Source organism: Oryctolagus cuniculus, chromosome 6, assembly GCF_051225735.1.
Source record: "Oryctolagus cuniculus isolate XC-2025 breed Fujian yellow rabbit chromosome 6, ASM5122573v1, whole genome shotgun sequence".
In the NCBI taxonomy this organism is placed as follows: Eukaryota; Metazoa; Chordata; class Mammalia; order Lagomorpha; family Leporidae; genus Oryctolagus; species Oryctolagus cuniculus.
The window spans coordinates 142,121,533-142,265,711 of NC_142872.1; the positions used below are offsets into that span (position 1 = coordinate 142,121,533).

At 39.1% G+C, this 144,179-nt stretch overlaps 1 long non-coding RNA gene and 1 other non-coding gene across 2 annotated transcripts; one reads left to right on the forward strand and one right to left on the reverse strand.

Annotated features, from left to right (window-relative positions):
* Window positions 1-58,088: 58,088 nt before the first annotated feature.
* On the reverse strand, window positions 58,089-100,380 carry LOC149126315 (uncharacterized). The gene is made up of 2 exons (XR_016234952.1): window positions 100,248-100,380; window positions 58,089-58,194 (listed from the first exon to the last, which is right to left on the reverse strand). It is a non-coding gene; the product is annotated as an uncharacterized LOC149126315 (long non-coding RNA).
* Window positions 100,381-103,110: 2,730 nt separating this feature from the next.
* Window positions 103,111-103,324, forward strand: LOC149126316 (Nuclear RNase P). The gene has a single exon (XR_016236669.1).
* The last annotated feature ends 40,855 nt before the right edge of the window (window positions 103,325-144,179 follow it).

Consider the following 144,179-nt stretch of genomic DNA (forward strand, 5'->3'; position numbering starts at 1 on the left):
CATTTCCTCCCTGCAAGCATATGTGTCACACCTTTCCAAAAAGTTCATTTCTTGCTCAGGCTGTCTAGAAACTATTTAGGAACTAGTGTCAGTATTGAAGGTGGGCTACTAAATTAATCCTCACGGGGCTGGCGCCATGGCTCACTGGGTTAATTCTCCACTTGCGGCACCAGCATCTCATATGGGCGCCAGTTCTAGTACCAGTTGCTGTCTTCCAGTCCAGCTCTCTGCTGTGGCCTGGGAGGACAGTGGAGGATGGCCCAAGTGCTTGGGCCCCTGCACCCACATGGGAGACCAGGAGGAAGCACCTGGCTCCTGGCTTTGGATCGGCGTAGCTCCGGCCATAATGGCCATCTAGGGGGTGAACCAGCGGAAAAGGAAGACCTTTCTCTCTGTCTCTCTCTCTCATTGTCTATAACTCTAAAAAAAAATTAATCTTCGAAAAACCCCTATTTGGTAAGGAGTATCAGCCCAATGTAAAATATGAAGGAATTTTAGGTTCTCAGAAGTTTGTTATTTTATAAAGGCTACCAATTTTTAAATAGCAGGTCTCTAAAAGTGTGCACTCTTTCCAAAATGATCATTGATTTAAAAGTCACAAATATATACCATACCAGATTGCAAAGAATAAATTCATGTCAAGTGCAGAGTTTTGGTTTGTTGCATTTAACAAATTTCTTCCTTCTTGTCTTCTCATACTTCCTCAAAACGATTTTTATAAAAGGTTAATATCCCTCAGGATACCTCTTAATCTGTCAATAGATTGGCTTTTCTTTCACTAGCAGTTATAATATAAGCAAGAATTCATGAATGAGAGAGGGAAAACTCTGTTCTGATGATTGATTCACACATTGTTTAATATAAATTTTTGTTATATTGGGGTGGCAAGGGAATTATGAGTCAATTTCCACATTCACGTTCAATGTCTATGAGCACATGTCTTTCCATATACTTTTGTCATCTTCGTTACCTCATAATCAATAATCTTCAATCTTCCTTTTTCTTTTAAACTCTCTTTCGGGTCTCTCTGTTACACAGCTCCACATTCCATGTTAAACGTGCTTGCTACTCCTTTAACAGACATGGCCTCTACTCTTTCTCCCATCACCAGCCTTCTCCTATTTACTGTATTCAGTCTTCCATCCATACTGTTTAACTTTTGTTCACATTGTTCCTTTTTCGGAAAGTCTCTTTTAATACTTTCTATGGTACATTAAAGCTTTTAGCAAATAGATCATTCTTTACAGAACCATCCCTTTCTAGAACTTGAACTGCATCTTGCTCAGCACAATTTATCCATCAATATTTCTTTAATTGTTGCTAGTTCATTAATCTTGTCTCAGCAAGGATTGTGCTATAATGCACTAGCTTCATGGTGAACTGATTAAGAAAAAGGCAGATAATAGGTCTTTAAATCAATAATCATTTTTTATATAGGACTAGGCAAGGAGTTATAAAGAAGATATTAAAAGGATGAATTTCACCCCCTTTCACTTGAAAAAAATTGAGGAAATCTAAAAATGCTATAATTCACAATATGATCTTAATTTTTTTTTTTAGATTTCATAGGATAGCACACTAAATAAGAAAATGTTTCACCATGGGTTAAAGATTCCTGAATTCTCTGATGTTTATGGCATTTTCGTGATAACCCTCTAAGTGGTGATTATTAACTGTTTTGCTATCTAGGTAATTCAAGGAGGTTAAGTAACTTGCCCAAGATCTAACAGCTGATGTAGTGTTGGAATCTACCCCTAATATTTGTGTCAACCGATACCACCACACTCAAGTTTCTATCTATAGAAGGCAAAATACTAGTCCTGCAAAGATATCCATGTCCTAATTCCCAGATCTAAAAACAATGTTACATTGCATGGCAAATGAAAACTAAAACAGCAGATGGAATTAAGTTTGACAATTAGATTACCTTCAGATAACTACCTTAAAATCCAGATAATCCTAGATTATCCAGCAGGCCTTACATAAATACAAGGATCTGTAAATGTGGACGAAGAAGACATAAGAGCTGGTGTCAGAGTGATGCCATGAGAGAAAGGCTTGATTGACTGTGGTTGGCCATGAAAATGCAATGGGAAACTGGAGAAGAAATTGGCTTCTCCCAAGAGTCTCCAGAAATGAACCACTCTTGCTATTAGCACAGTGAGACTCATTTTGGACTTCTGATATCTAGAAGTGTGAAATGACAAATATATGTTTTTTAACCCATCAAGTTTATGATAATATGTCAAAGCAGTAATAGGAAATTGATACATCACCCAACTGAGGCACAAAGTATTCATATTGTTTAAGAGTTTTTAAATAATTATGGAGATACATAATCCTGATCTCAAAAATGTTGGCAGGTACAACTTAACCAAAGGAAGATTACATTTAGTATTTTATTTTCTCTCTTGGAAAGCAATTCATTTATGTCTGAGAATATTTACATCTTCAAGAACATTGTAATTTTGAGACAAAGCAAAATATTACCCATAGGCGATGAGGACATTCAAATTATTTACTATAGACTCATATCAATGAACACATTTTTATTCAATGATACAAGTCTCTAAATTTAGCAACCCCTACTGATTAGACTGAATTGCCTTTTAATGCAAAACGTGTTTCACAGAAAATTTCTGAAGTCACCAATTTTTATCTGATATGATATGGGAAATATAGAAATGTGCATATCAACAAATTCTGAGTTGTACAATAATTACATACACCAGCCTACGGGCCTCATGCAAGTAAAAACATCACATACAGTATTCTAAGTCCTTTATGTTACTGACACTTCCAAATTCTAATCTATTAGTTATATTGAATAGTTCTTAGAATGCTTTGTAGAGTCTGAAAAATTGAACCTTAGATATCATCACTTTCAAGCACACATAACCTGTCAAGACACTAAAAATAACCTTCAATGTTCTTCTCTGTAAAATGGGTATAACAACCTTCATTCAATAGTCACTGGAAGTTGTAAATGTAATTCCTATATTATGTTTATAGCATCTGACCCTGTTTCATATACATTAAGTATTCAATAATGATTAGTATTGTTATTATACCTGTTTTGTTGATATTTGCCTACTATTGTAGGCCCTAGAAACAAATGTCCTTTCTAAAATAAAGAGTTAGTTTTGGCCTAGTATTACTTTGCTAATTTGCCAATTATCTGCACCTATAATTATAAAATTCCAATTGATTTTGAGTGAGTCTTACCAAATTGTCTTTCCTCCAAATCTTAGCAGACTGATTATATCTGCCTCTGAAAAAATATCTACCTATAAATGGCAATCAGAGTCAATTGCTTTAGAAATGTCCACCAGTAGAGCTGATTCCTTTTATTTCAAAGACCTATAAGAACAACGCCTAATCTAGTGTCTTAATCTAGATTAAGATGAGGCATTCATAAAGTCAGGCAGAGATCACCAGTTTCACAGCAAACTTAGTGGTATGGAACAAAATTTGGGTAGCCAGACTGCTTAACATAGTCAAATAGGAAAGAAAAAAATATAAAGAAAAGAAATATAAAGAAAAGAAAGAAAAAGAAATAGCTGTAGCTTTTCTAGGGTGAAATTCTGGAACCATGTTTCTAAACAACCAAAAAGAGGAAATTTAAATTTCTGACATAAAAAAGTTATTAACTATTAAAATTTTAAATATTATTAAGTATTGAACAACCAAATCAATACTTCTACTTATTATATATCATCTATCTGTCATCTGTTATCTATCTATATTTCTCAATCAATTACCAACTCTTATTTCCCAAAGAGAGTATTTTTATGATATTGAAATAAGGCAATTTTTCCCATGTGCATATTTTTATGAACAAGTAATTATAAGATATGCTTCATTTTCACTGGCAGGTTTAAGTAGAATTTTTAAAAAAACATTTTAAAAATTAGTCACAGGAATACAAGCATATTTATCATACTTTGAAAGTTCCTTTGGGAGTCAATAAATAGCCTCTACTGTTTATTTGATCAATAAACAATTAAATTGGGATCTGAAGGTCAACAAATATCCAGCCAGAATACACAAGTGTGACGCTCTGCCTTGGGACCATTTATTTAGCCTTGATGCATACATACACTGGCTAGCTGAAAGCAGACACTTTGCATGTGAGACACAGACTGGGTTGATCTGAGAAACTCTGAATTGGAGGCCTAGTTGACAAACTACACCTGCAGTGGCTCAGCTTGTCCACACATCTCCTTCTGACAGGAACCAGACAGGAAAATGGGTGGGGTGGGCTGCAGTGGGAGGTGAGCCTCTGGTCCCATGAGCATACCTCCACCTTAACAGCATGCAAATGATTTAACACACACCCATGCAGCATTACAGAGTAAATTATTTCCATCTCCCACATAACCACTAGCAAGCTAAACATAGATTCAACCATTTAGGACATATACGGAAGACACTCATATTTTCAAAGTAAGGGGCTTGGGTAAAACATGTAAGATTGACAGAAGAGTGCTTTCATTCAGTTATTCATTTCCTTTTCCCCACTTCTATAAATAAGAGACTTTATACTCGAACTGTCAAATAACACTTTTTGCAATAATGCAAACGTTCTGGCTGAGCTCTTCATTACAAATGTGGCTAACAAACATGAGCTTATGTGACTTAAGGACTAAATTTTAAAATTTAAACTTAAATACCCATAGATGGCTAATGGCAACTATGCTAGATGGTTCATCTTCAGATACATAAAAAACATTCCACATGTTTCTGAAACTCAAGAGTAGTAGGAATTAATCAAATAAATACCTCGGTAAAATAAGATTAAAAATTGATATAAGAAAACAAAAGGATAAAATCCTTACTTTAGCTCTAATGTTCAGTGCAGATTTTAAATCTTAAGTAAAAACCATCTCTTGGGTAACTGTGACTATTTTGTCTGGCTGATGAATTGTATGTATCATCTGTAAATTATTATATACCATGGATTTCTAACTTTGAAATAATACTATCCCAATAAAATATAGTTCTCATGAAAATACTCTTAGAACTAAAACTAGCAAGAATGAAAGTAATATGGGGGCCGGTGCTGCGGCTCACTAGGCTAATCCTCCGCCTAGCGGCGCCGGCACACCGGGTTCTAGTCCCGGTTGGGGCGCCGGATTCTGTCCCGGTTGCCCCTCTTCCAGGCCAGCCCTCTGCTGTGGCCAGGGAGTGCAGTGGAGGATGGCCCAGGTGCTTGGGCCCTGCACCCCATGGGAGACCAGGAAAAGCACCTGGCTCCTGGCTCCTGCCATCGGATCAGCGCGGTGCGCCGGCCGCAGCGCGCCGGCCGCGGCGGCCATTGGAGGGTGAACCAACGGCAAAGGAAGACCTTTCTCTCTGTCTCTCTCTCTCACTGTCCACTCTGCCTGTCCAAAAAAAAAAAAAAAATATGAAAGTAATATGGGTTTGTTCATTTGATTCAAAGTGATTGAAATAAGTACCCTCTTGTTATTCTATTCCAAATAATACTCCATCAAAACAATGTGAATAAAATTTCTTCTCTGTATTCTCAAATTAACACTCCAAGATAACAAGAGAAAAAGAAAAGACACTCAGACCCACCGTCAATGAAAATGAGGTCATTAGTAACCATTATCCTTGGAAGTTAAAGATGGAGAGAGATGGACAATGGTGAACAGAAAGTGAGCAAATGAGCATGACATTTCTGCAGAGAGTACAAAGAGGGACAGAAGACTTGGCCCAAAAGAAGTGTGTTTATTTACCCTTAAAGCATCTTAGCAAATCTTAGGAACTAGAGGCCAGGGATATTATTGAAAGCTGGAGAAAAGTTTGTAATGGTGAAACAGGGAGATTGTCTAAGGCTACTGTGACACACAGTCAGGGATTTTCACAGATCCCCACACAAAACAGCAGTTCATGCTGTACAGTGGTGTTTCTCTCCCTCTGGTCACCAGGCCCCGGATCTGGAAACCTGTGAGGGATACACACTCCTTAGCCCCACCCCAGATCTACTGAATAAAAAATTCTGTGTGTGAGACCAAATCATCTCTCTGGGCAAATTTTCCCGACTATTTTGATATATGCTGTAACCTTACTATCCTAGAGAGCAGAGTTGTCATTTAAATTTACTACCGGGGGCTGGCGCTGTGGCATAGCAGGTAAAGCCCCAGCCTATAGTGCCGGCATCCCATATGGGTGCCAGTTCAAGTCCCGGCTGCTCCTCTTCCGATCCGGCTCTCTGCTATGGCCTTGGAAAGCAGTAGAAGATGGCCCAAGTCCTTGGGCCCCTAAACCCGCGTGAGAGACCTGGAAGAGGCTCCTGGCTCCTGGTTTCAGATGGGCACAGCTCCGACTGTGAAAAGTGGACAGCAGATATGGGTCCAGTCCATCCAGCTAATTGCATGTTGCCAATCCCTTGATTAGAGCTCAGTCTTGCTCTTTGGGAGGTGTTCTTTAAACCTCTTAGCTACACTTGTGGGATCTGGGTTCTTCACACTGAGTCAGTTTGTCTCTTCTATTTATACGTATATGGACTGGGTTTGCAACTGAGAAACTTCAGAACTAATACTATTTCAATACTATTTCAACTGAAATACTCTAATCCAGTTGTTTTTGGATTAAGTAGGTTTTATTCTTTAAAAACTGTTGTGGGTTTCTTCTATATCAATTTAAAAGTCATATATAAAAATATACAAATATTTTTGTTTCTTCTGTGCTTGGAGCTCTCACTCTTGTGGAGAAATATCTTCGGCTCTCCTAGTTGACCTGGAGGGTGTGTGAAGTATTTCTTTAAACAGACTATTTCCTATCTGAAAGGGTTTATGTGGCACAGTCTCAGATCTTTCTAAGGTTTACCAATGATTTTGCATTTCCACCCTAAATTCGATCTTGGACCTGAAGCCTCTTATGAATTTAGAACTTGCTCTCTGGAGAGGCCAAGAATAAGGAATGGTTTAATTGTCAAACTTGCCAAGTCCTTGGATCCTATATATGTGTATAAATATAAATATTTATTTATATATAATATATATTTTAAGGATTTTACTTATTGGAGAGAGGGAGAGACAGAGAGAAAAGTCTACTTGTTCACTGCCCAAATAGTCACAATGGCTGGACCCATCCAAAGCCAGGAGCCAGGAGCTACAAGCCACAGCACCAGCCCTGGGCCCTACATATTTAACAGTTTGTTCTTTAACTCATTTCTCTCTCCCTTGCATTTTATGGCAGACAGTGAGATGAAGCCAGGTAGCATTGTCTGATTCTGCCTGGAAATCATTAGCTACATCATTGAATTTGTTTCCTGTTTTCCAACAGGCTGCAGGCTATTGGGTTGCCAAACTTTGTGCCCCTACATAACAAAGTTTCCTTTTCTCCGACTCCCAAGAACATTTTCTTTATTTTAAGCCCTCACTGTCAGTTTCCTGCAGGCCATTTAGGTTCTTGCTAGCTCCCTACTGAGGGCCTTCAGGTTTCACTAGCAATTTTTTTTTTTTTTTTGACAGGCAGAGTTAGACAGTGAGAGAGAGAGACAGAGAGAAAGGTCTTCCTTCCGTTGGTTCACCCCTCAAATGGCCGCTACAGCCAGTGCGCTGCACTGATCCAAAGCCAGGAGCCAGGTGCTTCCTCCTGGTCTCCCCTGTGGGTGCAGGGCCCAAGCACTTGGGCCATCCTCCACTGCCCTCCCGGGCCACAGCAGAGAGCTGGACTGGAAGAGGAGCAACCAGGGCAGAACCGGCACCCCAACCGGAACTAGAACCCGGGATACCTGATCTTGAAGCTAATGCCGTATGTTTTAGGTTTTCGTGACAGCGACACCCCATCAGGTACCAAGATCTTTACTTGCCCCCCATTGCTATCATAACAAGCAATAATAAACCACTGCAAAGTTTTGTGTTTTAGAACAATAATAATCACGTACTGCACTCATGAGTCTGTCATTTGGACGGGGGCAGTGAGGCTGGTGCATCTCTGCTCCACCTGGTTTCAACAGGGAAGAGTCAACAAGAGGTGGGAGGATCCCATTGCCAGCTAGTGCTGGCTGTCAGCTGGGAACTCAGAGCAGTAGGCCAGGAACCCAATTTCATTTCCATGTGGGCATTTCCCCGGGTTCAGTGGGCTTCCTTCAGCACCCAGGATGGCAAGGTAGCCATTCATGACATTTCACGGACTGCTACAAACTGTTGTCTAGGTTACACCCTGTTAGGTCCTACACAGTCTAGGAAAGAGCAAACAGGAGCTCTGCCTCTTGTTGAGGGGAGGGACAGGGTTCTAAAAGAGTTTCTGGGCTAGGAGGTATTGTTGCCGCAATGTTTAGCGAACTATATTTTGATCTGACTCAGAAATGAAATTTGGTAAAGGAATAGGAGGAAAATCACATGGACCACACAAAGACTTTTCACCAGCAAGTTTTCTTTTTAGAGCAGCCCTAAGTCAGGAGGATGTAGTGTTTAGCTGACACATATATCGATTGATATACACTCAGAACCTTTGACTACTTTTGAGCCACCTGCTATAAAAAAGGATATTAAAATGATGGTCTTGGCATTGTGTGCCTAGCAAAGAGCTGGTGCAAAGTAAACGTTGATGTTAGTTACTCTTTATACACAACCCCACATGCATGCATATGTGCACACATACATATACACACTTGTTGCTGGGCCAGCCTACCATTTTGTAATTATCCAATAAGTATTTTTTGAGTAAACTGGATAATTACAAAATGGTAGGCTGGCCCAGCAACAAGTGTGTATGTGTATGTGTGCAGACATGCATGCATGTGGGGTTGTGCACACCAACGTTATGTGGTACAAAAAGGAGAGAGGTATAGTTTCTCTTCATTTGATTTTAAAGACTTAAGGGGGCCAGCGCCATGGCTCAGTAGGCTAATCCTCTGCCTTGCGGCGCCAGCACACCGGGTTCTAGTCCCAGCCGGGGTGCCGGATTCTGTCCCGGTTGCCCCTCTTCCAGGACAGCTCTCTGCTGCGGCCCGGGAGTGCAGTGGAGGATGGCCCAAGTCCTTGGGCCCTGCACCCACATGGGAGACCAGGAGAAGCACCTGGCTCCTGCCTTCGGATCAGCGTGGTGCTCTGGCCGCAGCGCGCCGGCCGCGGCAGCCACTGGAAGGTGAACCAACGGAAAAGGAAGACCTTCCTCTCTGTCTCTCTCTCACTGTCCACTCTGCCTGTCAAAAAAAAAAAAGACTTAAGGGGAACACAAGAAATGTGAAAATAATTGTCATGTGTTTTAGAAGGAGTTTTAATTACAGTGGTCATATTATCAAAAATCACAAATTGGAAAATATAGCTTTGTGGGGAGCAACCCGGACTAGACTAAGTTACTGGAATTAAGACTTATTCTATGCATCTGCTCTCCCACAATATGGCGCTGAGAAGGGAGAAGGAGCTTCTACACAGCTGCCTCCAGTTCAACCAATAAACAGCAGGACCTGCTCCTGATTGGAGGAGGGCAGCGTACTCGGCGTGTGGGTAGCAGAGTTGGGATTGGTGGAAGAGGACTATAAAGGAGGAGAGAGACAACATGCACCAGGAACATCTAAGGGGAACATCTATCTGAAGGAACACCTGTGCAGCCCCCGAGAGAGCTGGCCGGCGGTGTGCCGCTCCCCTGCAGAAGTGGGGAAAGTGGCCAGGGGGAACCGCCCTTCCACGGAGGTGGAAGGGACAGTAGCCAACCCGGGAAGAACCAGCAGCAAACCCGGGGAGGGCCGAGCAGACAAAAGAACAGCGCAGGGTCCTGTGTCGTTCCTCCGCGAAGACGGGGAGCGACATAGCTTAAAATAAGAATTTCCTTTAATTTGCTCATCTTTTTGCACAGAAACTTACAAAACAGTTAAATGTATATATTTCTTGAGCTGAATTTAGTGAAATGAGAAAAAATTACATGAAATTATAACTCTCAGTAAATACAGTGGCCACATTTAGCAAGTAAAAATACAGAACTGCTCAGTTAAATTTAAATTTCAAATAGTTTGAGTATCTCCCATGAAATTTTTGGGACACGCTCTTGCTAAAATTTATTCATTACTTATCTGAAATTTAAATTCAGCAGAGTGGGCTGCATTTTATTCTGCAAGCCTACCAGTAAACTCAGGATGTGGGGGTCACAGAATACAAAAATAGCAAGAATGTACTGTGGGAGTAACAATGAAAAGAATACCAAAAGTAGAGAGTTTTGCTCATGTTTGTTCACAATAAAAGAGGATGCACACAGATTTAAGCTAATGCAGTTAAGGGACAGCTGCTTAAGTCAGCAAAAGTATTTTTAAACTGAATTAGCTAGAAAGCAACAAACATACAGAAGAATCCATCTTACAGCGTTTCTCAATCCATGATTATCTTCCAAGGTCTGTTTTCACTCTTCTATAGTTTCAAACAGACCACTTGGATCATCAGACTCAGTTTCTCCATGTGAGAAAAAAAAAGTGATAACTTTAACCCTATTTTCCTGAATCATAAAGTTGGGTCAATACATTAAGTGACAAAATGGGGAAAAAAAGGGTTAGAAATGTGGCAGGGTGTACTTGAAATCAAACACATCCAGATTCCCTCTCTTGTAATCAGAAATATTCCAGACTCAGGAAATTGTCTATGTCTCTGCATAAATTGAAGCTGTGAAACATTTCAGCAAATAGTAATTTTCTGGATTTATTACATGACAGAAACATCAGGTGGTTTGCTAACCAATGCAAGACCCAGAGAGTGAATAAAAACCTCCCTGTAGGACCTGCTCATCACAGAAATAGGAGGGTCTGATGCCCAACACAATTTCTTAAGTCTTCCCAGCTGGGGAAGCAGAAAACCTTATCAAGGTCATTGACACTCTGCCAACCATCTGTGATGCAGGAAATCATTGCCATACATGGGAAAGGAAGCAGAAACTTCCTGTGAGGCACCGATGCAGACGTTAAACACTGGGAATTTTTAGGTTTTTTTTTTTTGTTTTTTAATTTTTCTTTCTTTCTTTTTTTATTTGAAAGGCGGAAAGACACAGAGAAAGAGAAACAGAGAAAGGGAGACAAAAGATCTATCTACTGGTATACTTCCCGAATTCTTGCAACAGCCAGGGCTGGAGCAGACAGAAACCAGAGTTCAGAACTCCCTCCAGGTTACTCATGTGGGTGGCAGGGATCCAGATACTTGCAACATCACCTGATGCCTCCCAGGTGGGCATTAGCAGGAACTAGAATTGGAAGCAGAGGAGCCAGGACCCAGACCAGGCACTCTGATATGAGACGTTAAGTGTCCCGAATACTATCCGAACCATTGCACCAAACACCCAACCACTTTTGTTCTTTTTGAATTAATGATACCATTTCATTTCTGTAGTTCAAGAATGTGGTGGTTGTAAGTGATTTCTTCCATGGCAAGGCCTCAGACAGGAGCAAACTCAAGTTTTTTAAAATGGTGGTTACTGCATTGCCGAGTCTTTTCAACACTGGCTGCTGTGAAGCAGGACAGCAGCTGTGCTCGGAGACCAAAGCAGATCCCTCCAAGGACCCTCTCAGCTGGAAAGGACTGGTGCACTGTGCATACTTCAACTGGGGTTACCACGGAACTTCACGGGATACAGGATTAGAAGAGGCGTTTATTTTGGTCTAGAGACCTTTGAAACTCATGGGTAATTTTCCATAATATATATTTACCATAAACTTCTTTAAGAGCCCTCATGGATAAATAAGAAAGAGGGAGAGAATGGAGATTATAAATTTTTTAATCTCTTCACCTTCTTATTTCAGTACTTTTCTCTCAGGTTTTAGACTATGAATGGAGAAAACAAAACCAGAAAGAGAAAAAAAAAAGTTTTTCTACCTTAGAAAAGCTGTGGAGCTCCCAGCTATGAAAACACTAGATTGGGCTGGCACCACGCTTCAATAGGCTAAATCCTCCGCCTGCGGCGCTGGCACACTGGGTTCTAGTCCCGGTCAGGGCGCTGGATTCTGTCCCGGTTGCTCTTCTTCCAGTCCAGCTCTCTGCTGTGGCCCGGGAGGGCAGTGGAGGACAGTCCAAGTGCTTGGGCCCTGCACCCGCATGGGAGACCAGGAGAAGCACCCGGCTTCTGGCTTCGGATCAGCGCGTAGCGCTGGCCACAGCGGCCATTGGGGGTGAACCAACGGAAAAGAAAGACCTTTCTCTCTGTCTCTCTCCTTCACTGTTCACTCTGTCAAAAAGAAAGAAAGAAAGAAAGAAAGAAAGAAAGGAAGGAAGGAAGGAAGGAAGGAAGGAAGGAAGGAAGAAAAAAGAAAACACTAGATTGAAATTTTGGAAGGAGGGAGAAAGGAAAGACAATCAGAGTTACAGAGAGACTTGGAGAACATGGTTAGGGTAAGATCAGAGACCAGGAATAATTGCTGGGGTACTTGGGAGGGATTTTTCATGGACATACGAATAATATATTTTGCTCAGTGTCATGCCATGTATTGCTCATTTACCATTTGTCAAGAAAACTTTTTAACATTGGGCAAAATGAATAGATTCTACATGCTATTTCTAAAGAGGAAAGTAGTACAGATAATTAAGTCAAATAAGAGGGTGTCACAATGTTAAACCTGTGGGAAATCAACCCTCCTAATAAAATCATTTTGAACTGTAAAAACCACAAGATCAAATCCTGTAAAATGTAGATACAAAAGAGCCAGTAAGAAATTTGGGGGGACTTCAAAAGGTTCATGGAAAAGGTATGTTATGAGAGAACAATGTGTGGTTTTCAAAAAAATATTTGCACCGAAATAAACTTCTTTTAATTCCATTTTTACATAAACTTTTTGAAGTATCCTCACATACACACATTTCAACTTGTTGATAAATCTACTTTCCTTTGAACAAGTTACTGTATTTGTTGAAATTCTCTCTTGGAGATTTCTTGAGACACAGTATTATCATTCAGCTTTCCTGTTTCATCTCCTTTGGTTTGCTTCCCATGGGTTATAGAATAAAGTCCTCTTGGAATACTATTCCAAGTCTCCCATACTCTGGTATTTTCCAGGTTATTTTCCTGTTGTATTCACTCAAGACCACATTGGTTGACTTTTCTGATTCTTTATCAACGGACATCATATTCTCCATTCTTGCAGTATCAGTCCTTCAGGGAATGAATTTAAATCTGGGCTCCACTATTTACCAGATGGGAGAACTTAGATATTACTCAATGTCTCAAGATCTCCTTTTGTAAAATAGAACTAATAATCTCTACACCACAGAGATTCTAAAAATTTTAGATAAAATTGTACAGGTAAAGAGCTTAGTGTATGGGGCCGGTGCTGTGGCATAGCAGATAAAGCTGCCGCCTGCAATGCCAACATCCCATTTGGGCGCTGGTTTGAGACCCAGCTGCTCCACTTCCGATCCACCTCTCTGCTATGCCCTGAGAAGCCAGTGGAAGACGGCCCAGGTTCTTGGGCCCCTACACCCATGTGGGAAACTCTGGAGCTCCTGGCTCCTGGCTTCAGATTGGCCCAGGCTCAGCTGTTGTGGCCATCTGGGGAGTGAACCAGTGGATAGAAGACTTCTCTCTCTCTGCCTCTGGCTCTCTGTAACTCTGCCTTTCAAATAAATAAATAATTTAAAAAAAACTAGCAGAGGTCTTTACATGCATAGAGTAGTCATTCATTAACTGCTACAATGACATGGTTATCTTCTCTTTACTAAAATCACATACACTGCAACCAGTGTATCCCATATTGGAGCTCCACCTCAGCTCCCGTCTGCTTCACTTCTGATCTAGCTCCTTGATGCTGTGCCTGGGAGAGCAGTAGAGGATGGCTCAAGTGTTTGGGACCTTGCCACCCACATGGAAGACTGGAATGGAGCTACACACTCCTGACTTTGGCCTGCACCAACCCTGGCTATTGCAGTCATTTGGGGAGTTTATAAGCAGATATAAAACTTCTCTCTCTGCTCGCTCGCTCTCTCTCTCTCCCTCTCCCCTTCAAGTAAATAAATAAAAATTTTTAAGAAGATAAGATACATGCATTTTTCATTCAGATTCAGGGACTCATGTCATTTTCCCCAGCCATTCCCTAACTTCAGTAGAAACCACACTTTTGGTTCTCCATTTTGCATATTACTTGTAATGAACTTCATATTTATATTTATATTACTTTCAATGCACTTTCTGCACTCAAACATGATGTATAATAAATCTTGTTATATTTGTCTTCCCCACTAAATTCATCACAGTATCCACAATAGAACATCAGTCACTAAATATATATTGGACTGGGCTCTGTGCTAGCCACTAGGGGTAAAAAGCATCAATTAAATGTCTCTCTGCCCTCAAGAAACTTCTCCTCGAAGGAAGAAAGTCAGCCTTGTAGATCACCCTCAGTATATGTTTGCTAAATTAAGTTGGATCTACTTTTGCAGTGTTTAAATTTATCTAAGTGCCATGATGTCATAGCATGTCTCTGCCTCAGTTTGTTTTTCTAAGAACCTGTGATGGAGATTTGTGTGCAAATGATTTAAAGTCAAAGTGTTCTCAGGAGAAACCTGTAAGGAAGTGAGCAAAGGCTGGATAGGCAGGTGATGAGCCAGGCCGAGCTGATTACAGAAGTTTAGCCTCCGCCTGACAACACAGGAGAGCGCTGAGTCAGGAATTGCACTACATGTAATCTCACCCAGAGGCAAGGGAGCCTGGACATCATACCTCCCACAACCATTCTCTACATCTAACAAAACTGACTATGGCAAACTTGAGGAAAATGTTTTCAACCTTCCTTCTCAGCATTGCCATGCTAGACAGCCAAGTGCAATATGTAGAGAAGTATTCTGGAATGAGGTATGAGAAGGTAAGTAGCTGACTTCTGCAGAAGCTGGGAGATGAAGTTCAGAGAAGTGAATCTGGATGGGGGCACTGTCACATGAATCCTCTAAGATCATGTGTTGAATTCTTAATTCTCAGTATCTCAGAATGTGACTGCATTTAGGGATAGGGTCTTCTAAGTAGTAGTTAAGATTAAATAAGGTCATTAGGGTGGGTCTTATGTCATGACTGGAGTGTTTATAAGAAAAGGGAATTAAGACACACAGATATACAGGGGACAACCAAATGAAGAGAAAGGAAAAATGTAGCCATCTACCAGACAAGGAGAGAGGCCTCAGAAGAAATCAACCCTGCTGGCACTTAGATCATAGACTTCCAGCTTCCAGAATTGCTAGCAAATAAATTTCTGCTGGCAATGCTAACAAACTAATACAGGTAACCAACAGCATTTGCTCTTGTCCCCAAAGCAAAGCAAGAAGTAAAAAATAGAAGGGAAAATGGAAGGAAGGAATAAAGGGCTGTGGACATGGAGAAGCACCTAAATGCTGGGGAAAGGGCTGCTTTTATCAATCATCTGGCTATTTGGAATAGAGATGTGTTTGCTTCCCAATATCTTCCTCCCCCTCCATGGAGACAGAATTATTTCTGGGGTACAAGAAGTCAAAGTAATGAGCAGTTCAAAATCCTGGGTTCCAGAGTGTTTGGAGGTGAAAGGTACTTGATGTGTTAATGCAGGAAAGGGAATGCTATTGAACATGCGCAATTGGCCCAGGGAACAGAGAACCCAGAAAACTCTTTTTACTTTACATGTGTTCCCAACTACTGGTTCCCCTACTACCTATGACAGGAAGTTCCAGAGACTGAAAAACAGTGTCCAGGACAGAGACTTCGACTACCGAAGATTTAGGTCTTTTCACTCTTTATCTTTCAATTTTAGTGTTACTAAAGGTAAATGGCAGCTTACAGCAGCAAATGGCTTTGGGGGATTTCCTTTCAGTTTGCTTACATTTATATTTTTAATATCCTCAGGGTTTGGGGTTTATTGAGTGGAACTCCTATTGTAATTCCTCAGAGTCTTTCCAGATTTTTAGCCTCCAGAGCAGCCAAGAATCTTGTGGTTTTTTCCTCCATTGTCCCACCATGGACTTCTGGGGTCGAACACGATAAAAGTCACAAAAGCATGAAGAAAAAGCCTTGCACATAGTTAAAAAATTAATGACATAAGGACAGGATGAGAGATCCATTACTTGACTGTACTTCCTTGGGAAAAAAAATCAATGGCCAGGGGCTGGAAACCACAAGTTCAGTAGAATCCATGAGTCTAACACTACAAACTTAGGCTTCAATGACAGAAATAACATTTCAAACACAGGAGAAGTTATGAGTTCAGGGTTTTTTTTGCCCTTCTTAGGCCACATATGGCTTATTGTATTTTCAGGATGAAGGAGAATGTCTGAAAGAGAAAAGCCAGGATGGTGGCACATCTGGAAACCAAGTCAAAGGACTGTTGCCGTAAAGACCTAAAGATGTTCACCTGGGACAGGGGGAGGAGCTTGGGAAGACACGGAGTAGCTCTCTTCAAATAATAAAAGGGGTAACAATAGGAAGACAAAGAAGGTTGGTTTTATTTGATCAGATACTTTACAGAAGCTGTATGCTTAGAATGAGAAAGAAAGGGGTTATAGAAAGGATGATTGAGGCTTACAACCAGAAAAAAAAAACTCTTTAATAATTGCAAATGCCTAAAATTAGCTGGGTTAACTCAGAAGTAGAGTTTTCTATTCCTGGAGGTATTCAAACACAGCTTCAATGACAGCATGACAGGATCACAACAAGTCAAGGATGTTTTAATGGCCATTTTCTCCAATGGGCAAGATATTGTTCTCAGAATCTTATACAGTCTTCCAGCAATAACTTCCTATGATTTTAATTGAGAGTGAGATAGAGATTTAATAGCTGAGTGTGCTGTGGATGAATAGAGGGAGGGAATCATTTATTTCCTTGCAATTTGCATTTAGTATAAATTACATACAGTCTAGCAGCAATACAGAGAATATTACTCTTTGATCTCCAAATTATTGTTTAATTTTTGTTGATTTCTTCTTCATGAAAGATTTCTTGAAAGCTTTTCTCAAAATAATGTTTTTATTCTCATGGAATTATAATGAAACTGATATTGCCATAAAACTATGAATTTTATAATTATTCTTTGTGCTCCAAATTTTTTTTTTTGTTGGATGAATGCTTAAATTAAATCAGAAATCACAACAGAATGACCTTTTAAAAATACATAGAAAAAACATAATATGAAAAAACTATGTATGTGACTTAAAAAATTTTTGTAGTTGATATGCTTATCTTTTGGTTTCATTTTCCATGAAATTTTTGATGTGCTGTCTCATATCAAGGCCATGGCATTGTTTGTATAAGCAGCAGATTTCATCACCATGGCAGGTACTGGATCAGTACTGTCCAGTCAATCAGTTTGGGCCATTAATCTAACTAAATTTCTTAATCAAATCATCAAATATGTATCTCATACTATGTGCAAGAAAGTGAATAAAGACAAAGCTAGGGGCTGGTGCAGTGATGTAGTTGGTAAAGCTGCTGCCTGCAGTGCTGGCATCCCATAGGGGCACTGGTTTGAGTCCTGGCTGCTCCGTTACTGATCCAGCTCTCTGCTATGGCCTGGAAAAGCAGTAGAGGATGGGTCACTGTACCCACATGGGAGCACCCGAGAGGAAGCTCCTAGCTCCTGGCTTCAGACCAGCGCAGCTCTGGCCATTGCAGGCATTTGGAGAGTGAACCAGCGGATGGAAGACCTCTCTTTCTCTCTCTGCCTCTTCTCCATGTAACTCTGACTTTCAAATAAATAAATAAATGTTTTTTAAAAAGGACAAAGCTATTTGATATGGCTACTGCAACAAAAGAGCATACAAAAATAAATTTAAACAAAATGTTATTAATATAACCCAGGGCAAGAGTAAATCTGGAACAGGACAAAGAAAGTTAATTAACAAACTGAACAGTATACCTAGGCATAACTACCTTTGTGTTATGGAGATTAGATAAGATTTTTTAAGAGGAAGTGCAGTTTTTGATTGGCTTTGAAAAACAGATAATAATTCACTGAGCAGAAGAAATGGCATTCCAGGATCAACGGTGTTTAAAAAAAAAAAAAAAAAAAAAAAAAAAAAAAAAAAAAAAACAGGAAAAGCCAGGGCCGTGGCTCAATAGGCTAATCCTCCGCCTGTGGCGCCGGCACCCGGGTTCTAGTCCCAGTCGGGGCGCCGAATTCTGTCCCAGTTGCCCCTCTTCCAGGCCAGCTCTCTGCTGTGGCCCAGGAGTGCAGTGGAGGATGGCCCAGGTCCTTGGGTCCTGCACCCATGTGGGAGACCAGGAGAAGCACCTGGCTCCTGGCTTCGGATCAGCGCAGTGCGCTGGCCGCAGCACACTGGCCACAGCGGCCATTGGAGGGTGAACCAATGGTAAAGGAAGACCTTTCTCTCTCTCTCTCTCTCACTGTCCTTTCAAAAAAAAAAAAAAAATCAGGAAAAAAACTTTAAGGCATGCTTAAGAAAATGTAATTGTATTTCTTTTTTTTTTTACAGTTTCTTTTTTATTTTATTTTATTTTTTTCTTTATTTTATTTAGTAATTATAAATTTCCAAAGTACAGTTTATGGATTACATTGGCTCCCCCCCCCATAATTTCCCTCCCACTCACACCCCTCCCCTCTCCCGCTCCCTCTCCCATTCCATTCACATCAAGATTCATTTTCAATTATCTTTATAAACAGAAGATTGATTCAGTATATATTAAGTAAAGATTTCATCAGTTTGCACCCACACAGAAACACAAAGTGTAAAAATACTGTTTCAGTACTAGTTATAGCATTACTTCACATTGGACAACACATTAAGGACAGATCCCACAGTATTTCTTGAAGAAAAGTTTGTGAGAGGTATTATAACATATTGGTTAAGAACATAGCTTTAAGTTAAACTGAATACATAAATTCAAACTTTATGCCTATTAATCTTTTCTGACTTATTCAGATGTACCTGAGATTCAGTTTCTTTGTGTGAAAAATGGGCATATTAAAAACAGGGTTTATATTGTATGTATATAATGTCTACTTTTGAAATAAACATGGAAAATATTTTTTTAAAAAGGTAAAATTGGGGCCACAATTGTGGCTCAGTGGGTTAAGCCACAACCTGCAGTGTTGGCATCCCAAAAGAGTGCTGCCAGTTTAAGTCCCAGCTGCTCCACTTCCGACTCAGCTTCCTGCTGCGCTTGGGAAAGCCATGGAAGATGGCCCAAGTGCCTGAGAACCTGACACCCACTTGAAAGACAGATGGAGTTCTCACAATGGCCTTGCCCATTGTGTCCAGTTGGGGAGTAAACCAGGGTATAGGGGATTGATCTCTATCTTTCTCTGTCTCTTTTTTTTTCTCCCTCTCTGTAATTTTGATTTTCAAATAAATAAATAAATAAATATTTTTGAAAATTGTAAAATAAAAAAGAAATTTTAAAAACTGGATATAATAATATCTACCACATGGTCATTTCAAGGATTAAATAAAAATACACAGATAAAGGACTTAGCTCAAACCCTAGCAGAAAGAAAACACTCAGAAGTGTTTTTCTGCAAATATCAGTGTTAATACTAATATTATGGGGCCAGAGCTGTGGTGTAGTAGGTTGAACTGCTGACTGCAATCTCATATGCCATTGTTCTATTCCCAGCTGCTCCACTTCCAATCCAGCTCCCTGCTAATGTGCCTGAGAAAGTAGCAGAAGATAGCTCAAGTCCTTGGGCCCCTTGTACCCACATGAGAGACCCACAAGAAACTCCTGGCTCCTGGCTTCGGTCTGGCCCAGCCTTGGTCATTGAGGCCATTTCAGGAGGGAGCCAGAGGCTGGAGTGTCTCTCTTACTCTTTCTGACTCTGCCTTTCAAAAAAAAAACTTTAAAAAATATAATAAAATTTTTAAGAAACTAATATTATGTAAGAATGAGTACACAATAAAATCTAAAGAGGGACCAGACCAAATGGTTTGGAGTTGAAACTACTACTTAAGGGCTTTGAACAAGAGAGAAGCAGCAGGGAGTGGTAATTTAGGGAGGTGCATCAGGCAGTTTCACACACATTTAATTGGTGGAGTGGACTGTGGTAGCATGAAAATGAATTCAAGTCAAAGAGAGTGGATAGGATGTTATTGACAAGGTGTGTATTTGATATGATTGGCATTTGGCTAGCAGTGTGTGTGTGTACTTAGTAGGTAAAGTAAGAAAACATTTAGGAGGTATACAGAGAAGCAGGCATTTAGCCTAGTAGTTAAGTTGCCTGTATCGCTCACTGTTCTACCTGGATTCAACCCCTGGTACCGGTTCCTGACCCCAGGTTCTTGCTAATACTGTCACTGGGAGGCAGCTGTGATGGGTCAAGTAAATGACCCTCTGTCACCCATTGGGAGATCTGAACTGTGTTTTCAGATTCTGGCTTCAATCCCAGCTCAGCCCAAGTCATGTTGAGACTTTAGGAAGGAACCAGCAAACGAGAGCTCTGTCTGCTGCCTGCCTCTTTCTCTCTCTCAGATCAATAAATGATTTCTAAAAACAAAGGTACATAGAGACTCTGTAGACACAGAGAAAGAATGAGACTTCTAAATCAAAGCTGATCACTCAGTTGATAGCTTGGAAATTGAAAATGGTGGTCCTATCAGTAAAATAGTAAAGTTAGAATGAGAGCAAGATTGGGAAGGAAAGGAGAGCTTTCAGTTTATGTCTGCAAGGTTAAAATGACAACAAAATACACATATAGAAATGAACTTCAGAAACCTGTAGGTTTTTTTTTGTCCAAACTTGTATTAGAGTTCAATGAAACTGGAGAACTAATGTGCTATAGATTAAAAATAAAACTACCTTAGTGTCAGCTGCATATTGTACGTGTCTGTGTGTGTATGTGTGTGAGAGAGAAAGAGAGAGAGAGAGATCAACACATATTACTTAAAAAATGGGGTTCCTTAGTTTAAAGGGAAAAAGATGATGGATTTTTTTTTCTGTTCTGAAAGAATATAAGGAGAGGGAGAGGGAGAAGGAGAAAAAGGGGGGGGAGGGAGAGAGAGAGATCAACACATATTACTTCAAAAATGGGGTCCTTTAGTTTAAAGGGAAAAAGATGATGGAACTTTTTTCTGTTCTGGAAGAATATAAAGAGAGGGAGAGGGAGAAGGAGAAAAAGGGGGAGGGGGAGGGAGAGGGAAAGAAGGCCTTTTCAAAGAAAGGCTCCAGTGTATATGCTTCTAATTATAATATTATGAACAAATGTTTTATAAATAAAAACAGAGGTTTTTTAAAATTTCCCAAATCCTGAGGATGTATGCAGGGCATGGTAAATGTGGAATTTTTTAAAAATAGAGAATAATGTAACAGAAACATCAATATCTAAGATCAAGTTATTTAGCTCAAATAATTATTTTGAGAATTTACTTACAGCACAAAATATTCAAAGTGTTTATTCATGGATATTACTAAACTGTGCCTTATTGTTGAAGTCAAGAAATATATTTTTTCTTTTATGAATTTAAGTTTAACATTTACAACTCAAAAACAAACCTATCTATGTGTCTTACCTTCCTTGAAAATACAAGGGATCTTCAAAATGTGTATGGAAAATAAAAAAAATACATGGATTTCAAATCTTTTGCACAAAAATAGCTTTATCTATTAATTCTATTTTTCTACTAATTTTTGAAGTACCCTTGTATGCTATATGGTATGGCTTGTATCCTGATATTTTTAAATTTTATGCTTGATTTAATTGATGACATATGAAGATGTTACAAAATGAAACTCATTCTGAAATAGTACTTCACAGCCTCTCTTTAAGCAAGCAGATGAACTGTGAAGGTTTGTTTAAAGCTTTCATTGGTGATTATTAAAATGTATGAAAGTTTATTAGCTACAGAAGCAAAATTTAAAAGTTACAGCTACTTCAACAATTGCTATGCTTTAAAGCTTGAAGTTTTGTCTTTGTTGGTAGATGGGAAATGATGAGAACTTACACAGTGAAACTGCTGGAGGGGCAATAATTTATACTACTTGAACAATGAAACACTACTCTTGGGTGTCAGTTAGCTGGTAATAAGCAGTCTGAATCTCTCTTATCCCTTGCTTTTGCCTCTTGTCAGCACTGCTGCAAATACAAGGGTCCTGGTGACACCCTCAAGGAGTCTCATATCACCCTGGAGGTTTCATGACGTTTCCAAAGATGGCAGGAAATAAAATAGGGAGATTTAAACAAATAAGGCAAAACACGTTTTTCAAAATGAAACAATCCCTTCGTTGCTTCTGTAACTTTCAGAAGGGAAGGAAAAGGATGACTTTTCAAGCACATTTCTCAGCATCATAACATACTTTGAAAGAACTTTTTATTAATTTAAAACAATCAAAGCAAACAAATAAATTAAATTGAAGACTAGGAGCACAGAATGTAACAGAACCATGAGTGGGACATGAATATCTTCAAAGATATATAATACACGGTGACTTTCGCAGTTTTTAAGATAGAAACTGAGATCTGCAGGGTAAAATGAGCTATTCAAATCTGATAATTCAAATTTGAAATTCTCAATAAGTCCCAGAGTATATTCACTGCATGAATTTCCTTGTTTGCTCTCCACCCCTTCTTCCATATTGAAACAAATCAGTAAAAGCCAAGTTAGTTCAGGATTTTATGTTTCAGGAATAAAAGAGACTTCTCTAAGAGACCGCTGTGTTCATATTCACAAGCTCTCAAACACCTGGAAGTTACATGGAAGACAGGATTTTGAAAAGAGGAGTTTAAGGCACCCAACCCATTCTTCTTTATCAGCCAATAGTTTATTGTCACAGTAGTGTGTCATACTGCCTGTGGAAAATCATTAGGTTTTCCTGGGCAAAGGAAGAAATAAAGGAGGTTAGAAAACCTCTAAGAAATTTGGTTTGTTTTTTGGAACAGTATATAGGGCTTCTTGCCCTATGTCTAGCAACACTGCATAGAGAGAAGGATTTCTTAAGGTTCTGATGCTACATCAATTGCATATGTTAACATCTGCAAATGTCATGACATCCACCAGCTTTAGTGCAATTCAGTGCCAGCCATCCAGAAGAGTCATCATTAGCAATATCACTATTAGTGTAGAATGAGGAGCTGCTGTTTCTGTAAGATTTGAAAGCTTGCTTACCACCGCAACAATTGTGTGATCAAATGAAAAAAAAAATGGTAAAATCACTTACTTTTAAACAACTAAACAGAACATCTAGGTATCCCATGTATAAAGTCAGGTAAAAGTGTCACCAGGAAGGGAATTAGGTCCTTTGGCAATTAATCTCTACAGCATGCATCATTTCTACTTAGGCTTTTTGTACATACTATTTTTCCTTAGGAGTCAGGGTGCTTTAATAGAAACCCAGGATTGCATGTGGAAAAAGCTGTATGTTTATTACTGCTTTGCCACCTCGTTAAGTTTTTTCACCTTTTAATGTGCTCATTTGTTTAAAATTAGTGGAGATACCCACCTTGAAGAGCCGTAGTGAAAAGTAAAGATAAGAGAGATCAACACATAGAATCATGCCTCAGTAACAAGATTAATGCTTTTTAACTTGTAAGGAGCCTGTAGGTAATTCTCAACTCACTTTTCCAATGGCATATATAACCACCAACCTCATCAAAAACATAACTTATCAGAAGCAGGTTCATATCAATTCAAATATTGGTTGCATATGTCCAGAATTGAGACTGAGGCAAGAATAGGCCAACAACAGAAATAAGGACGAAGAGCTATGAATGATTACAGCAGACTATGCTCTTCTCAGTCTTTGGAAGGTAATTCCATTAACCAAGGCCCTCTTTCTTCCCTGTGGTCTAGATTAGTGCATTCCAATAAAGCGTTTTGTGATGATGGAAAGATTCTACAACTGTGCTATACAAAATGGTAGCCATTAGCCTCATGCGTGTATTGAATCTTTTAACTATGACAAGTGGGACTTAAATGCACATTGTAATATTATTTTACTATTTTTTTAAAAAAAGATTTATTTTATTTGTTTGAAAGGCAGAGTTACAGCCAGCAAGAGAGCGATAGATAGAGATATCTTCCATTCGCTGGTTTACTCCCCAAATGGCCACGAGAGCTAGGGCTGGCCCTGGCTGAAGCCAGGCTCTAGGAGCTTCATTTGGGTCTTCCACATGGGTACAGGGGCCCAGGGATTTGCGCCCTCTTCTACTGATTTCCCAGGTGAATTAGTGGGGAGCCAGATTGGAAGTGGAGTAGCCAAGACTGAGTGCCCATATGGGATGCTGACATCAGATGCATTGGCTGAACCTATTATGCCACAATGACAATCCTTTATTTTACTTTAAGAAGTTTAAATTTAAGAAGGCACATGTAACTAGAGGCTATCACATTTGACGATGTTAAGTCTAGCTGTGAGGTGTAAAGACAAATTCATTAGACCCAGGATAAGTACTATGGTGACTTTAGCAAATGTGTATATTTTAGACAATCTCCACAGTTGACTTTATTGATTTTAAGTTGCAGCTTTCAGGGGGCAGATATTTAGTGCAGCAGTAATGATACTACTTGAGACATTCACATCCTATATTGAGTCCCTGGGTTCAAGTCTAAGTTCTGCTTCCAATTCTAGCTTCTTGATAATGTACACCCTGAAAGCAGTAGGCGATGGCCTTAATATTTTCATATTGAGTTCCAGGCTCTTGGCTTCAGCCTTATGACAGCCCTGGCCAATGTAGCCAACTGGGGAGTGAGCCAATGGATGGACTATCTCTCTACATCTGTTTCTGTCTCCATCTCTCCCTTACCGTCTCTTTCTCTCTTACTTTCAAATAAAATAAAAATAATCAAACAATTGATTTTAAGTTGCAGCTGTCAGTCATGGCCAGTGCTCTACCTCTATGGCCATTATTTTTTCTGCCTCTGCTCTTACATTTAATTCTAGCTTCTGCTTCTTATTTAAGCCAAGAATTGACTTGCCATTTTGATCACTGGTTGCTGTGTAGATCTCCCTTTATGACTTTTCAGGACAGTGTCCTATTCTCAGGCAGAGTTCTTTCCCCAGTATTTTTACATTTTATTAGTAGGCTCTGAAAAGATATTTGTTTTTTTTTCCCTAAGCTTCTATATAATTTTTACATATGCGTGTATACATGTACACATACTATATATTAATATATGCTATACATAAATGTATGCTATACTATGTATTTATAGTACTACAGTACTATACTATAATACTATAGTACCATGCTATAATTCATGACTGAGTTTGCTTAGTTTCTTACAACTCATTCTCTCACAGAAGTTGAATTTAATTTCCCAGACTGAGTAGATCCTACCCAAAAGGCAAAACACATTACACCCAGAAGTCCTTTTCCCTCCCTGACCAAGGCAATACGAAACCTCTGTACTCACACCAGAGATGTCAGGTGTTTCTTACTGACTAAGGTACTCTTTCCCACAGGCTCTTCAGAGTCTCTAAAGTCTCCTTAACACAACTCCAGGAAGAAGCACGAAATGGGTTGTCTTCAATATGTGGCATAAAGTATATGTATTTTCAGTGATAGGTTTTATTTTATTTTACCCCAGAATGGGTTTCTTGCCATATAAGGTTATAAGTGCCAAGGCGTAAGGAAGCCTTTGTCCTTATTGTTCAAGAGTCTGGTTTCTAGGAAATAATGGGAAATCTAACAGTGTTTCTTCCAGGAGGCATTTGAGTTTGCCTGAATACACAGCTTCTGGCCCCCTGCCCTGACATGGCAGAGCTCCGCACGCAGATTACTTATGACATCCCTTCAAATTTAACCTGTCGAGGTGAGAAACCCTAAATATTAACATCCCTGCCAAACACAGGTTGAAAAAGTCACTTGTTGACCCCTGACTAAAGACAAGATGTTTCTGCTTGGTTCATAATAAGTCAGAATTTTTCTACCAGGATCCTGCTTCATATCCTGGCCATTTTAGAAATGAATTTCAGGTGCTGTTTGTAAATGCAGACTCAAGATTCAAAATTAGAGTTAACCTTTCTCACCACTCAGTTAAGAAGCTAAAGTTGATCAATGAATTTCTGGGTGTGTATGTGAATATTCTATAGTTTGATCAGGAATAGTGGTATTGCAAAGCACCACGTGGCTCTCATAAACGAACTCCACAGGAGAGCAATAGTAAAGGAAGATAGAGGTAGAAGTAGTGAGTGGGCAATGGGGAGCAGTGAGGAGAGAGAGACAGAGAGAGAGAGAGAGAGAGAGAGAGCCCTAAGAAGGGAGAACATGGAAAAATGGAAAGGTAGTAATGAGAATGATGTTACAGAATGCTTCCTTCCAAATCTATAGTTTCTGAGGATTGCTCCACGAATCATTAGCCCACAGACTGAGTCATTCATTTTTACTGTGATTTTTATCATTTCTCCCCTGTTAGTTGTGAATATTGCACAATTAGCACATTTCTGAAAGCCCCAATGGCCATGTCCTCAAACTTCCTCCCCAGTTCCTGGAATTTACACTGTAGGACCTCAGCCCTATTTCTGTCTGTGGTTTTGATTCCAGCTCAGATTCTGACTACAGAGGCGTCCCCTCTCTTTGGCGAATACCTTTTTCTCCTTGTGGTGATATTTCCAGTCCATCTTGAGGAGTCATAAAGTGCTATTAAAACAGTCATCCCTCTTAGTCCGTCCTTGGTAGGCATCACACAGTATTGCTATTGTCCAGGGGTTGGAGTCTGAGGCTGTGGCTGAATCGGAAAGTTGGTTTTAGTATCCCGGCAGGGCCAGGGAAAATAAATCCCCGAGCGAGAATGTGGCTCGGCGTCAGGCAGCTGGAGAACCAGCCCATGAACAGGATCCAGAGGCAGATTATTTGGGTGAGTGTGCATGGCTACCAGACATCAGTTTCATTTGACTAATATGTTCTTTTCCATCCAATTGAATGGATTACCACAGTGTCAAATAAATAATATGTTGCCACATTTGGCACAACAAGAAAAATACTGGGTATCAATAAGCAAGTGTAAGACCACATGAAAACCTGACTGTGTTTGAGAAAAACAGGGAATAAGCCCTCAGGTATCTTGAAGCTCAGACATTTTTCTTGTTAAAATTCCCTAGGAGCCAGATTGGTGGGGTCTCTGCTACTGAGACAACACTCCAGTCTCTGAAGCTCATCCAGCATGGCCACTGTCCCAAATTCAACCTTAGGGATTAGTGAAGGCAGCTACAAAGATGGGACAATGGCTCCTTACCCAATTCTAAATGCAGTCAACTTTTATTGACTGCCTGCTGGTTCCCAGTAACAGAGGCAGCTCCTGAAGTTAGGGAAAGAGTTTGAGAAGAAGCATAGATCGGACATGTGATAAACCCCTGAATCACAGGTTAGTGGGGAACAGAATGTATACAGGTAATTCTTTAGTCATACAATAAAGTGCTATAATAGAAAAATGGGCAAACCACTAAGGAACAGGAGATAGGAGCAAGTTAGTCTGCAGGCAGACAGACATCATAGGGATGCCTTACAAGATGATGATATCTGGACTTTGCCTTATAATATGCTGTTCCAATGTAATATTTTCAGAATGTATAAATGTACACTATGAACTATGTTAAATCCTCCCAAGACCCTTCTTTCCCTGTAGCACAATTTAGCATTGATGGCATTTTATAAATGAGATAGAGGAATAAAAAAAATCAGACAGGAATAATAAACACTGCCATAAACATTTTACATCTGTTGATTAATTCAAATCTCTTGATATTTCTGTGGTGTAGGTACTAACCTTACCTTACAAAAGCAGAAATAAAGCAGAGAGAAGTTAAATAGATTACCTACTGGTCACACTGCTAAGGCAAATGCTGTGTGAAATGCCTTAGACTCATTCTTTCATTTTGTTCTCACAACTTTTGTTCTGAGCTGCATCAAACTGTTTCAGGCTGCAAGATTTAGCGGGTTAAGGATCTAAATATCAGAAATGCATAGTCTCCTCTTGGAAAGATCTTTTAGATAGAAAACAAAATATGGCCACTGACCCAGAAGCATGGAAATATATGAATGATATATTTAGAGAAGGCAACCAGGAATCTTGTACATATCAAGGGGATTGAAATTAAATCTCTGGAAATTGGGAGCTAGTTATAAGAATAACATTATTTGAGTTATATTTTTAGAGAAGTGTTCTGGTGGCACTTTCAATGGAATGCAAGGAAAAGGATGGTAAAAGAATACCACCTAAATGCTCTCAAGCTGTGGCCATGAGAAAGGGAAGAAGATGCATTTGAACAATCCTGGATGCAGAATCAAGAGAATTTGAAGACTGAGCATTTACTGGTTTCTAAAAGAAAGAAAAGCCAATTCCTAGATCTCACTTTGATCACAATGCTGGAATATACAGGGGCCACCAACCAAAAGAGGAACTGTAGAAGAACTGACAGACTCGATGGAAAAAAGTAACTTTTAGGGTACGTTGAATATGAGGTGAGTTACTAGAAGGAAATTTCCATTAGACAACTGTACAGGTCTGTTTTTCTTTTTTATTTGAGAAGAAGACAGAGACAGGAAGAGCTCATTTCTGTCTGCTGGTTCACTCCACAGATGCCCTAAAAAGTCTGGAAGCTGAAGCCAGGATCTTGGAACTCAATCCAGGTTGCTCATATGGGTGGAAGGGACCCCAATCAACTGAGCTATTATCATTGCTTCTCAGGGTACAGAAGAGGAAGCTGGAGTCAGGAACCACAGAATGACATTGAACCTGGACTCTGATATGGGGTGAAGGCATCTTAACCAGCATTTTAACAACTTGACCACGTCCTACTCTGAATACACAAGTCTACAGTGAGCCATTACCATATTTTTTCCATGTAAGAATGACCTAGAAATTGGGGATAATAAATTATAGCTGTTATCTCTTTCTAGGGCTGACTTAATAACAGACACAATTCTAGCACTCGTGCATTGATCTTCATAACAATCTGATGATGGAGGCCATGTATTATCTTCATTTCACTGATGAGGAAACTGCAGGACAGAGAACAAGTTATTTTTCCAATGTAGCACAGCCAGAGGTGTGCCACAGATTTTCTACTCCTCAAGCAGCATTTTCTATATCCATCATTTCAGGCTCCTGTGGCTGAAACTTCCTCTCTGAATGTTTTTCTGCCCAACCTGGGAAATGAGGAAAGGAGAGAGATGCTGAGGATTCAGGTGTAGGTAAGAGCCTGTTTCATTGTGTAATTCCTGTGCCCTTGGTTTTCATTCTGCACTTGAAGAGTTTTTTGGAAAATTGATCCCAGGGCCTCTGCTGTGGTGCAGCCAGTTAAGCCATCACTGGCTGCTCCACTTCTGATCCAACTCCCTGCTAATAGCCTGGGAAAGGCAATGAGAAATGGCCCAAGTCTTTGGGCCCCTGACATCCTCATGGGAGTCCTGCATGAAGCTCCTGGCTACTAGCTTTGGCCCAGCCCAGCTATGGCCATTTTGGCCATTAAGGGAGTGAACCAGCAAATGGAAAATTTCAGTCTCCTTTTTTTTCTCTCTCTCTCTCTCTGTAACTATGCCTTTTAAATAAATAAATAAATATTTTAAAAATAATAATAGAAAAAGATTTTCCTATCTGTAGCATGGAATGATAATGGTGCTTGCTTCCTAAGGTCATTGAGAAGCTTTAGTAAATCCAAACATATAAAATGCATATTCCCGGTACAAGAATATATTCTAGATATACTGACTGATATAGTTACAATCAAAACAATGAGAACAGTGATGATGATAAGTACCTACTTTTTGCTATATTATTTTCTTTAATACTTTAGGGAAGATATGCCAGGTCAAGCCTTGCCTGTCTAGGCCTTAATCAGAGATAGAGGGAGATAAAAATATTATTAATTGTCAAGATGTAGAATATACAGGCCTCTGGTCTATGTATTTGGGGAAAGAAAGAGCAGTGGTACTGTAGTTGGAAACTAAGAAGGAAGTGGACTTCTTTTCTGGGTCTAGAGAAGTCAAAAAAGTTCATCATTCCTCAGTCGGCCTCCAATAGGACTAATAAAGACAAAGTGAGTGAATCTTATGGGACAGTTAAAGGACACAAACATCTAATGGTCAGATGGTCAGATGGGTCTGGTGGGGACCAGCAACAGACTGAACTCTATCCTTTAAAGGGAGAGATTCTGAAAGATCAGCCCAAATACAGGACAGTCTTTCTTTGGACTTTTCAAAGTAAGGAGGGGAATGCTTGAAACATAAAAGACCAACTTGGACCATCTGGTTCTGTAACAGTCCCCCATCAACACGTCCGCACTTGATGAGACCAATATAATAAATGAGGATAGATGTGTTTCGTTCCTGTCAACAGCCATGCAAGGGGAAGATAAGAGAAGCTTTTGAAATTGTAGAGATCTTTTGGCTTTAACTATTCCAGAGGCAATTAGTTCCATATGGGCAGCAAATCCATGCGGATAGATTTAACTATCAATTCTGTAGCTGCTTATCAAGAGGCAGTATATTTTGCAACACACACACAAAAGCCAGATCCTGTTATAGTGATGCCTTCTTTCACCCAGGCTGGGCAGCAAAGAATTAGCCTTAGGCCTTTGATATTCTGTGTCAACTCATTTTAAAGAAATTAATGAATTATACCTGAAACAACGTTAATCATGACAAATTACTTTTTAAAAGAAGTGGAACTGAGGTGATGCTACTTTCAAGAGATTCAGAAATGTTTAAAAGCTATCCAAAGTATAAGCATTTTCCTTCATGCTGTGGCAAAAGCTATGATCTTCAGAGGAAGCCTTCTGAAAGTTTCATTCTCTGTTGGAACAAACAGTAGGCAATGCTAAAGAAAAGGGAACGGTCAGACAATGGGTGATTCACCCCCGCACTCTCCTGTAAGTTTTCCCTTATAAACGTACTGTTTGTAATCCATTTTTATGCTTAAGAAAGTAAGGAAAAAGATTTGAGTAGGAAAAAAGAGAGCAAAATAAGGAATAAATTAAGTATGAAAATAATAAAGGGAAAGATAAGAAAAATACATGAAAACAGAAAACAAGGAGGGCAAGAGAGAGAGAAAAAAATCTACCATCTGCACTCTCTTTCTTCCATCCTCTCTAAATTGGCTCCTCTTTAATAACTGCACACTTATATGCATGGCAAGCAGAGGGGCACAGGAGCAAAGGCGGCAGGAGCTGGCCTTGATGGGCAACACAACTTCTCAAAGCCAATGGACCTCAAGATGCACAGCATTCTCAAAAATGTCCACCAGACCAATCTCTGGCCTTCAAGATTTAGCAGAAGAAGTCAATCCATTATTCAAACATTTTGTGCTAAGCCAAGTGCAGTGTATTTTGTCAGGCAGTTCCCCCTTAATTTCCAAACCCATGTGTATTTCCAAGGGAATGTGATCCATATGTTTCTAATTCATTTACATTTAAATCATCATAATGCTGTTTTGCTGAACTATTTGATGTCCAAGAAGCCTATGAGGCCTTTTACAAGCCCTTTTAAAGGCTTTCTCCTTTGAACCTGCAAGTCATGGTTTTCCTGTACAGAATGTGAATTAAAATAAAGAAAGGTTATAGTTTCTCTTCAAACTAAATTCCTCTGTATTTAAATGGATAATAATAATGACAACCATTAAAATAATGTGATCTTAGAGGCAACCTTTCATATAAATTTAGAAAAATCTATCAGTTAGAAAAAATTGTTCCAGTTTTTCCAATGCAACAACCATGAATAGTAATAACTAGATCCTACTTCATTTGCAGATTAACTTTAACATACTATTTGTTTTTTTTAACTCCCTGATTTTTCTAAAGCTCAATGTAATTTCTTTCAGATTTTGAGTGCATTTTTGGATACTAATTATAGCTATCCTACAATATTTTTAAAAGAAAATTTTGAATGCCCTCATTACATAATTACCTTAAGTCCTCAATAAATTTGTAAATGAATATTTTATTGATAAAATATTGATTTATAAATATTGACAACATTTTAAAGGGTACAGTTATAATATTTGGTATAATTTACCAACCATAATGACATGGTTTGGGTGCTGTGTAGATTGCTTTACATATATTTTTTAACTTAATATATGCAGAAATGCTGAAAGTTTGTCATGACTATACCCATTCCACAGATGGAATGGGATGGATCTAGAGATAGGTGAAATGGAGAGGCCAGCTGGAAGGCTGTGTTAACAACCCAGCGGTGGACAAAGCAATGGACTGAGGAGAAGAATTAATTATAAGAACTTCCAGTTTCCCATTTCACATTCATTTTGCAATACTTTGTTTTTTAAACAAAAAGCAAAATGGGGCACAAAATGTGTGTAAGTTATTTTGTTTAAGGAAGCTTGTTCAAATTCGCTCAGCTGGCAAACAGAAAAACAGGTATCTGGAACACTGAGTGGGTTAGGGATCAACAATGACTACTTGTGTGGCTTTCAGGAGGGCCATTTCAAAGATAGGAGGAGGAGGTGGCAGCTGTGAAAGTATAAATCTTCTGTTTATTGAATTCCTACTATGTTCCATGCAATATGCCATGCAGCGTAGGGAACAAAAATTAGTAAAGTATCATTCTCTCACCCAAAGCATTCTGAGTGCAGTCGTCTGGAAACACATAACTGTCACTGAATTGTGATTATATCTTTTCCTTAGGAATTGGATATTAGGGTGTGTACAACAGTGTTATGAGATGGGGATCAGGGTTCATTTTGAAGGATCCATAATACATAGAAACCATTAAGACCATGTCTGGCCATTATTCAGTGTTTAACATACACAACTGTTCTTCTTCAACATATTTGGAATTTATCCTGAAGGCAAGGTCCAAGTATTTTGTTTTCTTGAAAGAAACATCTTGACAGGAATACAAAGGATGGATCTAGAGATAGGTGAAATGGAGAGGCCAGCTGGAAGGCTGTGTTAACAACCCAGCAGTGGACAAAGCAATGGACTGAGGAGAAGAATTAATTATTAAGAACCTTCAGTTTCCCATTTCACATTCATTTTGCAATACTTTGTTTTTTAAACAAAAAGCAAAGCTTATTTTGCAATATTCATGAAAACTCAAATTTCTTTCTCATTTCCCAGTGTAATATCTATGCACTCACAGACATACACATCTGGTTACATACAATGAACACTAACTTAGTAATTATGTAAGCATAAATCCCTCTTTCTAGATAACCATCTCAACATTAGAATTAGATTTTAGAAATATAATTAGATTTTTCACTGGGCTTTGTCTCTATTGATATTAAGAAGCTGATCTAATGTAAAGAGTAATTTTTTAAAAAAAATATTTATTTATTTATTTATTTGAAAGGCAGAGTAGCAAAGAGAAAGGGAGAGACAGAGAGAAGGAGAAAGCTGGCTCACTCCCCCCAAAATGACTACAACAGCCACAGCTGGGCCAGGCTGAGGTCAAGAGGAAGGAGCTTCATCCTAGTCTCCCATGTGGGTGCAGGGACCCAAGCACTTGGGCCATCTTCCACCACTTCCCTAGGTATATTAGCAGGGAGCTAGCTAGGAAGTGGAGCAGCCAGTACTCAAACTGGGGCCCATACGGAACACTGGTGCTGCAGGCGGTGGCTTACAGTGCCAGCCCTGTAAAGAGTTCTTAACAGAAAAGGAGGAGACAGATCTCCCAAATACAGAATGATCAAAGTTACACAACGTAAAGTTACTTTTCCCCATTGCCTTTGTTGAACTACTATCAAAATCAGTGTTGCAAATATTGATAAGAGTCCTCTATTTGACATTTGAGAAGCACCTGCATATCTAGTCTCCACTCACTCGCTAGTTTCAATTATTCTTAAAAGCCTTAATTTAATTTATTTTCAACTGACTTTTAGGCCTTTTGTGACTTGGGGTTTTAGGTTCAAGGGGAAAAGAAGAGTATTTGAAGTTTTCATTAATTCTTTAATCTCTATTGGTACTGTGACAAATTAGATAATTTCATAAGCTACATAACATCTTAGATACCTCCTATTCTCTTCATAGTCTCCAAATTTCTCACTTCTTTTTTCTTTTTATTTGACAGGAAGAGTTATGGACAGTGAGAGAGAGACAGAGAGAAAGGTCTTCCTTCTGTTGGTTCACCCCCCAAGTGGCCACTATGGCCGGCACTGTGCCAATCCTAAGCCAGGAGCCAGGTGCTTCCTCCAGATCTCCCCTGCGGGTGCAGGGACCCAAGCACTTGGGCCACCCTCCATTGCCTTCCTGGGCCACAGCAGAGAGCTGGACTGGAAAAGGAGCAACTGGGACTAGTACCTAGCAGTCCAACCGGGACTAGAACCTGGGGTGCCGGCGCCGCAGGCAGAGGATCAGGCACGTGAGCCACAGTGCCATCCCAAATTTCTCACTTAAAGCCACTGTCTTTACTATTTTTTTTTCTTTTTGACAGAAAGAGTGGACAGTGAGAGAGAGAGAGAGAGAGGAAAGTCTTCCTTTGCCATTGGTTCACCCTCCAATGGCTGCCCCGGCCGGCACGCTGCGGCCGGCGCATCGTGCTGATCCGAAACCAGGAGCCAGGTGCTTCTCCTGGTCTCCCATGGGGTGCAGGGCCCAAGAACTTGGGCCATCCTCCACTGCACTCCCGGGCTGGCCTGGAAGAGGGGCAACCGGGACAGAATCCGGCGCCCCGACCAGGAGTAGAACCTGGTGTGCTGGCGCCGCAAGGTGGAGGATTAGCCTAGTGAGCCACGGCGCCGGCTTGTCTTTACTATCATGTTTACATTTAATCACTCCCCATCCTCATCCCTACTATAACTCTCTCACAGGGACCCTGCAGCAAATTCCAATGAGGCTCTCAGTTTCCACTCTTGTTCTTCACACAGCAGCCACAGTAATTTGTTAAAAAATATGAATTAAATAATGCTACCCTGCTTACATAAAATCTTTCAATGATACATGATGAGTTCTCCTGGTACTCAGAATAAAAGGGACTTTTCAGGATTTGGTTCCAGCCCAGTCCTCAATCTCAACTCAAAGGCTTCTCTCTCTCTGTGAATAAGTTCCAGTCTCCCTGGCTGCCCTACCCTGGCTGGCTGTTAAGCTTAGGCCTCAATGTCACCTCTTCAGAAAGACCTTCCCTCACTGCTTAAGTTAAAGCATTGGGTTTGCTGACTCATGTGTAGGAAATCAATTAATAGTCATGACCAGAATGTGTCCAACACACACCCACATGAGAAGAGAAAATAGAGTTTAATGCACTTTTTCTTAACTAGCAATTTGCTACTGGGATGGAATATAAATGCAGGTTTTGTGAGTCACAATCAACAAGTGGCACAATTTTCAGTAACCTAGAAGTCTGACCACAAACCCCATCAGGTTGACTTCATTTGTTTCTTTCATTGCCCTTCTCACAATATGAAATCTGACTTATTTATGTATTAACTTGTTCATTGAGAATGTAAACACCTTAAAAGCCAGACTTTCTTTATCCTCTTACATCTCCTTATCGCCAGCACCTAGAACAATGCCCGACACAGCTCAGGTTCCAAAGGGATTCTGCTTCGGACAACCCAAAAGTCCTTGTGACAGGTAATTTTAGCTGTCAACTTGGCTAGGCTGCAAATATTTGATAACGCCAACCTACATGTCACTGTGAAAATATTTATGGATGAGGATAACATATAAATCCGTAGGATCTGAGTAAAGCAATTACCTTTCTTAATGTGGGTTTGCCCTTTTCCAATCATATGAAGACCTTAAAGAGAAAAACACTGAAATCCCAAGAATAAAGGAATTCTGTCTCCAGTCTGCCTTCAACCGTGTACTGAAATTTCTACTCTTCCCTGGGTCTCCAACCTGTTGGCCTGCTCTACAGATCTCAGCCTTGAATCAATGGGGCCAATCCTTGACATAAAGTTCTCTCTCTCTCTCTCTCTCTCTCTGCACAGACACACACACACACACACACACACACATATGCATATACACACATGCCCGCATCTATGCATATATGCACATCCTGTTGGTTCTGCTTCTCTGGAGAATCCTAACTAATACAGATGTGTTATATACCATGGCACAGCAAAGCTTACTGATCCTCCTCTTAAACATTTTTTCCTTTGCCCAGAGTTCCCATTCAGGATAGGAGCTAACTCTTAACTATCTCTCTCCCATCACCCCCAAATCTTCCTTTCCCACCCCCTTGCTTGTTCATTTTCTTTTCTTCCCTTAAACTACAAATGGTATTTCTTTGAAGCACCAAGCTGTACTTGGGATAGTGCGGCGGGGGTGGGGGGAGACAAGAATTGCAAAATGCTTCTGAAAGTTTACATGGAAATTCCATTTGACTCTAGAATTATACAAATATATAATAGAATTATGCAAATATATAAAACATCTTCTTGTAACACCACAGAGTTACATAATGTACTAGTATGGTTTCCCAAAACCGTATCAAGAACAAAGGTTAAAGTGTTAAAATTTAAACTGTGTTTGGCTGGTGCAGAAAGTTTTTCTACCTTAGAAGAGCTGTGGAGCTACCAGCTATGAAAACACTAAATTGGGTGGGCGCCGCGGCTCAATAGGCTAATCCTCCTCCTGGCACTCCGGGTTCTAGTCCCGGTCGGGGTGCTGAATTCTGTGCCGGTCGCTCCTCTTCCTGTCCAGCTCTCTGCTGTGGCCCGGGAGTGCAGTGGAGGATGGCCCAAGTGCTTGGGCCCTGCACCCCATGGAAGACCAGGAGAAGCATCTGGCTCCTGGCTTCGGATTAGCACAATGCGCCAGCTTCAGTAGCCATTGGGGGTGAACCAACAGAAAAGGAAGACCTTTCTCTCTGTCTCTCTCTTTCACTGTCCACTCTGCCTGTCAAAAAAAAAATTTTTTTTTAAACTGTGTTCTAAATGATTGTTATTAGATGTTTGAGTATTTTTTAAAAAATTTAAAAATGAATTTGATGGTTTATAGCTATTACATATATAAAGTGCCTATGATTTACACTTTCTTTAAATACTTGACTAAGCATCCATCTTCAACCTGATCCTATGGAGGGTCAGAGTAAACAAAGTGTTTTAGGAGTTAAATGCTCAAACACATGAGGTTATTGGTTATTCTGGAATCAGGGGCATCGCTTATTTAGCAATAGCATCTGGTATCCTTGGATCATTTAGATGCGTCACTAGATATGAATGGATGCACGTGATTAAAAACAACCTACAACTAGATTCCAGGCTCTAAAAAAAATCAAAATTTCTTTTGCATGCTAGTTTTCTAAAGAGGAGTTTATTTCTTCCTGGATTCATAAAATAAGAACATGATGTTCGAATTTCAAATGGATTTGTTTTTCAGCTTCATGGGAGAAATAAGAAAACATATATTTTAGATGGCTATCAAGGAAAGTCTATTAATCCTGAAATGGTGTCAGTTGCTGGAATCATTGCTTCGCTCAGAATTTGACTTTGTATCTACGTTACTTAACATTTACTTTTGAATATCACTGTCTAGAGTAAAAACATCATTATCAAGAATAATGACATTAATAAAAAATATTCAACTTTTACACAGAGTTGTCTGCCCTGGACAATCTGCTTGTATTTCATGTACATTTTCTTGATTAATTCTCACAACAATAGCATGTACTATGAGGGTACTTCAAAAAGTTCATGGAAAAATGAATTATAATAAATGCATTTTGGTGCCAAAAAGTTTGAAATTCATGCATATGATGGGGTCTTCATAAAGATTGTGGAAAATGTCTATGATGAAAAACTACATAGATTTATAAAATGTTTTTCACCAAAATAAATTTATCTTGTAATTCCATTTTCTATGAGCTTTGAGAAGCTACATAATCTATTTTCCCATGTTACATAGCAAACAAGAGAGGCACGGAAATAAGTGTCTGAGAGCCTGAAAGGCTGGGGCAGATTGGGGTCCAGAAAAAAATGGATGTCTTGTAGTCAGTAGGATGCTCCTTTAATTAAACAGAGAAGGAGTTAGGAGCAGGTTAGAGATTAACAGCAGTAGTAAAGATTAGCTGTGGCAAATGTAGATGCTGTTTTCTCTACAATTTAAGAAAACCAATATGGTTAATTAAATAGGTCATCTAATCAACAGAATTCACTCATTGCAAATTTGAAAATGAAACATCAAATTATTTTTAATAGCTAGAATTTCTTTGCATGGACTTAGCCTGGATATTTTCCTGATGGGAAAATTAAACAAAAAACTGCATATGCCAAGACTCTCGGAGACCGAGAACAACCTCAAGAGGAGACTCAACAGTGGCACAATCTCACTCCAGGGCTTTCACTAAGTCTTGGTGCTTTTAGTCTTCTGAAGTTTCCCACACCTTGTGGACATATGAAAGGGCTTAGTATTTAAGAGACTTTATTGCAAAATCATAAATATTTTATTTACCCAAACTAGTTAAGAAGGAAGAAATGAGGGGGAATTTGGGCAGCTTTCTGAGGAAATCCTTGCCAAGGGCCCGTTTGCATTGACTTTGCACAGTACTCAAAAACACTTTTGTTTCATTTCAAATATTTCATTCTGTTGGAATTCTGCCAACAGGTATGTGGCTCAGATAAAGCCATCTGCCAATATCCGGGTTTAAATCTTCAAAACAAATATGTCAAATAACTTGATCTAGGTAACATCTTTCATGCTAGCATCTGCTCTGCTGTTTCCAAAGTTACCTGAGCAAGGGAGTCAATATTGATGCTGCACTTTGTAAAGATAAATGTCCTGACCCTTCTCCATATCAGTATCTGTGTTGAGACTTTTTCCTGCAGAAGAGAAAGCTAGTTCTTTCTCACGCCCTTGACCAAACACCACTGTGCCTTTGGGAAAAGCTTGCCAGGATGCAGTGTGTAGCCATTACAGGAAAAGAGCAACAAAACTGGTTTATGTAGGGATAGAATCCTCACTCTGTCTGCATGATGGTTCTCTCTGATGCTGTAGAATCACTCCCTACCACTCTCACGACTAAGGTTCCTGTTGTTACAGTCTGTGCTTTTCAGTCTGTCTTCCACACATCCTACATGCTTGTCTGGGTAATACAAATCCATCATACTATCCATCTCTTAGTAAACCTTCAGTGACTTCTCACAAACACACAAAGGCAGATTGTAGATTCACCTACTGATATTTATCAGTGCTATTACAAAATTAGTATCTAATTCTGAAAAACCAGGAGATTTAACTTCAACAGATATGAATTTCTGTCTTTCCTTATTAAATTATGATAATCTGGAAACACAGGTCCTGCTTTACTACCCAGTTGGGAGCTGAGTAGCACCTATCTTCTTTTAAAGCAGGCATTCACACTGCTCTTCATCACAGTCCACATTGTCTTCCCAAATTTGGAGTTGGCAGTTGCCACACAAAGAGCTGTTTGTTCAATTTCAGAATTGTACATCAATAATTCCTCTGCACATTCACCAGGTGGGAAAGCCATGTTCTGGAAAACAGGCTCTCAGGAAAGCAACAAATAATAAACAAGAAAAATCCCTGTTGGATTGTGTTTGCTGATTCCCATGTTGTTAATTTTTCCATCACCCCTGATTTGAAGCTCCCAACATGAAACCACTAAACTCAAGATTAAGAGACCCTAACAAATGACTCTCATTCCTGCTCTAATACAGGGTGATAGCAAAAAACAATAGAGCTATATGCTTCAAAATTAGAAAATAAAATATAAGACTGTTTACATAATCCTCCACCTTCACATTATGGTATTTGCTTATCCCATGTGTGCAATTCCTAAAAATGATTAAGTAAAATTAAAAATATCTAAAATGGAATACATATCCCTTCACATATTAATCCCAATCTAAACTGTCTTACTTCCTGCCACTAACCACATAACGTCATCATGTAGCTTCTTACTGAACATTGTAATTTAACACATCTATGTCTTTATGTTTGATGGTCCCTATACCTGAAATTCCATTTTTATCTTCCACACCTAAAACAGCTTAATCAAATGATATTAGATAAAGTTAAACATTCTCTCATCTCTGCTTCTAGATCAAATGTATTTGGGGCTGCAAATTGTGAACTCACTAAAAAGGACATTTCTTACCTATCAGTGTATTCAAAATAGCTCACATACATAGTTGGCCCCTGATAAACAAACACTTGTCAAAGACAAGACATTAACTGAGCTCTTAAATAAAAGATTCATCTCATTGATGAAATACACAAAGTACTCTAGTGCTACCAATATTAAAATTATAACTCTAATTTTAGGACTTCATTTTTATCCCCTTATGAAATCTCCAGTATTTAAATTTTATAATCATGTTGCAAAACCATATATTACTCAGTGATAATTTACATATTTTCTTGAATCCTTTGTGATTACAAGAGTAGGCTAACAGAGTAAGAGTGTTTATCTCATAATATCCAACTAGCCAATGCATAGTATCATAAAGGCAAAGTTGCACACGTTTTTGGTCACAATATTTGAGTGATACAAATTAAGCATACTCCCTCACAAGGTAATTGTGTTTACTCAGAGCCGCTGATTCTAAAGCTGTGAGTGCAGGTAGAATTTAGCTCTATAAACAAAGCAGTAATATCCAAATGATGAGGAATGAACTGAATGGATGCGGGAGTATTGTATTTCTTCTTGTCTCAGCTATCATATTGAAAACAGAAAAAGCAGCCTCAGTAATATTGATATCTTACCCATGTTGTATTATTTTTTAACTAACATGCTGTCTAGCAGAGATTTTTCACAAATTATATATTTCAGAACTTCTTTTCAGATTTAAAGTTGGAGGTAGCTGATGTCAGGGTTAAGCCAATGCTTGCCATGCTGTATTGAAGTGCCAGAATCCATGCTACTCCCCTTATGATATAGCTCCATTTTAATGCACCTGAGAAGGTTGTGGAAGATGTCTTGAGCCCTTATCACTCACATGGGAGATCTGGATGAAGTTCCTGGCTCCTTGTCGCTCCCCCTCTTCATGGAGGAACGACACTAAACCCTGCCTAGGCTTCATATCCGAGTCACGGCACCATTATGTCGCTCCCCGTCTTCATGGGGGAACGACACTAAACCCTGCCTAGGCTTCATATCCGAGTCACGGCACCATTACGTCGCTCCCCCTCTTCGCGGAGGAACGACACAGGACCCTGCGCTGTTCTTTCGTCTGCTCGGCCCTCCCCGGGTTTGCTGCTGGTTCTTCCCGGGTTGGCTACTATCCCTTCCACCTCCGTGGAAGGGCAGTTTCCCCTGGCCACATTCCCCACTTCCGCAGGGGAGCGGCACACCGCCGGCCGGCTCTTCTTCTCGGGGGCTGCACAGGTGTTCCCCTTAGATGTTCCCCTTAGATGTTCCCCTTAGATGTTCCTGGTGCATGCCGTCTCTCTCCTCCTTTATAGTCCTCCTCCGCCAATCCCAACTCGGCTGCCCACACGCCGAGTACGCTGCTCTCCTCCAATCAGGAACAGGTCCTGCAGCTTGTCAAGTTGGTGAGAGGCAGCTGGGTAGAAGCTGTTGCCTCCTCTCCCAGCGCCATATTGTGGGAGAGCAGATGCATAGAATAAGTCTTAATTCCAGTAACTCAGTCCAGTCCGGGCTGCTCCCCACACTCCTGGCTTCAACCTAGCCCAGTCCCAACTATTGGGGTCATTTTGGGAATGAAACAACTGAAGGAATAAATTTCTCTGTTCTTACCTCTCTCTGTCCTCTGCATTTCATACATATAAACCTATAAAAACATAAGAAAATTATTGAGAACCTCAAAGAGGTTATCTTAATGTGGGCATATCTGTCAGTGTTTGTTTATGTATTCAAAAGTAAAACTAAGAAAAAATTTGAACATAAGATTCTTAAGCACACATAGCATTAGCCATCAGAAAAATGTTGCCATTAAGTCTCAAATAGCCTCTGGAAAACTTCATTGCATACTTGTGAGAGAATGAGAGTGAAAAAGGAACATCATTCTTGGCATTATTGTAAAAAAAAAATTGACCTCACAGATTCCCTGAGAGAATATTGAGTACTCTCAGAGACTCCTAGACCATATTGTGAGTAGTGTTGGCCTGGTATATTAGATGCAAATTAGCATATTTGTTGAATAAATTAATTAGTGGTAGAGTAAGCTAATGGCCAGTATTTATTACCAATGTTACACTTGCACAATTATCTTCCATGAGCAATGACCAGAGCCTGCTTGCTTTTTTACTTTTATTGCCATATCAAAAAATCAGTTTCATTTACTAGGCAATAGAATTATAAAATAGAAAGCCAGGAGACAAAAAGAAAAAAAAAATCCATGAAAAGACAGTTATCTACCTGGTTTGAAATCTTTGTTTATTTATAATGATACAAAAGGAGACAGACTGAAGTGAAAGAGAGGGGGGAGTGTTCAATGGATTCAGAGAAGTCTGAAATCAAATGCTAACTACTAAATCAATGACTTAATCACTTCTTTTCAGATGTATACAATTATAATATGTCACCTAGATGTGGAAAACAAGTCTACATTGGTCTAGTTGCAGTATTTATTGTTAAATTTATTGTTAAATTTAAAAGTGATACATTTGACACAGTCTCTTACAAATCTTTTAGGTATGTGCAGAAATGCACTAATTTTCCCATGATCCTTATCCATTTCCTTTTCAAGGTCATTTCAACTTAATAAATGCTTAAATAAAAGCACAAATAAATGACAATGATGCCTTATATTTTAGGCACTTTTCTTATACGTTATTTAATCTTAAATTCAGAATAGAACAAAATTTGTCTTGGTAAATTGTATATTCTTCATCAAGAATTTGAATCCATATACTTCTTAGATGTGAGAGTCACTGCTTTCCTGCTTCTGCTTTGAGTGTTCTTTACAATTTTCAGCTTGTTGCCCATTTCAAGTAGATTAGAGAGTCAAATAAATCATTCCACTAGAGGACAATCTTAAAATGAAATGTCTGTTGGGGAAATAGCTTTTCCATTTATTAATATTAATTTTTAACTTTACCATATGTTCCATTCATTTTTCCACCTCTGTAAGTCAGAGCTCATGGTGTACATGTGTTTTTCTGGAGTTGAAAGAATGATGTTACCCACCCAGTGGTCAGTTTATAGCCTTCCCATTCCCAGTTCTTCATCCTGATTTTAGCTCAATCCCAGGTATGGCCACATTCTGGTAAATCCCTTAAGCAAGAAACACTGCAGCCAATTTAAACAAAAGAAAGGGAGGGAGTGCTGCTGTGAACGGCAGCCATGCCAATGGGAAAAATGAAATCAACTGTTTGCCAATACTCTGTGGCCTGAGGGTTAACGTGGTGTCCAAATAGAACTTATAAAACGAACCTTAAAATTGAAGCATCACAGAGTAGGGAAGAGAAACAATCAACTTAAGGTGATGAAATGTTTTTCTGTTTCAGCGCTGGACTGTATCTTCAGAGAGTCAGATAAACACAAGAGATTAGAAATATGCCTTACATTGTAAATAGTTAACAAAAACAGGTTATTATTGGGTATAGGTTGAGATATAATATATTTACAAATGGAGTTATATTTCCATTAAATAAACTCCATTATATTACATTGTGCATTAAGACCTGCTTGTATTACATAGATTAGCATATAGTGAATGTTAAAGTTAGAGAAAAAACTTGTAAAATTGTCAAATACGTGAAAGAGTAGCTATCAACTGAATTTTCATAAACAGTTTTGTTATGTAATCTATTGACCTAGACAAAAAGAGGGACTAAAAAAATGAAGCTATTACAATTAAAAACTATTCTGTCATTGGCCCTTCTTATCCCCATTATATCCTCTTCTCCCTGTTATGAATAATTTCTGTACAAATCTCAAAAGTAGAAAAATAAACAAGAAGAAGAAAGAAGAAAAATTTACCAAAAAAGGAAAAACTTAAAGTTTCTACCAACTAAATAATAAATATTGGAGATGACAGAGTTTGTTAACTAGACACTAGAATACCTAGTTTAAAGGCAGAGGTGAGTGTTGTGGCACAGCCAGTTAAGCCTTTGATTGGGACACCCACATCTCCTAAGAGTGCCAGCCTGAGTCCCAGCTACTGCAACTTCCCATCCAGCTTTCTGCTGCTGAGCCTGGGAAAGCAACAGATGATGATGCCCACCTGCTTGGGGCCCTGCCAACCAAGTGGAAAACCTGGTTATGGCCTCCTGACTTTGGCCTGCACTATCTCCAGCCATTTAAGGCATTTGGAGGTGAACCTACCAATGATTGGTTGATTGTCACTCTCATTTTCTCTGTATTTCAAATAAATAAACAAAATGAAATCATGTATTTTTTAAAAGCATATATACACAAATACTGCCACCATATATTTACTGCCATCATGTATATTAATATTGCTACATCATCCTCTTTTTATAGGCTTTTAAAGAAACTAATTAAATAATATGTCCAACAGCCAATCTTAGTATTCAATCTTAGCACTAACTCTACAAAATAGATGGTTGGGATTCTAACTCAAATTTTGCTTCCTACAAATCTTGCCATTCCACCAAGTTATAATACCAGCCAAACCCCTGACATCAGGATGAGGATCCATGTGCCCTTATTATCTTTCATGTTGTAGTTATAAGCCTCACTCATTCATGAAGTGATTTGGATGGGCAGACCAGGAAGAAGAGACTAAACTACAGCTACTTGTGTAAGATGGATTCTGATCATGACCAAGTAACTTTCTATTTTTGAGGTGATAAAACCAACACAGAACAAACAAAGCCTGACTTTGTCTTAAGCCCGGAAACAAACTTGTTAACTTTTCTTGTAAAGACTAGATTGGGCCAAGACCAGGGCCAGACAGTGTTGACATCTGATAGTTCTAGAAGTTATGGTTTTCACTGCTAATGAGCAATAGCTGAAAGAGGTTGTTTCTCCATTTTCTGACAATAACAGAAGAAGAAAAAGAAAAAGAAATACATACCATAAGAGAATGTGAGATATACCAATATCCTATCAACAATGGGAATTGAATCTTGTCTAAAAAGATCTACTATGTGACCAACATGAAGCCATTATTACTATTGGTATTTACTTAGTGATTATTTGCCACTTGGTTATCAATCTTTCAAGTTAGATTGGAGATGACCCCAACCCACTGAGAAAGTTAATATAAAAGTATATTCATCTGTATTGCTTTGACACTGTATTTGTTTTGGGATATTAAATATTGTTTGGCCTTCAAAATGTGGTCTCTGTAAAGATTCTCATGCAAGCATTCAATGAAATGAGAACTCTCAAAAGGATAACAGAAAAACTTACTAATTTTCAAACATTTTTCGCTATGAAATTATATAATAATTAAATTTTCATACTCAAGTCTGATAAGTAAAATAGATATAAGTGGAAATACTTTGTTGAAATCTGTCTGAGAGTTTGAGAAGATCCTGGAGACACTCCCCAACCCCAGACCCTACCTCTACCATTCCCATGAGAATAAGACCAGATGGATTCCTCAGGACTCCGTAGAGCTTAGTTCCGTAAAATGATAAATTACATGATTAATTGATTCAAACTGGAAATCAATGGTTATATGAGCTGTAACTATAGAGACTATTTTTTAAATAACAAGAATACTGTAATTCACAAAATCCCACGAGTAATGAACTGTTAGTGAAATTCAGTTTGGAAACTAGAATTAATTCAACTAATGATGACACTGTTCAAAATACTTTAAGAATCTCTGTTTTGTTATTGCCCCTTACATGTTCTGGATTCTGTCAATATTGGCAAATCTTGATCTTCTAAAGCTGAGTTTGAAATTTTGAAATAATCAAAATCATTCATAACAAGGACTCTTGATGAGAGTAAATAATCTGTCAAAGTAACATGGCTTGTTTACTTATTCATTAATTTTAATAAAACTACCATGTGACTATAAAGCACTAAGATTTCCTTATGCAGATTATAAACTTCTTTTAAGAGAAGGAAAATTCAGAGCAACTCTACAGCTAATATAATTTAGAATGATGGAATTTTATGAAGTGACTATATTTTGAAGGTGATAATTCTCCATTAAGATATAAAGTATAGCTGAATTGTTCCAATTTTAAATAAGTATCTGTCATATGTTAAAAACCCACCAAAAATGACAGGTCAGTGTTTCACTTTACAAACTAAGGGAAACTCTAACAGCTGCTTATTTATTATGAAAAGTTGTGATAAAAATTAATCGGGGGCTGGTGCTGCGGCTCACTAGGCTAATCCTCTGCCTTGTGGCGCCGGCATACCGGTTCTAGTCCCGGTCGGGGCGCCGGATTCTGTCCCGGTTGCCCCTCTTCCAGGCCAGCTCTCTGCTGTGGCCCGGGAGTGCAGTGGAGGATGGCCCAAGGACTTGAGCCCTGCACCCCAAGGGAGACCAGGATAAGTACCTGGCTCCTGCCATAGGATCAGTGCGGTGCGCCAGCCATTGGAGGGTGAACCAACAGCAAAGGAAGACCTTTCTCTCTGTCTCTCTATCTCACTGTCCACTCTGCCTGTCAAAAAAAAAAAAAAAATTAATCGGAAAGTTTTTGAATGGAATGTTTATCACCTTGAACATATGCTATTTTTTAAAAATGACATTAAAATTGGGGTAAACAGAATTTTGAAGAGATAATTCATTTCAGCAAAATTACTTCAGGATTGACTTTTAAAACATTTTTATTTATTATAAATTAGTATAATTTAACAAACATTATTTCAAGATGATGTTAGGAGGAAATAACACAAATTTTCATAAGATGGCAGATCATAGAGTAGAATAGTCAGTTTGGAAAAAACTGACTGTACAGTGGGAAATCATTTAAGATTGAGATTCAGTTAAATGCTCAAGGGTATCCACTATGCTCCAAATCCTGGCACAAATCTTAACTTACTCAAAGGTCAAAACAACCTTAGGAAGTACATATTATCTCCGTATTAGAACTGAAAGAAACAAGACTCAGAGAGGTAAATAATGTCTGTAGTCAGATTCTGGTAATATCCTCTGGCTCTAAAACCAATGTAACTTGTGCTGGCTCATTGCAAATCCATGGCTGAAAAGGTCAATGTGCTAAATAAATAAATAATAATAAAAAAAGCATCATCAATATGGAAAAGTCAAGGTGCAGTGGAATTTCAATGGAGCAGAACACAAGATAAGGTGGTGTCCAGGATCATTTTCCCTGGACATGCAATGCTGATGGCAATGTGACTTCCTTCCTGGGTTTGAATGAAAGGTACAATTAATCAATTTTTTTCAAAATGAGGCAGATCCAATAGTGGAGAAAGGACTCACTTTAGGAGAACAGGAGGTCTGGTGGAAGAAAATAGATGAAAGCACATGTAACTCTTATGACATAGCTCTTCATAAGAAAATTGTTCCCAGTCCCAAATAATCTTTCTAAAGGCTCCTGCTCTGTCCTGGGGAAAGAGACAAAGGTGAAGTAAGTCACAACTGCTTTCTTATGCCCTGATAAGTTCCGAGAGTGAATCCATGGCCTTCATCAAAGGCTTCACCTCCACCTCAACCAGCCCCTTCCATCTGTCTTCATATCCATCTTTACATACCACTCCATTCCCTGAGATGGAGTAGTGATTCATCTCTCATATTACCTCTTAGGAACAAGCAGTTCACCTAATTGCTCCAGTCGGAGGAAGGGAAAGCTATCAAGCAATTCCCAAGACATGAGATTGGTCATCAAATATCAACTTTGGGGAATTTCTTCAAGTATTGCTTTTTTGGGGTGCTATTTTCATGTACTATAATACTCAAATTCACTGAGAACATTTTACTATAAAGCAAAAGTTCTGTAGCTTATCATTTATTAAAAAAAAAAAAACCGTCTATCAAAGCATGCTGCAGGAGAAAAAATTCCACACCTTAAAGTTAATCTAACTACACAAGTCACAGAGACTTTGATAGTAATCACCTTAATCATTCCAGCTAGCATTGTTACAAAGCAGGCACAGAGAGCTGCAAACAAATGCATGGCACTCAATCAATCAGAGCTGGGAGGAACTGTTGTACACCTGGGGTATGCTTGGAAACTGTTTGGAAATTGTGAGCAGCAAGCCATGAAGATCGTACCTCTGGGTTTCCACCTCTGCTTAACAGTGTCAACATGCCCAACTTCAGGACAAGCTGCTAATTTTGATGAGGGCTCCTACTCCCAGTCAAGAAAGGGCACGAAGACTGTGAGAGGTCAGAAAAGAAGGGGAAATCTTTGCTCTATTTCCACTAGGGTAGTGGGACGGTTGTGATGTTAGAGTCAAGTGGGAGATCCCTTCATGGTCTCCTTGGTAGAGGGAAATCCCAGAAAAAGCCAACTCTGAATATGCATATGTGAAGGCAGCATGGTTAATCATCACACTACACATTGGGAAGGACCAAACCAACACAATGTGCTTAATACTGAAAACAGATGATGTGTTCCTTTTCCCTGTTCAGGATGCAAATTGCTTCTGCAAAGAGCTGACTTCATTATAAAGAATTGATACTGCCAGAGTTTGAAAGGAGTATCACCAAGGGGGCAATGACCTTCTGTCTAATCTGAGTATCAGCTTATCTTGGTGCTGAATAATGCATAGTTGTATTTATGTCCTCATTTAAATATCATTTAATTTTTAACTTGCTGTTGCCCATTCACTGAGTTAAAATAAGTCACTTCTAAGTAGCACAGCCATTATGGGTACCATAAATGTACTCATGTTGAGGTATTCAGTTTCTCAGGAAGATTTTATCAACCCCAGTCACTGGAAAATAGTTGTCCTGGAATGTGGGGCATGTTACCTCATGGACCCTTGACCAACTTTAAAAGATCTGTGCAGTATACGTTCTGGAGAGCCTTCAGGGCATTTCATTTTCATCAAAAACAGTCTTAGTAATTAGGAAATGAACTAAGTTTTAAGAAGATTATTTAAAACTTCAATCATGTTAATGGGATTTTTAAAAATTCAATAAAGACGTCATCCTAACTTAATTGCATTGGCTATTGGTTTATTAAACACTTCATTATTTGTCCCTTTATACACCATAGGCTGATTCCAAATGACAGCAGGCATCCAAAATGAAGAACAAATTAAAAACTCAATGTATCTGAACACCCAACCTTGGTATTGATGACAAAAATTCTGGGTGATTTTAATACTCTTCCTTTGTGTTTTCCCTACCAGATGCTGCACTGCAATTTCAATATAATCTTACACATCCCATACATACTGACATTTGTACTGGACTCAGAAGGTAAAGACATCAGCGAATCTTCTATCTCGTCTTTGTGTGGGTGTTTGACTACCTCTAGATGCCAGTTTACTCAATTGTAAAACAAAAGTTTTGGATAACTGCTTCCTCTGTGCTCCAACATTCCTTGATTCTGAGTGTAACACATACCACTTGTTTTGAACAGAAATTGAACAACTTTCTGTCTCTCATATCTCAAAGTCTAAAGGCCCACCTCAAGGTTCCATAGATTTTGAGGAATCCCTTAGGATTGGAAGACTTTGTGACTGCTAATATCTAATCATGCTTCCTCTCTAACAGTATCCAAGGAAATCTTGGATTCAGACTGATTAGCAGAACACTCACCAATAACTCAGTGCCATTCTAAACCACCTGAATTCTATTTCTATCATCTCTGAAAATTTAAGGAAGAAATAAGAAAAGATTTTTAAATTATAACTGACAACACTGTTAAACATTAAACTTTTGAAATTGTAAGTCCTATTTGGAAAAAATTACTGACATAAGTAAATTCATAATTCATCTTAGGAAAAATATCACACTAAAATATTATTTAATCATAAAGACAGTACCATACAAATTATGCATCTTCTGCCCCTATAACAGGCCTATTTATTTACAAAATTAATTATGAAAATGAGATTAACAGGTTTCATATGCAGAGCGCTGCACCACACTTTGGTAGTGCACAACAACAATTATATTTGGAAGCTTTTAAATTAAAAATGTAAAAGCCTCCTATTTGTCTTTCTAGTTTAATTGGTTGCTAAGCAAGTACCATACTGAAGGTTGCATTCCTGATACAAGCTTGCAGTTGCAAATCAGTGTTCTCTAAAGGATTTGCAGCAATTCTATAAATGAGATGTCATAAATGCCCCATAACAGTGCATTTAATGTCAATTTAATATAATCACTTTTATATGTTAAATAGTAAAAAATGAATTCAGTGCCTGCAGAGGGTTCTAAATTGTCATTGTGACTCCCAATCCTCCCACTAGCCTCTCTGAGAGAGAAAAAAAAATCAGTATTTTGAGAAATCATAAAACTAACAAACCAACATGTACCTCTGGTAATATAGCAGAAATGGACTCGTGGCGTGCCTGGGGGGGGGGGGGACTATTTTTTCCTTTCCTATGCCATTTTGAGGGTAAGTGGCAGAATCTGAGTCAAATCTCAAGTCTCAGAGTGTTACTGCTCACTTCACAATAGCTCAACAGGCATATAACTAATTCTATTAAGGCCTCTGTTCAAGCCCTCAATATAGTCAAACGGATTCCACTTTTTAAAAATAATCACTCCTAATGTGGCAGTACCTCTGCTAGGTGCTGTCCACGATCTTAACAAACCCCAAATTTATTATTAGTTCTATTTGAAAGATGAAGAAAATGAGATTCAGGCTAAGCTAGTACACTATGGGATCTGCATTTCAATTTACGCTAGCTTGACTCCATAGCCCGTGCCCCTTCTACAACCTATACTTTGTCCAAATGATGAAGAAGAGCTTCCGGGGCCATTGCTGTGGTATAGTAGGTTACACCTCCACCTGTGGTGCTGGCACCCCCTATAGGTGTTGGTTCTCTTTTATAGGTTCATCCCACATAGGGCCAGCTGCTCCACTTCAGATCCAGTTCTCTGTTAATGTTCAGTGGTCCAAGAACATAGGCCCCTGCACCCATGTGGGAGACCCAGCTCCAGCCATTGCAGCTATTTGGGGAGTGAACCAGCGGATGGAAGATCTCTCTCTCTCTCTCTCTCTAAATCTGTCTCTCAAATAAATAAATAAATCTTTAAAAAAATAAAACGAGGAAAAGCTTTTGCATTCTGCCTCATCATGTCATTTTGTCTCTGAATGCTGAGCTGTATGTTTACTTTGACTAGTATGCTGCACATCTGTGTAGACAACACTTAGAGCCGTTTGTGCATAGATCAACAATGTGTTTTCTTTCACAAAGGAAAAGGAAAACCTTGAAGAAGCTAACTTTTACTGTGTCATCCTTCCTTCAATGTGCCTCATGCAGTGTCCACTCTCCAGGCCTCAACCTGCTTGAAAGAAATATCTCACTGCTTCTACTTCCTCATTTCTCAGTCCATGCTGTCTAGATTCCACTTGGCTTTGCTAAATTCATTTTCTAATTGTCAAAACCAACGAATGAATCTTATTTGGCTTCTCTGTAGTATCCAATTCTGATGACCATTCCTTCCTCATGAAACATTCCTCTGGCTTCTGGTTTTCCTCCTTCTACTCTGGCTTCCTCTTCTCAGTTTCTTCAATAGGCTGCTATTTATCTATCTACCCCTAAAATCCCACTGGCTCCCAAATTTTAGTTCCCAAAATTTGTATACTCTGCATATTCAATCTGAGTGATTTAATATAAATGCTGAGGATTCCTGTTGAGAGAATATCCTCAAGGGCCTCTTATATTCTTTCATATTTCATTCATTCTTCCCTTATTTCTGAAACTATCATTTAAATAGAGAACATCTTGGAACATAGGCACAGTTTCTCTTTTCTGGATAAAAGATCACATTTACTTTTGGTGTTGGAAACAGTGACATCCCCCTATTAACAGCCATGCTTTTTAAAATTTTGTTTTAATTTTTAAATTTTTAAAATTTTATTTCAGTCATGCAAGTTTCATGTATTACATATATACAGGTTTAGGAACATGGTGACACTTCCCCCCTACCCTCCTTCCCACTCACACTCCAACCCTTCCTCCTCTTCCCTCTCACAATCCTACTCTTAATTTTTACAAAGCCCTATTTTCAGTTTACTTAATGATTGGATAGTTAACCTACACTAAGTAAAAGAGTTCAACAAATAGTATGAAGAGAGAAAAAAACAAAAAGGCAGTCATTTTATTTTTCATTACAAAAGATCTTAGTTTCCTAAGCTCAGTTTTCCAGTCCAATAAACAACCCATGGAGTGTACAGGTGCATTTGTCACCCTTTTCGTTCCTTAGGATGATACTCTGGCTACTGATACTCCTGTGATTAATAAACTGTCCCTCATTTTTTTACCCAGAAATTTGTGTTTTCTATCATAATCCATGATGCATGAAACTGTGGCAAGCCAAATTGTTAATGTGGGGAAGTGGGATAAAATATCAGTCCTTTCATAGAGTTTAACACCCTGTACTCTAGATTGTAATTCAAAGAGTAGATAAAAAGGAATAAATGAACAAAAGAATGTGAGGGAGGAAGGAAGGAAGGAAAGAAGCAAGGAAGGAGAGAAGGAAGGCAGGAAGGCAGGCAGGAGGGAAGGAAGGAAGGAAGGAAGGAAGGAACAGGACAGGGAGGGAAGCAGGGAAAGGAGGGAGAAGGGAAGGAAAGGAGAGAAGAGAGTAGAGGGTGGGAAAGATACTGAGCTAGGGGCACCTTGCAGCTTGCTGTCTTAACCTGTAACGTCCAGCCTGTGCTTCTATTACAGTACTTACATCACTGTATTGTCATCAGTGACTTGTTTTCCTCTCTTTTTCTCCTAATAGGCTGTGAATTTTTTGATGGAAGAGTCCATCTTAAGCAACCATTGTCCATTATGGAGTTAACCTATAATGGAGACTCATTGTCATTGATTGCTAAATGAACAAATTAAGGTTTTACAGTGCATGCAGAATTGATATTTAGTTCCTCAGTATAATCATACTGGCTTTCTGCTTTATACCAATTGCTAAATATTTTGAATTTCACATAGTACATGGGTATTATCCCCATGAATGTTATTTGACATGTAGGATTGTTAATGCTCTACATTATCAACTTGTATTGATATCTAGTTCTACACCTATACATATCTAGTATTGATATCTAGTTCTATACATATACATCTAATGTATTTGATGTCAAATACATTATGGCTATGTATGATGTTAATTAAGTTGTATGATTTTAATCAAGTTAGGATTGTGCTCTATTGCTCCAATTATAACAATCAGCTAGAATTTGACAACTGGAGCAATTAACACTTTGCTAACATGAAGAGGCAAAGCAGTTGATCAATCAGATGAGCAGATATACTCAAGGAATGCAAAATGCCCTAGTGACCATCACTCATTTCCTTTAAAAAGTTATATTAATTTCAGAATATATGTCAACTAAGCCTGTTGTTATTCATAAACTAATAATAATAAAATAAAAGCAATATGAGGATACCACAAAAAGTTTGTGGAAAATGGAATTAAAAGATAAGTTTATTTCAGTGAGTAAAAATTGAGTTCTGTGTGCTTTTTCAGAATAGTCACGTTTATGAACTTTTTGGAGACCTTTATAGCTAATGTTTTTATAAACTTACTACACACCAGGAATTATACTAAACCTATGCATTTAGTTTTTATATTATTTCATTTACTTTTCTTCAATGAGATTTGTATTTTCACTATCTAGTTCAGCTCTGTATTGGTGACCTTTGTTGTATAACAAATTTTCAGGTTCAGTGGCTTAAAACATCTATTTTGTGAGTAAAAATTCTCACAATACTCCTATCAAGGCATCAACCTGAACTGATCTGAGGTTCAGGTCCTCCTCGGAGTTCATGTCCTTGGAGCTGTAGATCTCACAGAAGCTATCTTAAAGGCCAGCAGGAAAAACCCTTTAAACTTTGAATCTCTCTATTTTCTCCATCTCTGACCTCTAGTCGCTCATTTAAAGAGTGCAAGTGATTAGGTCATGTCTGTCTGCATAATTTCCATTTTGAATTAACTCAAGGTTAACTGACTGATAACCTTCATTACATTTACAAAATCCCCTGAGTCAGGTAATGTAACATAATCATGGGATTGATACCCTGTCCTGTTCATAGGTTCTGGTCACACTTAACAGGGAGGAATTATAGAAGGCTGAGGGTCATTGGGGGTCATTTTATAATTCTTCCTACCACAAATAGCAAGGGACCTTCTGGTTAGAGAAATTATGTTACTTGGCTAAGGCTGAACATATAAAAAGTAAAAGCTAGGGGTTGAAATTATACCCACACTACTCAAAGACTTTGATACTAACACCTATGATTTTTTTTTTACCTCAAAAGTATCATGAATTTCATGATCAAGTTGAGAGATTTAAATCTTTACTCCTTCACACTAAATTTATTATTTTTAGAGAATAAGTAGTTCTCCATCTTTTTTAGAAGCCTGAGAAAGCAGTGGAAGATGGTCCAAGTCCTTGGACCCCTGCACCCATGTGGGCAACCTGGAAGAAGCTTCTGGTTCCTGGCTTCAGTCTTTTGACCATAGTGACCATTTGGAGAGTGAACCAGCAGATAGAAGGTCTCTCTCTCTCTCTCTCTCTCTGTAACTCTGCCTTTCAAATAAATAAAGGAAATTTTTATTTTCTAAAAAAAAAAAAAAAGAAGCTTTGAAAGACCAACATGAAGTACATTGGATTCTTTGTGCATTTGGTAGACTATTTTTTTGTCAAGAGTATCTTTTATTGGGTCACTCCTCAGCTCCAAATCTTTCAGTATCTTTATGCCTCTTGTCACATGACATCCAAATAGCTTGATCCCATTCTACTTTTCCAGCTTTATTTTGACCCCCTCCTACTACTCTACTACTACTATTACTTCCTGCTACTACTACTCCCCTTAGTATATGTATTATGGCCCAATGGCATTACACACCATTTATTTGGCCTGTGATTCATTTATCTTTTCATACCCCTTAAAACTTTAGCTCAAATCTCTTTTAAGAAACACTTCTCAGCCAGCGCCACGGCTCACTAGGCTAATCCTTCACCTTGCGGCGCCGGCATACCGGGTTCTAGTCCCGGTTGGGGCACCGGATTCTGTCCCGGTTGCCCCTCTTCCAGGCCAGCTCTCTGCTGTCGCCAGGGAGTGCAGTGGAGGATGGCCCGAGTACCTGGGCCCTGCACCCCATGGGAGACCAGGATAAGTACCTGGCTCCTGCCATTGGATCAGCGCGGTGCGCTGGCGCAGCCCGCCGGCTGCGGCGGCCATTGGGGGTGAACCAACGGCAAAAGGAAGACCTTTCTCTCTGTCTCTCTCTCTCACTTTCTACTCTGCCTGTCAAAAAAAAAAAAAAAAGTAACACACTTCTCAGTTCTCTAGCACACATTGATCCTACTATCCTAAGAATTCCTGTTTCACTTTAAGTCAAAAATCATATACTTCATTTCATTATTTTCTAATTTCTGAGGGATGCTCTATTTTCAGAACAAAGTTGTAAGTAGTTTCGGGTGGGGCCATGGTATTCTTCCTCTACAACCTCTGCATCCATATGAACAACAAAAATATCACATTGTAGGCACTCAACACATACAGGTTGATCAATTTATTGATGGAGTTCTTCCAAGTTGAATTCTTCTTTCTCAACCAAGGGAATTTACCCAATGTTTAGAAAGCAGCTTTAGCTCATCCAAAGATGCAAACTGTTGTCATTATGCATTCAGTTTGGTTTTGGATGTCAGTACCAGGAATCTGTATGGCTGCATGCCTCCTCATTTTGGAATAGGCTACATCTACCCTTGGGCTAGCAGCATCCGTCCAAGCTTACAGAACAAACTTTTCAAACATTCCATTAGCTTGCATGCTGTTCCCACCAATTACTCCCAGAGCTTTATTTTGATTAGGAATAAGAAGACATGATATTTGAGGATTTAGGTTTGTGTGCAAAGTTAAAGCAGAACATCTAAATTTGTTTGCTTTTTCAACAAAAACACTAGGCAATCCAGTGATATAAGATGCTCAAGAGATGCTAGAATTATGAAGAACAGAACAATGAGAACTTGTATATAGACCAGATTTTGAATTGATTTTAGCACCTTCAGGTAAGCCTGTCATTTACAAGGGAGTTAAGGAAATGACTTCTCCTAATTTCTATTAAGCATATTTTCCCAAGAAATGTATAGTTTTACCAAGTTAAATTATTTGTGATAATATTAGAAAAAAATACTCTTCGTGTCATTGGATAGATCACATCAATAAGAAGCAACTGAAATAAAATGAAAGATTTCTGTCCGCTGCACCAACCAGGGAGAGAGAGTGTTGTTGTACTGCTATGATTTTCCAAGCCTTCATGGTAAACTCCTCCCAACCCTCTTTCCTCAGGATGGCCAGTGAGAGCATCAATAGGCTAATGACACAGAAGAAATAAGTTCATTACTCACCAATCTGCAGGGAGCCAATAAGACTAAGAGCTAGAATAATGAGGAAAAAGCTAATATTTTGTTGCTTTTTTTTTTCTACAGGGTCTAAAACAGGAAATTTACACATTTCAGAATTCACATTTAACCCAAAGGTGAAACACGTCCAGACCTTGCCTCAAATGTTAGACCAAAACCTTTGAGTCCATTCTCTCCAGGCATTTCTATTTGTTTTTGTTTTACAAAAGAGCATCATGTGGCTCTTTTATTTCTAAGCTCTTGAGTGCTGTTCTTCTTAAGGATAACAGATCTAAATTGTATCTGTTTTAATTATGTGTTTCCAGACAGGCACAGTCAGGCTAAATTTGTGGGAGTGAGACAGGAAGATTCACATCCAGGACTTCTCATCGTGGAAACTGGCCTTGGCCTTGCTTTTGGCAGGGGACAGGGTGAAAGCCAACAGTAATTGTAATGTTTACAGGACAAGTATCATGCAGCAGACAAAAAACAGGTTGGCTGTCTTCTTCCTCCTTCTTGGGCACTCATTTTACTAAATGAAACCATATGATCCACAAGGATGAAAAGAGTGGGAAATAGAGCACACATTTATTAAGTAGCTTCTGTGTACCGGGAGCCATGGTAGAAGTTTCAGCTGGTATTTTGATCTGCTACAAATGTTTGAGGTAGGCATTAATATGAACATTTTAGAGATGTCAAAATTGAGCTTCATGGAGGATTAATAATCTAAACAATAAAAGATGGTGAGAAAATTCAAAATCCAGCCTTTGCAATTGTTAAGATACTTGTCTGTCCACCATTGCATGCTACTCAATCTTAACCTGCCTACCACTATTATAATGCTGAGCTGAGATGCAAGGAATATCCACCAAAGCAAAAGCTAACATGATGCTTTTATTCATTTTTAGAATTAAATAGTCTCAGCATGCTAATGAGCTTTCTTACTCTAGTGTCAGCAAAATAACAGTGTTAGAAAAATTATTCACTAACTCATCTGTCTGACACAAGGTCCTTTTTAATTTCCCCCTCACTGAGTTCTGAAAATAAAAAAAGAGGGCTCAGATACAAGTGTCATTCCTAGTCTTCCCAAGTTTTAATTTTATTTTTTAGTTCTTTTCTATGTCTATTTCTATTTATTTCTATGACGCCTATCACCATGGTGTCTAAGTATCCAGACAAACACATTAAGCTAAATCAAAACATATGAGAAAATTGAAAAGAAAAGCTTCCCAGATAGATCCCCTCTGGAGCTAAGTTTTGTTGATTTAGAGATAACAGACTGTGTAGTGAAACCCTGTGGTTGTGCAGGCAGTGTCAGGAAAGGGCCTGATGGAAATTTGCCATTATTTAGCCAAGGGGGTGATGATTTACCTGCAAACCATTTTGCGAATAGAAGAAAAGAAAGGAAATCCAAGCAAATAAAGCATAGAAAATAACTCATTTTGTTCTTATAAATTCTTCATCTCTAAGAATAGTACTGGAGACTTCCACAAACACGGAAGTGAAAAACAAGGAGCCTTGAAGACATGTAAGAACTGTGCTTTTCAGTTTGTTTATCCATGTCATCCCACTGCTGATAGCTTTACAAATAGATGCAAAAAGAGGGTATTACTGAAATAAAGAAACTAATTAAAGTGACCCAGCCAAATAAATGTAGTCTCCATAACTCTGATGCAAATAGTCACTTTGCTAATATGTTCAGAGGAAGGAGAAAGAGGGGCGGAGTGTGTTGGGAGGGCAGGTACTGCAGGAAGGATCATTATATTCCTAAAGTCACATTTATGAAAAGCATGAAGTTTGCATCCTTAAATAAAAGGTTTCTTGAGGGAAAAAGAAAAATGATGGCACTGGAGTTTCTGTTTAGGTAAAATGAAATATCTGCAGAAGAAATTTCTAATATTTTACAAACACTTAATGACTCCTCGTTTCAAAGTTTGGTGTCTTGTGCTACCACCACCACCACCCTCTTTTTACTGCATGCACACACACACATACACACTCACCTAGGTGCATTTGTTTTCTAGAATTGAAGTCCATTGACTGCCTTCTAAAGACACATCTACAAGGCTTAAACACAGGTATATTCTGACTGAAGAAAATCTGGTATTTCTGAAACAAAAACAAACAATGGAACAATGATCCTCTTGAAACACAAATTTTTCATCACGCACTTCATTGGCTTCCATTTTCTTTCCTTTCCTTCTCTACCTCCTTCCCTACCTTTCTTTCCCTCGTTCTCTCTCTCCCTCTGTTAAAATCAAAATCTCCAGTGTGGCTTGCCAGCCTGACATGTCTGTGTGCTAGCCAATGGTCTTCTGGAGCCAGCTTCCCCAACTCTCTTCACTCCAGTTTTCAGTAGGACCTTGCAGACCAAGCTCCTCCCAACTCACGCCCCCTGCCTAGAACTCTCTCATTTTCTCTCTAAACTTATCTTTCAAAAATATTTTAAATAATGTTTACTGATGTTTCTCATTTTGTGCGTAATGAATGCTCTTAAATAAAATTTGGAGAATATTGACGTTTAGAGAAAAAAAGAAAAAACAATAGCCTTGCTATTCAGACAACTACCTCCTACTATTTCATATGCTTTTTTCTCCTTGTATTTGTTCTATAATTTTCTAATGAGATAGGAAATACATAGATCTTTTAAAATTTTTATTCATAATTACCTTTGGATTTTTTAGAAACAGGGTCTCTGAGTTACTCTTTCTCCTGTGTGTCCAACTGTCTATTCTGCAACCCAATCTGCTTCTCAACCTTATCATGTAACATAGCATATGAGACCCTGACTTTTACTAAATTAATATTTATATGATGATGCATCTTTTCAATAATAAATGTTTTATTTTCATTCACTTATGGAACTAAGTAGAAAAATTATTCATATATCTATATTTTAACTATTTTAAGCTTATTCATTTATTTCTTAAAATTTATTTTATTTATTCAAAAGGTGGAATTATAGAAAGAGAGGGTGAAACAGAGAAAGAGAGCTCTTCCACTTGCTGGTTCACTCCCCAAACTGCCGAATCTGCTGGGGCTGGGCCAGACCAAAGCCAAGAGGTTCTTCAGGGTCTCCCACATGGGTAGAGTGCCCAAGCACGTGGGCCATCTTCTGGGGTTCGTCCCAGGCCATTAGAAGGGAGCTGGATTGGAAATGGAGCAGCTGACACTTGAACTGATGTCCATATGGGATGCTTATTTCATCACTTGCTATCTCTTCACTTCTTAATCTTGGTTCTTTTTTTTTTTTTAAGTTTTATTTAGTTATTTGAAAGTCAGAGTTACACAGAGATAAGGAGAGGCAGAAAGAGAGAGAGAGAGAGAGATCTTCCATCCACTGGTTCACTCCCCAGATGGCCGCAACGGCTGGAGCTGCGCCAATCTGAAGCCAGGAGCCAGGAGCTTCCTCCAGGTCTTCCCATGTGGGCACAGGGGCCCAAGGACTTGGGCCATCTTCCACTGCTTTCCCAGGCCACAGTAGAGAGCTGGATTGGAAGTGGAACAGCTGGGACACAAACCGGCACCCATATGGGATGGCAACAATGCAGGTGGCAGCTTTACCCACTATGCCACAGCGCCAGCCCCAATCTTGGTTCTTTCTCATTCATATGAATCACAAAACCAACTAACATTTTAGACTAGAGTATTTAGATAACATATTCTCAGTCTTACATAGCAGTAAAACTCCTTGTGTTTATATTACAATCAAAATGCCTTTTTCTGTGCATTCAGTTTTAAAGCATAATCATTTTTATTCAAATTTAAAAAGCAATTGCTTTGGGCCTTCAGGTATGTTAGTGTTTTGAAGTAAATATCTGAAATCAGCCTGAATTTCTTCCTTTTATGTTTATTACCCTACATATATTTTTGTAGTAATTTTTCTTTACCAAGGTATTTTAAAAGGATTTTGTTAGATTTTTACTTTATGTGTCATATGCTTTTTAAATATGCTTTAAATGTTCTTATATCAGCTTGAGATAACTCTTCAGTTTAAAATGTTTGTATAGGTAATATATATATCAATTGTGTAAATAAAAATGAGTAAAAATTATATCCATCTCACTCCTATGGCGAAGGGAGGGGGAAACCCATGGGTGGCTTGTTGAAATTCTTGTTGAAATTGTGAAAGTAGGCTAAATATCTAGAAGGAAACAAATACATAAGGTGTAAGTATACAAAGAGAAAATAAGATATAAATCAGAAATAAATTCACAGACCATCAGAGAGGAAACAAGGGAATGGCGATGGCAGAGTGAAAGGAGCACCAGATTCCGATTCTGAAAGTCTGAGATCATATTCCCATGTCTCATAGTAGTTAGTTCAATCCCTCTGATCATTTAACTTCTCTGACTTTCAGTCCCTTAATCTTTTTTTAAAATTTATTTTATTTTTTTATTTGACAGATGGAGTTATAGACAGTGAGAGAGACAGAGAGAAAGGTCTTCCTTCCATTGGTTCACTGCCCAAATGGCCGCCATGGCTGGTGCTGCGCCGATCCGAAGCCAGGAGCCAGGTGCTTCTTCCTGGTCTCCCATGTGTGTGCAGGGGCCCAAGCACTTGGGCCATCCTCCACTGCACTCCCAGGCCACAGCAGAGATCTGGACTGGAAGAGGAGCAACTGGCATCTACTCGAACTGATGCCCATGTGGGATGCCGACACCTTAGGTGGACGATTAACCAAAGTGACCCAAGGCGCCGGCCCCTTAGTCCCTTAATCTTTGAAATGGTTTCATTATAGCAATCATCCATTGTTTTCATGGATAAATTAAATATGGGGGCCGGTGCTGTGGCACAGTATGTTAATCCTTCACCTGCAGCACCTGCATCCCATATGGGCACCAGTTCTAGTCTCAGCTGCCCCTCTTCCAATACAGCTCTGCTATGGCCTGGGAAAGCAGTAGAAAAAGGCCCAAGTCCTTGGGCTCCTGCACCTGCGTGGGAGACCAGGAAGACCTGGCTCTTGGCTTCAGATCAGCACAGCTCTGGCAGTTGTGGCCATCTGGGGAGTGAACCAATGGAAGGAAGACCCTTCTCTTTGTCTCTCTCTCTCACTGTCTGTAACTCTACCTCTCAAATAAATAAATAAAATCTTTAAAAAATTAAATATAAAATGCTTTATAATTAGGAAATGTTATAAAAATAAATCTGAAGTATTTAGAGATGATGTAACATGAATGGACTTTGGGAACATTATATTAAATAATATATACACAAAAAGAGCAAATATTGATGATGCTACTCATATTGAATACATAGAATAGGTAAATTCACAACAGAAAATAAATTAGAGTTAATCATGGTCTAGAGGGAAGACAGAATGGGAGGCTATTGCTTAAGGATCACAGAGTCTTTAGTGTAATGGAGAAGTTTTGCTACTAAATATTGCACTTAAGAAATATTAAAATGGCAGGTTTTATTTTCTATATTTTTATCAATATTTTTGATAGGCTTTATTACACTTATAATCTTTTAATACATCGTGATGCAACTTTGCTTAAAAACAAATCATTTGGGGCCAGTTGAGAGACAGTAACAATAGTGGTCTTTAAATAATTTTAACCCAGGCTGGCACCATGGCTCACTAGGCTAATCCTCCACCTGTGGCACCGGCACACCAGGTTCTAGTCCCAGTCGGGGTGCCGGATTCTGTCCCGGTTGCCCCTCTTCCTGTCCAGCTCTCTGCTGTGGCCCAGTAGTGCAGTGGAGGATGGCCCAAGTGCTTGGGCCCTGCACCCGCATGGGAGACCAGGAGAAACACCTGGCTCCTGGCTTTGGATCAGCGTGGTACGCTGGCCACAGAGCGCTGGCTGTAGCGCGCTGGCCACAGCGGCCATTGGGGGTGAACCAACGGCAAAGGAAGACCTTTCTCTCTGTCTCTCTCTCTCACTGTCCACTCTGCCTGTCCAAAAAAAAAAAAAAAAATCACTTGGAGCTGATGCTGTGGTGCAGCAGGTTAACGCCCTGGCCTGAAGTGCTGGCATCCCATAGGTTTGCCTTTTTGAGACCTGGCTGCTCCACTTCCGATCCAATTCTATGCTATGGCCTGAGAAAGCAGTAGAGGACAGCCCAAGTCCCTGGGCCCCTGCACCCGCGTGGGAGATCCGGAAGAAGCTCCTGGCTCTTGGCTTCTGATGGGCACAGCTCTGTCTGTTTTGGCCAATTGGGAAGAGAACCATCGGATTTAAGACCTCTCTCTCTCTCTGCCTCTCCTCTCTCTGTGTAACTCTGACTTTCAAATAAATAAATAAATCTTTATAAAAAAACTAATCATTTAATCTTGACTGGTATGATAGTAATTGTATAAATTACCACAAAAGAGTAAATCAATTGATCAATATAAATATCATGCAAACATTTATGTAATGCTCTTGTACAGAGACCTAATCACCATGGCTGCATAGACACCTGAGAGGTAATTACACACTCAGTTAAAGGACATCGTCCATCATTTTTGAATGAGTTTTTGAGATGTGCTCTATTATATGTCTGTAGGAAAGAAGTACATGTGGTGATCTATTATAAACTGCTCCATATGTGGGTATCCCACTCATCACTATGATAAAAATGAATGCTACAATGTATATATTTTCACCACTCAGGAAGCATGAATCATTATAGCATAAATAAAATTTGCCATTTCAAAACTCACTTATGATCCCAAGAGTTGCTGCTTCCACCTGAATTCCCCATCAGATCTAGAGTTTACAGGCTTCCCCTGATTTTATCAAAGCAGCTCCCACTCATGGAACCCAGGGAACGATGCTCTTGACTTTCCATATTGGCTCCTCTCCTCCACAGTCCAGCATTTTCACTTTAGCTTTCATGAAGCAATCTCATTCCCAATGGGAGTGACTGAGATCACCATCCCATTCCCCATAGTTAAAGCTATCAACAGTTTCATGATAAATGCATTTCCTGTACTGAATACAAAACTGAGATGGCTTCAGACTAAGACCTTAGAAGAAAAGAAGGTCATAGTTAATTCCCTAAACTGTAATAATTTTCATTTGTTGAATATTTTATCTCAGATGAATCATTTTATTTGTTGTAGTCACTTCCTTCTTAGTTTGATAAGTTAATTCAAACTGCATTAGCCAGATTTTAGCTGATTTACTGTTTTGTTCTCTTCATTCTAAACTTATGAGTGAAGTTTTTTTATATTGAATTCAATTCAGCAAGTATTTTGGAGGGTCATATTGTAAGAAAACACTCAATGAGATGATGTTATTGCAAAGCTGGAGATAATAATTTTAATTCCTGTGCCCTAATGATTTAAAATATACTTGGAGGAATTACTCACATACATACATAAAAGTAAAATCTTAGGTGATTTAAGATTTCCACAAATATGTTGATTTTACAAAGTTAGGAAAATCTTGGCATTCGTGATAGATTTTGTAGCAAGGTTAGAATGTTTATTATTGTCCATTTAACCTCATAAACTGAAACATTCTCAAGGATAAAGATTGTCTTAGTTATCTTTTATCCCTGGAAGCAATAAAGTGGTTGAGACAAGATCACAGACATATCCCGACTGGAACTAATATTCTGACACTGTGCTTCTTATTCAGGAAATGTGTTTCTAAGTCTCAGTGATTTTTATAAGTGCTTATTTATAGCATGCCATGTTCCTTCAACAATACTTTTTCAGGAGTGGAGAAGTTGAGGCATAAGAGTTGAATAGGATTGGGTAGTGTCAACTAGACAGAGTTAGAAACATGAGATAAATCCTAGCTTTGCTTATTAGCCATATGGGCTGAATGAGGTATTTAGTCTCTCTGAGCTTCCAAGTCAGCTACTGAGGTTATAGATAGCACATTCTAGCACCAGAATACAGAAAAAAGTAAATAAATATATTAAGTCTTCCATTAAGTAGGAATTCAAAATATGCTAGTTGAAGTTGATTCAGCAAGACTTTTCTATTTCCAAGATAATCTTTCATTATTAACAGTATTATATATGTATTTTGTGTTGCTTGTTCATCAATACCAAAACTACTATATTTAATAAATGAGACTGATAGCAGCTCTGAAAAGTAGAGAAGAAGAAACAGAGAGTTTGAGCAATTTGCTTATTAAGCTAGGAAGTAGAAGAGACACCATTTGAACTCTTGCTTTCTGATCACAGAATTCTTATCATCAATCATTACACAAAATTTCTCACTAAAATAAACAAAGTTATGAATCTAATAAGAATGTAATTGTAAAATTTGTTTTCTGTTGGGGAGGATGTTTTCTTCCCACAAGGATATTTATTTTTCCTTAAAAGAGGATCTTTGTTTGCTTGTTTGTCTTGAAATTTTATCTCTTTATCTCTCTGATTTCTCCACAAGGAAGGAAGATTCATTTAGTTTATGAGGTTGAGGCATTAAGGTATAGGTCAGGTTGTTGCTAATGAAATTCTATTTCCTTCCCATAGACACTTACCAGTGTGCTCTTTCCATATCTGAGAGGCTTGTCACTATGTTGCTTATCTGAGACCAGATCAGTAAGTTCAACTCAAGGAAACATATTCAAAAACAGTTATTTGACCTCGGATTCAAGCTACCTGAAGTAATTCTAATATGCTGATTTCTATAAAAGTTCATGGGTATTTATCAGTTTTCTCAAAATATGAAAGAGAGACAAGTAAAGTTAGCAATTTGTTTGAAGTTCCAATGTTTGTTGAATTTGGCTGGTCATATGAACTTTTTTTTAAAGATTTATTTATTTGAAAGGTAGAGTTACAGAGAGGTCAAGGCAGAGGGAGAGAGAGAGAGAATGAGAGAGAGAGAGAGAGAGGTCTTCCATCTGCTGATTCACTTCCAAAATGCCTGCAGTGGCTGGAGTTGAGTCCACCTGAAGCCAGGAGCCAGAAGCTTCTTCCAGGTCTCTCACGTGGGTGCAGGGGCCCAAGGACTTGAATCATCCTTCACTGCTTTCCCAAGCACATTAGCAGGGAGCTAGATCAGAAGTGGAGCAGACGGGACTTGAACTGGCACCCACGGAGATGCCAGCACTGCAGCGGAAACCCCCATATGAACATTTTAAACTCAGAGAATGCACCATAATGGATGAATGATCTTATATTCAGACTTTTTTTTTTGCTGATTTTCAGATGTATCTTATGAAATGTACATATGGATAAAATGCAATCTGAATATATTATAACTAAATTATTAATCAAAGAATTGAAGTAGTGTGTATGCCTATTAAGCATACACACATACACACACACAGGTTGAACACACACACACATACATACAGGTTGAACATTCCTAATCTAAAATACAAATTTTTAAAAAAATAACTTAACACCCCATGAGAGTATTTCAGGCATGGAAAGCCAAGACACTCTGGAAAAAAAAATGCCCTAAATGAAACATCTCCACGAGTGAGATCCCAGTGGAAAGAACAGGTCATCAAAGAAGGAGGTACCTTTCTCTGAAGGGAGGAGAGAACTTCCACTTTGACCATGGCCTTGTCTAAATATGATCAGAGTTGGTGAACTCTGTGGGGAGCAACTGAGACTAGACTAAATTACTGGAACTAGGACTAATTCTATGCATCTGCTCTCCCACAATATGGCGCTGAGAGAGACAAACAACCTCTACACAGCTGCCTCATCAGTTTGATAAGCTGCAGGAGCTGATCCTGCTCCTGATTGGAGGAGAGCAGTGTGCTTGGCGTGTGGGTAGCAGAGTTGGGATTGGTGGAAGAGGACTATAAAGGAGGAGAGAGACAACATGCACGAGGAACATCTGAAGGAACACCTGAGGAACATCTGAGCAGCCCCCAGAGAGCTGGCCGGTGGTGTGCCGCTCCTCCACGGAAGCGGGGAAAGTGGCGGGGGTGCCGTTCCTCCGCGGAGGCGGGGGCCGGCAGCTAACCCGGGACAGCATCGTTCCTCCATGAATGAGGGACTGGCAGCTAACCCGGGAAGAGCCAGGCAGAAAGAACAGCGCAGGGTCCTGTGTCGCTCCTCCGCGAATGGGGGAGCGACATAATGGTGCCGTGACTCGGAAATGAAACCTAGGAGGGAAGAAGCAGGAAAATACTGGAGAAAGAATAGGGAAGAGCCTAGGGAAAAGCCGGACGGAAAAATTGCCGGAAGAAGCTAGCGAAAGCCTAGGCATAGACTCGGATATGGACTATGGGGAGAAGCTAGGAGAAATCTAAGGTTGAAAGCAAAAGCGAAAGTGAAAGCTAGAAGAAACAGACTCGGATACGGACTGTGGGGAGAAGCCAGGAGAAATGAGAGAGAAATATTGTTGGAAGAAAGTTAGGAAATATACCGGGTAGAGAAAAATATAAGCTAGGGAAAATGAAGCCGCGGGGGTAGGCCGAAGCGGAGACGTAAGCTAGGTTGGAATTTGTCAAGTTAGCCCGGGGAGCAAAAGGCAGAAAGCCAAACTGAAAGCGGAGACGTAAGCTAGATTGGCGTTCGTCAGATTAGCCTGGGGAGCAAAAGACGGGAAGCCAAACCGAGAAGCGGAGATGTAAGCTAGGTTGGAATTCATCAGGTTAGCCCGGGGAACTTAGACTGAAAACTAAACTGGTAGCAGAAACATGAGCTAGGCCATGATTCGCGGAAGCTGCGGAGTGCAGAGAGAGCGCGCGGGGCACGGAGCGGAGAGAGCGCACAGGGCGAGAGTAGATAGGAAGCGCGGGGCTAGCACGGAGGCTGTGGTGCAGGCGCGAAGGGCGCTGAGACCGCTTCCATAGCCTTGGCAACTCATGACAAGAGCCTAGGGTGATTACTGATGCCATAAACAAGAGTGTCAATTTGTTAAGTCAACAACAGGAGTCACTGTGCACTTACTCCTCATGTAGGATCTCTGTCCTTAGTGTGCTGTACATTGTGATTTAATGCTATAACTAGTACTCATACAGTATTTTTCACTTTGTGTTTCTATGGGGGTGCAAACTGTTGAAATCTTTACTTAATATATGCTAAACTGATCTTCTGTATATAAAGAGAATTGAAAATGAATCTTGATGTGAATGGAAGGGGAGAGGGAGTGGGAAAGGGGAGGGAAGTTATGGGGGGGGCATTGTAATCCAGAATCTGTACTTTGGAAATTTATATTCATTAAATAAAAGTTAAAAAAAATAAAAAGTAACAACACTACAAGTAGGAAATTCCACACCTGATCTCAAGTGAAAAGTCACAGTCAAAATACAGGTACTCTAAAAATATTGTATACAACAGGGGTGAGCATTGTGGTACAAGGGATTAAGCTGATGACTGGGGCACCTACATCCCATATTGGAGTACCTGGGATTGAATCCCATTTCTGCTTCCAATCCAGCTTCTAGCTAGTTGTATCGCATAGGATGCAGCAGATAACTTGAGAAGTTGGGCCCCTGCCACCCATGTGGGAAACCCAGATTGAGTTTTTGGCTTTAGCCTGGCCCAATACTGGCTGCTATTGGATTTGGGGAATACATTAATGGCTGGAGATTCATTCTCTCTCTCTCTCTCTCTCTCTCTCTCTTTCTCTTCCTCTCTCTCCCCCACCTTGCTGTCCCTTTACTTTTCAAAGAAATAAGAGACAACAGTATAGTGTTTTATAAAATTATTGTGAGGCTATGTGTGTAATATATATATAAAGTTTGTGTTTAGATGTAGGTCCCCACCCCCAAATATCTCATTATGTATATACCAAATATTCCAAAAATCCTAAAACAACCCCTGGTCCTAAGCATGTTGAATAAGAGATACCCAACCTGTATCTTTACATATATATATATATATTATAATATGTATATATATTTTATATTGTATATATCTATTTATATATTTCTATCTATGTCTATTTGAGAAAGAACTTAAAATAGAGTCTTTGAAGCTAACCAAATTATGGTTCTGTCATTATTAGATATCTAATCTTTAAGTAAATTAAAGTACCCGTAAGCCTCGGTTTCAGATCTATAAAACTGAAATAGTTGTACCTCATTACATTATTGATCTGAGAAACAAATTTGTCAATGACTAAACAACTTACAACCATGTTTAATGTATGCTGAGAACTCAGAAGTTGTTAGTGCTATTATTTTTACTAACCTGAGTTATAAATTCACCGTTATTTTATCCATAGAAAATATAAAAATTAAAAAATTTAAATTTGATAATAGAATTCAGAAAAAAGAATGAGGTTTTAAAGTGTAAGATGTACTAGGAATTTTAATAGATATATTTTTGAATTATTATTCATCAAGCTCATTTAAAATATGATCTGCAAGCCATCAGTATTTCTGATTACTAAATGGAGGTGGGAGTGCTTGCTCATGACCTCTTAATTAGAAAAATACCTGTTAAGAATTCATGCAGGGGCCGGTGCTGTGGTGTAGCAGGTAAAGCCGCCACCTGCAGTGCCAGTGTTCTATATGGGTACCAGTTTGAGTCCTGGCTGCTCCGCTTCCGATCCAGATCTGTGCCATGGCCTGGGAAAGCAGTTTAGAAGATGGCCCAAGTCCTTGGGCCCCTGCACCTGCATGGGAGACCTGGAGGAAGCTTCTGGCTCCTGGCTTCGGATTGGCCCAGCTCCAGCCATTGCTGCCACTTGGGGGGTGAACCAGCAGATGAAAGACCTCTCTCTCTCTCTCTCTCTTTGCCTCTGTCTCTCCATAACTCAGCCTTTCAAATAAATAAAGAAATCTTTTAAAAAAAAAAGAATTCATGTAATAATGACCATAGTTTATTTTTTGTTTTATCACAGTAAAAAGTAACAAATGTGATTTCTAGAATAAAATTTGTGTTTTATTTATGTTCCAATAATATTTTTTCCTTCAGAAACGGTTTTGATTGTGAATACTGGTTACAACCTTTGCCAGCATTCAAAGACTAGGGCCAGCATTGTGGCGTAGAAGGTAAAGCTACTACCTGTGATGCTGGCATCCCACATAGGTGCCAGTTTGTGTCCTAGTTGCCCCACTTCTGATCCAGCTCCCTGTTAATGATCCGGGAAAAGCAGCAGAAGATAGTGGGTTTCTGCCTCCTACTAGGGACAGCTGGAAAAAGCTTTTGGCTCCTGGCTTCAGACTACTGCAACCCGGCCATTGTGGCCCTCTGGGTAGAGAACCAGTGGACAGAAGCACATGCACTATCTCTGTTCATCTCCATCTCTCTGTAACTCTGACTTTCAAATAAAATAAATAAATCTTGAAAGAAAGGTAAGAGTGTGGGCGGGAGGGCAGGTAGGGTGGGAAGAATCACTGTGTTCCTAAATTTGTGTTTATGAAATGCACAAAGTTTATATACCTTAAATAAAAGGATTATGGGTTAAAATTATTATTATTATTATTTTTTGACAGGCAGGGTGGACAGTGAGAGAGAGAGACACAGAGAGAAAGGTCTTCCTTTTCCATTGGTTCACCCCCCAATGGCTGCCGCGCCATGCTGATTCGCAGCCAGGAGCCAGGTGCTTCTTCTGGTCTCCCATGTGGGTGCAGGGCCCAAGGACTTGGGCCACAGCAGAGAGCTGGACAGGAAGAGGAGCAACCGGGACAGAATCCAGTGCCCTGACCGGGACCAGAACCCGGTGTGCTGGCGCTGCAGGCGGAGGATTAGCCTAGTGAGCTGTGGCGCCAGTCTGGGTTAAAATTATTTAAAGACAGCTATTGTTACTGTCTCTCAACTGTGGCCAAGTTCAGGTTTAGAAATCGAGTGACTATCACTACTTTAGTTATTAATCACAGCAGGCACTTCGGTAAAATTAAGACTTGGTTGCTAGGATATATAGCTTTAAGGGAACATTTCTGGTATTTTTATGCTTATGTTGACCTTAAAGATTAATGCAAAGAATGGTGTATTTCCAGTTTGTAGTGACCATAAAATCCAGCTGCAAAAGGTAAGCAAAAACTGCACTTGTATTTAGATAGTAGCAGCTGAAACAGTTTTACTCTGTTGTTTGTACTCTATGATTGAAGCTAATGGTGAATGGCATAATTAAGAGATTCAAAACCAGGTATTCTAAATAATATATAGTAAGGTAACTTGGGTGATATATGGGGGAAGTTACTATTGTTTATTTATTTGTTTTATTTGACAGGCAGAGAGAAAGAAAGAGATAATGAGAGAGATAGACACCAAAATCTATCCTTTGGTTCACTCTCCAAATGCCTTTAATGGTTGGGTCAAGACCAAAGCCAGGAGCCAAGAATTCAATCCAGGTGGTCCCATTAGTGGCAGGGGACCAACAATTTCAACCATTACCTACTGTCTTCAGGGGTAGGTATTAGCAGGAAGAGGGAGAGAAACTGGGACCTGAATCCAGATACTCCACCAAAGGGTGGATTTCTCAACTGGAGGCTTAACTACTAAACCAAATGCCAACCTCTGGGGGAGTTTCTAAAAGTAAAAGGAAATTGGAACATTCTCCTTTCTTGTTATTGATGTCATGTTTGTGCTTTATGAATCATGTTAGTCCCACAGAATGCTAGGTGTAGTACGTGTTCCACCATGAAATATTTGATTAGACTTCAAAGGCAGAACAAGCCAAAAATAATCTAATATTCCATATTTGATAATATGATAATGTTCTGTTAGTGCATGTTTCTATTAAGTTTTAATCTATTAGAAGTCAAGTACAAGATATTACAGAAAATCACTGTAGAGCTACAAAACTGAATGAGATGGGCATTGAACACACCCATGAAGCAGTATACAAGCTGAATGTTTAAAAAAATCAAACATTTGGAGCTGGTGCTGTGGCGTAGTGGGAAAGGCCACCGCCTTCAGCGCCAGCATCCTATGTGGGTGTCAGTTCAAATCCAGGCTGCTCCGTTTCCAGTCCAGCTCTCTGCTGTGGCCTAGGACAGCAGTAGAAGATGGGCCAAGTCCTTGGGAGACCCAGAGGAAGCTCCTGGCTCCTGGCTTTGATCGGCACAACTCCGGCCTTTGTGGCCAATCAGGGAGTGCGTTAAATAAAAAAAAAAAATCAAACATCAGGAAAAATTTAGAACCATTTGGAGAGATGCTAGCAAGTACTCATGTAATGTCACTCCATATTTTTGAAGCAGCAGTTTTTCCAAGCCTGTCCCTATTGTATGTGCTCTATTCACCTTCCCTCACCTGAACCTATTAACTGTGTCCAGGAGGTTCTAGCATTGCCTCATTTTATTGTTACGGTAACTGAGGAACAAAGAGATGGAGGAAGTCATTCATCATACAAGATAGGAAGTACAAGAACAACCGTTTGAACCTGATGATTCTATGTTTAATGTCTCGACTCTTGACTGATTTCTCTTCTTCTTGAAAGGTCTGGAGTCCTTTATTTTCTAAGTCCAAGTCTCTAAATGACCTGTGCCACCCCTTTGTGGGTTTGAATGGCAGAAATGCATGCGCTCCCCACTGGGAGAGAAATGGAAGAAACGCTTTCTGGCATTTCTGGCTTTAGAACATGTTCAGCTTCACCTTTTGGAGTTAGTTAGAAGAACTGAGCTGATTGGATCTCTGGGGATGTTTTTTGTTTTACCGGTTTTAGCCAAGTTGGCTTTCGTACCTTTAAAAGTATGTTGGACCTGCAGGCATCCTTAGCCTGGATGATTTGAACACTGATTCTGACTGAGGGAAGAACATGGCTTGCTACCTATGTTGTCTTAGAGTGAAAAAATACATTCTGGTGCTAGTGACAAACATTTTCGTGTAGCATATTAATGCAATTTGGTCTTATTCAAAGAAATTTGGACAGTGGAATTAGTTGTGCACATCAGAGTAAAAAGCAAATTAGTTCATAAAAAAGTGAACAGAACATAAATGAAATGCAAGTAAACTTAACTAAGACAATTGTCTTCATGAGTTTTACTCCTTATATTATCTTAAAATAGTTGCCAAAATAATAGGTTTAAAATTGCTATTATAAGGTCTTGGATGTTAAACTCCAGCATACTATCCAGAGGTACTAAAAACCTTTAATAGAAATTGTACTAAATGCAAGGACCTGTCTACTCACAGTTGTGAACTTAGATTAAAATATAAATAATCTTATCCAATCTTTAATCTCTCAACTCTAGAATTGAAATATTTAATCACTGACAGAAAGTTTTAAGCTATCTGTGGAGCTAACAATGTAACCTTCAAGGTTTTTAATAGAAGCACAAATATATAGATAACTTCAAAATTTGGATCTCAAAGTCTTCACAGAACATTCTAGAATGAAAGCTTTAGGCCTTTCTAAAAATCAGGTGGGCTAGTTTAAGGTCTTTTAATTGATGTCTTTAGGTTCCTAACAAGGGCAGAGTTTGAGATTCAGAGTCAGAGAAACTTAGAGCTGGAGCCTTTGAAAGAAGGCCCTGGAAGGCACTAACACACACCAAGGGCCGACTCCTACTACAAGTGTCTTGGAGGTCAAAAATTCTAGGCAGCATCTAGCAACCTTATTTTCCTGATGCCAACACTCTGGGGCCTTTGACCCAGCTCAGGGAAGGATGTGATGGCAGAAGGGCTCTCCCGTACCTGCTGCTTGCCAGAGAAACTGCAAGCAGGGAGGCTCTTGTCTCCCTTAGAAATCTCTCCAATCTGGAGTAAATTTCAGTCATTTACCAAACACGCTTCACATAAATTATTCCAAACCATGTTTACTTACTTGAGTCTAAAATCCTGTGGATGGACAAAGCACACATGGCCTCAGAAAAAAAAAAATCTCACTGGAGCCCAGCCCAGTGAACACAACTTTTCCTTCTCCAAGAAGTTAAGTCCAGGTTTTAACCCTCTGGCATTAGATGAGGCCACACAACAGAGGATATTAAATTACAAGACCTTTTTTTCTCTTTCTATTTGGTCAAAGACATGTAAATAAATGATCAGGAGAAGCAAAGCTAATACAAAAAAGAGATTCACAGATGAGTTTATCAAGACCAGAAGGAGAATTCTCTAGTTATTTAAAATAGTGTACTACACTTGTTCTCCTACAAATTTAAACATGGTGACAATAATGTTATCAATTTTTCTTCCAATTTGACCATACAGTTTTAGAGATTTTCTGGGCTTCTTGTATGAAAACACTTTCTTAAGGAATTGGTAATGGAAAAGTTTCTCTCTCAGGTAATAACACAGCTTTCTACTTGATTCCTCAGCTTCCTGAACCTGTGTTTTTTAAGGGCTACATTTCTTACTCACAGAACTGTTGTGAGAATTGATTAATTAGCATTCACGAAATGTTAATATAAAAGATGCTTAAGAAGAATCAGTGTCACTATAATACAGGGGTTTCCAAAAGGAGACCTCCTTGTCCTATTTTTTCTTAATTCTAACCAAATTTCAGGGTTTGGCCAATGCCAAATATGGAAATATTCGGACAAAAGAATTCTAGTGTTTGAAATCTGATTGCTTGTGGTGTGCTGTTGATATTATATTCCTATTAGGCCATAATTAACATAGTACCCCATGACTGCAGCCTTTTGTTTATATCATTTTTCCTTTTGAGGAATATTTTGGTCAAAGGAAAACAATTAAAGAATGTTACAGCTGTCTGATAGGTGAGGCAGTATCTGTCTTCTTGTTTAGGACATCAGCTTATTTTCAGTTTTGACTACTCTTTGTTTTCCACACCATTTATATTAAAGATAAGTTTCTCTTGTCCTTCATTTGGAAGATATCTGCAACTGTAACCTCTGAAATCCTTGTCCTGTGTATGCCTCCAGGTCTATTGGGATTATTTACTTCATTGCACAATGTCCAATCATGTTGACTCTGTATTTTTCAGCCCAGCATTATTTCCAAGGTCCATCAATTTCTGGTCCCGAATCATTGAATCTCCTATTTCCCCTCACAGGGTTTTAGAAATGTGAATACCATCAGAAGCAATGTGCAGGCTGAGGCTGTGGGACCAGGTTAATTTTCCCAAAGTAATTTTTTTTTGACAGGCAGAGTTAGACAGTGAGAGAGAGACAGAGAGAAAGGTCTTCCTTCCATTGGTTCACCCCCCAAATGGCCGCTACAGCCGGCGCGCTGCGCCAATCCGAAGCCAGGAGCCAGGTGCTTCCTACTGGTCTCCCATGCGGGTGCAGGACCCAAGGACCTGGGCCCTCCTCCACTGCCCTCTGGGGCCACAGCAGAGAGCTGGACTGGAAGAGGAGCAACCAGGACAGAATCTGGTGCCCCAACAGGGACTAGAACCTGGGGTGCCAGTGCCACAGGTGGAGGATTAGCCAAGAGAGCCACGGCGCCAGCCTCCAAGGTAATTTTATCAATCTTTCTGATCAGATGCTAGCACACAAGAGCTTTTGGCCCCATACAAATGGAGAGTGTGATGGCAGAGAGCTTCCTTGTAAGTTTTTAAAGATATATTTATTTAATTGAAAGTCAGTGTTACAGAGAGAGAGAGAGAGAGAGAGAGAGAGAGAGAGATCTTCCATCTGCTGGTTCACTCCCCAGATGGTCACAACAGCCTGGGTTGGGCCAGGCCAAAGCCAGGAGCTTCAACCAGGTCTCCTATGTAGGTGGCAGGGACCCAAACACTTGGGCTATTTTCTGCTGCTTTTCCCAGGTCATTAGTGGGGTGCAGGATCTGAAGTAGAGCAGCCGGGACATGAACTGGCACTCAGATAGGATGCCAGCAATGCAGATGGCAGCTTTACTTGCTGTGTCAAAATGGGCCATGGCAGAGATCTTCTTTTTCTACTCACTGTTTGTGGTGGAGATTATTGGCAGAAATTCTTGTGTACTTGCCAAAAAAAAAAAAAATCACCATGGCATTGATTTAGGTTTCCATATTTCTTTTTCAGTCTGTCCTTGTCAAAGAGGAAAGGATAGGGTCCACAGGCCAGCACCAAATACATGATAAGCACTCAATTGCATTCGTGATGGTGAGTCATTCAGTAGCCAAATCTTGTTGAGTTCCTACTATGTACTGGTTGCTTTCTGCAGTAAGAAAAGCAGGCAAAGCCATTATACTACTATAACTTACATCCTTGCCTGGGTGGGAAGGATGAGATGGTATCTTCAGAACTCCCTAAGAACAACTGGTGAGCTTCAAAGATCCAGGAGAAGTATACTGCAACTTGTCAACCATACATTTGGGGCATGTTGGCCTTTCCTCCCCTGATGGTAGCTGTAAGCCTTTTCTTGACTGTAGGTGCATCTTCACTGTTCTAAAAAAGAAACTTTCAAAAATGCTGCCATTTCTACCTTGTCCAAGGCCTCCTTAAGACAGAAGCCTTTACAGCATTCTAATTTGAAGTTTATATAAAATGTGTCATTGCCCAGTCGCTAGGACTGAGAGAATCTAGAACCTTGCTCCAAGAATGGCGTGGCCATGGATGGTCTCTTCTCAGGATTTGTACCCCTTCACTGTATCTTCCCTCCCCTTTCTCAGGGGCCAGTCAGCGAGTGACTGCCTTGGCATGATCACTGCATTTCCTACACAGGGCTTCAACAGCTGATTGGCTGAAATCAAGACGGATTGTGTCACTCACGTTATCTTTATCTGCTAATTTATTACCCTACTCAAATGATAAAAACAAAAGTTTATTTTCCAGGGTTTATTTTGAGCAGCAGATGAATATAGAGCCCCTATTTTTCTTCTTCCTATACTTTTTCAAGAAGACAGCTGTAGCAAATGCCCCCTCATGTGAGGCCTCATCATTATTTCTTCTTGATACACATGTGGTTTGATAGCTGCTTGTGGACTGACAACACTGTAACCAACAGGTTATAGTGTCTAACTCTCTAGCATCTTCTTACATGTTCCTTGCATTCCACTTTAAGAGTAAACTTTGTACTTTTCTTTTTAAATTTCCAGGGGCTGATGTGTTTAGCCAAGACTGCATTTTTTCATGTGAAATAGGGATCCGTAATACTATGGAAAGCCACACTGGCATATTTTGGGATTAATTTCCTAGTAACAATGGATTTAATACAAAACATACTCCTATTGTAGTAAAGAAAAAAGCCAAAGGGAGCAATATGCATTTTGAAGACTTTGCCAAACAAGGCAATGTTTGTTTATGCTTTGGAGAAAAATTAATGTGTTTTGTTTATGTTTGCATACATCTTTCTAGAACACATGCATATGCAAAACACAGTTGTTGTGTTATTATTAATATTTCTATTGTGGGTCCTTTTCCCTGTTCATATGACTTCCTCTAAATGACTTTACCTTTATCCCATCAGGATGAATGTTGTAACCCTGTCTAACCTGCTATGACCTGTGCTACCTAGATAAGAACACTAACAAGCATTGGCTTCAGCTATGGATTGACTCTTCTGTGCTTCATGGAGATTATATAAATAGAGACAGACATTTTTTATACCAAAATAAGCTTATCTTTTAATTTCATTTTTCCATAAACTTTGTGAGTTGTATATATATGTCTGCATGTGTGTGTGTGTGTGTGTGTGTGTGTCACAGCTGTACACATAAACTGCCTCCAGTGGAAAAAAAATAAGTGAATTCTTTCTGATGAGTTAGTTAAATTTGACAAGTAACTATTTTCAGGGTTTGGAAAACCCAAATTAACATACAAAACACTCCATTCCTTTAAAGAAATTGGTCTAAAGTATACTTTGGGTCTTGGGTTTTATGCAAAATAATTTTAGTATACTAAAATATTTTATAGGATACTAAAATGTTTTTTTTGTGTGAAACTTCTTTGACTTAACATAGCCCTAACTTAAAAAGTTCACACTTTTGCTTTAGTTATTTTCTTAAGTTTTTGTTTACTCTGTACAATTCAAATTTGTTAACAAGTGTGTGAACCAAATATACTAATTGGTTGTTATGTTTAAAAACTCCTTTTACTTCCTTGTGCTGCTTTCTACCTTCCTTTCATCTTTACATTCCCTTTCCTTTTCTTCTCTGTTTTTTCAGTATGTGCCCATACATATAGACATATTAACAGGTTTAAATGTGTGTGTTTTCATAGAGGCATGCTTACTTGTACATGTAAAAATGAATTTTATTTCTAGATTTCTTCACTAAGAGGTCCAGACAACAATATGTGGTATCCCTGGTCACATCACACACCCAGATGTTGGCTTCTGCTACCCTTCTCTGCTAAAAGAAGCCAGAGTTCTTGGGAGAAATGACGGATTTCAAAGGTAGGGATAATAAAGCATAAAACAAATCTGAAACAGCTCATGGCCAAAAATGGAGGAAATTCTCAAGAATTATGGAAAAATGTCAGAAAGATACAGAAAGGGATTGCATTGACCATGGCTGAAAGTATTTGAGAATAATAGTAAAATTTAACCAATTAACAAGTTGGAATCATGAGGACATCCTGATACCAATAAATAAGTGTAGGAGAAGCAAATATTCTTTCTTAACACAGAACACTGATGAATAAATGAGGAAGAAATGATGGAAGTAGAAATTGTCATAAAGCAATTATCCCAGTGAGAATTTATTGAAGCAGGAGATTTCAAGGAAGTCCAAGTATGTGGGGGTGTAATTAAGGCTTGCAAAATGCTGGAACTTTACTCTTTAAGATCTGTCAAGGACTTGAAAAAGAAGAAAAGGCCATAAAACAGTAAGTACTCTAGTTTGGAGCAGAGGAAAAAGACATGACAAAGAAATAATGAGAGCTCTTGAAATATTTCACATTAAAAAATCATCTATTATGTGCTGGCGCCGTGGCTCACTTGGTTAATCCTCCACCTGCAGTGCTGGCATCCCATATGGGCGCCAGGTTCTAGTCCCGGTTGCTGCTCTTCCAGTCCAGCTCTCTGCTGTGGCCCCAGAGGGCAGTGGAGGATGGCCCAAGTGCTTGGGCTCCTGCACCCACATTGGAGACCAGGAGGAAGCACCTGGCTCCTGGCTTCCGATCGGTGCAGTGCTGTCTGTAGCGGCCATTTGGGGATTGAACCAACAGAGGGAAGACCTCTCTCTCTCTCATTCTCTCTCTCTCACTGTCTATAACTCTATCTGTCAAATAAAAAAGATCATCTATTATAAAGGAAAATGCTGACATTATGGTGGAGAAATCTGCCAGGCATCAATATGGCCAATGATCAAATTTAACATCACCAAAGATGTGATAGGCTACTATGAGAATCTGGTAATAGGTACTAAGAAAAACAGAATATTTCAAGCTACATTTCTGCCAAGAGAGCATGATCTAAGCCTGGTTATGAGGAAACAGCAGATAGATCCAGACTGAGGATCAACCTAAAAACTTAGAACTTTACTCTTCAAGAATCTGCCAAGGATGCAAAAGACAAGAAAAGACCATAGAACCACTAGGGTTCTAGTTTGGAGGAGAGAAAAGAGACATGACAAAGCAATGCAATGAGCATTCATTTCTGTGTGGGATTCTGGGCCAGAAAGGAATGATTTTATTGAGACAATTGCAAAAATTTGAGTTAGGTCTGTTGATTAAATGGTTGCTGTATATCAATGTTGATTTTCTGGTTTGGAAGTTTGTATGATGCTTATGTAGAAATGTTCTTGGTTTGGGGAAACAGTGGAGTTTTTAGAAGTGTTAGGGTTTTTATACTTGTTTTCAATCTTCTCTGAAATGATTAGAATAAAACTGACTAATAGGAGTATATAAGAGTGTGAGTATGTGTGTTTGTGTGTGTACTTGGCTGGGGGGAGAGAATGCAGAGAGAAAGAGAGAGGGAGACAGAGACTAAGAGAAGGCAATGAAACAAATGCTTTTGATAATACTTGAAGAATCTGTGCATATGGGATATAGATGGTTTTTTTTTTTTTACATATTTTTTGTGACTGGTAAATTTGTAATTAGTTAAAATAACTTGTGGGGCTTTTTTCATTCGAGAACCCTGAACGAGAATAATTGAGGACTCTAAAAGCTACTCCCTTAAACTAAATGAGTTAGTAAGCTACATTTAATGTAGAAACATCTAAGAACACATTTTGACTTCCCCTTTTTGTAGATTCCAAATTCCACTTACTTGAGGATAATATTCTGAAGCTTATGGAATCATGGTGGGAGGAAGCTGAAGTACCTCAAGTGAAAGGACAGAAGCAGCTAACAAATGATCAATAGCAAATTATCATAATAATAAAAGTAAAATAAATATTTAATAAGTAGACTTAAATCAGACCTTTCAATTTTGTGTTATTCTTAGAGTGAATAACATATCAGAGGAAAAGAGGAAAGGATTATCTTTCAAATATAGGAATTTCACATTTCCACTCATTGGTCTCCTGCACAGGGGACCACTATAGTCTATAATACCCTGATCTAACACGTTAAGCCTCTGCTCTACACTTAATGCATTATTGTTGTTGGTTGATAATACCTTTTTGGCATTTTATTGCAGAATAAAATGAAAATGCTTGGACTTGAGTCGTATGGACAAGGTTTCAAATTCTTACTCTCATTTGTTTTTTGCTGCTTCTCAAGTTGTCTGAATTTTCGTCCTTTGGTAGGGTTATTGAGATTACATACACTTAATACATGATTTAGGCACAGGCAGTGACTTGGACAGAATAGACTTAAAGGGTAATAATGATTCTTATTTCTTTGTAACAGGCCATGATTTTTGCTCAATTACCTGAACTGATCACTTCATGATGTATATGCATGTGTCAAATCATCACATGGTACTCCATAAATACATATGATTGTCAATTAAAACTGAGATAATTTTTTTGAAAAAGAGAAGTTATGTAGTGTGGAGGCCCTGAATATCAAATAGGTTGCTCTGGGGAAGAAAGAAGAGAGAGAATATGTGTGCCAAGAGCAAAGGAAATATTCTATCGCATACTATTTGGATGTTGCCATTGTCATCATCACCATCATAATCATCATAATAGCAATAGCACCATTGTCCTTATTTATCCTTATTGTTCTCATTTGTGGCATGCATGCCACAAATGTTATCTCCCTATAAAATATTAGCTTTTCTTCACCACAACTCACTGAAATTGTACTAATTATTTCCCCTCTTTTACTGAGAGCTTAAATTACTTGTCCAGGCCGGCACCGCGGCTCACTAGGCTAATCCTCCGCCTAGCGGCACCGGCACACCAAGTTCTAGTCCTGGTCGGGGCGCCGGATTCTCTCCCGGTTGCCCCTCTTCCAGGCCAGCTCTCTGCTGTGGCCAGGGAGTGCAGTGGAGGATGGCCCAAGTCCTTGGGCCCTGCACCCCATGGGAGACCAGGATAAGCACCTGGCTCCTGCCATCGGATCAGCGCGGTGCGCCGGCCACAGCGTGCTGGCCGCAGCAGCCATTGGAGGGTGAACCAACGGCAAAGGAAGACCTTTCTCTCTGTCTCTCTCTCTCACTATCCGCTCTGCCTGTCAAAAAAAAAAAAATTACTTGTCCAAAAGTAGGGCTGGAATTCAAACCTAAACAATAAGACTCCAATGCTGGCCAATCCAATACACCATACTCTTGAAGGGCTTTTTTCAGTGTGTGTTCCAAGATCCATAATAAATTGGGTAACAATATCTGAGCCTTGACTCTTTGTCCATTTTCTGACTATAATTTATGTCTCCATTTTTTACAACCGGATATCTTTATCACTAAGCATTATGGCAGACACAAAAACAGTGGGAGCTAAATAGTTGCTGAATAGGAGAATAAACTCTTTTGAACCATTTAGTGACAATCAGCGACTGTCACAAGCAAACCTGAACAATCCCCCATACCACTTTGCCTCAATCTTGAAATTTGCATAAATTAGAGATAGTAGCATATGTATCAAAGAACTGTTTTAAGTATTAAACAACTTCATATATGAATGATGCTCACATAGGACACAGTTAATAAATGCTGAATTTTATGATTATTATTATTTACTACAAGATTTTAAACCCTGAAATAGTTAATACAGTCCTCAACATGAGTCAAATTTATTTTCAAAGAGTATTTTGGGAATTTCAAGATGGCAGAGTAGGGAAGAATGTACTGTGCTAGGCTAGGGATAAATAGTAAAAAATAAAAATAAAAATAAATGTCTAGGACATGCATTTTCAGGGGAGAATTAGAGAGAAAACCACACTAACCACACTAGGAATTCTATGAAAGGATTAGGAATGCCATAGACCTGTGTGGAAGGTGCAGATGTATAGCACAAACATGGACACAACACACTACTATAGCAGCTGAGAGCTAGGGTGAGCAGCAGCTTGCAGGAATGAAAATTTTTCCCATAAAATTCAGATTTTAAAGAGAAATAAAAATGAAATCAAAATGAATAATTAAGTAGGTTAAATAAAAAATGTGATGGAAAGCCTTAATAACAGACTTCACAAGGCAGAAGAATGAATACCTGAGCTAGAAGAGAAATCTTTGGAAATTAGAAAACTTAAAAACAGCATTGGAGATTTATGGGATACTATCAAACAGCCCAATGTATGGCTCTTGGGAGTTTCTTCCTTAAGGTGTGGAGAGAATGGCTAAAAGGCCTATTTGGTGAAATAATCACAAAAAAATTCTCTAAGTCAGAGAAAGAAAAGGGCTTCTAAGTACAGGAGGCACATAGAACTCCTAATAGACATGACCAAAACAGATTTTCACCATGACATATTGTAGTCAAATTTTGAATAGTAAAACATAAGAAAAAGATTCTGAAATGTGCATGAAAGAAATACCAGATTACTTTCAGAGGATCTCCAGTTAGATTTAAAGCTTACTTGTCAGAAACTCTACAGGCTTGGAGAGAATGGTGAGGCATAGTCCAAATCTCAATAGAAAAAAACTATCAGCCCAGAATACTGCACCCTGCAAAGCTCTCATTTATGAATTAAGTTAAATAAAAGACCTTCCATAACAGACAGAAATTGAAATAATTTGTTACCACTCATCCAACCTTACAAAAGAAGCCTAAGGAGGTGCTATACAGAGAAACACAGAAAGACAGCCATCATTATTAAGAATGTGAAGCTAGAAAATCTTTCAATAAAAGTACAAAAGAAATCCAAAATAATAAATAGGAATATTTATAGAAAAATGGCAGGGCCAGTCATTACTTATCAATAGTCACTTTGAATGTAAATGGCCTCAACTTTCCAGTTAAAAGATACAGACTTTCTGAATGGATTAAGAAACAAGACCCATCTATTTTCTGCCTGCAAGAAACACATCTCACCAGAAAAGATACATGAAGACTGAAAATGAAAGGATGAAAAAAGATACTGCGTGTTAACAGAAAGCAAAAAGGGCATATGTAGCCATCCTAATATCAGACGAAATAGACTTTAAAACAAAAACTGTTAAAAGAAATGAAGAAGGACACATGTAATGAGTAAGGGATCAATTCAGTAATAACATGTGACTATAATTAATGTATATGCATCCAATCACATGATGTCTGGCTATTTAAAAGATATGTTGATGGATCTAAAGGAAGACATATACTCCAATAGAATACTAATGGGAACTTCAACACCCCACTTTCATTAACAGACAGATCAACTCAACAGAAAATCAACAAATAGACAACAGAGCTAGTCAACACAATGGACCAAATGGACCTAACTGATAATGTACAAAACTTTTCACCCCACAGTTGAAGAATACACATTCTCCTCATTAGTACATGGAACTTCTCTAGGACAGACCATATGTTAGGCCATAAAGCAAGTCCCAGCAAATTCAAAAAACCAAAATCATACTATGCATCTTCTCTGATCACAATGTAGTGAAGACATGAATCAACAACTCAAGAATCTCTAGATCATTTGCAAATACATGAAGACTGAACAACATGCTCTTGAATGAACCATGGGTTATACTAGAAATCAAAAAATTTCAAGTGAAGACAATACATCATATCAAAATTTATGTAATACAGTAAAAGCAGTGTCGAGGGAAATTTATAGCAATTGATGTATACATAAAAAAATTGGAAAGGTGTCAAATGAATGATCAATGCATCTCAAAGACTGAGGAAAACAACAACAAACCAAACCCCAGTTTAGTAGAAGGCAAGAAATAATTAAATTTCAAGAATAAATAAACAAAATTGAAACCAAAAAGTGATACAAAGGTCAGTGAAATAAAAAGCTGTTTTTTTGAAAAAATAAACAATATTGATACACCACTGACCCAACTAACCAAAAAAAAAAAAAAAAAGAGGGAGAAGACCCCAAATCAATCAATAAAATAAGAGAAGAAAAAGAAAATGTAACAACAGAGAGCTGTATACCAACAAATTGGTAATCATAGAAATAAACCTAGGTAAACCTACAAGAAAAGGATAGATGCCTAGACACATGCAATCTACCAAAATTGAGTCATGAAGATATAGAAAACCTAAACAGACTGATAATCAAGACAGAGATTGAATCAGTAATGAAAACCATCACAAAAAGGAAAAGTAAAGAACTGGATAGCTTCACTGCTGAATTCTACCAGACAAAGAAGAACTAATTCTAATTCTTCTAAAGCTGTTGAAAACAATTAAAAGGGAAGGAATCCTCTCAAACTCCTATGATGTCAGCATCACCTTAATTCCTAGACCTGAAAAAGATATGACAGAAAACAAAAACTATAGACAATATCCTTGGTAAACATAGATGCAAAAATACTCAATAAAATATTACTCAATTGAATCCAATAACACATTAGAAAAATCATTCAGCTAGACCAAGTGGAATTTATTCCTGGTATGCAGGATGCTTCAACATTCAAAAATCAACCAATGTGATATATCACATTAACAAACTGAAGAACAAAAACCATATGATTAGCTCAATAGATATAGAGAAAGCATTTGTTAAAATGCAACTTCCTTTCATGACAAAAACCTTAAGCAATTGGGTATAGAAGGAACATTCATCAATATAACCAAGGCAATTTATGGCAAACCTATGGTCAGCTTCCTATTGAATGGGAAGAAGTCAGAAGCATTTCTTCTAACATCTGCCACCAGAAAAGTATGCCTACTCTCATCATTGTTACTTAATATAGTCCTAGAAGTTCAAGCCAGAGCCATTGGGCAAAAAAAAGAAATCAAAGGGATACAAACTGTGCAGAGGGGGGGTGGAGCCAAGATGGCAGAATAGTGAGGGCGTGCACCAATAATCTGGGAAAAGATAATTTAATAAAAGTGGAGTTACTGTAGCCTCAGTAAAAGGCTCAGGAAAAAATTGCAGAGGAAACTCTTCCAGATCTAGTGGATGTGACATGGAGGACCTCCGGGGAAGCAAGGTAGCCCACCGTGTGGAAGCCGAGCCGCGAGAACCGAGCCGCAGAGTCTGTGTGCCAGCGCTGGAAGGGGAGGTGAGACAAAATCCCTGGTAACCCAATACATTAGTGGGGGAAGGCAGAAAGAGCCTACAGGGAACGAGGCCTGAAGCCCCACTGGGGAAAGTTCACCAGGCTGACTGGAGGAGAGAAAAAAATTAATAAATAAGGGGAACCGGCACGGACATTAGCCTCTCTCTCCAATCACCTTACAAAGCCGAGCAAGAAAAAGAGCAGGGGCCATTTTAGGTATGTAAAGCGGTGCCCGCCATTAGCCAAGCAGAAAAACCTACCTGACTCTGGTGGGGAGAAATAACAGGAGGTTAAGACCAAGTGAAAATGTGGAGCTGACGAACTGAGACTGTGAAAATCAGAGGGGGGGTGGGGGGGAGAACTCACGGAGTGCACAAACTCGGTAACCTGGGCAACCTAGTGAGAGACTGGAGAAATTTGAGACCACACTGAGGGCTGCATAAACTCTTTGTGTGGTCCCAGGGGTAAGCAGACGAATACCCACAGGGACCAGATTTCATACATCAACTACCCTCAATTCCACTCAGCTGTGTGGAATTACTTCCCAACTGAGTCAAAAAAAAAAAAAAAAAGAGAGAGAGAGAGAAAGAGTGCAAGCGAGCGAGAGAACAATCTGGGTGAGTCACCTTTGGGATACCCTTAACCCTGAAGAACCAAACAGGGCTCTCTGGCCACACCCATCACAGCCTCTAAGGAGCCATCAAAAGCAGACAGTCCACTTAATCTAGAGTCATAGTATAATGAGAAAAAAACACCACAGCGAAGAAACCAAAGAATATCTCCAATATGCCAAACAACAAATGCAGAAACTGAGGTAACAAGAACAAGGAAGACACTATGACGCCCCCAAAATGAAATAGACTCCCCAATTCAAGATTATGAAGATGATGAGCTAGAAGAAATGCAAGAAGCAGATCTCAAAAAATTGATAAGAACATTAATAAGTTCTCAAAAACAAATTCTTGAACTACAGAAATCCTTATTGGACAGGGTAAAAAATCTCTATTGTGAAAATGAAATATTAAAGAGGAATCAAAATGACATGAAACAACTAGTAGAACATGAAACTGTGATAGTGATGAGAAATCATAATGAAATGAAGAATTCAATTGATCAAATGACAAACACATTAGAGAGCCTTAAAAACAGAATGGGTGAAGCAGAAGAGAGAATATCGGACTTAGAAGACAGAGAACAGGAAAATATATAGTCAAACCAAAGAAAAGAAGAGGAAATTAGAAATCTAAAAAATATTGTGGGGAATCTACAGGATACTATTAAAAACCACAACATTCGGGTTATAGGAGTTCCTGAAGGCATGGAGAGGGAGAAAGGATTAGAAGGCCTTTTTAGTGAGATACTAGCAGAAAATTTCCCATGTTTGGAGAACGACAGATACATCCTAGTACAGGAAGCTCATACTACCCCTAATAAACATGACCAAAAGAGATCCTCACCATGACACGTTGTAATTAAACTCACCTCAGTTAAACATAAAGAAAAGATCCTAAAATGTGCAAGAGAGAAACGTCAGATTACTCTCAGAGGATCTCCAATCAGACTCACAGCTGACTTCTCATCAGAAACCCTACAAGCTAGGAGGGAATGGCGAGATATAGCCCAGGTACTAAGAGAGAAAAACTGCCAGCCCAGAATATTATATCCTGCAAAGCTCTCATTTGTGAATGAAGGTTAAATAAAGACCTTTCACAGCAAACAGAAATTGAAAGAATTTGTCGCCACTCGTCCAGCCCTGCAAAAGATGCTTAAAGATGTGTTACACACAGAAACACGGTCATCAATATGAAAGAAGGTAAATGAAGGAAACCTCACAGCAAAAGATCACAGGAAGTTCAAAACATACTAGAAAATATCTTTGGCAAATGGCAGGGCAAAGTTACTAGTTATCAATAGTCACATTGAACGTTAATGGCCTGAACTGTCCAGTTAAAAGACACCGTTTGGCTGATTGGGTTAAGGAACAAAACCCATCAATTGGCTGCTTACAAGAAACACATCTTTCCAACAAAGATGCATACAGACTGAAAGTGCAAGGCTGGAAAAAGATATACCATGCCAACAGAAATGAAAAATGAGCGGGTGTAGCCATATTAATATCAGACAAATAAACTTTATCACAAAACCTGTTAGGAGAGACAAAGAGGGACACTATATAATGATTAAGGGTTCAATTCAACAGGAAGATATAATGATTATCAATGTATATGCACCTAATTACAGGGCACCGGTTTATTTAAAAGATTTGTTAAGGGACTTAAAGGGAGACTTAGACCCCAATACAATAGTACTAGGGGACTTCAATACTCCACTCTCAGAAATAGACAGATCAACAGGACAGAAGATCAACAGGGAGACAGTAGATTTAAACGACACTATACCCCAAATGGATCTAACACATATCTACAGAATCTTTCATCCTACACAGAAAGCATTTACATTCTTCTCAGCAGTACATGGAACCTTCTCAAGGATTGACCACATACTAGGCCATAAAGCAAGTCTCAGCAAATTCAAAAGAATTAGAATCATACCATGCAGCTTCTCAGACTATAAAGGAATGAAGTTGGAAATTAGCAACTCGGGAATCCCTAGAGCATATGCAAACACATGGAGATTAAACAACATGCTCCTGAATGAACAATGGGTCATAGAAGAAATTAAAAGAGAAATCAAAAACTTTCTGGAAGTAAATGAGGATAACAGCACAACATACCAAAACTTATGGGATACAGCAAAAGTAGTTTAAGAGGAAAGTTTATATCAATAGGTGCCTACATCAAGAAATTGGAAAGGCACCAAATAGATGAGCTTTCAATGCATCTCAAGGATCTAGAAAATCTGCAGCAAACCAGACCCAAATCTAGTAGAAGAAATAATTAAAATCAGAGGAAAAATCAACAGGATTGAATCAAAAAAAATTACAAAATGTCAGCCAAATGAGGAGCTGGTCTTTTGAAAAAATTAACAAAATTTACACCCCATTGGCCCAACTAACTAAAAAAAGAAAAGACCCAAATCAATAAAATTAGATAAAAAGGGAATGTAACAACAGACACCACAAAAATAAAAAGAATCATCAGAAATTACTACAAAGACTTGTATGCCAGCAAACAGGGAAACCTATCAGAAATGGATAGATTCCTGGACACATGCAACCTACCTAAATTGAACCAGGAAGACATCAAAAACCTAAACAGACCCATAACTGAGACAGAAATTGAAACAGTAATAAAGACCTTCCCAACAAAGAAAAGCACAGGACCAGATAGATTCACTGCTGAATTCTACCAGACATTTAAAGAAGAACTAACTCCAATTCTTCTCAAACTATTCAGAACAATCGAGAAAGATGGAATCCTCCCAAATTCTTTCTATGAAGCCAGCATCACCTTAATTCCTAATCTGGAAAAAGCTGCAGCATTGAAAGAGAATTACAGACCAATATCCCTGATGAACATAGATGCAAAAATCCTCAATAAAATTCTCGCCAATAGAATGCAACAACACATCAGAAAGATCATCCACCCAGACCAAGTGGGATTTATCCCTGGTAAGCAGGGATGGTTTAATGTGCGCAAAACAATCAATGTGATACACCGCATTAACAGACTGCAGAAGAAAAACCATATGATTATCTCAATAGATGCCGAAAAAGCATTTGATAAAATACAACATCCTTTCATGATGAAAACTATAAGAAAACTGGGTATGGAAGGATCATTCCTCAATACAATCAAAACAATTTATGAAAATCCCATGGCCAACATCCTATTGAATGGGGAAAAGTTGGAAGCATTTCCACTGAGATCTGGTACCAGACAGGGATGCCCACTCTCACCACTGCTATAGAATATAGTTCTGGAAGTTTTAGCCAGAGCTATTAGGCAAGAAAAAGAAATTAAAGGGATACATATTGGGAAGGAAGAAGTCAAACTATCCCTCTTTGCAGACGATATGATTCTTTATTTAAGGGACCCAAAGAACTCTACTAAGAGAATATTGGAACACATAGAAGAGTTTGTGAAAGTAGCAGGATATAAAATCAATGCACAAAAATCAACAGCCTTTGTATACACAAGCAATGCCACGGCTGAGGAAGAACTTCTAAGACCAATCCCATTCACAATAGCTACAAAAACAATCAAATACCTTGGAATAACCTTAACCAAGGATGTTAAAGATCTCTACGATGCAAATTACAAAACCTTAAAGAAAGAAATAGAAGAGGATACCAAAAAATGGAAAAATCTTCCATGCTCATGGATTGGAAGAATCAATATCATCAAAATGTCCATTCTCCCAAAAACAATTTATACATTCAATGCAATAACAATCAAGGTACCAAAGACCTTCTTCTCAGATCTGGAAAAAAATGATACTGAAATTCATATGGAGACACAGGAGACCTCGAATAGCTAAAGCAATCTTGTACAACAAAAACAAAACCGGAGGCATCACAATACCAGATTTCAAGACATACTACAGGGCAATAATAATCAAAACAGCATGGTACTGGTACAGAAACAGATGGATAGACCAATGGAACAGAATAGAAACACCAGAAATCAATCCAAACATCTACAGCCAACTTATATTTGATCAAGGATCCAAAACCAATCCCTGGAGTAAAGACAGTCTATTCAATAAATGGTGCTGGAAAAGCTGGATTTCTACGTGCAGCAGTATGAAGCAAGACCCCTACCTTACACCTTACACAAAAATTCACTCAACATGGATTAAAGACTTAAATCTACCACCCAACACCATCAAATTGTTAGAGAGCATTGGAAAAACCCTGCAAGATATAGGTACTGGCAAAGACTTCTTGGAAAATACCCTAGAAGCACAGGCAGTGAAAGCCAAAATTAATATTTGGGATTGCATCAAATTGAGAAGTTTCTGTACTGCACAAGAAACAGTCAGGAAAGTGAAGAGGCAACCGACAGAATGGGAAAAAATATTTGCAAACTATGCAACAGATAAAGGGTTGATAACCAGAATCTACAAAGAAATCAAGAAACTCCAAAACATCAAAACAAACATCCCACTTAAGGACCTCAATAGACATTTTTCAAAAGAAGAAATCCATATGGCCAACAGACACATGAAAAAATGTTCAAGATCACTAGAAATCAGGGAAATGCAAATCAAAACCACAATGAGGTTTCATCTCACCCTGGTTAGAATGGCTCACATTCAGAAATCTGCCAACAATAGATGCTGGAGAGGATGTGGGGAAAAAGGGACACTAACCCTCTGTTGGTGGGAATGCAAATTGGTTAAGCCACTATGGAAGTCAGTCTGAAGATTCCTCAGAAACCTGAATATAACCCTACCATAAACCCAGCCATCCCACTCCTTGGAATTTCCCAAAGGAAATTAAATTGATAAACAAAAAAGCTGTCTGCATCTTAATGTTTATTGCAGCTCAATTCACAATAGCTAAGACTTGGAATCAACCTAAATGCCCATCAACAGTAGACTGGATAAAGAAATTATGGGACATGTACTCTATCGAATACTACACAGCAGTAAAAAACAATGAAATCCGGTCATTTGCAACAAAATGGAGGAATCTGGAAAACATCATGCTGAGTGAATTAAGCCAGTCCCACAGGGACAAATATCATATGTTCTCCCTAATCGGTGACAACTGACTGAGCACCAAAGGGGAAACCTGTTGAAGTGAAATGGACACTATGAGAAACAGTGACTTGATCAGCTCTTGTCCTGACGGTTGATGTACAATGTAATACTTTATCCATTTTAGTATTTTTTTTTTGATCTAGTACCATTGGTTGAACTCTGTAATTAACACACAATTATTCTTACTTGTTTAAATTTTAACTGAAAAGTGATCCCTGGTATGAATTTGGAAAACATCATGCTGAGTGAAATAAGCCAGTCCCAAAGGGACAAATAGCATATGTTCTCCCTGATCGGTGACAACTAACCGAGCACCCAAAAGGAAACCTGTTAAAGTCAAATGAACACTATGAGAAACAGTAACTTGATCAGCCCTTGCCCTGACTGTTGATGAACAACTTAATATGTTATCCCTCTTAGTATTTTTGTTTGTTTGTTCTACTTAATACTTTTGGTTGAATACTGTAATCAATATACAGTTATTCTTAAGTGTTGAAACTTAACTGAAAAGTGATCGCTGTTAAATATAAGAGTGGGAATAAGAGAGGGAAGAGATGTACAATTTGGGACATGCTCAAGCTGACTTGCCCCAAACGGTAGAGTTATAAACATACCAGGGGATTCCAATTCAATCCCATCAAGGTGGCATGTACCAATGCCATCTCACTAGTCCAAGTGATCAATTTCTGTTCATAATTGATCATAATGATAGGACTAAGAGCCAAAGGGATCACATAAACAAGACTAGTGTCTGAAAATACTAACCGATAGAATAAAAAAGGGAGAGAATGATCCAACACGGAAAGCAAGATACACAGCAGACCCATAGAATGGCAGACGTCCTAAACAGCACTCTGGCCTTAAGGCACTCGGATCTGGCTGAAGAGCCCATGAGAGTATTTCAGGCATGGAAAGCCAAGACACTCTGGCAAAAGAAAAAAAAAAAAGACCTAAATGAAAGATCTCCGTGAGTGAGATCCCAGTGGAAAGAACAGGTCATCAAAGAAGGAGATACCTTTCTCTGAAGAGAGGAGAGAATTTCCACTTTGACCACGACCTTGTCTTAATAAGATCAGAGTTGGTGAACTCAAAAGGCTTCCATAGCCTTGGCAACTCATGACAAGAGCCTAGGGTGATTACTGATGCCATAAACAAGAGTGTCAATTTGTTAAGTCAACAACAGGAGTCACTGTGCACTTACTCCTCATGTAGGATCTCTGTCCTTAGTGTGCTGTACATTGTGATTTAATGCTATAACTAGTACTCATACAGTATTTTTCACTTTGTGTTTCTATGGGGGTGCAAACTGTTGAAATCTTTACTTAATATATGCTAAACTGATCTTCTGTATATAAAGAGAATTGAAAATGAATCTTGATGTGAATGGAAGGGGAGAGGGAGCGGGAAAGGGGAGGGTTGCGGGTGGGAGGGAATTTATGGGGTGGGGAGCCATTGTAATCCATAAGCTGTACTTTGGAAATTTATATTCATTAAATAAAAGTTAAAAAAAAAGAAAGACAAAAAAAAACTGTGCAGAGGAAGTCAAACTATCCCTATTTGCAGATGATATGATTCTAAATGTAGGAGATTCAAAAGACTCCACTGAGAGACTACTGGAACTCATAAAGGAGTTTGGTAAAGTGGCAGGATATAAAATCAACACAGAAAAATCAATAGACTTTATATACACAGTGTCATGTCTGAGGAAGAACTTTTAAGATCAATCCCATTCACAATAGCTCTATAAAATTAAATATCTTGGAATAAATTTGACCAAGATGTCAAAGATCTGTATGATGAGAATTACGAACATCAAAGAATGAAATGAAGAAGACATAATAAAATGGCTCTGGCACAATTTAGTGACTTATTAGGTTTGAAGTGTGAGGGACATTTATGATTTGTGAATAACTTGCAGATACCTAGTTTGGGTATCTAGATGGAGGTGATCATTTCAGCAACTGAGATAGAGTAAACAGCCCAGAAATGAACTGGGGAGAGGACACAGTCTTCCCTCCTCTCCAACTGGTGCATTCACTCCTTATTGCTATTAGTTCTCTAGACCTGCTTCCTCTTTCTGAAATCACATCAAATATCTAAATGTCATCTTCCACAAAAGCATTTGCTTTGATCATATGTGAAAGTGTTAATACTTCTGTAGTCTGAACTTGTGGTTAATTTGTTAGTACTGCTCAATTTTGTAAGTATCCCATTCTGCCTTATACGAGAATTGCTTGTGAAACTGTTGATAGTTTGCAAATCCCTTAGAATGGAAACCATGTTTATTTTTTTGCATCTTTTTATCTTAAAAAGCCCAGCAATTAATGTAGTTGATGCAAAAATAAATCAAAATAATTTTAAACAGGCAAAATGAAGACTAGTGTTATTCATTTCTTGAAGAATGTAGCATCTTACACAAAATAAAAGCATCTTGAAAGTAGACAATGTACCGTTCAGCTCTTATATGTTAATCTCATAAGCCACAGTTCAGTTTGTTCTTATCTCAATACTAATTAATGTCCCACTAATATTTCTAAAAACACTCTTTGATATAGATGTCACATCTTCATTTTTTCATTATCCTATCTCTCCATGATACTTATCTTTCAAAGATGACATCTAGCAATGAACATGATCTTAGCAGATTTTGTTTGTCTAAATGTAGTCATAATCTCCTCACTTAGATACCCAGTTATCTTCTTGTCAGCCTCCCGTAGCCCTTGCATTTGTATAAAGACATTTTCCTACCGTTGTGGGATTTTTTTCCATCTTTCATCATATGCTACAGAAAATTATATCCTCTGTCTAATTTTTTTTGAAGAGCTGCTAGCCTGCCAGTTTTGGCAGAGCAAACTAGGACATAGAGTTTGGCAACAAAAAGGCAACCAAGCAACAGACAAAACTTAAGGTTTGCAATGTAGTGATGCTCTTCAACCTGTTGTATTGGGTGTGAAATTAGATCCTATCAATGTCATACTCACCCCCGGAGCAAATTTCCCCGAGTGACAACTACATGCTGTGCTTTAAGCCAAGAGGATAGAATAAAATTTCCAACAATTATGTGCTTGGAGCAGAATTTCTCCAAAAGTACTAACGTGTTACTGATTGGCCTGTAGCTACTTCCAAAGTGTCTCTGGTAACAACAAGCTACTACTTCCCTAAAAAGCTGGAATTATAAGACAGTTGAAATTAAACAAGCATTCACAAGAGTGATTACAAACTTTCTAGGGTATAGAATAATGTAATGTAAAATGGGGATGATATTTCTGAAAATCAGCAGCAATCATTTAGGTTATAACAATAGGCAATGTAAAAGATCATGTCTTCCTTCGTTCTTTCCCTATTTCATCTTTTCCTCCCTCTTCAGCCTCACTCCTCGATCTCACAATCATAAATTTAGCAAATCAACTCTATTCTAGAAACTGTGTCTAAGCTGAAGATCCAATGATGACCAAGTCAGAAGAAAAGGTGAAGGAGCAGCTTCAGATCACAAAGCCAACAGAATTCATGTTGTTATGGACTATGAGTTTGCGGCCCTCCAAAATTCAGGTTAAAGTCTAATCAGCAATGTGCTAGTATTAGGAGGAGGAGCCTTTGGGGATGTTACCTTCTATAAAGTAATGAATAGCAAGAAGGTATTGTCTATAAACCAAAAGAGGGCCCTCAGCCAAGACTGAATACGCTGATGCCCTGATCTTACATTTCCTATCCTCAAGAGCTGTGGAAAATGAATTTCTGTTGTTTGCAAGCTACTCAGTTGATGGCTTTTTTAAAACTTCTATTTAATAAATATAAATTTTGAAAGTACAACTTTTGGATCATAGCAGCTTTTCCCCCATAACCTCCCTCCCACCCGCAACCATCCCATTTCTCCCACTCACTCTCCCATCCCATTTTTCATCAAGATTCATTTTCAATTATCTTTTTATACAGAAGATCAACTAAGTATATACTAAGTAAAGATTTCAACAGTTTGCACCCACACAGACACACAAAGTATAAAGTACTGTTTGAGCAGTAGTTTTACCATTAATTAGCATAGTACAAAGCTGGAGGCATCACAATACCAGATTTCAGGACATACTAGAGGGCAGTTGTTATCGAAACAGCATGGTACTGATACAGAAACAGATGGATAGACAAATGGAACAGAAGAGAAACACCAGAAATCAATCCAAACATCTACAGCCAACTTATATTTGATCAAGGATCTAAAACCAATTCCTGGAGCAAGGACAGTCTATTCAACAAATGGTGCTGGAAAAACTGGATTTCCACATGCAGCAGCATGAAGCAAGACCCCTACCTTACACCTTACACAAAAATCCACTCAACATGGATTAACAATCTAAATCTACCACCAGATACCATCAAATTATTAGAGAACATCGGAGAAACCCTGCAAGATATAGGCACAGGCAAAGACTTCTTGGAAAAGACTCTAGAGGTACAGGCAGTCAAAGCCAGAATTAACAATTGGGATTACATGGAATTGAGAAGTTTCTGTACTGCAAAAGAAACAGTCAGGAAAGTGAAGAGGCAACTGACAAAAAGGGAAAAAATATTTACAAATTATGCAACTGATAAAGGATTAATAACCAGAATCTATAAGGAGATAAAGAATCTCCACAACAACAAAACAAACAACCCACTTAAGAGATGGTCTTTTTTTAAAATCACTGAGTGGACTGAGATGCAGTAGACATCTTGAAAAGCTAACACATCCTTTTTTTTTTTAATTTTTTTTTTTTGACAGGCAGAGTGGACAGTGAGAGAGAGAGACAGAGAGAAAGGTCTTCCTTTGCCGTTGGTTCACCCTCCAATGGCCGCCGCAGCTGGCGCGCTGCGGCCGGCGCACCGCACTGATCCGATGGCAGGAGCCAGGAGCCAGGTGCTTTTCCTGGTCTCCCATGGGGTGCAGGGCCCAAGCACCTGGGCCATCCTCCACTGCACTCTCTGGCCACAGCAGAGAGCTGGCCTGGAAGAGGGGCAACCGGGACAGAATGCAGCGCCCCAACGGGGACTAGAACCCAGTGTGCCGGCGCCGCTAGGTGCAGGATTAGCCTAGTGAGCCGCGGCGCCGGCGCTAACGCATCCTTTTCTGGTTTCCATATTAGCAAATTGTACCTGTTTATATGCATTCCTTAGATTTGTTTTGTCTATATACAAGTGAAAGAATAATCAGAGATACAGTAACTCATTTTCAAAAAAATTACCAAGAAGACCTATATACAACAAAAGTTCCCAAGCTGGTTGTTTTTACCTAAAAAACACATGTTTGAAACACTCAGGAAGCTGTGACTCCTACTAAGAATTTTAATGGACGTATATTTATCAAAAGAAGTACTTAAAAAAAAGAGATGAACTCAACTTCGAATGTGCTACAATGGGCAGGCATTGTGCTGCAGTGGGTGAAGCTGCTGCCTGAGATGCAGATTCCATATGTGTGCCAGTTCATGTCCCAGTTGCTACATTTCTTATCCAGCTCCCTCCTAACGGCCTGGTAAAGCACCAGAAGATGGCCCAAGTGTTTGGCCCCTACCACCCACATGGAGACTTGGATGTAGTTCCAGGTTCCTGGCTTTAGCCTGGTCCAGCCCTGGCCATTTCAGCCATCTGGGGAGTGGGCCAGCTGATAAAAGATCTCTCTTTTTTTTCTCAGCTTTATTTATTTATTTGAAAGGCAGAGTTACACACAGAGAGAGAGAGAGAATGAGAGAAAGAGAGGGAGAGAGAGAGAATCTTTCATCTGCTGGTTCCTTCCTCAGTGGGAGTTTGGCAGATCCAAAGCCAGGAACCAGGAGCTTCTTCCAGGTCTCCCATGTGGGTGCAGTGGCCCAACAAGTTAGTTCATCTTCCGCTGCTTTCCTAGGTGCATTACAGGAACCTGGACTGGACGTAGAGCATCTGGGACTTGAACCAGTGCCCCTATAGGTTGCCAGGATTACAAGTGGTGGCTTTACCTTCTATGCCACAGCATTGGTCCCTGGAAGATCTCTCTCTTCTCTCCCTCTCTCTCTATCTCCTCCTCCTCCTCCTCCTCCTCCTCTTCTTCTTCTTCTTCTTCTTCTTCTTCTTCTTCTTCTTCTCTTTCTCTCTCTCTCTCTCTCTGTCTCTACCTTCCTCTCTATAACTCTGACTTCCAAATAAATTTTAAAAATCTTCCAAAAAAACTAAAAAAATAGGGACTGACGCCGTGACTCACTTGGTTAATCCTCCACCTTGTAGCACAGCATCCCATATGGGTACCGGCTTCTAATCCCGGTTGCTCCTATTCTAGTCCAGCTCTCTGCTGTGGCCCCAGAGGGCAGTGGAGGATGGCCCAAGTCCTTGGGCCTCTGCACCCACATGGGAGACCAGGAAGAAGCACCTGCTCCTGGCTTCAGATTGGAGCAGCTCTGGCCATAGCGGTCATTTGGGGGGTGAACCAACGGAAGGAAGACCTTTCTGTCTCTCTCTCTCTCACTGTCTATAACTCTACCTGTCAAAAAAATTAAAAAAAAACTTAAAAAAATAGAATGTGCCTCAAACACAATGGTTCAGTGAAGCAGGAGAAATGTTTGGAAAAAAGAAATGAGGATATGCAGTGTGAATGCATGTGTGCACATTCATCCATGTAATGTTGTTGGCTTTTCTGTTAATACATCTTGCGCCTACCTCCAGTGTCTGAGAGAATTTTACAGAACATAGGTTTATTCAATTTATCAATTGAATAATTAATTATTTACTAATTCATAAGAAACATTCATTGAGCCCTGAGGACTCTCAAAGCACAGAACTTGATCCCAGTCCCCATTCAAACCATGTTCCCTTCCTGAGTACATGTGTGTATTTATGTGAGGAGAAGTCTCAGAGATTCTTTCCTAGAATGCTAGAACCTGTTTCTCCTTGTAATCACTTTGAGCTAACAGCACAGGTCATTCTGCTTTAATGCTGAAATCTGCTCAATAAGTTGTCACTTGGGGGAGCAGGGATGCCCTCTCTTAGTGACTTCAATGGTTTCTAGTGGGAAGTGTAGAGAACCTTTTCCCACACTGGCAGAGGGAATCTCACTCATTGTTCAGAAAATAGTGACCCATTACCACTGTAGTCCCAATTGCTCAGCAATGAAAATGAGATCAAATGTAGAAATTCTAATCAAAGAATCTATTTCTTCTTTTGTCCTCAGCATTTAGAAGTTTACTGACACAGAGGCCAATCAGTCACATTTAATGAAGGATAAATGAATGTATGAAGTAACTAAAGACTCTTTGTATTCTTACTTCTCATCCTAACTTCTATAATATCCATTTTTTCTTGGACTTCCCAGTTGAATTATTGAAATATTTAGTCTAAACTAAATTTCTCTGTAGGCCTACTGTAAATATGAATGGAAAAACAGTTATCACATGAAATCGGATTTTGAAGTCATGAAAGTAAGGCCAAATAATGGTCTACTCTGAAAAACTGCCACCAAGCTATTTCAAATATAAAAAAGAAGCATTTGATGTGACTAAATAACAAAATTCCAGTATTTATATGAGAGACCTACATTCATTGTTAACAGAAATCTTCCCTGACCCTAAATTCATTCAAACACTAGGTCAGGGGCCCCTTGTTTGGCTGGAGACCTCATAATCATTTAGGCAATTTGCTGCCTAAATCACTTTGCAAAATTTAATGAAGTCTAAAATCCATTCCCATAGGGTTTGGTTGCCACAACAGTTACCTCTGAAAAGAAAGTGAGTGTGACTATTCCAGACATCTTCACCAGCCAGGACAACAGGCTTCTAGAAGCTACTGGAGAAACAGGAATCCCTTCCAAAACAATCATCCAGGGCAGAGTCTTTGATCACCAGGCACCTGCTCATTTCTTCCCTCCAGTCTACATCAAGTCAGCCACAAAGCCCATTATAAGCGAAGTTTTGAGTTTGTCTGGATGAAGTGGTTAGTAATTAGTTCCTTTTACATTTGGTAATTTTGTTAACACAACTCAGTAGGTGTCTTGCTAATTTGTTCATTACTAGGTGAATGAAAATGTGCATCTCTTCTGTGAATACCAATTATTCCTAAATGAGGTAATTTCACCAAGACAGTGAAATTTCCTCATTCTTCCCTGGTTTAAGAATATCACCGCGAGGAATGAACAGCTCCAAACAAAAGAAAACTGTGGGTGGTGGAAAATGGGGCTCCTCCATGACAAAGGGTGCTATACCCCGTTATTCTGCACTCTTCAGAGAAAGCATGTTTCAGGTGAACAGGAATTTATGGGGGGTAGTACATGCTAGCAGTCCTCTTGCTGCAGCCTCAGACCCAAGGTGGCCCTGCATCGCCAGCTTCTCTGGGTGGCCATGAAGGCGGAAGTCACTGTAGAGATATCAGAAGAGCAACTAATCATTTCATTGTTTCTAAACTTGGTCCTTCTCTAGGATTCTTACCATCAGCAAAACAAAGAAACAAAAGTTTTAAGATCTTCAACAAAGAGTTTTCAGATTCCACTGCAATCTTCTGGTCTAAAACATGTCTCTTTTCTGAAACAAATCACTGCATAAGGCTCAGCCTTCAGATGATTCAGTTTGGAGGGAGGTGAGACCCGCCTAGTACCCACTACAATACATTCTGGAAGGCAAGGAGTAGAGTACATGTCACTCCAAGAAAGGACTGGAGGAAAGGATTCACATTCCCTGAAAATAGAAGCTGAGGCTTCTTGCGTTTGCGTCCCTGAACACAGTACAACCTAGAATACACAGAGACATTTGTATACTCCCATTTCCTTCTAAACAGATCCTAGTGTGTTCCCCTTATTCACACATACACGCACTGTGTTGAAAGCCCAAAGAAATGGACTTTTTGTCTTCAGGACAGCAGGGTCCTGAGAGCCCTTCTGAGCCTCTACCTTGCTCTGACACCCAGTGATAGAGGACAGGAAACCTATTGAGAGCATCAAGACAGCTTTGGGGTCACCAGAGAAATGGGGAGGATACAGTGGTCTGTGTTGAGGTGACAGAGCATGAAATCATCAGAGGCTCTGAGCTGCCTCGGCTCCTGTTTCCTTTCCCCTCTTAGCTGTTCCCGAGCAATTTCTCCCACAGGACCAACAGCAGTTTCTCCACTCTGACCTCTTGAGGCAAAATCCATGAAGTTCCATTGTTCTAGGGGGAGTGAAGGGAGAGTTTCTGGTTATCTCACATTTTGTTCTTTGTCCCCTGTCCTAGAATTGCCTTACAGGGCTTTCATGTCCTCACTGATAGAATTATTCTTTGGACTACTTTCATGTAAACAAAAGAACAAAAGGAGACACAGACCATGTATCTCATTCACTGTAGATCCCCATGTGATTTAACCTAGTGCCTAATATGCAGTAGTCATTCAATAAATGCCGTTAGTTATTAATACTTAACAATAGGGGCCAGAATTGTTCCACAGCTGGTAAAGCCACAGCATTTGACGTCAGTATCCCATATGTGCTCTGGTTCATGTCCTGGCTGCTCCCATTCCCAACCAGCTCCATGCTAATGGGCTGGGAAATGCAGCAGAAGATGGCCCAAATGTTTGGGGCCTTTCCACCCACTGGGAGACCTGGATAAAGCTCCTGGCTACTGGCTTTGACCTGACAGAGCACATCCATTGCAGACATCTAGGGAGTGAACCAGCCAATGGAAGAACTCTCTGTCTCTCCTTCTCTTCCTGTAGCTCTGATTTACAAAATAAATAAGTAAATCTTAAAAATGAATAATGAAAACAATAACAAATAACTAACAAGCCTCAGTCCATCAAAGTGATGCCTTATTTTGCATGTTTTGTAACATTTAATCCTCCAAATAACCCTAAGAAGAACTATTAGAAAGGCCATTTTAAGGATGAGAAAACTGAGGCACAGTTCAGAAATACATCTAAGACTATACTGCTCTACGGGGCAGTGCAATGAGTATTTGCTCCCTCCATTATCATTCACTCCTGGAGAAGAGGAATTATGTTATATTTCTCCTGGAATTTTGCACAGTTTCTGCAGAGTCTTGCAATCAAGCAGGATCCAGAACACTGAGTGAGACTGCATTCAAATCCTGACTTTCTCACTTTCTCACTTACTGACTATGTGGTTTTAGTTTACACCTCTAAAGGTCAGTTTCCTCTCTGTGAAATGGAGATAATCACAGTATGCTGTCTCTTATGATTATGGGAAACTCAAACTTAGCACAGCACCTACCCTTCAGTAGGCACTCAATAAATGTTAGTCATCCTATCTCAATGACCAAGCTGGTGCACAGCACAATAGGAGTTCAATAACTATTTGCTGGGTGAAAAACAGACTGAGTAAATGAATGAGTGAGAATGCAACGCCTGCATTCCATTATTTTCTTCCAGGGCCAAGTAACTAACAAAGCTGCACTCACCAATTCTGGCGCTCATACAGCATGGTTGTCAGCTCATGGATCGTGGTCATCTGTTCACACCTGAAAAGCAATAGAAGGAACATCAAGCAGGAGGTGTCTTATTCCACAGGGCACTGCTAAAAGCAGGACTGATACAATCTGCACTTTTTCAGCCTGAAACCTTATGGAGAGGCTCCTTGGCTTAAATGCAGAGTGGATACACATAAGGGGAAAATGAGTCTCCAGGTTGAGCTCTTTACAATGTCATATACCACAGACACAAGAAACCTGATGAGGCCCAATGAAATGGGGACACCTGAGTTAAAGACGGGCTCTGGGAGACATCAATTCAGTGCATTTTCCATGCTGGATGAGAGCCAAGTCCATGAGAAATTCTGCTGTCATTTCCTTTCACAGCCACTGGCAAACAAGTATAAAATCTAGTGAGCTGAAGAGACAGGCATGGTGGCAGAGACTGAACAGCAGACTTAAGTAGATGAGACAGAAATATGCTTCAGGACCCAAGAGAGCTAAAATATGGAAGACAGAGGGCAGAGGCCAGTACACCCAGAGACCAGAGCACTTAGGAATTACACTCCTTTCCAAAGCGGGAAGTAAGCAAAGCAAGAGGATCTGACTGGGCTGGAAGCCATGTGGGGGATGCTGGATCAATTTCTCTTGGGTCCCTTTTTACTTTACCATCTTGGAAGCCTGCAGCTGGGTCTGAATATAAACACTACTTCTTCAGAGGAGCATATGTAGAATGTAACAAATTAATGCTAACACATTCATTCAATTTCCATTTATTGACACATCATTTTTCATTTTGACATTTTTATCCCCAAAAGGGCTGTTTCATCAGACATGGAAGAAGAGCATCAACAAAGGAGGATGGCTTTGTGATACATCTTGGTTGACTCAATAGCTCTGCCAAGACCAAAGACCACAAGGAGGCTTTTACACAGATGGATTCAGAGACGTGGTCCCACCGCACAAGTTGGTTCCCACCGTTCGAGGCATCTGGTCCTAAAGGGCAGCAGGGGGATCTTTGTGGTAGGTGAGACCTCTTTTGCAAAAACATGTGACACAGGCTAAAGCAAATCATCTGTGCTTACCAAGATTAGAACAAAACTTCAAGAGAATTTGAATTTCCTTAGTGTAGACTCAGACCTCCAAAGAGAGAAGTCCAGATTTGGAAACAAGAATTACAAAGCCTACTTAAAAATCCACAGAGGCTCCCAGCAGGTAAAATCTCCAGGAGTGTTTCCATCACACTTATCTGCCTTGATTACTAATGCTTAAACCATAAAATATTCCCATCAGGAAGTTATGTGTTAATTTCTCTAAGTTTTTCAGAGGAATAAACTGGTGCACAGGGAAGATGAGTGGATTTGCCTGCGGCCCTACAATGAGTCATTAACAACCTGAGAATTACAGCTCTGAGTTCCCAACTTGCAGCTCTGAGCTCACACCTTCGGGATCAATCTTCTTAGATCCACCAGACAATGGCTTCAAAAGCTTTTATGGCAATTAGGGTAGGAACACTGTCTCCTCTCAGGACACACCTACTCAGTTCTCCTTTTGGACCTTGGCACAGTTGCTGCCAGTGAGCAGGGAGGAAGAGACATAATTTAGTGCTTGGAGTCTTCCATCTCCAAGCAGACGTCCTAATGGCAGAAACCACACCTTATAAGGAGAAAAGTCTGGAGATGGGAATTCTCTCCTTGGCATGGCTTAAGAGGAGGAGCGTATGGGTGTGGGGGAGCAGAGAATTAGGCATCACATGTGTTCGTTTCTGAACTTGAAACTGACATTAACTGAGTTTAACTAATAGTGTGACATACATAGCATGGCTCCTAAAGTGAAGGCCAACAGTCCCTTTTCTGCCTTGTAAATGCAAATTATATATAAAGAAGCATTGGAGAAGATAAAAAGAGTGCTCTTAGTTTTCAGTTTAGATGATGACCTCTGCCTGGGTAGTAGCAATGACATTCATTCATCATGATCTAGACAATTATGGTTCTCAGGGGGAGGAGGCAGGGATGATCACAAGGCATATTTCCAACATAGTATCGACTTCCACACAGGTTAAAACAAGTGTCTATTGAAAATTCAGTGAGAGGGGCAGATGTTTTACATACCAGCTAAGATTCTGCTTGGGATGTCCACATTCCATATTGGAGTGCCAGGGTTCAAATCCCAGCTCCATGCCCCATTCTAGCTTCTTGCTAATACACACCCTGGTGGAGTAGCAGGTGATGGCTTAAGTTGTTGAGTTCCTGTCATTCATGTGCGGGACCTGGATCGAGTTCTCAGCTCTTGGTTTCAACCTGATTCAGCTCTGGCCGGCATGGGCTTCTGAGGTGTGAACCAGGATATGAGAAATCTCTCTTACATGTTCTGTTGCTCTCACTCTCCATGCCTTTTCAAATAAATAAAATAAGTCATCTTTCTTTTAAAACTTCAATTGTAAAGAAAGGCAAGAGGGTTCTACTAATGATGATTCTGTAATCACTACCATGTAATGTATACTTTGCCAGCAGTGGGGAAGGGGAGTAAGAAGGCAGCTGCTCCAGAAGTTTAAAGACTAAATCCAGCAAACTAAATTATTGACACCGTTCTCTGAGAAAGACCCTTTTGATTCACCACCACTCCAACTTTAGCTTGTTAGCTGTACCTTCAAATCAAATGGTCAGTGCCATTTGTTGTGACAAGGGTCATGCTATGTAAGTTTTAGAGGGCAGGTTCCATGGCTCTTCTACAGCATTCCCCAGGTCTGGGTGAAGACTTTAGGTGGGAAATAGTCACCAACACTTAAGGAAAACCCTCAGAGCTGGAGTTAGCTGCAGTGCTCATGTCCTATTCTTAGAAATAGTTCTTGAAGGGCAGAGGAAGCTCATCAGTGGGGCCACGAGCTGAGTGTGTCACATCACTCTACCCCATGTCCCTTGGGCAAGTCTGAGACTAGGACCAGTAGTGGCCCTAACAGGGCTCTTCCTGAGTCCCAGGGAGGTGAGAAATAGTTCTTGACTTATTCCTGAAGACAGGTGAGCTCTTCATAGCAGTCTGAATCTGCGAAACTTGGCCCTCCATCTCTCCATTCTTCATTGTGATCTCTGATCTTTGATCATGCACCAGTTGCCTTTCAGGGAGGGAAGGGAACTTCACATAATACCACAAAGAATTATTTTCTTCTTTATGCAAGATCTAACTTCTTAACTTCACTTTAAGGTTAATTTTTTTCTAAGACCCCTAAAAAGCTGTTCATCCATGTGACCATTTACTACAGCTTCCTAAAATCTAGCTTCTGGAATTTTAAAGTTTAAGAGTTGTATTTCAAATGGTTTTAAAGGTACTTACATAAGCTGAGATGGGAAAGTTTGATTTGATATTCACTGGGCATAATTTGGGGGAAGAAATCCATGACTCAACTCAGGATACACCCCAGGACTGCATCACCCTTTCATCTATCCACAACCCATGGATGCTTTTCTGCTCCCAGGCCTCAGAACCATCCAACAAGGCTTCCACAATAATAGCCAGACAAAACTTTATCAAAGGGAGAAACAAAAAGACCTGACAGATGATGCTGCCAGCCTTTCAGCAACCAGGTTAGCTTTGTTCTAATGCCATTCTGTCAGGCTTAACAAGCAGATATTAAGAAAAGTTTATAGAGAATCGAGATGAAAGGTTGTCGGTGGAAATGAGAGCTGCCAGTGGGCACTGAGAATCACAGCTGGGTGTAGAATCTGCCACAACTGGCTGCGAGAAAAGGAGGTTTGATATGGGAGCAGCTGTTTCCAACCCCTGCTAGAAGCAAGGCTTAATCATCTGGCACCTGAGAGTCTGGAGCTCCACCTGGAGAGGCAGACACTGGGAGTATTCTGGGCGTGAGCCTCTTCATTAGATTAGAAACAAATTATGTATTTGCAGAAATTGGTTTCCTTGACTGGTCCTGACCTGATATGACATTGCAAATCTGGCATGTGTTCACCTAAGCACACAAAGAACATGGAGGCAAGAAATAAGGAAGAGGTTCAAGGTGGGGAGATTAGGCATAGTACTTAAGGCCTTAGAGGGGGTTTCAGAAGGCAGGGAGACTGGACAAAGTAAAGGTGCTGATGTGTCCTAGGAGAGAGCCACACTGGACAAAGTGATTATGTCCTAGCCATTGGGGTAAGTCTCTCTCAATGTGCAGTCACACTATATTCTTCCTGCACCCATGTTCTTTATCACAGTGATTTTTGAAATGTGGTTGAGTCAAGTTGCCCAATAAGAGCTGTGTGTCTCCAATACACTGAAAGTGAAGTTCCAAGCCTATGTAATAATGCTATAACCAACTCATTCATTTGTTCCCTCTTTCTGCTTAGTCCCATTTATACAATTTCAACTCAGAAAACAGTTCTTATATTGGTTGGTAAGAAGAAAAACAGCAACTCATCTCCTAAATGTGTATCAGTCTCTTTCAGACCTGCATCTTTTCCACAGAAGGCTATTAATGCCTTTAATAAAATAGTATTGTAAATGGCAGCCATCTCATTCAAAATCACCAAAGGATCTTTATAAGTATCTTCTAACAGTGATGCAATAGTGCTTAAATTCAGTATGTTTCTTTGGACTTCAATCACAAATGTAGTTTCGTTAACTGACATGAAATTTACATAACATAGAATTAACCATTTTGAAGTAAACAATTTAGAGGTTTCAGTACACTGATAGTGTTTTGTGACCACTACCTACATCTAGTTCCACAACTATCCTATCACCCCAAAGGGAAACCCCACAACCATTAAACAGTTACTCTTAGAGCCCCCAACCCTAAGACAATTATATTTTAAAAGTTTGCTCATACATTCTTGTTTGTGGTGGAGTATGCTATTTCCATTAGTGACCTCCCTGTCATGTTGGGTTAAGGGTTTTCTCAAGATCTGACCACAGTTAAGATCTCAGGTCTAGAAACAAAAGCTCCCAGAGCTGTCTCTACCACTTCAGGGTTGCATTACATTGCTCAAAGCCACCAAAAACAAATGATGTATGCAGTCGTGAGCTGAGCTTTCTACAGTCCTTCAAGACAATCTTCATTCTTTAGAATAGCTAGTGGATTTTCTTTGAAACCAAATGATAAGCCTTAAGTTCCCTTCATCCAGACTTCTTTGAGAGGTCCATCATACAGGTAAAGAACATAGATTACTACTCAGGGTTAAATGCCCTTCCTGCCAACAGATTTAAATCTGCCAACAGATATAAAATCACAAACCCTTGAGTTTCCAGCCCACGCCTCCTCTGCTGCTCTGGGACTTCACACACATGCACATGGACTTCCATTATAATCCTCCTATTTTTAGTTACATGTAAACTTTTAAAGAAGTTTCTCTTGGAAAGTTTGAAGGATTTCAGCAGTTGTTTTAGTGATTCCTGAGGAGGAAGACCTAGCCTTTTCCACCTTGGAAATGCCAATTTTTTTTTCTTTTTACATCTGACTCAAACAGCTGAATTGTAGCCTGCTCTAATTTCTTCTCATGTGGCTCTTCTTCATTCAAGGAGATTGAGTCCAAAAGGAAAAAAAAAAAAAACCCTCATTTTAAAAACTTTTCTCCCATGTACAGGGAAAAAAATTGTCTAATAAGGTTCATTTACATTGTTACCTCGGGCCATAGGGAGTTGTGCAAAGCACATTGCATAATTCCTCCAGGCTGTTAGTAGGTGTATTTTTCCCCATAAGTAGAAAGGAGAGAATTTTCAAAGACATCGGGATGCCAGAAAAAAAACCAGAAAACTATAAAAAGGTTCGTATTGATGCAATGGAGAGTTTTCTTTGCCCTCTGTTCTTGGATTTCTATTTTTAAAACTAGATTTATTTTTTAAATCTCTGCTGAAAAACATCATAAAATACCGCAGTACTGATAAGACTCAGTGTAACTAAAATATCTTAGCTGTGTGGATCCAATGAGGATGTTTAGTTATGAGCTTTCTGCCTTTCCGTTTCAACTTAGGGGTTGCCAATATTACTCTTGAAAAGGGATGTCACAGAATATTCTTCCCAATGATGAAAAGATGGTCCCAAATGCTGTGGCTACTGGGGCTTTCAATCATTCACAATTATTTTTAGCTCTTACTCTGCTTCTTTTATTCTAAAAAAAATGCTCTTGAAGTGTGCAGAAGTTATACCTAATCTATTCCAAAGCAGAAAACACCACCCATTTTCCATAGTCACGGAAACAGGGGTTTTTTATCCCATTTTAATGACTGATTAACTCAAGACTATATTGAGGACCCGAATAGTAGAATCACAGTACTATGTGACCAGTTGTTTTATTTGTGTATAAGGGGTTATAAAATTAAAATCCAATACTGCAAGATCTATACCTATATACAAAAATGAGGAAAAAAAAGAGAAAACAGGCACTAATCTATCAGGCACTTGTTGGTAGACCTGCAATAATTTTTATAACTAATAAAATATTCCTAGGGTAATAAGAGAAAGAGAGAGACAGTAGAATATATGGTAAGGAAGTTGATGATTAAGTTTTAATTCAAGTATTAACTAAATTTCTTTACAATGTACAATTAAAAAACTGAAGTGACTAAATCAAACCATGTGAGTCACGTAATAATCCTAGAGAGGTCACAGGTAAGCATCATATGCTCAGACTTTCTGTGGAAGAATTTAAATAATCCTTCCTGCCTTCACTCACAGAATAAATACCCTCAAACTCAGACATCCCAGTGTCAATACTTTTCTAATTTACCTACATTCTTGTACTTCACGTTTAAATTACAATATCAAGTCACTCCTTCCACTAAATCCATAGACATTCATTAAGCAGCAACAAATATTTTCATCATTTTGCTAAGCAAGTTCGTAAATGGCAAGTAAGCATCAACGCAGGGCTAAGAAATCAACTTCACATAAAATATGCTGCAAGAAGAGCAGCAAAAAATGCCACAGAAGTCCAAGATGCAATGGTGCCTCAGAGAAGGGAAAGATAACAGCTGTTACAACATCTTAGGGGAGACTAAACTTCAGCTAGATCTGCAGGGCAAGGAAAGATCAGAGGAGAGAGACACAGCCACATCACAGATCTCAGAAAATAGAAAGCAAATTCAAGCTCAGTGAAAACATTCCTTGCTATGACTGTCCTGCTTGCCATCCATGTCTAGTTAAACTCTGGCAGTGTCTGAAGCAGAGCAATGCTGTATCATCTCTAAATCAATCTTCTGAAGTTCTGCACCCTTAAAAATTAGTGTATCTTCACAGAACTAACTGATTGCAATCGAACTTTTATGCTGTCTTGGTCTGTTTAAGAACTGTGTATGTGTGTGTATTCAGTGAAGCAGGGAATCCTGGATCATTCATGCTGTTCACTGATAGTAAGCATATATTAAATGTGCCAAATACATACAGAGACTTGGCAGTGTAAAGACAGAGACAAGATTATGTTTCTTCTATGAGAGCCAGAACTAGGACAATATTGCCTGTCTATTCTCCAAACAGTTTTGGCAGCCGATGGGCCACCTTAATGAATTTACATCATGGGATGAGAGCAAATAGAAACTGCTGAATTTGGGAGTCATGTGCTAGGTGCTGTACTGAAGTGTGACATACCCACTTTAACATGCCAAGTACTGATCCTGGGATAGAGGGGGAAGCTTATCTGGGAGCCTTCACTTGGACCAACTGGGGCCCAGGACTTGGATGTGTGACTTGAACAGTGAGACACACCTTCTAAAGTTGGTGAGAAGAGAAGCAGACAGGGACACACACATAGACCCAAGGGAGCATTTACAAGTCACCAGGATGAGGGGAGATCACTCCCAAGATGAGACATAAGACCCTACAAAGATGCAGTTACCAAGAAGTGCAGCTATGAAGTTGGTTTGTGCTATTTGTGTTGTCATTTAGTCATTCTTCCTTTTATTAATTAACTTTATTCCCATCTTTTCTATTTTTGTATATGATTTTGGTTCACAAAGATAGGCATGTTGATCACTAGTCTGTTTTCAAACAAATTCAATACAAAGTTTTTTTTTTTTAATTTAAAGAATTTTCTACAAATTTCACCTCTTTCACACTCACCTAAAAAGATCAAACTTTTTTTACACAGTACATCCTTTCAGGATGCAGTTTGATAAAATTCATTAAAATAGAGAAAACTGTTTCTAATTAATATGAAAATCAATATCTCATTGTCATCAAGGTGAGCCAAGGACACAGAGCTTGTAACAGCCAACCGGCTGGCCTTCCCGAAATGAAGTAGGAAGCTGACTTGAAAGGTGAAAAACACAAGATTTTCCTGCACATCTCCAAGTAGCAGACCAACCAGCCTTTTGGCTGCTTTTCATCCATACCCATTAAGAAGTAGCACATCTAGACACACATGGGCAGAGTCCTGGGAAAATAATCACAGAAGAGTCATTTAGCAAGAAAGCAGCCCGTGTCCATGACCCCAGTGCCTCAGTTACCCACGTCTAGGGAAGAGACAGTGAGGATTCCAATATTCCACCACATGCCATGTGGCAATAGGCCCAGGATGATGAATATTGACACACAGGAGAGTCTGTGAGCCAACATTAAATTTGGCTAGAAATAAACTGAAATTATTATTTTGATAAATAGTATTCCCAAATGCTATAATTGGAAAGGAATGAACTATTTTAGATTCTATTTGGATATGTACCCCAATTATGGTCATCAAGTTTAACATGATGGTAAAGGGTGGAGGGGGCCCAAATCTTTGAAAAGCTTTTTTAAAAAACAGGAAACATATGATTTTCTTGACTCATCTCTATTTTTAAACTCCAAAGTACACATTACCCATTTGCTGCAAAGATGAATCACTGTGGACATTTCATTTTCAATGAAACATCATATATCTAAAGACTAGGACTGGTTCATCAGCAGAGATAGCAGGGTGACCACAAGCAAAACAAATATCCCCAAGTATTCACCATAGTATGAATTGGGAAACTAAAAGTATTCATGAAACTTATAAGAAGGTTACTAAGAGTCTTTAGGAAAGAAAAATAGAAACAAAAGAGGAAATGAAAGAAAAGGGAAAATAATTTCCTTTTCAGTCTACTCATCAGCTGGTAGATTGAAAACCCACAAAGTACTCAGTATGGCTTTGCTGTCACAGAGAGCTGAGTACAAACTCTGGTCCTGAGATCCAAGAGCTATGTGACCTTGGGCAAACTATTTTCTCTTACTAAGTTGTACTTTCCCCATGTGTAAAATGAGATCAAACTATATTTGCACACAGCTTTTATGAGGGTTATATGAGACCACATTGGAACATAAGCTCCATGAGAACTAGGGCTCATCATTTGCTGATTTCTCGAGTTCAAGTACCAACACTGACATGGAGTAATCGTGATAGTATCTGTTACTAATATTCAGCACACATTTATATGGGCCAGTTCCTATTCTAAATGTTTTGTACATCCCAACCCACATAATACAGTCGGAAGGGTAACGTTGTTTTCCCACTTCATGTGTGAAAATTGAGGCAATGAGACATTAAGTGATTTACCCAACATCATTTAAGCAGAAGAACTAAGATTTGAACATTGTCTCTTGACTACTGTGTGGTAGTAGACACTAAATAAATATTTATGGCATGCATTGAAAAAATGACACATGCAAATCCTTCCAAATATTCAGCCACAAGTTTGGCATTCAACAAACATTGGTTGACTCTAATTTTTCCTTTTGTCTTCACATTCAAGAGAACAGAAGGCATACAACAAGGCATAGTTATTGCTCCACAGATATGTCATCTTGTTGAGGAAACATGAGTAATTATGACAACTGAGAATTATATGGAAATATATTTAAAACCAAAATTTTTGACATAGAACAGTTACCTTAGCATATTTTATGTGCTATAACAACATACCACATACTAGGTAATTTATCATGAAAAAATTTATTTGGTTCACTGTTCTGGAGAATAATAAGTCCAAGAACATGGAACTGGCATCTGATGAGGAATATCTGGTAAAGGCTATCATGTTATCATCCTGGGCAGAAGACAAAACAGCAAAAGAGACATAGAGCAAAAGGGGTCCAAACTTGTATGAAAAACTACTCTTGTAATAACTCACTCCCTCCAGTGATAAAGACATTAATACATTTGTGAAGGTAGAGCCTTTATGACCTAAAAACCTCCCAAAGGATCCCACCTCTCAACATTGTTGCTTTGGGGATTAATTTTACAACACATTCTTGGGGTTGGGGGACCATTCAAGCCATAGCACCAGTGGTGCAAACAAAGGACCCTCTTGCTCCTTCAGAATAGTTGGGAGACACTTTCAGTTGTCTCATCTCAGGATATATGTGCTAATGACATGAGTGGGTAGAAGCTGGAGATACAGTGAAACATTCAGTGCACAGAACATGCCCCTCAACCCATTGCAGCTATCATCAGCACTGAATTGTTGGAGCTGAGAAAGCTTGTCCTAGGTTAAAAGGGCAACAATGGTTCTCTGGTGAGAGAAACATCTGTGAACTGGAAGAGTCAAAGTTGCTTTTGCTGCTAAGATTTTGAAGGGTAATACAATTTCCACAGATGTAGACTGAAATATCAAAGGAGAAAGCAAAGCCTCCATCACCATTCAGCTGTGTTTCTATGCGCTAGTACATACCTACACATGATATATACCCACACACATTAAAAACTAGGATCAGATTTATCCTAGCATCAGCCAGAAAGCTTTGGATTTATCATGAACAGAAATTTATTTAGGAAATAAATTTAGGAATACAGTGATCAAGACAAGAAATTATTAACATTACTAGTTTGGGGCCAGTGCCATGGCGTAGTAGGTTAATCCTCTGCCTGCGGTGCTGGCATCCCACATGGGTGCCAGTTCTAGTCCCAGCTGTTCCTCTTCCAATCTGGCTCTCTGCTGTGGCCTGGGAAAGCAATAGAAGATGGCCCAAGTCGTTGGGCCCCTGTACCTTCATGGGAGACCTGAAAGAAGCACCTGGCTCCTGGCTTCAGATAGGCACAGCTCTGGCAGTTGCGGCCATTTAGGGAGTTAACCAATGGAAGGAAGACCTTTCTCTCTGTCTCTACCTTTCACTGTCTGTAACTCTACCTCTCAAATAAATAAATAAAAATGTTAAAAAAAAAAACAAGTGAATGAGTGAAAATTTTATAAACCCAATGAATAAGAAGCTATTTCTTTTCCTTTTTTTATTTATAGCACTGAAAAGAGGCTTAAGAACATTGCACATGGGGGCCAGACTATAGTGTAGCAGGTAGTGGCACTGCTTGCAGTATCGCATTTGATTTGGGTGCCAGTTTGAGTTCTGGCTACTCCACTTCCGATCCAGTTCTCTGCTATGGCCTAGGAAAGCAGTAGAAGGTGGCCCACGTCCTTGGGCCCCTTTACCCACATGGGAGACATCGAAGAAGCTCCAGGCTCCTGGTTTTAGATCAGCCCAATTCTGGCCGTTGCAGCCATTTAGGGAGTGAACCAGCAAATGAAAGACCTCTCTGCCTCTGCCTCTCTGTAACTCTGGCTTTCAAATAAACAAACAAACAAACTTAAAAAAAATGAGAAAGAGCATTGCACACAGTCATCCATCTTCTCCACTCCAAATTAGTTTTGAAGGGCTCCACCAGGATACTGAAAGGAGTTTTACACATCTTGGATCATGGGTAGTAAGCACAAAAGACCAATAATACCATCCTCTTTTGCCATAAATCTCTATGTGCACCTCTAAGGATCCTCTCTGAGAGAATTTATCCTAATGGAATCAGACCTGAAGCATCTTTACCCAGAAACAAAAGATTAGTCATTGAAGGCAATGGTTAGTGTTAATATCTATAAAACTATGCTATCAAATCCACTTAAACTGAATCCCATGAAAGTACACAATATTTTTTTTTTTATTTTTGACAGGCAGAGTGGACAGTGAGAGAGAGAGACAGAGAGAAAGTGCACAATAAGAAGGGGACATTGAATAGAGGTAAAGAATCCAAATCTTTGTAGTCAAGCTTTGGGCTCATATTCCAGATCTACCATTTATTAACTGTGCAACCTTAGATAAGTTGCTTAACCATTTCAAGCTTTCATCTGCAAAATTTGATTAACAATTTACAATAGTGGCCGGTGCTGTGGCATGGCAGGTAAAGCTGCCACCAGCAGTGCCAGCAGCCTCTATGGGTACCGGTTTGAGTCCTGGCTACTCCACCTCCAAACCAGCCATGTGCTGCGGCCTGGGAAAGCAGTAGAGGATGGCCCAAGTCCTTCGGCCCTGCATCCATGTGGGAGACCTGGAAGAAGCTCCTGGCTCCTGGTTTCAGATCGGCTCAGCTCCGGCCGTTGCAGTCATCTGGGGAGTGAACCAGAAGATGAAAGACCTCTCTCTCTCTCTCTCTCTCTCTCTCTCTGACTCTCCTTCTCTCTGTATGTAACTCTGACTTTCAAATAAATAAATAAATATTTAAAAAATAATTTATTATAATACCATGTAAATTGTAAGGAATAAATGAATTAATTGATGTGAATTCTAATTTACAGTGCCTGATAGGTGTTACTTTGAAAAGCCCAGTTAATCATTATTATTTAGGAGAAAGAAGAATAAGAAATACTAAATTATCTGATGTAGTAAAATCTAAAATGTTTCAGCCTAGGCTGTACTTTTTAATGTTCCTCCAAAGAGAATATCATAAAAGTTCCCAGATACACCTTATCTGTCCCACTACTGGTCATTTCTTATAATTGGTCCATTTAGGGTATTTTTTTTTTTGACAGGCAGAGTGGACAGTGAGAGAGAGACAGAGAGAAAGGTCTTCCTTTGCCATTGGTTCACCCTCCAATGGCCGCTGCGGCCGGCGCGCTGCGGCCGGCGCACCGCGCTGATCCAAAGGCATGTGCTTCTCCTGGTCTCCCATGGGGTGCAAAAATAAACACCTACATCAGGCTTCCAAATAGCTAGTACCACTAAGCCATAAAAAATAGGTTCCTCACAGTGGTTCCAGGAAAACTCTTGCAACTGAATCCTGTGGATCTACACTAGGCCATGCATCCATCATTGATGACTTACTGTGGTCAGGAAGATGAGTTTTAATTCATACAGCTTGAGTAACCTACTCCTTTATTGGCTGTAGCAGGCAGAAGGCCACGGATATTAGGGATAGGATGAGGAAATATAAGTGCTTCCTATACTTTTGGTGCTGCCAAAAGAAGGCATAGTAATAGTAGTCAGTTAACCAGTTACATCAATAGTTTATCTCAAGACATGTTTGGAAGGATGAAAAATATAAACCCAGTCCATTCTTCATAATTCCATACCATGATGACAAATTAGTCATATTGATTAGTAGATGCCTTTGTTTACCTGTCTAATGCTTATGAAATCTTCAACTCTCAACTTAGCTCCTCTGAAAGGTCTTTTCTTACCCAAGTCTCCAAAAAGACTTATGAGTGTATACCACAGTAACCCTGCTTTCTCCATAGCACCATAACACAACATACTCTGTTTACCTAACTCATGCTACTCTTTGAAGCAAGGGCTGTGGACTTTAAGATATACGTCCAGTGCTTGCTTTAATCACACACATTTTAAGTTTTAATAAAAGGAAATCAAAGAAAAAGAACCTCAAGAAATGTCACAATTCTGTGAACTATAGGTTTAATTCTTTTCACTTCACTGGGGACATAATTTTTAAAGCACAAATGACTGATGAGAATGTAACTTACCTATAAGCTAACACAGCATGTAACTAGTGTGCAGCAAATGACATATTTTGGTTAAAAACTTTTGAAGTATGCAGTTTAGTTCTTCAAGTAAAGGCATTCAGAAGCTTTGCCTTGGCCTTTCCTTCATCCTGCTACATACTGCATCGTTGTTTGTTGCTGTTGTTTTTATCTTGTCTATAACTTTATACAAAGTAGTGAAGAGTAACTGTATATATTGTGGGGAGTGAAAATATCATGAACTTAGGAATAATGAAAATTTAGTTTGATGTCTAGAATCTTCATACACTAGCTAGGGAAAATCCATTCATTCATTCATCTGTCCGTTCAGCAACCATTTAGTCAGCACTAGAAATAAAGAGCTATATAATCTCTATGTAAAGAACGAAAGAATGGGTAAACAATTTCAAAGAAGAAAAGCCTCAATGGGGATAAACTGTTGTTTAAATTTGTCATATAAAGGTAGAATTATCCTTACTCTGGTTTCAACTGAAGACTGACAAAAAGACATAGGAAGAATGAACTTGTGTCAGCAATTTTATCACCACACAGAAAAGAACAAGGGCAAAATGTCTGATTATGGGGTCAACACAGAGGAAATGAGAGCAAAACAAGGAAAAAGGAAAAAAGAAAAAACAATCGTTGAGCACCTGAATTCAGTTAAATCCAAAATTAGATCTACCATGGCATATTTACTAGCATAAGATTCATTAAATCTCCCCACTATTTTGTTCAAATAATGCAATTGATTTGATTGCATTGGGCTTTAGTACTCGTCAATAAAATAACACGAAGTAGTACAGGAAGCAAATGGATTCCACTTCACAGCTCATTCTCTGGGATACTGTTAAGTATTTGACATGAATGGTCTGAACAAAGGGTTCAATGATAGTACAGCATAATCTCAGGAAAGCTCCTCCACCTCAAGAAATATGTAAACAAAGACTGAGAAAATTGTGTCAATGTTCAAAAAGGGTTTCAAACACCAACAGGAGGTTTTTCGCAATGAATCCCAGGATCCATTCTAATTCTGTTATTTTTTGAATTTGTATTTTCAGTTCTAATTTGGATGGAATTTGGGTAGGTTGGGATTTCACGTGTTCTAGGTATGAATCCTGCGCCATTGGAAAGAATGTCATTTTTATATTTATTCCCATTTCATCATGCCAATACCTTAATTTCAGAGAGCTGAAACCCTGATTGACATCCACTAAATGTTGGTTAAGTGATAGAAAGACCTTTTAGTTATTGGCATCCAGCAGAATTATTACTCCCTTGTTTGAATCCCTTTTAGTACTTTGGTACATGTCATGATTTGTCTAAAATATTCTGGCTTGTTATTTGTGCTTTGGGGTATTTATATGCAATAAATATCCTTAAATATGAAAAAATAGCTAGTGTGTGAACAAGAACTACTGAGACAGATGGGCCTACAACAAACACATTTGGCCTGTTACAACACATAATTTCATCTTTAAGAAACTGCTATATAACTCATAAGATGTATTCAGTTGCAACACAACCCAGATAACAGAAGGAATTGGCAGTGATTGATGATGGAATGATTGTTCACTTATTCAACATATGACATTTGCATTCATAGATTTATCTTCCATTTAAGGAAGGTAATGACAGTTCTATCACCATGTTTATCATTCACTTGCCCCAGTTATCACTCAAGTGCAGGTCCACTCCCTTGCTGCTAGGTGTGTAAGATTTTATCATCCTATATGCAAAATGGGTTTGACATGTTCCATAAGCTGTACTTAAAAGGAAATCAAGAATAGTAACTTGTTTCTTGGATAAAATCTTAAGGCTGGTGCTGTATACAACTAGTTGACTAGTGATTTTTTATTATGGATATAACCTGGATGTAACAGAAAGCTTTGAGAATGATGTTAATACATCAAGTCCTTTGTGAGGCTGACAGAGATCCATGTAGCGCACTCAGATCTTGGCATTGATTACATTATAGAAAAATAGATTATATCATAATACTTTGGTTTTTTGCCCTAAAATCAAAGCTACATATAACATCTCACTTTATAGTTCCCAGCAGACAACCATGATTTGCCATGAGAAAATGATGACTTGTGAAGGTTGACGTCAGTTAGAGAAGGATTTAGTGCCCATATAGTGGAGAGCGGAATTACATGTGGCCAGAAATTGTGGCATTTAGAGTACTACAATGAGAAGGGATGAAGATTTTTTCAGTTTCACACAAACTTGGAGCTCATCTCTCTGGAGAAAATGAATACTTTTTAGGCATCACCTATGGGATAAGAGGTGTGGTGGAAAGGCTCTTAAAGAATAGATTTAACAAAATAATCAATAAACGTGAATTGACTACCTATGTACTCAACAATATAGTACATGCAGAAGGAAGTTTTGGAAAGGAAAACACACATGGATAATTTTGAATAAGGAAGCCTTCATACCCAGAAGGAGCACAATTAAGCAAATCTATTTAATACACATAGAACTATTTGTTAACATAGCCCTACCACAGACTACTGAGAACAAGGAGATGTTTTATAAAAGTCTATGGAGAAAATCAGCAAACACCTTATTCAAATATGGGAGATTTGTGCCAAACACAGGCAATAGAATGACAAATAAGATATCATCTTTCTCTAAAATGATCTCACATATAAGAAAGATAAAACAATGACTAGCTGATATAACAATGTCAGGCATTGCTATCTGAAGGTCAGGAAATATATATATTATATATAATAATAATAAATATATTATATTTATATTAATATAAAGAAAATATATTATGCATAAAAATATATTTACATATTATATATTAAATATAAAATTATTTGTATATTAAATATATATAATAAATATATAATATAAATATATAGATAATATAATATATAATAAATATATTATATATAATATATAGTAAATATATGTGTGTGTGTGTATATATATATATATATATAAAATCAGGGTTCATAATGAGCTTGGCATTTCCCATCGCAACACCAGGGAGACTTCATGGAAATTCCCAACATGATGCTGGATGGCAGTTCCCAAGCACCTAGAAAAGGTATCCAGAGAAGACATACCAATCCAGAGCATGGCAGGACTACTGCTCTTGATTTGTGCTTCTCTGAGAGGGGTACAGGGACTGACATCAGTATCATCTGGGAATTGGTTACAAATGCAAATTATCCATCCCCATGTCAAAACACTTCAGTCTTTAGGACTGGGGGGCCAAGGAATTTGGCCCTAGACCTTCAAGTAATTCTGATGCATATCCAAGCTTGGGAACTGCTGCCCTAGGTCATCCTTCTCCTGGAAGATAAAATTATCAGAGCATCTGTCTCGTGAGCATCTTGTGAAGGTAATTAGATCACTGCCAAAGAGATTGAGGATGAATTAGTGATAAGTACAATTTAAAAGATATTTAGAAAAAATTATTAAATTCAGAGGAAACAAAATACGTTATTCAAGACTGTGTCATAACATAGTCATAATTATATTAATACAAATATTGATCTAGCAAAATTCACAATGTAACTTTGCTAGGATGCAGGGTGAGTGATACAGGTGGGCTGATGTAGTGGGGAGTTTGAACCAATTGGAAGCAAATGGGGAATCTCCATCTTCCACAATAAGAAGTCTGTAGATACTACCTGAAACTGAAAAAAATCAATCAGGGGCAATATATACCTAAAACATTAAGAAATTTAGAGGTTAATGCTTGAAGAATCAGCTAAAGGAATTGAAAATGATTGGCTCTGAGACAAGGGAATGAGGAAGCTGATTTTTTTTTTCATAGAAAAAACTGCAGAAAAAACTCATTCTGTATATATCATGCATATTTAACTTAGATAAAAATATTTAAAATGAGAACATTCCCTGTCCTCTTTGAATATATTCTCCCAGTTTTTTCATAATTATTCTCTCATCTTAAGTTTGAGTCCTTAGTGCCTAGTTTAGGGGCTATAAATTATACACCTGCCCATTTGTTTTCATTAGAAAAATTAGAACTCAGTCATGTTCATTATTTTACATATTATATACAGCATTAAAGTTGAGTCATTGTAGCAGAAATCATACAATCTGTAAAGCCTGAAATATGTGGCTTCTTTAGAAAAAGTCTGCCAAACCCTAATCTAGTCTATCCACTTAGCACCTAAAAACACGTTGTATTTTTTCTTCCCTACTGGAAGTGACTCAAGTCTTTATTTATTTATTTATTTTTTGACAGGCAGAGTTAGACAGAGAGAGAGAGAGAGAGACAGAGAGAAAGGTCTTCCTTTTCCATTGGTTCAACCCCCAAATGACCGCTACAGCTGGCGTGTTGCGGTTGGAGCACTGTGCCGATCTGAAGTCAGGAGCCAGGTGCTTCTCCTGGTCTCCCATGCTGGTGCAGGGCCCAAGCACTTGGGCCATCCTCCACTGCCTTCCCAAGCCACAGCAGAGAGCTGGACTGGAAGAGGAGCTATGGGGACAGAATCCGGCACCCCAACTGGGACTAGAACCCGGGGTGCTGGCGCGGCAGGCAGAGGATTAACCAAGTAAGCCGCGGCGCCAGCCAATAATCCAAGTCTTATAACAATTGCACTCTATCATATTACTAGTGAAATAAAGGATCAGAAAAACGTGGGGAAACTGATCTAGGTCAAATAAGTGGTAAAGCTGAGTTCCCGGGGACTGGTACTATGGTGTTGTGGGCTAGGCCTCCACCTGCGGTGCCAGCATCCTAAATGGACACTGGTTCTCGTCTTGCTGTGCCTGCTTATGGCCTGGGAAAATGATAGAAAATAGCCCAAGTTCTTGGGCACTTGAATCCATGTGGGAAACCCAGAAGAAGCTCCTGGTTACTGGCTTTGGATTGGCCCAGCTCTGTCCATTGCAGCCATTTAAGGAGTCAACCAGAGGATAGAAGACCTTTCTCTCTCTCTCCTTCAATGTCTGTAACTCTACCTCTCAAATGAATAAAATCTAAAAGAAAAAGGCTGAGTTTCAAACTGAAGTTTTCTGAAAACAAAGTTTATGTTCTTTGTAGGTCAGTATGACTGGTGGCTAGTCAGTTTTTCATGTTAGTGTATTTTGCTTTTCCTAGATGTAAACTCCATTTAGGGTAAGAACAATTTCTTAATCATTTCTTATCCCTGTGCCTGAAACACAAGAATTGCTCAAAGTTCTTGGTTGATGATAATAAAGATGAAGGTGAAAGTTCACTCATAATCCTCAGAACAAATTTTATGTGTTTGAAGGAATTGTAGTGATACTGGTTATAATATTTCTTAGAGGACTGAAATATGACCAGAGATGCTTTTGAGCTGCAATTTTCTGAGTACATAAAGCATAATTGTCTGGAAGAAGCCACACATTAAGAAGTCAATGATGCCCATTCATCTTCTGGTGGTAAAGCTCAGGTTTCCTGTTGTGTATTTGTCTCCATCTAGATTGGAAGTTCTCAGAGTCAGAGGCTTCATGTTTATCTGTCCAGGCAATTCTTCCAGGCACCTGTGTTGTTCCATGATTAATAGTTAAAAATAAATGAGTAATAATGGATTGTTGGTGTGAGATTTGCTTCATGCCCTGAAACGCATTCTGAAAACACTGATTGTAAACTTTCTTTAACCAACGGAGTCCTCCAAAAGCAGAAACCTAGTGAGAATTACTCAAGGGAAAATGACATTATTGTTTTGGTTGGAGAATTTCTTGTGACTGATATATAACTAGTAATGTACACTGTCAACACCAACTTGTGTAAAAGTCATGTTGTTTTTCTTTAAAGTGAATAGAATTATTGAAAAGAAGAATTCATGGCTCGGAAAAATGCACAAAATACATCTATTCTCACCATCTATCCCATTACAACATTTCCTAGTTTTTTTTCAACTTGTATTTGAATACCTTGCAGAAAGAGAAATTGCCTACCTTGGGGTCAATTCTCACTTCACTCCATTAATTCATTCAAACACTTTAAAGTATCTTTTAGATGTTCAGGCATCATTTACACTCTTATAAAAGTTATTTGCTTATATAAGGGTAGAATTTGAGTCTTTATAGTTACATCAGTAAATCTAGCTTTTAAATTTATTTTGTAGAAGCACACAGGTCTAATTCATCTTCTATGTTCAACTATTTGTAGGGGATACCACCTTCCTGGATCATCCTGTTATGAACATATCCAATCCTTAAACCTGCTGTGTATATAACATGGTTTAATGTTTTTTCTTCCTTCCATTTTTGTCTATAGCCTTCCCAAAATGAGATCACCAAAACTGCTGTTTCATATGCTGTCTGACCAGAGGAAGAGTCTAGAATCTCTTTCTTTTTATCCATTACTTTTATTAATAGATATTTTGTGGACATCAGTGTCTTGAGTAGTTTTAAGATTTGCTCCAATCGAACTAACCATTAAATCTAAAATCCTTAAATCTTATCCAAGTTGACTGCTTTTAAATGCATTTATCTCTTCCTTTATTTTTCAGTTTGATTTTAGAGACTTTACTAGCTTCATTTGCTCATGTTAATTCAACTTAACTTTTAAATTTTTTTTTGGAATTTTTTAGGATTTCATTTTAGCTATACAAATTTCATGCATTACGTATATACAGATTTAGGAACACAGTGATTCTTCCCACCCTCACCTTCCTCCCTCCCATGCTCTTATCCTTCTTCCTCTCCTATTTCCACTCCTAATTTTTTTTAAAGATTTAATTATTTGAGATGTTGAGTTACAGAGACAGAGGTCAGAGAAAGGTCTTAACATCTGCTCGCTCACGCCCTAAATGGCAGCAATGGCCGGAGCTGGGCCAGTCCAAAGCCAGGAGCTAGGTCTCCCATGTGGATGTAGGAGCCTGTGCACTTGGGCCATCCTCTGCTGCTTTCTCCAGCTATAAGCAGAGAGCTGGATTGGAAGAGGAGTAGCCAGGCACCATAGGAGGAGGTTTAGCCCACTCTATAACAGTGCCAGCCCCTCCTAGTCTTAATTTTTACAAAGATCTATTTGTAGTTTATTTTACACTCATAAGATTAATCCTATAGTATGTAAAGAGTTCAAAAAATAGTATAAGAGGAAAAAAGACACTATTTCTCAACAGTACAAACAAGAACTATGAACAATCATTGAATCTCAAAATTTTAAAATGAATAAGATTCTGCACCATAGAGATGGAACACATAGTTTTTGCTTTCCAGGAACCAACAGTCTAGTGGTAACAATGGATTAGTTAAGAAAGAATTGTCAAATTGAGGTAAGTGCCATGATTAGTTAAATAAAAAGTGAATTTATAACACATAGACAGGACTCAAGGACTTTTTTATTTTATTTCTTATTTAGTTGAGAGGTAGACAGACAATGAGAGGGAGAGAGAGAGAGGAAGGTCTTCCATCCACTGGTTCACCTGCCAGTTGGCCGCGATGGCAGGAGCTGAAAGGATCCAAAGCCAGGAGCCAGGAGCCTTCTCTGGGTCTCCTATGTGGATGCAGGGGCCCAAACACTTGGGCCATCCTCAACTGCTTTCCCAGGCCACAGCAGAGAGCTGGATCAGAAGTGGAGCAGCTGGGAATAGAACCGACGCCCATACTGCGCCACAGTGCTGGCAGCAGACTTATGAATTTTTTGTGTTATTCTTATTGGAAAAGTCTCATCAGAAGTAATATTTTTATAAGATTTATTTATTTATTTGAAAGACATAGTTATAGACAAGCAGAGGCAGAGAGAGAGAGGTCTTCCATCCACTGGTTCACTCCCCTAATGGCTGCAATGCTGGGCCACTTGGAAGCCAGGAGCCAGGAGCTTCTGGACCTCCTACATGGGTGCAGGGACCCAGGAATTTGGGCCATTTTCTGCTGCTTCCCCAGGCACATTAGCGTGGGGCAGGATCAAAAGTGGAGCAGCTAGGACTTGAACAGGAACCCAAATAGGACACTAGCACTGCAGGCGGTAGCTTTACACGCTATATCACAGCTCTGGCCCATAGAGGTAACACTTTATGTGTGCCTTAAAAGTCAGTAGAAATTAAACAGGCCAAAAACAGATTAAGGAAATTCTAGACTATGCTATCCAATATATTACCCACTAGCAACAAACGACTCTTAAGCACTTGAAGTGCAATGTGTTCAAATTGCAATGTGTTATAACTATACAGTACACATCAGATTTTGAAGAGTTACTAAGGAAAGAATGCAAAATATCTTATTAATAATTTTATAATGGTTGCAATGTTGAAATAATCAAATTTTGGATGTCTTTGGAGTAAATGAAATACATTATTAAAATTGATTCCATCTGTTTATTTTTGCTTTTTTTTAACATGGCTACTAGAAAACTTGAAATTACTTAACATTGTTCACAATTATTTTTCTACTGGACAGTGCTCTAGAAAGTAAAACAACAGGCAGAGAAATGAGAATAAAGGAAAGTGAGAAATTTGAAGAGACTGGGCTTTTCTGTTTCTTTATTTAATTGGCATTTGTAAAAATATACATATTATAATTTCAAACATTAAGGAATACTTTGATATTGCAAAGTCTTATGGCAGACCACTGGTTAGCTTCAAGGCTGACATTAATCTTTTTTTAAAGATTTATTTATTTATTTGAAAGTCAGAATTACACACAGAGAGAAGGAGAGGCAGAGAGAGAAAGAGACAGAGAGAGAGAGGTCTTCCATCTGCTGGTTCACTCCCCAGATGGCCACAACGGCCAGAGCTGTGCCGATCTGAATCCAGGAGCCAGGAGCTTCTTCCCAGTCTCCCACGTGAGTGCAGGTGCCCAAGGACTTGGGCCATCTTCTACTGCTTTCCCAGGCCATAGCAGAGAGCTGCATCTGAAGGGGAGCAGCTGGGACACGAACCAGTGTCCATATATGGGATGCCAGCACTGCACGCAGCAGCTTTATCTTCTACGCCACAGCGCCTGCCCTGGCTGACATTAATCTTTCTGATTATTACAAGTACACCTAACTGTACTGTTAGTCAACCTATATACATCTCCCATCTCCTACTTACAGAGTTTCCTCTCCAAAACAGAAATCACTCTAACTATACAACATTCTGAAAAGGGAAAACCACCAAGCCAGTAAAAAAATCAGTGGCTCCCAGGGGTTAAGGAAGGAGAGAGATGAATAGACAGGCTTTTAAAGCAATGAAACTATTCTGCATGATACTATAATTGTGGATATATGTCACTGTAGATTTGTCCGGTTTGGCATGTGCAACACTAAGGTTGAGTCCTAATGTAATGAATGGGCTCAGGATGATAAATATGTGTCAGTGTAAGGTTATCAGTCATAAGGGATGTACCACTCTGGCAGAGGGTGTTTATAATGGGGAGGTTATGCATTGGCCAGGGTAGAGGGTATAGAGGAAATCTCAGTATGTTTCATTCAATTTGCTGTGAATATGAAATCACTTTAAAAGACAGTCAATTTAAAAAATATGACAATTTTTAAATTTCAGAAAATACAGAAATAACTTCTTTTATTTACGGATTTATTTATTTATTTTAAAGTCAGAGTTCTGGTTACAGTTACAGTTCACTCCTCAAATGGCCACAAATGGCTGGAGGGGGGCCAGTCTGAAGCCAGGAGCCAAGAGCTTCCAGGTCTCCCATGTGGGTACAGGGACCCAAGGATTTGGACCATCCTCCATTGCTTTCCTAGGCTCATCAGCCAGGGAGCTGGATCAGAAGCAGAGTGGCTGGGACTCGAACTAGGACATATATGGGATGCTGGCATTGCAGACAGTGGCTCAACCAGCTGCACCACATTGCTGGCCCCAAAAATACAGCAATAAGTTCTAAAACGTTCTTACAGATAGCACCGTAGGGTATTACACTGCTCTGGAATCTCTCTTGAGATCAAGGCTGGAACGCCCACAGTAGTGATCAACTGAGTAGAGCACTCTCAGATTGGTCTTTCCTCCTTTTTCCCTCCAGTCAATCCACTCCATGCCTCTGTTCTGGAAGATCACTTCCCAAAAGAAAGCAACTGTACACAAACATTTTCCTGGCCTCTGCACTTTGGAGGAACTTAGGCTAAGATCGTTTTTATAAGGAGTACCCTGGAAATTAGACAGTTAGGATGGGATTTAGAAAGTTTCCCTCCCTGGCCAGATAGTGACATGGCTCCCTTCACTGAACATTACCCTTGGCATGCAGTAGCACTGTTATTGTTAAGATTATTCAACTGTGGTGAATTGGGTTGAGATGCAGAAGATAAAGCAAAGCTACTGGAATGGTATGGGTCAGAATTGGATCCAGTCTAAATGCATCTGCCTGGTCCATAGGTGCATAATTCAAAAGAATACAATTAGCATCTGATAGAACACTTGTGCTGATTCTTTGACCTCTGGAGTGGAGGTATCATGGTATAAAAAACCATGGAGAAATCTATTTATCAGATAAGGTTAAAAGCTTGCAGTGTTTAGCATAGCCAAAAGCAGGGGAGGTCTGGAAACTGTTCCAGGCCATGGAGAAAGCTGTTCTTCCTCTGAAGATATTTAATCCAGCAAACTGACCATGCTAGAAGTATGGTAGACTGGAATGTTGTGCCCTGACACAACTATCACACAGACACCAAGGATTCTGTCATAAGACCACAGCTCACACCTTCAGCAATAGAAATAGCGAAGGTTTTTTTGTTTTTGTTTTGTTTTGTTTTGTTTTTTACCACTTTAAAGCAGCTTTGGGTATCATTCCAGACCATACTGCAGACTGAATATCTAATCACTTGACACTGATTGTGCATGGGAGCTGTCCATAATGACCCGGGCATAATCATGTCTACTGAGTATTATGTCTAGGTGGCTACAGCAGGAGCCTAGAAGTTCTAGAAGACACAAATAAGTGGCTAAAACAAATGCCAATGTCATCTATCTTCCTGCACTGAAACATCTCCTGAAGATCAAACTTACAACCTCATGGTGACTCCCTAAAACTAGCCATCTAAAAAAGAAAAAAACTCAGTTATGGATCACAATGGATTAGTTGACCTAAATTGGACATTCATTTCATGATAGCCCATTCTGGGATGGCTCTGAGAGACAGTAATGAAGGGAACTTTTCTTATTGAACAGGGTTTCAAGCAGTACAGCTCAATTTTAATGACAAAAGTACATAAATACAAAAATACTGAACAGTGTCAAATAGTTCAGTTGATTTGTAAGTGACCTGGAAGGAATAAGCATTGATCATTTGTGAGGCATGCAAACATGGGATGCATACAAATGCATGCAGAAAGGTAGATGTGGATGAACCCATGTTAATGGCACAAAGCATGAAGATGTTTTTGTTTCCAGACAATGACCGTGTTGACTATAAAGGAGGTGCCCAATAACCAAACAGCACGATAATCTAACCTGTGAATGTCAGATGCTCTCTCTCTTCGCCAACTCCAGTGCTAGTAAAACTGGTTCATGAACAGAATATTCCTTATGGCAAGGATGGAGACTATTTATAGATCCATCAATTTGTACCAAGACAAATTTAGATAGTGCTGTTAATGAATGCCCAGTAGCTCAGTAGTTATGCCCTTAATATGGCTCCATCCATCAAGGACATCACCCAGGCAGCCAATGAAAGGTTAATTATATCAGACTCCTACCCTAGAGAGGTTAGCAATCCATCCATATTGGAATTTACTTCTATTTTTTATAGGTCTGCCTTTCTTACAAGCAGTGCCTCTGGCAGCAGCACCTCTTGGGGGTTTATGGAATATCTGATTTGCTAATCTAGGATTGTTTATACTTAGACCATGGGATCCATGACCATGATCATAACTTACCATAACATCCAAAAAGAAGGTAATTTAATAGAAAAACAAAATGATCTATTGAAGGCTCAACATAGGGTGCCACAGAACTGTGTATTTGAGGGTACTGTCTTACAAAGCATACATGGTAACCAAACCACAGAGCTACACAAGATCCTGCATTCAGAAGCTATAATGAATGAGCACAAGAACGGAGGGTAAGAAGTAGGAATGCTTTTTTCCACAATGGTTTCACATGTATCACATCCACAGCTTTATTTGCAGAATTGTTTCCCTATCTCTTCATAGTTTTAGATTCTATTGGACTTGAAATCAAAGTTTCCAATGGGAAATTCCTCCAACAGGGAACAAAGCAGTTTTGTTTAATCTTACACTATGACTAACTTTTGGTCCTTTGAGGCTCTTCATGCAGATAGACAAATAAATAAAGTACTGTTACATTGGCAAGGTGACTGTCCCTAGCTACCATAATAATCTAGAGTTGTAGCTACACACTGGGACAGGAAGAAGTGTGTTCTGAGCCCGGAGAGTTCAATGGTATGTCCTTATCCAGGACCAATAGTAACCATAAATGGACAACTGCAGTTACCATAAATGAAAATTAAAAAAAAAAAAACTGATGACACCAAGAGCTTTTGGACTTTCCATTAAATGCATCATTAAACTGAAGCCAAATAGACAAAACAATAGATAACACAAGTAATAAAGTTGGGAGTTAGATAAGGAAAAGATATGACTAGTTATATTAAGAAAAAGACTGTACTAGAGTATAAAAACAAAAGAAAAAATTTTAATATGGGAGTAGTCAGTTATCAGTACAAAATGTGGTCTTAGGAGAGTTGACTGCAAAAAGCATAAGAAGAAATATGCTGAAGTTGTATAAGAAACTCAAAGTTCCCCAGTCCCTCTACTTCTGGAATTAGCCTTTTCTTCAATATCTAAAAACATGACTATGCTTCCATCATTCATATGGCAAGAAAGCCTGTACTATCTCCAAAATAGTTACAAGTTCTGGGAGATTTATGGAGAAGACTGACAGGTTAACCACCTCTGTCCTTTCATTCTGAACTTTTCTCCTTATTAAACTCAATCTCCCTTTTCTATTTTGAGTTCCTATTGGCCTGTCATAGTCTTTGCACATATCTCACATTATGAAGGTACAACTTTCTTTCATTGTTGAAGTTCTGCATCATCACAGTACTAGGTTGTCATGTAGAAATTTTTATTCAAAGTTGTAAAATACCTAGTGGTAAGTACACTACAGCACAAAGAAAGAAACAATCTCTTCAAGCTCTTTGGCCAAACAGCAAGAATAATTAATTGGCACTGGTGGCAAGTATCATTTGGGCTCCAGCCTGATGCCATTTTTCTCAGAGCCATAATTCTAAATGAAATCCCCTGATAAGTCAATGAATATCATTCTTAGACAAAAGTTAATAGCAAATACTTATATAGTCTTTTTAAAAAAATCTCTGCTTTTCTTCAGGCACATCTACAATTAACATGAGATGAGTATATCTCAAAGATCAAAAACACATGGAGCAGAATTCACCTAGCCAAATCCAATCAAGAGCCAGGACCATACTTGACTTTCACTTGATCTTAGCCAAAAGGCCAAGAATTGGGTTTTCAAATAAATAGTGAGCCCAGCCCAGATTAGCCTGGATCAGTTGATACCCCTCTGACCTACAAAGATGGAAACCATAGTAATAAATTCCTGATGTGGGACTGGTATTATAGAGCAGTGGCACATCACAGTGCTGGATCAAGTCCTGGCAGCTCCATTTTCAATCCAGTTTCCTGTTAATGAGCCTGGGGAGGCAACAGAAGATGGTTCAAGTACTTGGGGCCCCACCCATGTGGGAGACCTGGATGAGTTCCTGGCTCCTAGCTTCAGCCTGGTCCAGACATGGCTTTTGCTGCCATCTGGGGAGTAAACCAACAGATGGAAGATCAATCTCTGTGTGTGTGTGTGTGTGTGCACACCTGTTTCTCTACTTTGAAATTATTAAATAAATCTTTTTTAAAAATAAAAAAATCCCTGATGTTTTAATCCAACAGGTTTTTTAGGTTTGTTATATTACAAGAGCTAACTAACAGAACTGATAGCCTTTTCCCAATGTGGAACCCAAGGTATATGGAATTTTTATTTTTTGACAATGAAAATGTGTTACTAGTTGAACAGAATGTCAAAGTCAAATTTCAAGCAAATAGCAATATTCTTTTTAGAAGTTTAACAAAAAAATTCTTTCAGCAAGAAATATTAGGAATAATGAAAATGTCCCTGAAATTGGTGAATAATTTTTTTTATAATATTGTGATTTATCTTTGGAATAGGCAGTAGGAAATTTGTAAATCAAATAAATTTGGTTCTGTCACAAATGTTAGACATCAATTTAATTATTTAATTTCTTCTTTTTCTCTTTTATAAGATTATATTGTATACATTATAATATGTCATGTGTAAGTGTGTGTATATGTGTGTATGTGTATGATGTCTGGGATTAATGAGATAAAATTATTTTTAAAAACACTTATTACATTGTCCAGTATATAAAAATTACTGAACAAAGTGGCAAGAATAATTATTGTTCTTCACTTTTAAATTCTAGGCTTACTGATGTAATTGCCTGTTTCATTTAGGATTTTTTTAAAAAGCATTCATATACAAAAGAAACAATATTCATCATATCACTAACATTTTTTACATACTTTAATAACCAGTTTACTTAGAAAATTTGGCTCATGGAAATATAAATTGCTGAAGTAAATTATTATAGATCAATCATATAAGTGACAGATTGCTTCAATAAATTTTCCTGACTAGTCTAGGCTCAGATTTAAGTGCTGGAAATACATGAGCAAGTCATGGAGCTTGTATCCAATGGAGAATAGAGACAACCAGTGAATAAATACATCTATAAGATATGAAGAAGAGGGCAGTTCCAGGAGGAAAAATAAAGTCAGATGTGGAAGAGTGAGGATGGGGGAATGAGGGTGATCATTTTGGTATCATAGAACACTCTATGCCAGTGATACTAGCAGAAAAGTAAAGGAAATAAGAGGATAAACCTTGCAATTTTCAAGTAGAAGAGCTATCAAAATGGATAAAATGGCAGAAGCATAGGTCCTGAGAAAGAGCATGCTGGTCATGTTAAAGGAACCACAATAGCGTCAGGGTGAATGGGGCAGAATGAGTGGGAGAGAGACACGGGAAATAGGTCAGAGAAGCATTGCAGGAGAAGCAAGTGCTGAGGGCCACAGAGTCCCTGTGAAGACTAGCTGTTATTCTGAGTTAGATGGGAATCAGGTGGAAGGATCTGAGCTGAAGAAAGATATGATTTGGATTGTTTTTTAAAAGTTATTTATTTATTTATTATTTGAGAAGGAGAGAGAGTGAGAGCGAGAGTGAGAGCGAGAGAGAGCCATTACTTCTGCTTCCCACAATCTGCATTGGCAGGTGGCTGTTGCAAGGAGCAAGAGCAAGAAACTGAACCCAGGTACTCTGGTATGGGTTGGGGGCATCCTAATTACTAAGTCAAATGTCCACCCCTAGATTATTTTTAACTAGTGTTCTAGCTTCTGATTTGAGAATGTGAGGGTAAGTATAGAAGCTAGAACAGCAGTAAGAAATCTATTGTAAATATTCCAGAAGAAGTAGATAATGACAGTTTACACTAAAATACTCAACTAGTGGAGAAAGTTGTGCAGTATGGAAGAATTTTAGATATTTTTGATGATAGAAAAGAGGATTTGCTATATGTGAATATCAAGTGAAAAATCTAGAACTGAGTTCAGAATATGTCAAGAATTTCTGCAACTAAACGAGGTAAGGTGACATTTGCTGAAATAGGTTCAAGGATTAGTGTACCCTGAGATACTCACAACTTTCATCAGGAATTGTTTTTAAAGATTTGGATTGATAAGCAGCATAACTGAGATGAATATTTGAGATGCTCACTATTGCTCTCAATTTTCGAGGAATCTAAAATAAATTATAATGTATCTGTTTTTAAAATTAAGTGAATATTCTTTACAGCACTAAAAGGAATCCAGGACTATTCTTGTGTACCATGTGTAACCCTACCATCTATTATATGTCTCCATGATTCTCTGGATAATTCTATAATTTTATGCTGGTGTTAAAAAGATGGGCAATTGGGTCTCTAAAGTAGAGCTTAATTTTTCTGCACTCAATAGACTCAATTCCACATACTGGTAACCAAGTTATTCCAAAAATACAAACAATGGATTCAGATTGAAGGATATCACACATCTAAATGTGCTAAAAATTCCGATTACAGTTTTGAATGTCCAATGGCAGCAACTTCCTGTTAAAACTCATTTAAAAATCCCTTCTAGTGTTTTGGTACAGTAGGTGAAGATACCACTTGTGATGCCAGCATCTATGTCAGGGTGCTAGTTTGAGTCCCAGCTACTTTGCTTCCAATCTAGCTTCCTGATAATGGGCCTGGGAAACAGCAGAAGATGGCCCAGGTACTTGAGCATTTGGAATGGAGTTCTGGCTCCTGACTTGGCTTGGTCCGATTCTGGTTGTTTCAGGCACTTTGATGAATAGACCAGCAGATGGGAGATCTCTTTCTCTTCCTCTCCCTCATTTCCTTTCCCTCTCGCCCTTTTCCTCTCTCCCTCTGTCACTTTGTCTTTCAAATAAATAAAAATAAATCTTTTTTTAAACTTTTATTCAATAAATATAAATTTCAAAAGTACAGATTCTAGATTACAGTGGCTTCCCCCCCCAAAACTTCCCTCCCATCCACAACCCTCCCATCTCCCACTCCCTCTCCCATTCCATTCACATCAAGATTAATTTTCAATTATCTTTATATACAGAAGATCAATTTAGTATATATTAAGATTTCAACAGCTCGCACCCACACAGAAACACAAAGTGTAAAGTACTGTTTGAGTACTACTTATAGCATGAATTCACATTGTACAACACATTAGGACAGAGATTCTACATGAGGAGTAAGTGCACAGTGACTCCTGTTGTTGACTTAACAAATTGACACTCTTGTTTATGGCCTCAGTAATCACCCTAGGCTCTTGTCATGAGTTTCCAAGGCTATGGAAGCCTCTTGAGTTCACTGACTCTGATCATATTTAGACAAGGTCATAGTCAAAGTGGAAGTTCTCTCCTCCCTTCAGAGAAAGACACCTCCTTCTTTGATGGCCTGTTCTTTCCACTGGGACCTCACTCGCAGAGATCTTCCATTTAGGTTTTTTTGTTCTGTTTTGTTTTGTTTTGCCAGAGTGTCTTGGCTTTCCATGCCTAAAATACTCTCATGAGCTCTTCAGCCAGATCCGAATGCCTTAAGGGCTGATTCTGAGGCCAGAGTGCTGTTTAGGACATCTGCCATTCTATGAGTCTGCTGTGTATCCTGCTTCCCATGTTGGATCGTTCTCTCCCTTTTTTTTATTCTGTCGGTTAGTATTTTCAGACACTAGTCTGGTTTATGTGATCCCTTTGGCTCTTAGTCCTATCATTATGATCAATTGTGAACAGAAATTGATCACTTGGACTAGTGAGATGGCATTGGTACATGCCACCTTGATGGGATTGAATTGGAATCCCCTGGTATGTTTCTAACTCTACCGTTTGGGGCAAGTCAGATTGAGCATGTCCCATATTGTACATCTCCTCCCTCTCTTATTCCCACTCTTATATTTAACAGAGATCACTTTTCAGTTAAATTTAAACACCTAAGAATAATTATGTGTTAAAGAGTTCAAACAATAGTATTAAGTAGAACAGAAAAATACTAAAAGGGATAAAGTATTAAGTTGTACATCAACATCCAGGACAAGGGCTGATCAAGTCACTGTTTCTCATAGTGTCCATTTCACTTCAACAGGTTTCCTTTTTGGTGCTTGGTTAGTTCTCACCAATCAGGGAGAACATATGATATTTGTCCCTTTGGGACTAACTTATTTCACTCAGCATGATGTTTTCCAGATTCCTCCATTTTGTTGCAAATGACCGGATTTCATTGTTTTTTACTGCTGTATAGTATTCTGTAGAGTACATGTCCCATATTTTCTTTATCCAGTCTACTGTTGATGGGCATTTAGGTTGATTCCAATCTTAGCTATTGTGAATTGAGCTGCAATAAACATTAAGGTGCAGAGAGCTTTTTTGTTTGCCAATTTAATTTCCTTTGGGAAATTCCAAGGAGTGAGATGGCCGGGTTGTGTGGTAGGGTTATATTCAGATTTCCTAGGAATCTCCAGACTGACTTCCATAGTGGCTTAACCAGTTTACATTCCCACTAACAGTGGGTTAGTGTCCCTTTTACCCCACATCCTCTCGAGCATCTGTTGTTGGTAGATTTCTGAATGTGAGCCATTCTAACTGGGGTGAGGTGAAACCTCATTGTGGTTTTGATTTGCATTTCCCTGATTGCTAGTGATCCTGAACATTTTTTCATGTGTCTGTTGGCCATTTGGATTTCTTCTTTTGAAAAATGTCTCTTGAGGTGCTTGGCCCATCTCTTAAGTTGGCTGTTTGTTTCGTTGTTGTGGAGTTTCTTGATCTCTTTGTATATTCTGGTTATTAATCATTTATCTCGGCTGGCGCCGTGGCTCACTAGGCTAATCTTCCATCTTGCGTCACCGGCACACCAGGTTCTAGTCCCGGTCGGGGTGCCGGATTCTGTCCCGGTTACCCCTCTTCCAGGCCAGCTCTCTGCTGTGGCCAGGGAGTGCAGTGGAGGATGGCCCAAGTACTTGGGCCCTGCACCCCATGGGAGACCAGGATAAGTACCTGGCTCCTGCCATCAGATTAGTGCGGTGCGCCGGCCACAGTGCGCCGCCCGCGGCGGCCATTTCAGGATGAACCAACAGCAACATAGACCTTTCTCTCTGTCTCTCTCTCTCACTGTCCACTCTGCCTGTCAAAAAAAAAATCATTTATCTGTGGCATAGTTTGCAAAATTTTTTCCCATTCTGTCGGTTGCCTTTACACTTTCCTCTTTCTTTCTTTCTTTCTTTCTTTCTTTCTTTCTTTGCCAGGCAGAGTTAGTGAGAGACAGAGACAGAGAGAGCTTTTTTTAGAGACAGTGAGAGAGAGACAGAGAGAAAGGTCTTCCTTCTGTTGGTTCACTCCCCTAATAGCTGCTATGGCCGGTGCTACGCCTATCCGAAGCCAGGAAGTGGGTACTTCCTCCCGGTCTCCCATGGGGTGCAGGGACCCAAGCACTTCAGCCATCCTCCACTGCACTCCCAGGCCACAGCAGAGAGCTGGACTGGAAGAGGAGCAACCAGGACTTTTACCCGGCACCCCAACCGGGACTATAACCCGGGGTGCCGGCAATGCAAGCAGAGGATTAGCCAAATGAGCCAAGGCACCAGCCCTGAATGTTTCTTTTGCTGTACAGAAATTTCTCAGTTTGATACAATCCCAATTTTTAATTTTGGCTTTGACTGCCTGTGCCTCCGGGGTCTTATCCAAGAAGTCTTTGCCTGTGCCTATATCTTGCAGGGTTTCTCCAATGTTCTCTAATAACTTGATGGTGTTGGGTCATAGATTTAGATCTTTAATCCATGTTGAGTGGATTTTTGTGTAAGGTGTAAGATAGGGGTCTTGCTTCATGCTGCTGCATGTGGAAATCCAGTTTTCCCAGCACCATTTATTGAATAGACTATCCTTACTCCAGGGATTGGTTTTAGATCCTTGATCAAATATAAGTTGGCTGTAGATGTTTGGATTGATTTCTGGTGTTTCTATTCTGTTCCATCGGTCTATCCATCTGTTTCTGTATCAGTACCATGCTGTTTTGATTACAACTGTCTTGTAGTATGTTCTGAAATCTGGTATTGTGATGCCTCCAGCTTTCTTTTTGTTGTACCAGATTGCTTTAGCTATTCGAGGTCTCCTGTGTCTCCATATGAATTCCAGCATCATTTTTTCCAGATCTGAGAAGAAGGTCTTCGGTATCTTGATTGGTATTGCATTGAATCTATAAATTGCTTTTGGGAGAATGGACATTTTGATGATATTGATTCTTCCAAACCATGAGCATGGAAAATTTTTCCATTTTTTGGTATTCTCTTCTATTTCTTTCTTTAAGATTTTGTAATTCTCATCGTAGAGATCTTTAACGTCTTTGGTTAATTTTATTCCAAGGTATTTGATAGTTTTTGTGACTTTTTTGAATGGGATTGATCTTAGAAGTTCTTTCTCAGCTGTGGTATTTCCTGTGTATACAAAGGCTGTTGTTTTTTGTGCATTGATTTTATATCCCGCTACTTTGCCAGACTCTTCTATGAGTTCCAATAGTCTCAGTAGAGTTCTTTGGGTCCCTTAAATAAAGAATCATATCGTCTGCAAAGAGGGATAGTTTGACTTCTTCCTTCCCAATTTGTATCCATTTAATTATTTTCTTGCCTAATGGCTCTGGCTAAAACTTCCAGAACTATATTGAATAGCAATGGTGAGATAAAAAAAGAAGCCTGTAAAATGCTACAATATTTTGTTAGAGGAGGTAGCTGAGCTTTCCTATAGGGAAAGGGGATGGAGAGCTCTCATTACTAGCTCCCAAAACTCCCCAGACGTGTCCAACTGACATACTGATGATTGTATTTTATAATTCTTTTGTTTCAGCCGGCACCGCGGCTCACTAGGCTAATCCTCCGCCTTGCGGCACCGGCACACCGGGTTCTAGTCCTGGTCGGGGTGCCGGATTCTGTCCCGGTTGCCCCTCTTCCAGGCCAGCTCTCTGCTGTGGCCAGGGAGTGCAGTGGAGGATGGTCCAAGTGCTTGGGCCCTGCACCCCATGGGAGACCAGGAAAAAGCACCTGGCTCCTGGCTCCTGCCATCGGATCAGCGTGGTGCGCCGGCCGCAGTGCGCCAGCCGTGGCGGCCATTAGAAGGTGAACCAATGGCAAAGCATAGACCTTTCTCTCTGTCTCTCTCTCTCACTGTCCACTCTGCCTGTCAAAAAAATAAATATAATAAAAAAATAAAATAATAATTCTTTTGTTTTCCCTAGCAGAGAGTAGTTGGTTCACATTTGTTTTTTTTGTTTTGTTTTGTTTTGTTTTGTTTTTTTTTTTTTGATGCGTTTATTAAAAAGATGATTAGGGCCGGCGCTGTGGCTCACTTGGTTAATCCTCCACCTACGGTGCCGGCATCACATATGGCACCAGTTTTAGTCCTGGTTGCTCCTCTTCCAGTCCAACTCTCTGCTGTGGAGGATGGCCTAAGTGTTTGGGCTCCTGCACCTGCAAGGGAGACCAGGAAGAAGCACCTGCTCCTGGCTTCAGATAGGCGCAGCACCAGCTGTGGCGGCCATTTTGGGAGTGAACCAACAGAAGGAAGACCTTTCTCTCTGTCTCTCTCTCTCTATGTCTATAACTCTACTTATCAAATTTTAAAAAAAGAAAATATTAAAAAAAAGATGATTCAATCTGAAACAAGGTCATGGAGAAAATTAATTAACTTAATCTGAACTGGTTGAAAGAAACTCATTTCTAATAGTTCTGGAAAGCATATTTAAAACATACAAGAATTTTTACAAAGCATATATGTATTCTAATGAAAAGAGAAATTGCAAATCCAGACTTTCATTTATGTGTATGTGTGGTGTGTGCCTGTGTGTGTGTGTGCGTGCGTGTGTGTGAAAAAGAGGGAAAATGTCAAGCAGTCATATGCATGCCACAAGTAGGAGCAGAAAAATAAAAAAAAAATAGCAGAGTCTTGATAAGAAATGTAGTAAAAGTTGATTTATAGATTATGAGACATGAAGTAAAGGGTACTTGGACAGAACATAAGCAAAGAAATTAAAATGCTATTGATGCAAAGGAGAAAACTATACATGGAGATACATAGAAATGGCAAAAGCACAGAACCTGAAGAAAAATAATCTATTGATAAAAATGTCATAAAGGAACAAAAGTACACCAATCTATTAGTTAAAAGATTAAAGTCAAGCTCAAGAGTGTGTGTTTAATTCCAGCTCACTATTTTGATTTATTTCTAATAACACTCAAGAGATTTTTCCTGTTTGGGAGACCATTTCCTGAAACAAGTTCTTGATTGTAGCTGAATAAGAAGGAAGATAGAATTGTATATTAAACATAAATAAAAGTGAAAACAGATTAATGTAAATAATAATAAGGCTGCATTGTAATAAAAAAAACTCAGTAAATAGAATTAGAAAATATTAATTTTTTAATACCTCCCCTAATCCATTAACTCTTCTAGTACAAATTCGTGACAATGATTATAATTAACGGGCAATGATTGTACAAATCCTATAAATCAAAATATTACTTAAATGTTCACACTGAATTTGTATGTCCACTTATTGTTGACATTTGCATAAGCCAGTAAAGTACAGGCTCAGAATACATTGTGAAAAATATGTTTTAGTATAGTTAATTGAAATCTGTTTAAAACTCTTTTGAAAGACTGAGGGTCTCAGCCAACTCTGCTAATATCTCTAGCTGCTTTTATACGGATGCACCAAAGTTTATCTCAGATTGGGAGAGCCTAAAAAGTAAATACAATTATTATAGAGGATATATTAAACTATAAAAAGTATAAATAGAAAAAGATGCTACATGCACATACCACATATGACACTCTGAGATGGTCAGGGGTTATGCCATTATTTCAAGAAAATACATGCCAGGTAAACACTAAAAGAGCTCTGGATGATGAGAAAATAAGGTGATGGGTGAAAAGCTAAGCCCTGTTTTTGGTGCTTAAGATTGAATGATGCAAGTACTTGAAACTAACATCATACAAAAGATGTAACTATGGAATTAGCAAACTCAGCACATCATAGATTCAATATTCCCTCTTCATAGATAGATCAACTGAGGGGTAGCATGACGAAGAGTTGAAATATGTTTGTATTACGTCAATGATCCCTTCAAGAACCAAACTCTAGTGTGATAGGTTGTTAACTTACTAGAGAATAAAGGATGCTTGAATAGCTGGTATAGCGTTATTTCTGGGGTATCTGTGCAGGTATTTCTGGGAGAGATTAGTAATGAAATCAGTAGACTGACTAAGATCCACCTTTACCAAAGTAAGCAGGCAATTCTAAATTATTGCAGACCCCAATAGAACAAACACCAGGAGAAAGGGTGAATTTCTTGGGCTGGGACATCCATTTTCTGTTGCCTTCAGACATTGAATTCTTAGTTTTCAGGCCTTTGGACTTGGACTGACTTACAGTATTGGCCAGTTCTCAGTTTGTAGATGTTAGATGGTAGGACCTTTCAGTCTCAGTAATCATGTGAACCAATTCCCATGATAAATATCTTTATCTATATCTATGCCTAAAACTATAGATATCTCCTGTTGGTTCTTTTCCACTGGAGAACATTGAACACAAACATCCAGTAACATGGAAAACCTCAACTGTACAAGCCATTCACCATCTCCTCCACAACCCATCACTTTTGGGATTAGGCCAGCATTCCATCTTTCAGAAAGTACATTAGGGTATTTGCTTCACACTCTTTTGATGTCAAAACTCAGAACTGAAGGCATCAAACACTAATTTTTACTTCCAATCACTTGTCTTCCTTTACCCTCTCATCTGCGGATACCCTGTGCTTTAAAAGCATTATGCTTCATGTTGATGTGAGTTTCTTAAGTGCCTAATCCATTCTTTATTATTAATATAATCTCCTATTAGGGACATTATCTTCAGATTTTAAAAAATTTCTCTGGAAGCTATTTAATTCTGCTTAAGACTTCCTCATATTTATTATTAACAATATTTTCTTAATGCGTTCAATTTAATGGCCTAGTGAGAAAAAAACAAAATTTCTACTCTAAAAGAAGTTAAATATATCCATTCCTGGGTCATTGATCTTAAGAATGAAAGACAGAAGCATTTGGAGACATTAGCTTAGTAAAAAATAATATCATTTTTGCTAACTACAGTTCTACCTTTTTAGTTATAAAACTGCCTAGTAGAGATGCCCTTGCAAGTATTTTTAAGAAAATTGCAGTAATTTCCTAAATCCCACTGGAGGTAGAGACCGTGATACTAAAAATTACCAAGTGTACCATTTCCAGACACTGCTAGACTTACTATTATACAAAGGGGTACATCTTCAGTTACCAATATATCAAGAAAGAAATTGCTCATGGTGCCTACACTACGTGTGACCATGAATTAGGCTTAGGATAGAGAGTCAAAGAGAGGAAGGAGTAAACCCTACCTAGAACAATTACTTGGTTACCAAACCAGATTTAGAAGCTGAACATGACAACATACATTCCCATTCCAACATTTCTCCCAGGCCTTGTACATTCACTGTCTCCAGTCACCAAGTTCTACCTTTGGCTGCTCTTCCCTGGAAAGCAGGGTCTGCACAGCCTTCTCACTTGCTCTGTTGATTTGCAGTTTGATAGTCAATGTGACCTCAACCTAAGTGTAAACGACTTGTTATTCTAACAGAGACCATGCCAAAGTGTATGGAAAGAAACAGAGCCAAATAGTCACAGATGAAAAAAAAAAAAAAAAAGCAAACATTAAAACAAGAAAAACTTCCAAGGTTCAGAGGATCATGTCTTTGGGGAATACTTCCTACGAAATGGCACGCCTTCAGATTACATGTGGACGTTTGTGGGAGGCGGTTTTATAGTCATCCATTTACCATTCTTACTGGCATTTACGAACAAGGCGCCCAAGAAGAACACGTGTATGCAGCAGAGCTACTAAGTGAAACTCTCACATTTCACTTCTCCTTCTTCAGTATTTAGAAGGATATTTTTCAGTCTGGTTGATTTAAACAAATGTGCTCTGCCTATTAAATCTGGGTGACACTTTGGGTGTGAGTGCACCTCACACCAGCTAGAGATTCTTCTCGCTGCTAAATGCAGTTGGGGAGGGGGTAGAGAGAGAGAGAGGAGACAGCAAGAGAGAGAAGATGGTGTAACCAAAAACAATAGTGTTAATCTTCAAAATACCGTAAGTTACCAGTAACCAATGTCTGGTGTATTGATTAATAGCTTGAAATAAATAGTGGCAGTTAATGTTATAACAAAACCGCTGGGCTTTATTACACCAATAATTCTGTGAAACTACTACGTTTCAAGGACCTATAGCTGAAATAAACCATACTCTTTAGCACTCACCATCAGGGGCATTTATATACATACATATATATTTCCCTTCTTGAATATATCTCTTATGTGAGAAAATAATCATTTATATTTTCTCATTTAGAAAACATGAATATTCGAAGAAGTTTATCACTAGATGGTGTGATCCTGAAAACTTCACAAGTTTCTTTTCTTTTTAAATCTTTTCATCTCCCTCTCAGGAACAAATGCCAGCAGGACTCAGATGCAAACTAGCTCAGTACAGGGCTGCAAGAGATAATGATAATCAGAGCACTCTGACTTGAACCAGGCCTTAGAAGGAGAAGGTATTAAGGACTAATGCATTAATCTGTTAAGCCCTGTGTCAGCTATGGGGGGAGGGTGAGGGGAGAAAGAAAAACGAAGAAAAGTGGAGCACCCTTAATAGGATATATTAGAAGCTGAACTTGAACATGGGAGGTAATCGGAATGAAGAATAGCTTTTGAAGCTATATATACAGTGGAGAGCACAGGGGGGCCTAATTAGAATTTCAAGTAATATAGAACATTAACCATGATAAGGAATCCAAGATGTTTGCATATTCAAGGAAGATACATAGAGTAGTTGATGATTATTGCCACATACAATGATACTCCTAAAAGTCTGCAGAAAAATGGAATTGAAAAATAAGTTTGGTGCAAAAAAAATTGAGATCCATGTATGATCCTTTCATAATATACATTTATATGAACATTTAAAAGTACCTTATATATTAAGAACTCCAAAAGGCTCCAGAAAGTATAAAAAACAGTATCTGTCTTTTAGTTTTTTCTGCTAAATTAAAACTAACCCTCCTTGTCTGGCAGGCATCCATACCATTCTCTCCCTGTGGCATGAATTAAGGCCCCTTATGAATGTTCAGCCCCACCTGCTCAACGCCAACTTCCCCTTTGCTGAGTTTCAAACATGTGCCATCTTCTAGGCCCATATCTCACTCTGAAAGGCAAGCATTTTTATCTCCACCCATCCTATAATTTTACAAGTATTAGTTAAGTAACTTAAACCTGTCCCACAGCTGGTGCATTATAGAGATAGGATTCTAACTGAGGTCCAAACACTACATATTTTCCAGGATAGCTAAGTAGCTCTCAATGCATCCTCAAGAAGGACATTCAGTACCCACCCCCCGAATTACCTTGCCATTGGTCAGCAACAAGTTTTCCTAGCTGTCAACATGCCCTCAGTTGGGCCCTTGGTTAAAGTAGCTGCATTTGTATTTTGTGGTTCCATCCTTCATGAAAAATCGTAACTTATTCTTGATCATTGGTTTTATAACCCACAAAGTATCCAAGATATGTTTATTCCATACTCTTGACATCCATTTTTACCCATCAGACTGCAATAGACATGGAAGAATAGTGGCTAGTGTTTCTGAATCCCATTCCAGAGGCATTGCTATGTCCTTTAAACATATCATCTCATCCTCTACACAGCCATCCTGTAAACAATACATTTGTGTATGTATATATGTGTGAATTGTAACTATTTCAGGAAAGTAGAAATGAAAGTTCCAGCAGATTCAATAATTTTCCCAAGGCCATGTTGTTGATTAAGCTGTAGAGGAAGGATCTGAATTGGGTCCTCTTGACTTCCGGTTCTGAACTTCCAGTTACCTCTGCTCATGTTCCTCCAAGGGACTAGAAATCAACCTTTAAGTTCGAACAGAGGGACTAGGCCTTCCCTTGTGAAATTCCTTGAGTATTGGTATTGACCAATATTGAGTACTGACCAATACTCAAGGAATACCTTCTGGGATTTGGGATTAGCATCCAGATTTAGGCCTGGGAGTAACTGTCTACCAGGATTTTACTCACTGATGTCCTAACCCTGGTTGACAAATACTTATATCGTTTCTCATTATGTAAGCTGCAAGGTTCTCTACTCTAGAGCTTCCATGTTAAATAATTAATGATCTATAAAACCCTGGAAGGTACTAGAGGTGTTCTCTGTTTAAAGTAATTACAGGGAGAATACACATAAATGGGTAAAAATAGAAAATTATTCCCTTCCCATCCTTGAATCTTGTGGGTAGACTCAGAGGGTCTTGGTTGACAGAGACAAGTTATGGGAAAGTAGGAGATGCTATGGAAAGGACAATGGTCTCAGTAATTGTTGAGTGTTAATTGTGGTGAACCAAAAATTATCTAGAAAAACTTTCAGACTTACAGATATTGAGGTACCACTGTCAAGAGATTGAGATTTAGTAGGACCGGGCCTAAAACTCTGCCATGAGGAAGCATTTCCAGGCAGCTTGGATTATGGTGAGTCACTAGCATAAGATGTTCTAGCACAGCACTTTTCAGGCTTTAATTTACCTAAGAATCAACCCTCAGGAGAACTTGCTAAAGTGTGATTTCAAGGAGAATCTGATTCTTTGTATTTCTAACAAGATCCATAATCTACACTTTTTAGACTAGCACCGATACAGCACAATGGTTCTCAAAACTTGGCCATACAGTGTAATTACCTAAGAAGTAGGAAAAAAATGAATGATTCTAGATTTATACTCCCTAGCAATTCTTATTTAATGGGTCTGCAACCTGGGCATACAGATTTTTTTTTAGATTCCTCAAGTTATTTTAAGTACATGAATGTCTCTTATATGGCAAGTATTTGTTTAGTATCTGATGTATTTATCAGGTTAGGAGCTGTTACAAGCAAGCTAAGTCTCAGTGGCCTAGTACAATAGAAGTTTATCTTTTGCTTATGTGAATTTCAGTGTGGATATTCCTGCTGGGATAGCTAACCTGGAGGCTTTCATTCCAGCAGTGACTCAGAGGTTCAGGTGTTTTCAATCTTATGGCTCGCTGTCCTGTTTCCGGGGTCATTCTGGTATCATCTGGCTGACAAACAAGGGGAAGAGATCATGAGAAAGACACTTCAGATTCTTACCAGTCCCAGTCATTCCATCAGCGTGAATAGTCACATGATTGATCTAACTACAAGAAAGAATGAGGAAGGTGAAGAGGATGTTAGTGAGCATTGGCAGTTTCTGTCTCCCTGGTTGTGTATGCTGAGAGTAGGAAGTAAATGCAAAAGAGAATATTAGCCACAGTGTTTAGTTTTTTTTTAACAGCAATCCCCCACTTTGAAAAATACAGAAAGTGCTGAGTACATCTTATATCAGCTTTGCTTCATTCCTACCTCCAAGTACTTCAAATTCAGCAGGAAAAATCTATGTACCCAAACCAACCATCCAGTAGGACCTGGCAGCTGACAAAGAATTCTGTTAAATCTACATTTGCCTTTTAACACATGATTGAACAGCCTTGAGCTAGAGCCTCAATTTTTTTAAATTTTTTTTTTATTTGACAGGTAGAGTTATAGACAGTAAGAGAGAGAGACAGAGAGAAAGGTCTTCATTCCATTGCTTCATTCCGCAAATGGCTGCTACGGCCGGCATTGCGCTGATCCGAAGCCAGGAGCCAGGTCCTTCTTCCTGGTATCCCATGCAGGTGCAGGCGCCCAAGCACTTGGGCCACAGCAGAGAGCTGGACTAGAAGAGGAGCAATCGGGACTAGAACCCGGCGCCCATATGGGATGCCAGCACTGTAGGCTGAGGATTAACCTAGTGAGCCACGATTTCTATATCAACAAGATAGAAACAATAGTTTTTATCTTTCAGGGTTATTCAGAGAATGCTAACCTCATTCATTAGAATCTTGATACATCTGCATTATTATATTCTTGGGTTTTATCTTCTTATGTGTTCTTATATTACTATTGAAGAATTCTTATAACTGCTTAAAAAGTGTTATCCAGTAAGACTTCAAGTCTTGAGTGCATAAACAAAGTTCACAAATTTTCTATATGGTCCAGAGTCCATCATAAGTGATGGACACAGAAAGAGTTTTGGTAAGTATTTGTTGAATTGGGTTCACTAGAGGTGAGTCTGGAAACCTGAGGCTGGCAGCTGTCTCAAAAGATTCCTGTGAGAATTATTGTGCCTAACATTGGCAGTCCTAAGAGGAAAAGTGCTATAGAAATCTATATCACTTTGATAAAGTAGAATTATTGCAAAATGAGAGCAGTTTGAGCTTTATGAAAATGCTCAAACTTGGATGTGGGGAAAAAGGGACACTAACCCACTGTTAGTGGGAATGTAAACTGGTAAAGCCACTATGGAAGTCAGTCTGGAGATTCCTCAGAAACCTGAATATAACCCTACCATACAACCTGGCCATCCCACTCCTTGGAATTTACCCAAAGGAAATTAAATTGGCAAACAAAAAAACGGTCTGCACATTAATGTTTATTGCAGCTCAATTCACAATAGCTAAGACCTGGAATCAACCTAAATGCCCATCAAAAGAAGACTGGATAAAGAAATTATGGGATATGTACTCTATAGAATACTATACAGCAGTAAAAAACAATGAAATCTGGTCATTTGCAACAAAATGGAGGAATCTGGAAAACATTATGCTAAGTGAAATAAGCCAGTCCAAAAGGAACAAATACCATACGTTCTCCCTGATTGGTGACAACTAACTGAGCACCAAAAAGGAAACCTGTTGAAGTGAAATGAACACTATGAGAAACGGTGACTTGATCAGCACTTGTCCTGGATGTTGATGAACAACGTAATGCTTTATCCCTTTTAGTATTTTTTTGTTTGTTCTACTTAATACTATTGGTTGAATTCTGTAATTAATGCACAGTTATTCTTAAGTGTGGAAACTTAACTGAAAAGTGATCCCTGTTAAATATAAGAGTGGGAATAAGAGAGGGAAGAGATGTGCAATTTGGGACATGCTCAAGCTGACTTGCCCCAAACGGTAGAGTTAGAAACATACCAGGGGATTCCAATTCAATCCCATCAAGGTGGCATGTACCAATGCCATCTCACTAGTCCAAGTGATCAATTTCTGTTCAGAATTCATCATAATAATAGGACTAAGAGTCAAAGGGATCATAAACAAGACTAGTGTCTGAAAATACTAACCAATAGAATAAAAAAGGGAGAGAATGATCCAACATGGGAAGTGAGATACACAGCAGACTCATAGGATGGCAGATGTCCTAAACAGCACTCTGGCCTCAGAATCAGCCCTTAAGGCATGTGGATCCGGCTGAAAAGCCCATGAGAGTATTTTAGCCATGGAAAGCCAAGACACTCTGGGGGGAAAAAAAAAAAAACCTAAATGAAAGATCTCCGCGCGTGAGATCCCAGTGGAAAGAACAGGTCATCAAAGAAGAAGGTACCTTTCTCTGAAGGGAGGAGAGAACTTCCACTTTGACGATGGCCTTGTCTAAATATGATCAGAGTTGGTGAACTCAAAAGGCTTCCATAGCCTTGGCAGCTCATGACAAGAGCCTAGGGTGATTACTGATGCCATAAACAAGAGTGTCAATTTG